Source organism: Artemia franciscana, unplaced genomic scaffold, assembly GCF_032884065.1.
Source record: "Artemia franciscana unplaced genomic scaffold, ASM3288406v1 Scaffold_601, whole genome shotgun sequence".
Classification (NCBI taxonomy): domain Eukaryota; kingdom Metazoa; phylum Arthropoda; class Branchiopoda; order Anostraca; family Artemiidae; genus Artemia; species Artemia franciscana.
Window position 1 is genome coordinate 336,039 of NW_027066312.1, and position 142,360 is coordinate 478,398.

The 142,360-nt window shown below is 34.4% G+C and overlaps 2 protein-coding genes across 7 annotated transcripts; both read left to right on the forward strand.

The window, feature by feature from the left end:
- The first annotated feature begins 207 nt into the window (after nt 1-207).
- On the forward strand, nt 208-96,871 carry LOC136043442 (probable E3 ubiquitin-protein ligase HERC4). 2 transcript variants are annotated; one of them, XM_065728358.1, is made up of 20 exons: nt 208-316; nt 15,448-15,580; nt 20,290-20,400; nt 25,048-25,170; nt 41,447-41,560; nt 44,411-44,572; nt 46,012-46,163; nt 47,565-47,817; nt 50,401-50,579; nt 54,351-54,478; nt 57,055-57,416; nt 62,493-62,596; nt 70,996-71,256; nt 74,224-74,391; nt 76,408-76,585; nt 80,449-80,581; nt 83,025-83,174; nt 87,163-87,311; nt 90,410-90,600; nt 94,196-96,871. In XM_065728358.1, the coding sequence occupies exons 2-20, from the start codon at nt 15,466-15,468 to the stop codon at nt 94,349-94,351; spliced, it is 3,189 nt and encodes a 1,062-aa protein (XP_065584430.1). In that variant the 5' UTR covers nt 208-316; nt 15,448-15,465; the 3' UTR covers nt 94,352-96,871. The 2 variants fall into 2 exon arrangements, with proteins under 2 accessions (XP_065584430.1, XP_065584431.1); XM_065728359.1 differs by lacking the exon at nt 208-316 and having other exon boundaries at nt 15,501-15,617.
- A 22,207-nt stretch (nt 96,872-119,078) lies between these two features.
- LOC136043437 (uncharacterized) lies at nt 119,079-142,293 on the forward strand. 5 transcript variants are annotated; one of them, XM_065728354.1, is made up of 5 exons: nt 119,079-119,240; nt 128,608-128,703; nt 134,561-134,749; nt 134,783-134,837; nt 142,048-142,293. In XM_065728354.1, exons 2-5 carry the CDS (start codon nt 128,647-128,649, stop codon nt 142,173-142,175), a joined length of 429 nt encoding a protein of 142 aa, XP_065584426.1. In that variant the 5' UTR covers nt 119,079-119,240; nt 128,608-128,646; the 3' UTR covers nt 142,176-142,293. The 5 variants fall into 5 exon arrangements, with proteins under 5 accessions (XP_065584426.1, XP_065584424.1, XP_065584423.1 ...); XM_065728352.1 differs by having other exon boundaries at nt 119,085-119,240; nt 142,036-142,293; XM_065728351.1 differs by having other exon boundaries at nt 119,089-119,240; nt 134,561-134,837.
- The last annotated feature ends 67 nt before the right edge of the window (nt 142,294-142,360 follow it).

Genomic DNA, 142,360 nt, shown 5'->3' on the forward strand with positions numbered 1-142,360 from the left:
AAACTTAAATTTAGCATTAAGAGCAGAGGGTAGAAAATTGGGAGCCGACACTATATAATTTCTTTTAGCTTAAGTTTTATTGTCACTCTTTACTTTTGTCAAATAAACCCTTGGATAAAAATTTCCAATTAGAAATTGGAACTCATTGGAAGGTTTATTAACTCGAATTTCATGAAGTCCATCGTACTTCGCGAAATGCCATCTATTTGTTCATGTGTGCTATTCCGCATGCGCGAGTGTCAGAGCTAACTTTTGGAATTACAGGAATCCTTTGAAAAAGACTACTATAGGTCTAATAGTGTACAAAGTTGAGAATGTAAGTCTTATTGCACTTTCTACTTAATTTTTGAAACCAGATAGTACTTTCAAACCTTATTTCAGACGGATATATTATAAAATCTAATATAAAGTTGGATTCAGGGGTAGCCTATGTTAGGCTGGCTAGGGTAGAAATCCCCCAATTTTCCTCAGAAATAGAGGAATTTATAAATAGATTCCCAATATATTCTTCTGTTTTTAGAAAAACAGAGTAAGCCATATGTTTGAGTTATCACTAAAATCTTGAAAAATACATCATCAAAACCATAAGTGGGTAAGTCCAATAGCCTATACCTTTGCAAAATAGAAAAAAACAAAATAAAGATAAGACTTTGGATTCTATGGCAAGAAAGCCATAGGCCGAGATATTATAATCTCATATGCCTTTCATATTACAAAATAACTGTTACAACAACAAAATCTAATTTGCAGTGAACTGAAAGGACAATAAATGAGAATTGGTCATTGAGTATTGATTAGCACCATAAATTATAAACTCTACTGGCCTATCCCATTACAGAAACCAATAAATACTTCACAATGTGCAAGAAAACCAATGGTAAAATTTTAGTTAATTGACTTCTTGCTATCTCAGAAAGGGTTTAGGAAAATGAAACTTTCAGGGGTGAATCTACAGACTAAAGTATGTCCCGGGAAGGATATTTTGAAGCAACTACCTCCACTCCTCCCTCTAGAGGGCTCTGACCTTTGGTGACCTTTAAAAATATGCTTGTTATAAAAGTGAAACCTTGCAAATTAGATAGTCTGCTTAATTGAAGTACAAAAAAATTGTTTTCAGCTTCATAACTTTGCTCAATTCCATTTTATAAGGTTTTAAAGACATGCAAATACATTTCCTAAATTTTGAAAAAAAGCATTGATATGGCTAAAATTATACTCAAATAACAGAAATTGCATTCTCAGAACTAAAGGCAGAGCAAAAGCAACTAGTAACTGAAATTTAAGTTAAAATGTTGTTTTGTCAAAATTTCAATAGGTATAGACCTGTCATGTAGGCAAATTTCAGAGCCCTCTAGAGGGAGAAGGAGTGGAGGTGGGCACTTTAAAATACCTTCCTGGGACATACTTTAGCCTGTAGACCCATCCCTGAAACTTCCATTTTCTTAACCTAAACCCTTTCCAAGATAGCAAGAAGTCAATTAACTAGAATTTTACCAAACCAATTCATGTTGCTCCCTTAGGAAACAGGGTAAAACTGGTGCAAACATTATTACTGGCTTTCATGTAAAGTGAATATACCACTTGATGCCTTTTTTATGCTCTTTACAGATATAATAATTGCTTCTACCACAAATTCACATTTAAGCACTTTTTGACCTCTTAAAAATGACCTATATATGGGGTCATTACAAATCTGTAATAGTTTAGAAACAAATTTGGGCTATATATTTACACATCAGGGGGGTGGGGGTAAAGCATAGCATATATTACATATGTAAACTAACCATTGCTGTTTTTTTTTTAATGTGTTTGTGTACATTGAATTTTAATGAGAAGAGAAATCACCAGTGCAACAGCACAAACACATTAAAAAAATACAGCAATGGTTAGTTTACATATTTAATATATGCTTTGCTTTACCCCCACCCTCCTGATGTGCAAATATATAGTCCAAGTTTGTTTCTAAACTATTACAGATTTGTAATGACCCCATGTATAGGCCAAGGTCATTTTTAAGAGGTCAAAAAGTGCTTAAATCTGAATTTTTGCAGTAGAAGCAATTATTATATTTGTAAACCACATTAAAAAAGGCATCGAGTGGTATATTCACTTTATATGAAAGCCAGTAATAGTGTTTGCACCAGTTTTACCGGAAACAGACATTCCCCTTGAACAATCTAAGTTGTCCACTTGCCTGCAAGTCCTGTGGACATGGTTTCTCATAAGTATTTGAATCATTATTTGTCTCCAATTGCCTTTAAATGGCTCTCAGAACTGATGGACTACTTGAATTACCCTTAATCTATTTGTATCTACCTTATTTTTCCACCAGGAAGGATGATAGCCTAGATATAATCTCTGACAAGTGAAATTGAATCATTGTTATATAATTGGCTTACTATAAAAATGAAAACACCACTGGATGTCATTTTTATGTTCTTTATAATTATAATAATTGCTTCTACTGCAAATTTTTGAACTTAAACTTTTTTAGTCTAAAGGCTATAAATGACAAATTTTCAGTTGAAGTATGAGTTATCAGTTGTTTTGACAAGATAATACTACGTTTTCTCAGTGCTGATTTATAAACTATTATAATAAAGTTAGGTAAGGTTAAGTCAAAAAGTGCTTAAATTGAAACTTGTGAAAGAAGCAATTATTACCTTAAATTGCATTGTCCAGTGAAATAAGGATTAAATCCTGTAGAATTGCTGGTTAGTGATGATGATGGTTGGACATCTCAATGGCATCCCACTCAGTTCACCATAGCTTTGATGACCATTCTCCATCAATGGCTCTTTTGAAGGCAGCAGTACTGGGGGTAGTGACTGCTTCTTTGGTGAGCAAATTCCATGAACTCACTATTCTGTTAGTGAAGAAGTTATTGTGTAGTCTAGTGGCAGCTTTCTTTTGATATAGTTTTCCAACTATGCCCCCTAGTTCTGGCAGATCAGTCAAGTTGAAATGGCCTATTTAATAGAGAGTTAGAATTCAGGAGCTTTTGCATCATAATAATATCACACCTTTTATGTCTGTAGACAAGAGTGGGGAGTTTCAGCTTCTTCAGACAGGATGAGTAGTTTAAGTATTTGCATCCTTCAATTGCTTTTGTAGCCTGTCTCTGAGTTGCTTCTAACTTCTGCTGGTCACCTTTGTTGAGGGGGCTAGCAACACACATGCCAAACTCCAAATTAGGCCTGACCAATGCCTTATATAATTTAGTCGTCACCATAGGTGACCTACTAGTGATTGTTCTTTTTATTGCCAAGGGTTTGGAGTACTTTGGCTATAGCTGTCTGTGTGTGCATAGTGAATCTTAATTCTTTATTGACTATGACCCCCAAGTCTCTCTCCACTTCAGATGAGATAATAGTCTGTTTCATTCCATCCTACCCTAGCATATGATAAGGGCATTTCTCATTTTTCTTTCCAAAGTGGATTGTTCAACATTTATTTACATTAAATTCAAGCCTCCACAAAGTCACCCACTGGGAAAGTACCCATAGGTCATTCTACATAGAGGCTCTCTTATTAGGTTTATTGACAGGTCTAATGAGTTTGGGGTCATCAGCATAAAGACTTATTTAATTTTTGACTGTGGTTGGTGCATCATTAATATAAATTTTGAATAAAGTTGGTCCCAAGATGGGTCCCTGGGGTACTCCACTTAATACTTCCACTTCTTCTGAAAAGAATACCTCTCCATTTTTTCCAAATATTTTAACCTTTTGCTTTCTCCTAGAAAGAAACCAAAGCACCCACTCTACAATTTCATTATGTATTTCAATCACAAATAAGTTGGTCCCTAGTTGACAGTGACATACTTTATCAAAGGCTTTTGCAAAAACCAATAGAACCAAGTCAACAGGGATTACTTGATCTAGATGCTCAGTAACATAATCATACACATCAATCAAATCAGTCTCAACCAACCATCCATGTCTGAGGCCATGCTGACAATCACTGAGCAGCTCATTGGTGGTCAGGTGTTTGACAATGTGAGTATTCACAATTCCTTCTAAGATTTTACCAACTACAGATGTAAGACTAATGGGTCAATAATTGGAAATGCTGTTACAGCTACCCCCTTTTGTGTAGAGGTGTAATGCTAGCATTCTGCCAGTCTTAAGGAATTTTCTTAGTATCAAGAGACTTTTGAAACATGTTTGTAAGGGGAAGGGCTATTTCCACATGAGCTTCTTTCAATACTCGTGGGTGAACTTCATCAGGGCCAACTGATTTGTTAGGATTAAGCATTCATATATTATATTCATAAAGAGCATAAAAAAGGCATTGAGTGGTATTTTCACTTCATTGGTAAGTCAATTATATGAACTGTCATAAATTTACCAAAAGCAATGCCAGTTTTACCTATCACAGAGACTAGCCATCTTGTTAGCCATGGCTTCATTGACTCTGTTACAATAAGCAAACCAATTTGTTTATCTGCAATATGCTTACAATAATTAAAGTATACCCTACTAAAAACCATAAGTATTAGCTATGGTTCTATATACTGCCTTTAAAAAGAGGTTCAAACCAAAGCCTTAATATTATTTATCAAAACAACACACCCAGGCAATATGTTCTATGATTCAAATATCAGTGGAGTAGTTTCATCAAAATCCTGAAGGAAGGGGCAAAGTTGAAGCTAATTTTCCCAAATCAAGTGAAATGGCAGTAGAAACTAAAAAATAAGCCATTTGGTACCATAAAGGTACTGGGTAGTATTATAAAATTGATATAAAGGTACTTCGTAGTACTGTAATTTTGTAGTACTGTAGTACTGTACAAATTTGACAGGATTTTAAAAGAAACTAAGTATCAGCTGGGGGGGCAAACCAAGGTCTGGGAAGGGCAGTTGTTCCCCTGTATGTCTGTATGTGTTATCTGTATCCTTTACTTTACAGTCTAAATTAAAAGTAAAGTTGCAAAAATTTACTACAACTATTTATTAGTTGCATTAGTTAGTTAATTGTTAGATAGTCATGCTAGGTTTTCGTAGGGGACAACAGATAGGGGAATGCCCTACAGATATGTAGAGTACCTCCATAGGAGGCACATACCAAGAAGGACCTTGTCCATAGGGGTCCATCATAGAAACTAAGGCACCCTCTTCTGGGGCCATAAATACAGGTGGAGGAGGAAGAAGGCCCCTCAAGTGTAGGCTACACTCAACAGGGCCCACTGGCATGTCCACACATCCCATGAGTTACAAACCTTCTTGCAGTAATGGTTTAAATTGTATGGTGATGCAGAACACCATTGTGGGAGGATCCTCTATAGGAGGACAACTGCAGCAGGGCATAAGATCCAGGTCTATGGACAACGGCCTCTGTAAAGGGCTGCCTTGACCCTTTCCAGGTACCTGCAAGACCTGGAAACTTGCAGTCAACTTTTCCCACTTGAGGAGTGTCACCCCTTGAGGAAATTATAGCCTAGTAAACAACAAAGCACTCGCACAGGATTCTAATTATTGGATATTTTTCTGGGCTTTGTTTGTTTTGATGGGCATTCTTGGGTTGAAAAACCTCTTCCTAGCTACTTTATCTACTATGGGTTGCCTCCCCATAGCAGCATAATATTTGTTGGAATATATAATGAGTCAGAGGTAAGAGGCTTGGGACTGTCTGTGCAGGATTTCAACTGTTGTTGGTAAAAGAGCATCACCAAGTGTTGAAAACCATGCTGTGAACAAGATGGGCCCAGGATTGCACAAAGCCTCCAACTTACTGGATGTCCCAGAGACTTCTTGCTGTCTGGTCCTAAGCCGGCTTAAGCACTTCAGTGTAGACTTGAGAAGATATGTTGATCCCTGTCCTGCACTGGTATCTGGGATCATTGCTTTTCCTGAGGCCAAAATAATTTCAAAGATTTAAAAATAACGAAAATTGGAATGTTATGATGTTAAAAAATGACTATCACATTGACATTTTGACTAACAAATTCAGATGGTTTGAACTGGATTTCTTAGGAGTTTCAGAAACTCATATCCCAGGGATAGGAAGCATGAAATTAGGTGACATAGAATTTGTTTACTCAGGCAGGAAGGATGGGGTACATAGACAGGGAGTAGGGCTCATGATGAATAAGGAAGCTGCTAAGTCTTGTTTAGGCTGGGAAGGTATTAATAATAGAATACTTTTTGCTCATTTTTTGACTAAGAAGTTCAGTATATCAGTTATAGTAGTATATGCCCCGTGTTGAACCAACTGACAGAGAAATAGGGATAGATGGTATCCTATTCTAGGTAAATTTGGTGTAGGAAAAGAAAACAGTAATGACTATAGATTTTTGCAGTTTTGTAGATATAATAACCTAGTTATAACCAATACAGTGTTTGGTCACAAAATGGCCTGTAAGTTGACATGGTATTCACGTGGTTGTACGACAGCAAATCTTATTGATTATGTTATTGTAAACCAAAGACTAGCAGGATCAATACAAGATACTAGGGTGTATAGGAGTACTGTTTTTGCTGTTAAAAGTAAAGATCACCATCTAGTAGTGTCTAAGGTTAATTTAAAGCTGAAATTTCAGAAGGGTAACTACCTTTCAGAAAGTTATGATGTTGGTAGACTCCAGGATGAAAATTTGAGAAAAACCTTCCAGGAACAGTTGAATACTAAACTTGAGAGTTTGAAATTTGACAATGTGGAAGATGGATGGAATAATTTTAGAAAAACAATTTGCGAAGTTGCTGATGGTGTTTTAGGGAAGAGTGCTAAGACTGCAACTAGGAATATTAGTGAAAAGGAAAAAGTTAAAGAAAGATGGGCAGAACATTTTGAGAATGTGTTATGTCAAGATACAGTTGCAGGAAAAGATATAGATGAAAATGAAAAACTTTGTGAAATACCTTGGATATGAAGGAAGATTTGTTTTGTGAGGAAGAATTAGCAACAGTACTAAAAGGATTAAAAAATAATAAGGCTCCAGGTGCTGATAGTGTGATAATGAGTTTCTTAAATATGGTGGCTCTGAGGTTATGAATAAGCTACTGAAGATTATGAATATGATTTTTGAAAAAAGAGGAAGTACCTAATGATTTTAGGAAAACCTTAATTAAACCACTGCATAAGAAAGTTGAAAAGAGTGAGTGTCGTAATTATTGCGGCATTAGTTTGGTCTCTGTAGGTAGTAAATTACTTAGTAATATAATACTTTTTAGACTGAGAGATGCTGTAGACAAAGTTTTAAGGGAAGAACAGTGCAGTTTTAGAAAAGGTAGAGGATGTGTCGACCAAGTTTTCATTCTAAAGTTAATAATTGAGAAGTCCTTTGTTGTCAAACACCTTTGGTCCTCAGTTTTATCAATTATGAGCAAGCTTTCGATTCTGTTGATAGAAGAGCATTAGCAAACGTCTTATCCTAATATGGTATAGCATAAAAATACATTAAAGTGATTTGTGCTATGTACGAGATTAATACTGCTGCAGTTAAGGTGGGAAATGAGGTTAGCAACTGGTTTTGTACTAAAGCAGTGTTGTGTTCTATCCCCCTATATATGGATCATTTTGATGGACTTCATCTTAAGGAGCACTGGAAAGGCAATTTGAGACCATGGAATCAAATGGGGAGGAAAAACTCTCCTGGACTTGTGTGAGCAAAATTAATGAATTTTTAGAGGTTTTTCAAGTTCAGGGTGCTAGAATAGGCTTGAAAATTAATGTTAGGAAGACTAAGTCACTAATGCTAGGAATAAGTGAAGATGAAAAGGTGATGTTGGGTAACGAAAAGGTGATGTTGGGTAACGAAAAGATTGATCAGGTTGGCAGCTTCACCTACCTTGGTAGTATTATTAGTAAAGACGGTGGGAGCAGGGAAGATGTTAAAAGTGGAATAGCTAAGGTTCAGGGTATTTTTCACAGTAAAAAAAGTTTGGAAGAATAAAAAGATTAGTCTGCAAACCAAGATTAGAATATTGGAACCTACAGTGATGACAGTGGTCAAATATGGCTCTGAAGCACGGGCGCTCTAAAAAGCAGATGAAAATTTACTAGATGTTTTCCAGAGAAATTGCCTACAGACCGTTCTGGGTACCCGGCTGACTGATCGTATTTCAAACAGTAGGTTGTACAAAAACTGTGGTTCAATCCCGCTTTCTAGGGCTATAATGAAAGAAAGGTTGAGATGGCTAGGCCACGTTATGCAGATGAGGGATGACAGATTGCCTAAGATTGTCCTTTTTGGCCAACTGTCTGGGGTTACACGGAAAGCAGGTCGTCCTTGTCTGGTTTAGGAGGATATCATAAATAAAGACTTAAAGGAAATGGGAACTTCCTGGGATGCCTTGAATAGATTGGGTTGGAGGAGGAGCGTACATAGCTGTGTTCGCCTCAGGCGGCTTAGTGCTGCTGTGAGTTATTATTATTAGTAGTAGTAGTAGTTGCCCCCTGCCCCATAACCAATTATGCCCCTGGATTTCTTGGACTGTTTTACAAAAGAACCTGCCAAACCTTTCTTAAAACTCTTCTGGTACAATTCTAATTAATTCTGCCTTGTTTGAATAATGGCTAAACTGAAGGAGGTCAATAAAAAAAATAAATTAGTAACATATTTAAACACATCTTGGAATGAAATTCAGCAAAATAAAGTAATCGATCCATCTGACATTTCTTTTTGAAAAATGTTCTTATTTGGTAGAAAGAAAAGGAGTATTCTTTAATATGCTCACCCCTCTCTATTGTGGAAAGTCTACTGATGTAGTAATTCAAAAATCGTTATATAACACTTTCGAAAAAGATGAATTGACATCTTAGCCCTGTAGAATATTCTTCCAAGTATTAAACAAGTAAAGATCACCAAGCATTAAGCATCTATTGTGACCCAAGCACCTGCAAAATCAATATAATGCAAGCAACATAATAAATAAAGAACATATAGTAAACATTTTAACTAGAGAACTCTACATCTTTCTTCTTTTGACCTTCTTGTTCTTCAAATAATCAGAAGGGATGGTCCAGGCTATAGATTTAATCTAGTTGGTAACTGTAAGCTCTTCCCTGATCTAGTTGTTTTTATGGATTTATGTGGTGGGAACACTGTTGTTTTGGCTTTGGAATAAAATGGTATGTTCTGAATCTCCTGATCTATTGGTTGATGTCTCAAAAGGTTCTCCCACCAGGCTACAATTTCGATTGGTATTGCTGGATGGGTAAGCTTTTTCTGGCAACTCTCCAGAAGGTTCACATACTTCTGGCACCCCCACATTTGTCAATGATGACATGTAGTTTGACTGGTAGATGCACCCATTAATGCTATATCTGGGGTGTATAAACTACCTATTGTTTTGGTATACCACTCCATCTTCTGTCTCTCTAGTCACTGAATGGTTACTTAACTCATTATATATACAGATTACTGTGGCCTTGGTCAATCTTTTATAATTAAAAAAAAAGTTTTTTCAACTGAAAGTAAGGAGCAGCATTAATATTTAAAATGAACAGAAATCATTACGTATATGAGGGGGTTTGTCCCCTAGTCAATACTTTGCTCTTAATGCTAAAGTTTGAATTTTGTTCCAATTCTTTAACATGACCCCTTAATCACAAAGGCCATTTAATTAGAATAGATAGCTCTTTTGAAAGTACTAAAAAACTTTAGGATAAAGAGCAAGGTATTGCTCTACAAGGGGTTGAACCTCCTCATACACGTAATAATTTCTGTTCATTTTTAGTTTTATGTTTAAATATTTTACATTTAAGTTTTATAGTGTCTTGGATGCATATCAAAATCTTCCTTTTTTAAGGAACTGCTTATTATTAGCAGTAGAAAGAATTAACAGAAACTAAGTCTAATCAATCCTGAATTGGAGAGATGGTAGGTTAAAACACCTTAGCCTCTGCTCATAAGATAAGTATTTCAATTAAGGAACACATTTAGGTGCATCTCTTTGTATTTTTTTAGGAGGTGTGAGATGTTGGATTACTTATGGCAAATCATGTATTAATTTACAAAATAAAACTGGTCCCAAATCAACTACCCTGATAGAATATTTTCCCACCAAAGACTTTCCAAGCTGTAGTGGCTGTTTAGTTTTGAAGTAAATATTCTAAACAGTTAAAAGTTGTAGACCTAGGCTGCCGTTAGATTCTTTATCTTGTGTTCCTTATTTTGTTTTTCGTTTATTGAATGCAAGGCTAGAAATTTACTATGTATTTTGAAACAATACTAAATGGAGATGGTATCTTTGTTTCTTATCTGATTTCTGTCCTATGATACAATGATTTGGAGGCAATAAGAAGAGCGCAATTTTTGTTGTGAATAGCAATAAGCTGATACAAATCTAATAATAAGGTTTGTTATGAATAACTATAAGATGCCATGTTTGATTTTTTTTAAACATTATTTTTGTTAAAATGAGTAGCTTATATGAAATTCTATTCAAATAACTTATGGGCTTCAAACGTGCTTGGTATACAAAGGGTTTTGAAAGCATGGCTAGATGCCCTCTAGTTAATTTTGGCACTTTAAAATGCCAATTTATGTTAGAATTTGTAATAAAAGTAATCTTTATGTTTCTACAATCATCCATTCAATGTGATGAGACCAAAATAATATGTGGATGAAATATAGGTGTTTATGAAGTCTCTTCTGATGTGTGGATCATAATATACAATTGCTCAAAAAAGTACCCGAATCTACCCTTAGACTATTTTTCTTGTAAACATTGAGAACTTTCTCAGTTTTAGTGCTATCCTTCTAGACTCTCAAAATATTCATTTATCAAAATACTCTTAAAGATACTTGAACCATTTGCAAAATTTAGGTCCCTGAGAAATCTAGTTTCCTTTGGGATACTGTGTTGTTTCACATGATTAATTGTGTCCCAAGAAATAGGAGTAGATGTAAATGACCAGAATTTGTAAAACTATATCTGACAGTCTCTATCATTAATAAATTAATTTCCCAGGAATATTTCTAATATCTAAATTAATAATTGTGTATTAATGACTTTTCAACCATGAGAAATTTGAGGTACTAGGCTACTTGGAAAAAAAATCCTGTAACAAAAAAAAAAAAAAAAAAAAAAAACTTTACTGGCTTAAAATTTCATAAGAAAACTAATCTGGCAGATTTCAACTTTTTATTCTTTTTTCTTGCTTAAAATTTTACACAGGACCAAATGAGAATTAATCAAATTTTCAAGCCAGGGCAATTTTGTTTCTATTTATGACAGTTGCTTAAGGGATAATGTGATTTCCTTTACAAAAGTATGGTATGGGTGTAAACTAATAATATATAAAATACTGAAAAAATACTTATGTATTTTCTAAAAATACAGAACACTGAAAAATACTGATGTAATTAAAGGAAAGTGATATAGAAGGTGCTTTTTTTTTTTGGAAAACTGGGAATGGTTTGAGAAATGAGGGTAAATAAAATTCACATTTCCAGGCTTGTGAAAAGTTTTCTTTTGATCAGAAAAAAGTCAAAATCCCTTTGATGCTCCATGAAAGTTTTTTTTTTATCATGTGTGCAATTTTTGAAGTTTTTCTGCTTTATAAAAAAAAGAAAACTTTCACAAGGTTTGGCTTTGCAGGAGCTGTTTTTCATTTGTAAATTGTAGTGAAATATTGAATTTGATTCCTTGCAGCATTTAACTTGCAAATCGAGTTTTCCAATATTTTCAATGTTTGTATATTCTTATGAATATTATTATTAATAACAAAAGTATTGACAAAACTCATTTCTTCATTGTTATTTAGAGTAAATGAATAAGTTTGACAGATTTTTATGTAGAATATGATTCTAAGTTTCAAACAGTTCGTGGTAACGAACTGTAGAAAGGAGCGACCCGGCTCAATAGTAACCAAAACTCTAAAAAATGGAATTTTGGTACCAATAGCTACATCAAAAGAATCACATTTTAATGCTGATTTTAAATATATAAGTTTCATCAAGTTTAGTCTTACCCATCAACAGTTACGAGCCTGAGAAAATTTGCGTTATTTTAGAAAATAGGGGGAAACACCCCCTAAAAGTCATAGAATCTTAACGAAAATCACATCATCAGATTCAGCGTATCAGAGAACCCTACTGTAGAAGTTTCAAGCTTCTATCTACAAAAATGTGGAATTTTATATTTTTTGCTAGAAGGCAGGTCACGGATGCGTGTTTATTTATTTTTTTTTCCAGGGGTGATCGTATCGACCCAATTGTCCTAGAACGTTGCGAGAGGGCTCATTCTAACAGAAATGAAAAGTTCTACTGCCTTTTTTAAGTGACCAAAAAATTAGAGGGCACCTAGGCCTCCTCCCACACTAAATATTTTCTCAAAGTCAGTGGATCAAAATTCTGAGATAGCCATTTTATCAGTGTAGTCAAAAAACCTTATAACTATGTCTTTGGGGACGACTTACTCCCCCACAGTCCCCGTGGGAGGGGTTACAAGTTCAAAACTTTGACCAATGCTTACATTTAGTAATGGTTATTGGGAAGTGTACAGGCGTTTTCAGGAGGATTTTTTGGTTGGTGGCAGGGGTTGAGAAGAGGGGGATATGCTGGGGAAACTTTCCGTCGTGGAATTTGTCATGGGGGAAGAAAATTTCCATGAAGGGAGCGCAGGATTTACTAGCATTACTTAAAAAAAACAATGAAAAAATAAATATGAAAAAGTTTTTTCTTAGCTGGAAGTAAGCAACAGCATTAAAACTTAAAACGAACAGAAATTATTACCCATATTAGGGGCTCACCTCCTCCTAATACCTCGCTCTTTACGCTAAAGTGTTTTTAGTAATTTCAACTATTTATTCTGCGGTTTTTGTGATTCAGGGGTCATTCTTAATGAATTGGGACAAAATTTAAGCTTTAGTGTAAAGAGCGAGGTACTGTTGAGGGGGCGAACCCCCTCATATATGTAATAAAAACATGAGAATACAAAAGTTCTTTACGTAAGCTAATTTATAAGTTACGTATATCTTTTACTTATAAAAAGATTCGTAAAAAATTAAAAGTTCTAGTTGCCTTTTTAATTAACCGAAATTCGGAGGGCAACTAGGCTTCCTTCCCCGCTCTTTTTTTTCTCAAAATCGTTCGATTAAAATTATGAGAAAGCCATTTAGCCAAAAAAATAAATATACAAATTTCGTTTTAATTATATTAATTATAAACAAGTTTTTTAAATGAAAGTAAGCAGCGACATTAAAACTTAAAACGAACAGAAATTACTCCGTATATGAAAGGGGCTTTTCCTTCTCAACGCCCCGCTCTTTACGCTAAAGTTTTTTACTGTTTTAAAACGTAGAGTTAAGGGAAAGAGTCAAACTTTAGCTTAAGAGCGAGGCGTTGAGAAGGAAAAGCCCCTTTCATATACGGAGTAATTTCTGTTCGTTTTAAGTTTTAATGTCGCTCCTTACTTTCATTTAAAAAAAATTGATTTTTCTGTTTAATTTCTTGACGTTTTTGAATTATTGCATGTTTTGATCTTGGCTCTCCGCACATAAATTATTAAAACGAAATTTGCATATTAATTTTTTTTTGGGAAAATGGCTTTCTCATTTTTTTAATCGGAAGATTTTGAGAAAAAGGAGCCAGGGAGGAGGCCTAGTTGCCCTCCAATTTTTTGATTACTTAAAAAGGCGACTATAATTTTAATTTTTTGCGAACGTTTTCATAAGTTAAAAAAATATACGTAACTTACGAATTGACTTACGTTGCGAACTTCTATATTCGTATGCTTTTATTGTGTATATGAGCCCCCCCCCTCGTCGATACCTCGCTCTTTACACTATGGCTTAAATTTTGTCCCAATTCCTTAAGATGACCGCTGAATCACAAAGGCCGTAGAATAAATTGCTGAAACTACTAAAAATACTTTTATTGTAAATAGCGATGTATTACGAGGAGGTAAACCCCTCATATGTGTAATAATTTCTGTTCGTTTTATGTTTTAATGCTGCTCCTCACTTTTAGTATAAAATATTTTCATATTTATTTTTTCATTGTTTTTTAAATAATGCTTGAAAATCCTGCGCCCCCTTCATTGAAAGTCTCGTCCCCAACGAGGAGTTCCTCCATGGAAAAATCCCCCCACATACCCCCCCCCCCCCTCAACTCTTCCCTCTCTAAACCAAAAAAAATCCCCCCTGAGAATGTCTGTACACTTCCCAGTAACCATTACTATATGTAAACACAGGTCAAAGTTTGTAACTTGCAGCCCCTCCCACGGGGACTGCGGGGGCGTAAGTCGCCCCCAAAGACACAGTTATTAAGTTTTCCGACTATGGTGAATAAAATGGCTATCTCAGAATTTTGATCCGGTGAATTTGGGGGGAAAACGAGCGGGATGAGGCCTAGGTACTCTCCAATTTTTTTGGTCGCTTAAAAGGGCACTAGAACTTTTAATTTCCGTTAGAATAAGCCTTTTTGCGACATTCTAGGACCACGGAGTTGATACGATCACCCTGGGGAAAAAACGAAAGTAAAATAGTTCAAAATAGGGATGAAACCTTTTTATTGACAGTGAATATATATAAAATTTAACTGGATATTTCGAAAACATATACAGTGTTCATTATCAGCAGTAAAAGTTTTACTGCAGTAATCAGCAGTAGTTTTACTGCTGATGATGAACACTGTATTTGTGTTCGGAATATCCAGTTAAATCTTATATCTATTCACTGTCAATAAAAAGGTTTCATCCCTGTTTTGAACTGTTTTACTTTCGTCATGGAAAGGTCTTCGAAGTTATCTATGAAAAAACAACAACAAAAATGACAAAAAGAAATAAATACACATCTGTGATTTGTCCTCTGGCAAAAAATGCGAAATTCCACATTTTTGCAGGTAGGAGCTTGAAACTTCTACAATAAGGTTCTCTGATACGCTGAGTCCGATGGGGCGATTTTGTTAAGATCGTGTGACTTTTAGGGGGCGTTTACCCCTATTTTCGCTCCTTACTTTCATTTAAAAAACTTGTTTTTTTTTATTTAATTCCCCAAAGAATCATCATTGTACTTTTACTCTTTCGCCACTTATAAATTATATCTTCGAAGTTTCATTGTTGGGCCTTTGCTCTTAGAAAAAGTACTCATCTAGGCTGTAAGGCATTGTGAAAGAGTTAATATTTTTGTAAAATTACCGATTTTCTACCATTGGGGCTCAGGTTCGCCATTATATATATATATATATATATATATATATATATATATATATATATATATATATATATATATATATATATATATATATATATATATATATATTTACTGCAAGATAGAAAGAAAAGAAAAATTACAATTTGCTCTAATTTTAAAATACAAATGAACTCAAATCATCCAAATTGCAGTATTCAAACTAAATTCAGTTTATGTTCAAGTTATTGAAGCATTCAATATTAAGTAAGATATTAGTGGCACATAGAGGAAGAAATAGTAAAGATTTTTCAAGACAGATGCCTTTTTTTCCCTATCTTAATCCTTCACTCTTTTTCTTTTGTTTCAGACATGATTGTTGACTACAATGCTCTGTTGGGGTAATACGGTGAATGGTGAGCTGGGACTTGGTGGCATTGAAGATGAACGTCTTTTTCAGCCACATGAACTAAAGTTTGATCAAGTATGGCAAGTAAAAGATGGTAAGCACCATAGCTCCGGACTTAGGAGGGAAATGGGGTAATTTTCCACCCTTACAAGTGTTATAATAACATGTTACTTTTTAACTAACACTAACTTAGTCAGATCTTTTCATATTAAATAAAAAAAAACTAATTTTTTTTAGCTGAAAGTAAGGAGCGACATTAAAACTTAAAACGAACAGAAATTACTCCGTATATGAAATGGGTTGACCCCTCCGCAATCCCTCGCTCTTTACGTTAAAGTTTTTAATTGTTTTAAAAAGTAGAATTGTGGCAAAGAGTCAAACTTTAGGGTAAAGAGCGAGGGATTGCGGAGGGGACAACCCATTTCATATACGGAGTAATTTCTGTTCGTTTTAAGTTTTAATGTCGTTCCTTACTTTCAGCTAAAAAAATTAGTTTTTTTTATGTAATTTCTGAACGTTTTTGAATTAATGCATGTTTGGTTTTGGCTCTCCGTACATAAATTATCAAAATGAAATTTGTATATTAATTCTTTTTTTGGCTAAATGGCTTTCTCTTGGTTTTGATCGGACGATTTTGAGAAATAAGGGGTGGAGAAGGAGGCCTAGTTGCCCTCCAATTTTTCGGTTACTTAAAAAGGCAACTAGAACTTTTAATTTTTAACGAACGTTTTTATTAGTAAAAAATATACGTAACTTAAGAATTAACTTACGTAACAAACTTTCATAATCTTATATTTTTATTATGTATACGAGGGGGTTTGTACCCTCGTTAATATCTCGCTTTTTACACTAAATCGTAAGTTTTGTCCCAATTCTTTAAGAATGACCCCTGAATCAGAAAGACCGTCGAATAAATAGTTGAAATTACTAAAAATACTTTTGCATAAAGAGCGAGGAATATATCTCCTCCTAAATACCTCGCTCTTTATGCTAAAGTATTTTTAGAATCCCTCATATGCGTATTAATCTCTGTTCGTTTTAAGTTTAAATGCTACTCCTTCCTTTCATTTGAAAAAACGTTTTCATGTTTATTTTTCATTGTTTTCTTGTAGTAATGCTAGAAAATCCTACGCACTTTTCATTGAATTTTTCTTCCCCCATGACAGATTCCTCCAAGGAAAGATGCTCCAACATAGCCCCCTCTCCTAAGCCCCACCCCCCAAACAAAATAAAATCCCCCTGAAAATGTCTGTACACTTCCCAATAACCATTACTATATGTAAGCACTGGTGAAAGTTTGTAACTTGCAGCCCCTCCCCCAGGGATTGTGGGGGAGTAAGTCATCCCCAAAGATATAGTTATTATGGTTTTCGACTATGTTGAACAAAATGGCTATCTCAAAATTTTGATCCGTTGACTTTGGGAAAAAAATGAGCGTGGGAGGGGGCCTAGATGCCCTCCATTTTTTTGGTCACTTAAAAAGGGCACTAGAAGTTTTCATTTCCTTTAGAATGAGCCCTCTTGCGACATTCTAGGACCACTTGGTCGATACGATGACCCCTGGTAAAAAAAAAACAACAAAAAAACAAACAAATAAACACGCGCCCGTGATTTGTCTTCTGGCAAAAAATACAAAATTCCACATTTTTGTAGATGGGAGCTTGAAACTTCTACGGTAGGGTTCTCTAACACGCTGAATCTGATGGTGTCATTTTCGTTAAGATTCTACGACTTTTAGGGGGTGTTTCCCCCTATTTTCTTAAATAAGGCAAATTTTCTCAGGCTCGTAACTTTTGATGGGTAAGGCTAAACTTGATTAAATTTATATATTTAAAATCATCATTAAAATGTGATTATTTTGATGTAGCTATTGATATCAAAATTTAATTTTTTAGAGTTTTGGTTACTATTGAGCCGGGTCGCTCCTTAGTACAGTTCGTTACCACGAACTGTTTGATATCATTGCCATGAATCCCTTTTGTGCTGCCTTAATTTGAATTGCCAGCAAGATACGGTAGAATGGCCCCTTAAAGACATATTGCTCCTGATGTAGCTTTACTATATTCTAGGTATTTTTGTCGACCTTTCATTACATACAAATAACAAATTGGCTGATGACGGTTGCTGTATATGTGATTGAACTATTCAGAGCCTTTTGTCATTGCAGGTTGACTGTGTGGATAGCAAGGAGGTTTTATTGTTACTTCCTCCAATACCGGGAGAGATTCAGCTTTAAATGTTGGCTCCTTGCATTGGCTGGCCAAAGGAGGGGGAAGACGACAGTCATTTTTTTGTTTCATGCTTTTATCCCGATTTTCTTCCTGTATAGGAGAGTTTGCAACTTTAGAATTTTAACCAGTCTTCATATAATTTTTTTATATTCACAATTAAACTAATGCATTTCTACTATTAAATTTGCATTTCTTATCTAATTTTACTGGCGTTCTAGATGGTAAAAGACTGTTTATCAGCCTAGAACATTTTTTACTTGATGTCTAAGCTAAGTTAAGAAAAACATAGGTACTTAATCTTCTGATTTGTTTGTCTTCCTCGTCAGTCATTGTGACCTTAATGTTTACTAGTGTTAAATTATAATTCATTTTGTCAACCTAGAGTATATAAAGCAATAAATTTTGCCAATTCTTTTTAATATTCACCTTACTCAGGTGCGACATAAGAGCTAGTGGGCCTCCAGGCTGTAAGCTCCTCCCATCTCCCTAAAATCTCAAGCTTTTCAAATGATCTATATAGTTCCTTATATTTTCATATAATTAATCTATTTTTGTCACTTTTACATTTCCCCCCCTCTCCTACGCATTGACCTCTTGGCTAATTACTAGGCCTTACTTTCTGATGAAAGTGGAAATATGAAAGCATTATTAGTATCATTAATGCTAGCCTTAGTTATTGTCGTCCTTAGGTTCAGTTGTTTGAGAAGGCTGTAAGCCTTGTATTCTAATGGGATAGAAGTATGTTTATTTGTTGGGCCAGAGCTGACTTGTCGAATAATTGATCTTTTCTATAAGTATTTGCTGTTACCGAATCATTTATCAATTTCTTTTCTGGCAATGAAAAATAATATTGATGTCATTTATTAATTGAACGATGAGTTTCAAATATTTTCAGTTGTATGTTGAATTAATTGTCTTTTTTATAGATGGGTTTAATGAAATTCTCAATCTTATTGATTATTATTTTTTTTTGTAATTTATCAAAACTGTTCCTGTGCGGTAGCAATTTTTATTAATAGAGTTTAGGCTACAGGGAACACAGTTGCAAAGAAATAGATGAGATCATGAAATAGAGAAAAAATTTAGATTCATTCCAAATGGAATTACAGCTTAAAATATAGATTTGACACAAATGATGAACATACTCATTTTTGTACAGGTGGGGGGGAATATTTAGTGTTATAAATCGCCCCTCTCCGAAATCCCTGATTCTCCCTCCTTATCAGTGCCAAAAGAGGAAAAAGATACATAGGCTTTCTTGGTAACCTTAGCCCCGCGAAGATGTTCATGTAGAAACTGCATTTGTATGGTACTCCAATTTATTGGCCAAGTTTGATAATTTCAGTTACCATAAAAAATACTGTAGTTGATAAAAAATAAAAATAAAGCTATTGTGGGGTAATTATGGAAATCTCTCATGATTTTTTCTAAGAGTAATAACAGGAGTCATGGAATATACAGCTGTTGATTAAAGCAATGGAAGTACACAATTTTGAACGATGTAAAATTCAATGTGAACCTAACTACAAATGAAATTGCTAATTTGGACCATGTGCAAATATAGCAAGTTTCATCAAGTTTAGTCTTGATGAAACCCATCAAAAGTTACGAGCCTGAGAAAATTTGCCTTATTTTTAGAAAATAGGGGGAAACACCCCCTAAAAGTCATAGAATCTTAACGATTCAGCGTATCAGAGAACCGTACTGTAGAAGTTTCAAGCTCCTATCTAAAAAATGTGGAATTTTGTATTTTTTGCCATATGGTAAATCACGGATGCGTGTTTATTTGTTGTTTTTTTTTTGTTTCTTTTCCAGGGGTGATCGTATCGACCCAGTGGTCCTAGAATGTCACGAGAGGGCTCATTCTAACTGAAATTAAAAGTTTTAGTGCCCTTTTTAAGTGACCAAAAAAATGAAGGACACCTAGACCCCCTCCCACGCTCATTTTCCCCTAAAGCCATCGGATCAAAATTTTGGATTTTAAAAAGTAGAACTGTGACAAAGACTCAAACTTTAGCATAAAGAGCAAGGCGTTGAGGAGGGGACAACCTTTTTCATATGTGGAACAATTTCTGTTCGTTTTAAGTTTTAATGTCGCTCCTTACCTGCAGTTAAAAAAAACATGTATTTTTAATTTAATAGAAAAGAAAGAGAGAAGGAGAATTCGAGGTATCAGAAGCTTTTTCAAAATTGTGTTAAAAAATATTTCAACTTCTTTGAAAATTTGATTAGACCAACTTCTTTGGTCTAATTTAAGTGAATTCCAGTTGTTAGTAAGAGTATATCAAATTGAGAAGCCTACTCTTATAGTTGGACAGAAACCATCTATGAAATGTTCCTTTTTATAAATAGAGATAGGATAATGGTGGTAAAGTATGAATAAATTAATAAAATTGTAGAACAAATCTGGCAATTTACTATTTAAAAAAAGGATGCTCTCACAGAATATTCTGTGTGGAGTATTTTTTGGATTCCATTCTGTAGAATCTGTAAGAGTTCAAATGCTATGTAGAAAACATTAATTATATACATGCACTTGGTAAATTGCTCTAAAGATTTAATTTTGTTCTAGTCGTCTGTGGCGAAAATCATACACTTATGGTGTTATCGGATGGTCAGATCTGGTCATGTGGGTCTAACGATTATGGTCAGCTTGGTCAAAACAAGGCAAGAAAGAGACCAGGTGATGTAACTTGGCTAGTTTACCTTGGATTACTCCAAGTTTTGATTTGTTTAATTTATTTAAGCTAAAATTTATAAAGACTTCCTGCTGGTAAGGAACTTCCCCGAAACCAAAAGCTATTGAGCAATAAAGGAAAAACAAGAAAAGTATTAGAATGGTACCTGAAGATTGTGTCAGAGACAGGCATAAAATAAAAACTTTGTAGCAAATTTTTCTCGTCTGTTTTTTTATGACACTTGGTATCTACCAAGTGACATAGCGATCGCAAATTCTGTCGGTCTGTTTGTCCCGGTTTTGCTACTAAAGGCACTTCCAGGTAAGCTAGTTCGATGAAAGTTGGCCGGCTTATCAGGAACCAGACCAGATTAAATTTGAAATTGTCTTTTCCCCGACTCGACAATCTGGCGTGGAAGTGGGGGGACGGTTAAATCGGGAAAATTAGAAAAAATGAGGTATTTTTAACTTACGAACGGGTGGTCGGATCATAATGAAATTTAATCTTTGGAAGTGTATCGTGTCTCAGAGCTCATATTTTAAATCCCAACTGGATCCGGTGACATTACGGGGAGTTGGGGGGGGGAGACCTAAAATCTTGGAAAACGCTTTGAGTGGAGGGATCGGGATGAAACTTAGTGGGAAAAATAATCACAAGTCCTAGATACATGATTGATATAACAGGACGGATCCGCTCTCTTTGGCGGAGTTGGGGTGGGTGAGGGTTAATTCTGAAAAATGAGGTATTTTTAACTTACGAAGGAGTGATCGGATCTTAATGAAATTTGCTGTTTGGAAGGATATCGTGTCTCAGAGCTCTTTTTCAAATCCTGACCGGATTCGGTAACATTGGGGGGGGGGGACCTAAAATCTTGGAAAACGCTTAGAGTGTAGGGATCGGGATTAAACTTGGTGGGAAAAATAAGCACAAGTCCTAGATACGTGATTGACATAACCCGAATGGATCTGATCTCTTTGGGGGAGTTGGGGGGGGGGTTAATTCTTAAAAATTGGAAAAAAATGAGGTATTTTTAATTTACGAAGGAGTGATCGTTCTTTAGAAATTTCATATTCAGAAGGACCTTGTAACTCAAATCTCTTATTTCAAATCCCGACCGGATCCAGTTTCATTGGGGGGGGGACCGGAAATCAGGGAAAATGCTTAAAGTGGAGAGATCAGGATGAAACTTGGTGGGAAGAATAAGCACAAGTCCAAGATATGTGACGGAAATAACTGGATCAGATCCAATGTCTTCTGCGGAGTTGGGGGGGGGGGGGTAATTCGGAAAAATTAGAAACAATGATGGATCTGTAACTTACAAATGGCTGATCAGATCGTAATGAAATTTGATCTTTAGAAGGATCTTGTGCTTTAGAACTCTTATTTTAAATCCCAACCAGATCCGGTGACATTGGGGGGGGAGCTGGAGGGGGAAACCGGAAATCTTGGAAAACGCTTAGAGTGGAGAGATCGGGATGAAACTTGATGGGAAGAATAAGCACAAGTTATTGATACGTGATTGACATAATTGGAACGGATCCGTTCTCTTTAGGGGAGCTGGGGGTTGTTAATTTGGAAAAATTAGAAAAATTGAGGTATTTTAACTTAAGAACGGGTGACCGGACCTTAATGAAATTTGATATTTAGAAGGAACTCATGTCTCAGAGCTCTTATTTCAAATCCCTACCAGATCTGTTGACATTGGAGGGAGTTGGAGTGGGAAACTGGAAATCTCGGAAAACGCTTATAAGTATCGTAGATACGTGATTGACGTAACCAGAATGGATCCGCTCTCTCTGGGAGAGTTAAGGGGTGGGGTCAGTGCTTTGATAAGTTTGGTGCTTCCGGACGTGCTAGGGTGATGAAGATTAGCAGGCTTGTCAGGGAGCTGCACAAATTGACTTGATTAAGTCGTTTTCCCCGATTTGACCATCTGGGGGGGGGCTGAAGGGAGAAGAAAAATTAAGGCATTTTTAACTTTCGAGTGGGTGTTCGGATCTTAATGAATTTTGATATTTAGACGGACCTGGTGACTCAGAGCTCTTATTTAAATCCCGACCGGCATTAAGCCTCTGATTTTCCTTTTAAAGCAATCTATTGATTCTTAGAATTTTGCCAGAGCTCATACCATATGAGCTCTTGGCTCTTCCGACCTTGTCACAAGTGCCTTATGAGCTCTTAGCTCTTTTCTTTCTTTTTTTTTAATTACATTTTGCATTAAACCCTGTTGTGGACTTTTCAAAATTTGGTTTAAAGTTCAACGCATATTACCTATGATTAAAAGAAAAAAACTGGTGTTCAAGTTTATGTCGTTCTGTTTTTGGAAACGCAAAACAAACTGACGCTTGAGATTATTTTTTCTTCGAAGAAAGAGACCAGATGATGCTTCTTGGCTAGTTTACCTTGGATTACTCCAACTTTTGATCTTTGTTTAGTTTATTTAAACCAGTGGTTCTCAACCGGGGTCCACATGGACCCTAGGGGTCCATGTAATATTTTCGGGAGTCCACAGGCAAAATACAACAAATTGGGGGCCCACAATGATATGTTGGGGGTCCATGAAGAAAACCAACTCAGAATGCTCTTTATTTTTAAGAATTCAATTTCTACTGTAATTTACATTATTTTGAATCAGTTTAGTGACCTACTCGGAATGGATATACCGATTTGGGTTTCAATTCCTTTCGAAGTTAATGTTGCCCAATAGAATTATCTATGCAAGAGCCCCTCATCGAATTACAAAGTGATGAAATAATATGTACAAAATTCAAAGATGGAAAGTACAATATATGGAAAACAAATGATGTTGCTACAAAGTACCCTTTGCTCTGGGATAAAACATAGTTCTACGTGATTGCTTTTCCTACATCTTATCTTGTTGAAGCGGGATTTAGTCGTGTTTCTCAAATTTTATCAATAGCTTGCAATAGACTTGACATTGTGAAAAGGGGTGATAAACTATCATTAACATCAATAGAACCAAATATAAACAAACTTGTCGAGAAGCATCAACCACAGGGATCTCATTGAATAAACATGCCTTTTCCTTTTTTTTAAATCATACACTTAATTTCAACTGCTTTTTTTTTTATCCAATTTACGTAAATAATGTTGGAGTGAATTAAACTTCCTGATGAGCTCTAATCTCCATGAGCTTTAGTTGCTTACCAATCAAAGAAACTTGTAGAAACTTGTAATATTGTGGTTATTATCACAATAATAGTAATAATAATAATAATAATTATTATTATATTAGAATGTTTTATTTGTATTAAGCTAGTTTTCATTTAAAAATAAAGCTTAATCATATGCAATTTGTTTGATAATTAAAACCTTAAAATTTATATTAGTGAAGAATATACAATTGTTCTTATGTCCAATAGCTATGAAGGGGTCCACCAAGATAAAAAGAGGGGAAAAGGGGTCCATGGGGAAAAAAAGGTTGAGAACCACTGATTTAAACTAAAATCTGTAAAGCTTTCATGCTGACATTAGAAACTCCGCCAAAACTAGAAGCTTTCGAGCAATAAAGGAAAAACAAGAAAAAGTGTTAGAATGTTACATGAAGAGCGTTTTGGAGACGCATAAAAAAAAAAAAATATTTTCCAGCCTTACGGTTTCAATGTTTTATCCAACGCAAGACGATAGTTTTCCTTATCATCCAGTAGCTGAGATTCAACTTTATTCCCATCGTTTAGAGATTCAGGTTTATCGATCCAGAAAATTTATTCAGAAAATTTGCTCTGCATTTGATTTTGTTTTTCAAACTTCGTTTTTTAACATGAACCAAACATGAGACATCCAGAACATTTTCCTACATTTTTATGCAAGTTCAGATTGTTCTCTAAGATAAATGCTAATGAACGTCACAATTATGGCTTGGTGAAAGGATTGATCTGTAATAAATTATTCTAATGATATAAGTATCATTAGATACGTATGTTCGCCTGTTTTACCTATTTCGCCTGTGATACTTATGTTAGCTGTAGGCTTGTCGCAAAATCATCTGTTTTACCCGAATCCTTTAACATCAGTTATGCCCTGAGGCCCCGTTTTGCATCAGAAAATAAAATGTAAAATGCGAGCTGCAGTATTTTATGTTGAACTACTCCAAGACAAAGTTTTGAAGTTTGATGTATTCAAATTTACAGGATGAATAACAAATTTGGGTCTCTTGCTTTCTGTTTCATTATTTTTTTTTTAATTATGTTTACTTATTAATGTTTGTTTTAAATACGTTAAAATAAAACTTTTATTACTACCGAATCAAATTAGGTTCGTAAGCGATCAATTATTGCATTCTTTTTGCAAAAAGAAACCTTTCGTCCCAAATATGGACTCAAGTATCTTTTATATGACCACTATTGACCCAAAAATAAGGAAACAATGTTTATAAACTAGTAATGAGTATTTGTTTTTGTGACAGTTGCTAGGTAACATTTTATTTTTTTTTTTTGCAATTGAGATATTCTTGAAATAAGACCTTCCCCTAATTAATGATTCTATTAGCATATATCGACGCTTCGCTAATAGTTATTTTAATCAATTGCCAAAAGGCTATCTTTCAGTTTGAAAAAATATTGCAACTTTCTACATTTTTTTTTGTTTTTCTTTCGTGTTTCTGCTTCATAAGAATTCAGTATTTATTCCAGAGCCTGTTGACAACTTGCACCACCAAAAGATTGTCAAAGCTGCAGCTGGCTTTGCCCATTCTTTAGCTCTCGGTGAGTGGGGACAAATTTTCAGCTGGGGATGGGATGCCTCCGGACAACTAGGTAAGTTGCAAGCATGCTTTTTCGAGTTATAATTTGTATTTCAACTCACTTGCTTGGATTTCGATCTTTATAATTATGTTCTGTTGAGGAACTTAAATGAGCTGTAAAGTAAATTATGTCGTATTTACACCTGGGTAAAAATAGCGACGAAGACCACACTGCCTTTCCATAACAAACAAATACAACGTAGAAACAATAGGGAAAGTTTTTTCAAGACAATGGAAATTATTTATGTAGATATTTCGGCCCTATGTCCAAGGGCCGTATTCAGCACAATACAATACTATATATATATATAAAAGAACTTACATCAAATTGTGAGAATTAAAACTGAATATAAAAACACTTATTAAAACAATTTTTTTTTAAAAATATAGCCCTAGCATCCTTACTTCAGCGAAGTTCAACCAGGACTGGCGAAAAGAATGAAATGAAGAAATATAAACTCATTCAAACTAAAGAGAATAAAATGATTAGATGCAATTTCTTAAAGCTAATCTTGCTTGTTTAGCAGCCTGTCTCAAAGGCCTTTTCGTAGTTGGTTCAGTACTATTATAAATTGGTTTAGTAAAATATTTTGTTAGATCATTTTTAATTAAATTTGAGTATAAAGAATTTAGTGAGTATTCCCCCAAGTCCCTGTTCAAAGAAATATTTTTATTGATTTTGAGATTAATTTCAATTGATTCTCGAACCACCTGTTTTATTCCCAAATCATTACTAATGAGTGAAGAGTTTTCAAAAAGTATCATGTGGGACGGATTATTAAAAATATGCCAACCTAGAGCAGAATCAAAGGAATTGTTGGAACCATTTGAAATTAAGGCCTTGTCTATGTCATTTTTATGCTGATGTAACCTTTTGTCTAGATTCTGATGGGTCCTGCCGACATAGTATTTTCCGCAATCACAGGGTATTTGATAGACCCCTCTTTGGCGAGTAACTGGGGTCTTATCTTTACCCGAATTTAAGAAATTGATGATTTTAAAATTATTAGTAAAAACTACGTACAGATTATTTTTTGTGCAAATATTTTTTAATTTTGTTGTAATCTTTGGGATATACGGAAGATAGACAATATTTGAGGGCTTATCAATAGCCTCACATTGTGAAGTATCTTCTTCGATTTTACAAGAATGTCTTTTTATTCTACGGCTAATTATTTTATTTACAAAAGGAATGGGGTATCCATTACCAAAAAGAATATCTCTGATAAAATTTATTTCTGCATTTATATATGAATGGGAGCAAATATTTAGGGCACGATCAATGAGGGAAATTACAACTGCTCTTTTAACTTGTGGGGGGTGATTTGAATTAAAGTGAAGATATCTATTGTTTTGTGTTGGCTTTCGATATATAGTAAAATCCAGTTCATCAGCTTTACGAATAATTAATACATCTAAAAACGGTAGTTTATTTTCAATTTCAACTTCAAGGGTGAACTGCAAATTTCGGTCATAAGTGTTAAGATGATCTAAGAAGCCCCGAAGTTCAGCTTCCCCATAATTCCAAAGTGAAATTACGTCATCCATATAACGACCCCAATAGACATGTTTTAGAAAATAAGAATTCAATGCCCAATTCTCAAGATTCTCGACGTAAATATTTGCTAGTAGCCCGGATAAAGGTGCCCCCATGGGTAATCCATTTTTTTGTTGATAAAAAGAATCGCGAAATTGAAAATACATAGAAAACTTATTACAAATTTTAACAAGAGTCATTAAAACTTCACAATCAATTCCTGTCGCTGAAGTCTCGATCAAGTGGTAATTTTCTTCTATTTTGTTTTTTAATAATTCCTCTGAAATAGTTACATCTATATTTGTGTACATGGAAACAATGTCGAAACTACTAACTATTGTGTTTTCTGAAATACTTGTGTTGCTAAGTTTTTTAATCAAATCTGCCGAGTTATGAATATAGGAATTTTGAGAATACAATAAAGGTTTGAAAGCTGCACAAAGCCATTTTCCAATATTGGCAGCGGGAGCTTTAGTACAAGCCACAATAGGTCTTAAGGGAATACCCTGTTTATGTATTTTTGGTAAACCGTAGAGTTTAGGACAGAAACTACCACGGGGAAAAAATTTATTGTATAGTTGTGGGGTGATTTTACCATTTTGTTTTAGCTGCTTTAATTCATTTATAATATTATTAGTGAACTGATCAGTAGGATCATGAGTTATTGTTTGATATGTAATTGTGTCATTTAAATGCGAGAAAATTTTGTTGTCATAGTCTGTTGTATTCATGACAACAAGTGAATTGCTTTTGTCTGCTTTAGTTATTATAATAGAAGGATCTTTTCGGAGATTAGATAGTATTTTTATGTCATGCAGATTTTCCGGTGTGGAATTAGTAGGAGGCTTAAACTTTTTTTGGCTATTATAGAGGATATTTATTAGACCTGATCTAACTTCATCCGGGTTAGAGACAGAAGGATAGTGTTTATGCAAAGCGGACTCTAGAGAGGAAACTATATCTGCCACAGGAACCTGTTTCGGTAGAAAAGAAAATTTTGGACCCTTTTCTAGTGTTTCGATTTCCTGGGGTTCCAATGTTTTAGAAGAGAGGTTAACGATAGCAGGCCCAGGAGTGAATCTTGGAGAATAAATACGGTTTCTCATCGAAGATTCATTTCGTAAGCCCTCTAATTTTTTATAGAGGCGTTCCTTGGACAAGCGAAAATCGTGGCTAAACAAATTCCTTTCTAATCTAACAACTTGAGCAAAATCAACGGTGGACAGGTTTTCCAGCAAAAAAGTTTCCAACGATTTTCTCTCTGAAGAAATAATATGTCGTTTCTGTTTTTTGTCCTTAATAATATGGACTAGGGTTTTTAACTGTAGTGTATGGGCAAATTGCGCTTCTTTTCGGGTATTTAAATGTAATTTATATCTTAAAGACTTGGGAATAAGGTTTTCCTTTCTACAGGATTCTAAAAATTTTTGTTGATTGATAATATTAGCATGTTTTTTACCTAGACTAATAAAATAAAAGATATCATAGGTCAACTGCTCCCCATAAGCTAGACGAAAATAGCGACGAAGACCACACTGCCTTTCCATAACAAACAAATACAACGTAGAAACAATAGGGAAAGTTTTTTCAAGACAATGGAAATTATTTATGTAGATATTTCGGCCCTATGTCCAAGGGCCGTCTTCAGCACAATACAATACTATATATATATATAAAAGAACTTACATCAAATTGTGAGAATTAAAACTGAATATAAAAACACTTATTAAAACAATTTTTTTTTAAAAATATAGCCCTAGCATCCTTACTTCAGCGAAGTTCAACCAGGACTGGCGAAAAGAATGAAATGAAGAAATATAAACTCATTCAAACTAAAGAGAATAAAATGATTAGATGCAATTTCTTAAAGCTAATCTTGCTTGTTTAGCAGCCTGTCTCAAAGGCCTTTTCGTAGTTGGTTCAGTACTATTATAAATTGGTTTAGTAAAATATTTTGTTAGATCATTTTTAATTAAATTTGAGTATAAAGAATTTAGTGAGTATTCCCCCAAGTCCCTGTTCAAAGAAATATTTTTATTGATTTTGAGATTAATTTCAATTGATTCTCGAACCACCTGTTTTATTCCCAAATCATTACTAATGAGTGAAGAGTTTTCAAAAAGTATCATGTGGGACGGATTATTAAAAATATGCCAACCTAGAGCAGAATCAAAGGAATTGTTGGAACCATTTGAAATTAAGGCCTTGTCTATGTCATTTTTATGCTGATGTAACCTTTTGTCTAGATTCTGATGGGTCCTGCCGACATAGTATTTTCCGCAATCACAGGGTATTTGATAGACCCCTCTTTGGCGAGTAACTGGGGTCTTATCTTTACCCGAATTTAAGAAATTGATGATTTTAAAATTATTAGTAAAAACTACGTACAGATTATTTTTTGTGCAAATATTTTTTAATTTTGTTGTAATCTTTGGGATATACGGAAGATAGACAATATTTGAGGGCTTATCAATAGCCTCACATTGTGAAGTATCTTCTTCGATTTTACAAGAATGTCTTTTTATTCTACGGCTAATTATTTTATTTACAAAAGGAATGGGGTATCCATTACCAAAAAGAATATCTCTGATAAAATTTATTTCTGCATTTATATATGAATGGGAGCAAATATTTAGGGCACGATCAATGAGGGAAATTACAACTGCTCTTTTAACTTGTGGGGGGTGATTTGAATTAAAGTGAAGATATCTATTGTTTTGTGTTGGCTTTCGATATATAGTAAAATCCAGTTCATCAGCTTTACGAATAATTAATACATCTAAAAACGGTAGTTTATTTTCAATTTCAACTTCAAGGGTGAACTGCAAATTTCGGTCATAAGTGTTAAGATGATCTAAGAAGCCCCGAAGTTCAGCTTCCCCATAATTCCAAAGTGAAATTACGTCATCCATATAACGACCCCAATAGACATGTTTTAGAAAATAAGAATTCAATGCCCAATTCTCAAGATTCTCGACGTAAATATTTGCTAGTAGCCCGGATAAAGGTGCCCCCATGGGTAATCCATTTTTTTGTTGATAAAAAGAATCGCGAAATTGAAAATACATAGAAAACTTATTACAAATTTTAACAAGAGTCATTAAAACTTCACAATCAATTCCTGTCGCTGAAGTCTCGATCAAGTGGTAATTTTCTTCTATTTTGTTTTTTAATAATTCCTCTGAAATAGTTACATCTATATTTGTGTACATGGAAACAATGTCGAAACTACTAACTATTGTGTTTTCTGAAATACTTGTGTTGCTAAGTTTTTTAATCAAATCTGCCGAGTTATGAATATAGGAATTTTGAGAATACAATAAAGGTTTGAAAGCTGCACAAAGCCATTTTCCAATATTGGCAGCGGGAGCTTTAGTACAAGCCACAATAGGTCTTAAGGGAATACCCTGTTTATGTATTTTTGGTAAACCGTAGAGTTTAGGACAGAAACTGCCACGGGGAAAAAATTTATTGTATAGTTGTGGGGTGATTTTACCATTTTGTTTTAGCTGCTTTAATTCATTTATAATATTATTAGTGAACTGATCAGTAGGATCATGAGTTATTGTTTGATATGTAATTGTGTCATTTAAATGCGAGAAAATTTTGTTGTCATAGTCTGTTGTATTCATGACAACAAGTGAATTGCTTTTGTCTGCTTTAGTTATTATAATAGAAGGATCTTTTCGGAGATTAGATAGTATTTTTATGTCATGCAGATTTTCCGGTGTGGAATTAGTAGGAGGCTTAAACTTTTTTTGGCTATTATAGAGGATATTTATTAGACCTGATCTAACTTCATCCGGGTTAGAGACAGAAGGATAGTGTTTATGCAAAGCGGACTCTAGAGAGGAAACTATATCTGCCACAGGAACCTGTTTCGGTAGAAAAGAAAATTTTGGACCCTTTTCTAGTGTTTCGATTTCCTGGGGTTCCAATGTTTTAGAAGAGAGGTTAACGATAGCAGGCCCAGGAGTGAATCTTGGAGAATAAATACGGTTTCTCATCGAAGATTCATTTCGTAAGCCCTCTAATTTTTTATAGAGGCGTTCCTTGGACAAGCGAAAATCGTGGCTAAACAAATTCCTTTCTAATCTAACAACTTGAGCAAAATCAACGGTGGACAGGTTTTCCAGCAAAAAAGTTTCCAACGATTTTCTCTCTGAAGAAATAATATGTCGTTTCTGTTTTTTGTCCTTAATAATATGGACTAGGGTTTTTAACTGTAGTGTATGGGCAAATTGCGCTTCTTTTCGGGTATTTAAATGTAATTTATATCTTAAAGACTTGGGAATAAGGTTTTCCTTTCTACAGGATTCTAAAAATTTTTGTTGATTGATAATATTAGCATGTTTTTTACCTAGACTAATAAAATAAAAGATATCATAGGTCAACTGCTCCCCATAAGCTAGACGAAAATAGCGACGAAGACCACACTGCCTTTCCATAACAAACAAATACAACGTAGAAACAATAGGGAAAGTTTTTTCAAGACAATGGAAATTATTTATGTAGATATTTCGGCCCTATGTCCAAGGGCCGTCTTCAGCACAATACAATACTATATATATATATAAAAGAACTTACATCAAATTGTGAGAATTAAAACTGAATATAAAAACACTTATTAAAACAATTTTTTTTTAAAAATATAGCCCTAGCATCCTTACTTCAGCGAAGTTCAACCAGGACTGGCGAAAAGAATGAAATGAAGAAATATAAACTCATTCAAACTAAAGAGAATAAAATGATTAGATGCAATTTCTTAAAGCTAATCTTGCTTGTTTAGCAGCCTGTCTCAAAGGCCTTTTCGTAGTTGGTTCAGTACTATTATAAATTGGTTTAGTAAAATATTTTGTTAGATCATTTTTAATTAAATTTGAGTATAAAGAATTTAGTGAGTATTCCCCCAAGTCCCTGTTCAAAGAAATATTTTTATTGATTTTGAGATTAATTTCAATTGATTCTCGAACCACCTGTTTTATTCCCAAATCATTACTAATGAGTGAAGAAGAAAACAAAATAGAAGAAAATTACCACTTGATCGAGACTTCAGCGACAGGAATTGATTGTGAAGTTTTAATGACTCTTGTTAAAATTTGTAATAAGTTTTCTATGTATTTTCAATTTCGCGATTCTTTTTATCAACAAAAAAATGGATTACCCATGGGGGCACCTTTATCCGGGCTACTAGCAAATATTTACGTCGAGAATCTTGAGAATTGGGCATTGAATTCTTATTTTCTAAAACATGTCTATTGGGGTCGTTATATGGATGACGTAATTTCACTTTGGAATTATGGGGAAGCTGAACTTCGGGGCTTCTTAGATCATCTTAACACTTATGACCGAAATTTGCAGTTCACCCTTGAAGTTGAAATTGAAAATAAACTACCGTTTTTAGATGTATTAATTATTCGTAAAGCTGATGAACTGGATTTTACTATATATCGAAAGCCAACACAAAACAATAGATATCTTCACTTTAATTCAAATCACCCCCCACAAGTTAAAAGAGCAGTTGTAATTTCCCTCATTGATCGTGCCCTAAATATTTGCTCCCATTCATATATAAATGCAGAAATAAATTTTATCAGAGATATTCTTTTTGGTAATGGATACCCCATTCCTTTTGTAAATAAAATAATTAGCCGTAGAATAAAAAGACATTCTTGTAAAATCGAAGAAGATACTTCACAATGTGAGGCTATTGATAAGCCCTCAAATATTGTCTATCTTCCGTATATCCCAAAGATTACAACAAAATTAAAAAATATTTGCACAAAAAATAATCTGTACGTAGTTTTTACTAATAATTTTAAAATCATCAATTTCTTAAATTCGGGTAAAGATAAGACCCCAGTTACTCGCCAAAGAGGGGTCTATCAAATACCCTGTGATTGCGGAAAATACTATGTCGGCAGGACCCATCAGAATCTAGACAAAAGGTTACATCAGCATAAAAATGACATAGACAAGGCCTTAATTTCAAATGGTTCCAACAATTCCTTTGATTCTGCTCTAGGTTGGCATATTTTTAATAATCCGTCCCACATGATACTTTTTGAAAACTCTTCACTCATTAGTAATGATTTGGGAATAAAACAGGTGGTTCGAGAATCAATTGAAATTAATCTCAAAATCAATAAAAATATTTCTTTGAACAGGGACTTGGGGGAATACTCACTAAATTCTTTATACTCAAATTTAATTAAAAATGATCTAACAAAATATTTTACTAAACCAATTTATAATAGTACTGAACCAACTACGAAAAGGCCTTTGAGACAGGCTGCTAAACAAGCAAGATTAGCTTTAAGAAATTGCATCTAATCATTTTATTCTCTTTAGTTTGAATGAGTTTATATTTCTTCATTTCATTCTTTTCGCCAGTCCTGGTTGAACTTCGCTGAAGTAAGGATGCTAGGGCTATATTTTAAAAAAAAAATTGTTTTAATAAGTGTTTTTATATTCAGTTTTAATTCTCACAATTTGATGTAAGTTCTTTTATATATATATATAGTATTGTATTGTGCTGAAGACGGCCCTTGGACATAGGGCCGAAATATCTACATAAATAATTTCCATTGTCTTGAAAAAACTTTCCCTATTGTTTCTACGTTGTATTTGTTTGTTATGGAAAGGCAGTGTGGTCTTCGTCGCTATTTTCGTCTAGCTTATGGGGAGCAGTTGACCTATGATATCTTTTATTTTATTAGTCTAGGTAAAAAACATGCTAATATTATCAATCAACAAAAATTTTTAGAATCCTGTAGAAAGGAAAACCTTATTCCCAAGTCTTTAAGATATAAATTACATTTAAATACCCGAAAAGAAGCGCAATTTGCCCATACACTACAGTTAAAAACCCTAGTCCATATTATTAAGGACAAAAAACAGAAACGACATATTATTTCTTCAGAGAGAAAATCGTTGGAAACTTTTTTGCTGGAAAACCTGTCCACCGTTGATTTTGCTCAAGTTGTTAGATTAGAAAGGAATTTGTTTAGCCACGATTTTCGCTTGTCCAAGGAACGCCTCTATAAAAAATTAGAGGGCTTACGAAATGAATCTTCGATGAGAAACCGTATTTATTCTCCAAGATTCACTCCTGGGCCTGCTATCGTTAACCTCTCTTCTAAAACATTGGAACCCCAGGAAATCGAAACACTAGAAAAGGGTCCAAAATTTTCTTTTCTACCGAAACAGGTTCCTGTGGCAGATATAGTTTCCTCTCTAGAGTCCGCTTTGCATAAACACTATCCTTCTGTCTCTAACCCGGATGAAGTTAGATCAGGTCTAATAAATATCCTCTATAATAGCCAAAAAAAGTTTAAGCCTCCTACTAATTCCACACCGGAAAATCTGCATGACATAAAAATACTATCTAATCTCCGAAAAGATCCTTCTATTATAATAACTAAAGCAGACAAAAGCAATTCACTTGTTGTCATGAATACAACAGACTATGACAACAAAATTTTCTCGCATTTAAATGACACAATTACATATCAAACAATAACTCATGATCCTACTGATCAGTTCACTAATAATATTATAAATGAATTAAAGCAGCTAAAACAAAATGGTAAAATCACCCCACAACTATACAATAAATTTTTTCCCCGTGGTAGTTTCTGTCCTAAACTCTACGGTTTACCAAAAATACATAAACAGGGTATTCCCTTAAGACCTATTGTGGCTTGTACTAAAGCTCCCGCTGCCAATATTGGAAAATGGCTTTGTGCAGCTTTCAAACCTTTATTGTATTCTCAAAATTCCTATATTCATAACTCGGCAGATTTGATTAAAAAACTTAGCAACACAAGTATTTCAGAAAACACAATAGTTAGTAGTTTCGACATTGTTTCCATGTACACAAATATAGATGTAACTATTTCAGAGGAATTATTAAAAAACAAAATAGAAGAAAATTACCACTTGATCGAGACTTCAGCGACAGGAATTGATTGTGAAGTTTTAATGACTCTTGTTAAAATTTGTAATAAGTTTTCTATGTATTTTCAATTTCGCGATTCTTTTTATCAACAAAAAAATGGATTACCCATGGGGGCACCTTTATCCGGGCTACTAGCAAATATTTACGTCGAGAATCTTGAGAATTGGGCATTGAATTCTTATTTTCTAAAACATGTCTATTGGGGTCGTTATATGGATGACGTAATTTCACTTTGGAATTATGGGGAAGCTGAACTTCGGGGCTTCTTAGATCATCTTAACACTTATGACCGAAATTTGCAGTTCACCCTTGAAGTTGAAATTGAAAATAAACTACCGTTTTTAGATGTATTAATTATTCGTAAAGCTGATGAACTGGATTTTACTATATATCGAAAGCCAACACAAAACAATAGATATCTTCACTTTAATTCAAATCACCCCCCACAAGTTAAAAGAGCAGTTGTAATTTCCCTCATTGATCGTGCCCTAAATATTTGCTCCCATTCATATATAAATGCAGAAATAAATTTTATCAGAGATATTCTTTTTGGTAATGGATACCCCATTCCTTTTGTAAATAAAATAATTAGCCGTAGAATAAAAAGACATTCTTGTAAAATCGAAGAAGATACTTCACAATGTGAGGCTATTGATAAGCCCTCAAATATTGTCTATCTTCCGTATATCCCAAAGATTACAACAAAATTAAAAAATATTTGCACAAAAAATAATCTGTACGTAGTTTTTACTAATAATTTTAAAATCATCAATTTCTTAAATTCGGGTAAAGATAAGACCCCAGTTACTCGCCAAAGAGGGGTCTATCAAATACCCTGTGATTGCGGAAAATACTATGTCGGCAGGACCCATCAGAATCTAGACAAAAGGTTACATCAGCATAAAAATGACATAGACAAGGCCTTAATTTCAAATGGTTCCAACAATTCCTTTGATTCTGCTCTAGGTTGGCATATTTTTAATAATCCGTCCCACATGATACTTTTTGAAAACTCTTCACTCATTAGTAATGATTTGGGAATAAAACAGGTGGTTCGAGAATCAATTGAAATTAATCTCAAAATCAATAAAAATATTTCTTTGAACAGGGACTTGGGGGAATACTCACTAAATTCTTTATACTCAAATTTAATTAAAAATGATCTAACAAAATATTTTACTAAACCAATTTATAATAGTACTGAACCAACTACGAAAAGGCCTTTGAGACAGGCTGCTAAACAAGCAAGATTAGCTTTAAGAAATTGCATCTAATCATTTTATTCTCTTTAGTTTGAATGAGTTTATATTTCTTCATTTCATTCTTTTCGCCAGTCCTGGTTGAACTTCGCTGAAGTAAGGATGCTAGGGCTATATTTAAAAAAAAAAATTGTTTTAATAAGTGTTTTTATATTCAGTTTTAATTCTCACAATTTGATGTAAGTTCTTTTATATATATATATAGTATTGTATTGTGCTGAAGACGGCCCTTGGACATAGGGCCGAAATATCTACATAAATAATTTCCATTGTCTTGAAAAAACTTTCCCTATTGTTTCTACGTTGTATTTGTTTACACCTGGGTACTACAATGTGTAGAAGAAAACTGCGTGCAAAAGGTTTTTGGAGCAACAGCTTAGTTTTGTCTCTCCACCATTGATTAAACCTTTTTGTTTTTCACCCTTCATAACTTTAAAGTGGTGTGTCCCAAGAAGAATCTTTCTCTCTCTAAAAAAAAAAAAAAAAAAAAAAAAAAAAAAAAAAAAAAAAAAAAAAAAAAAAAAAAAAAAAAAAAAAAAAAAATGATCAGCCGCTCATTAAAGACGGCCCTGAAATAGAAATTTAAGTTGCCTCTGTTTAAAACTTTATTTTAGTTTCCCTGAATTCCGTTCACTGTTGTTACTTTTGAAAATGCACCATGTATACAAATACTGCCATTTTACATTACGCCAAAAGATAGTAAATAATCCACTCCACATTCGTGGTTAAAAAGTGCAAGTTAAGGCTGCATTGCTTTGTCCCAATATATAACGCTTATTTTCTGATTCTGATTTAGAAAAATCTAATCTTGTGTCCATCACTACGTTTACCCCTGAAATAATAATTGTGAAAAATGTTAACATCGGTAAAACTATCTTATATCATTTAATTCGCTCTGATAGCGACTGCCTATTCTATGGAACTTTGAAGTCTTTAAGTACATCAATCATAAAGATTCAACGATTGAAATTTTTTAAGCGAAGTCTCCTTTTCTGTAGACACCTGGTTATAGAATTTCCAGCAATCTGGACACTGATTTGAGAGGATGTATTTTCAAAGGCTGAATGCGTTCTCGTCTAAGAATCAGTCCCCTTCGCCTCAGAAAATTAGACCCATAAGTTCGTGGCGGATCTGAGGCTTTCGATATAAAAGAATTGCGTCTATGAAAATCGTCGTTCTTGTGTCTTATTAGCCCGATAGGTGTTTGACCCAATATTTCAAACCGATTAGTGAAAAATACTTGTCTACTTTTCTGCTAAAAACTTTATAGTGGAGAGCGGCACTGGAGAGGCCAGGTGTCGCAGGAACTAGAAATTTTTGTTTGAGTAAAATTAAAAAAATACATACCACACTCCTTTCTTTCTATTAAAAAGTTTGGGTTATTTAATTTTCATCAAATAACAAATCTTTAACTTCATAATTTATGTTGTGAGAGTTTTGCGATTTCTGTGTCCGTGTTACTCGTTGCATAGATCTATTTAGAAAGGCTTCACTAGGTCTAAAATAAATCACCGGCATGTAGACAAAAATCACTGAAAGAGCGATAAAACTGTAAATTTGCCTCCTTTCTTTCTTTAACTGGTAGAAAGGTTATAGTTTTTGATTATATAGGCTTTTAGAACAAGCCTGAAAAGTTTTTCCTAAGGATATAGGAGGGATATGTGCTTCCTTCCTGAAGAGGCTTATTCCTATATGGGAAAATAAAATTGCTATCAACTTAGGACTTAACACATGTACAGATCCCAGCATCTGCGTCAGGCTCTGCTGGTGACAGACGAACTCTATGGTCCAGATCGAGATCCCTTAGATCTGATAGATCAAGTTAGGCATTATACGGTGCCCTAAGCGTAATATTATCTTCTGTAGCGATGTATGCCTGTTTTCGTGCACGGCCTCTCCAGGACTAAAACACCATCACTAATTCAATTCTAACTTTTATGTGCCATTTTTTTTTTGAATTTTAGCACTAGTTCTTGATCATAAGCAGCACAATAGCACTGCCTAAGTAAAGAGCAGTTTGGATTCACTGTATTCTTTTTTTTCCTAGGGGACTCGGTACGGGAAGAGTGTCGTAGAAACATTGCAGGTACTGGATTGGTGCTAAATGTTCTATTGCCTGTTTTAAGAGTAAAATTTGATCAGAGGGCAACAAGCCCCCTCTGAAGCCCTTCCTGGATGTCTTCCTCTTCCCCTTAAACTCAATCAAGATTTTGAGATAGCCATTTTGTTATAAATTGGCTACCAAAATATTTTTTGTGTGAAATATTTTATTTTTACGTTGACGTGCTAAAAATTTCAAGTTGTAAAGACACCCGAATAGAAGATTTAGAACAAAATGAAAATGTGTTTTCTGTTCGTTGTAAATTTGACTTTATTATTCATCGTAATTTCTGTTTATTTTGGGTCTTATTCATCCATTCATAGGGATTTCCCTATCAATGAATCAATTGTTCGTTTAAAGCTGTGATTATTATTTTTACTTTATTTCTACTCATGCAGCAGTACACTTCTCTTTGATAAATTCATTTTAAGAAGTCTTTTTTTTATTAATTCTAGAAAAAAAAATGCCAATTAAAAAAAATCCCCTGAAATTTTTGAATGAATGAAAAAGTACAAAAAATCACTTAGCGAAACTGAATGGGAGGAAAAAATTAGTAAAAACAGATACTATTAATTAGTAATGACAGCCCCGCAGTGTTGATTTAATTATGTCTCTCCCCTTGTTCCTCAATGAAATGTTGTGCTCCCCTATCTCGAATAAAATTATAGATCTACCGAAAATTGTGTTTTTCTGACTGATCTAACTAAAAACAGGCCTAAACGAATATAACATACCGTTTTCGGATCAATTGGGTGGTAGATTTTGTAACAAAATATACTAAGGCAATGCAATCTTCACGGGAAAGAATATAGATTGTAGCTTTGAACAGAATTGGTGGGTGGGGAGTGGGGAGAAGTATGTGCCACTGTGTTGAGATGTGGCTTTGTGATGTGATTAATAAAAAAAAAACTTTTTCCACGACATAAGTTTTTCAAAGAAAAGTAAAGAACAAACCCAAAATGAGCAAAAAAAGAATAAAATTACCAAGCTAAAACTACCACAAATCAGTGTCAATAAATAAATGAAACCCAGAACGAACAGAAATTACAATAAATAACCGACTCAGACCCAAAACCGGCAGAAATTAACATGATTTGGGCTCACAACCCCTATGCCTACTCAAGGTAAGAACATAGTTTGGACTTCACAAAAAAAATAAATGAATGTGCATTGTTAGTTTAATATACATATTCTCATATTTATTCGTTAAAATCTTAATAATTTTTCATTTATTAAAGTTATAAAAGGGAAAATATATAATTCTTCTTTCAAATATTGCCTTTTTGATCAATTGATATCCCCCATATCATTTCCCGAAAGTTTCAAATTAATATACTCAGTCATTCCTGAGTTACGCCCTTTTGACAACCCATATACACATAACATGTTTTGATTTAGTTCAACATTCCTTGAAGGACTTACCTTAATACCCTCCGTATTTTGGGAAAGTAGTAGTCAAACATGCATACCTTTTCTGAATAGCATATACTATATGCAAGCCTCGGGGGGAGGGCTTGACATCCCAAAACGCATACTTACTGAACTTTTCAACAATGCTGAAAAAATAGATGTCTTGAAGCTTTGTTTGAATGTTTGTTTTTGGGAAATGATGGGTGGGGGCGGGTCTTTATGCTCTCAAATTACTTTTGACTCTTAAAAAAGGGTACTATAACTTCCAATTTCAAATCAAACGAGCCTCATCTGAAGTTTATACGCCACCCCATTCCATAAAAACCTTACACGTCTCCAAGACATAACTTACAGTCCTTGCTCCAGGGCTCTGGGGGGGGGGTGTTGACCCTGGAAGCATTGCCATATGTTCTTTGGACTATTTTGTTTTACAATGGGCATCTCACAATTTCAATCAGATGCGTTTCATGAAAGAGGGGTAGTTGGGGGGGGGGTAGTTGACCTCCATCACTTGACTCTTAAAGGGGACCTAGACCTTTTAATTTTCAAACAAATGAGCCACCTCTAAAATTGATACAATCATCCATTCCATAAAAAACTTTAAATGCGTAATTTTTTTGGAAAAACGGATAATGGCGAAATCTCAAAATTAATATTGTCTGTATTTCGGGGAAAGACGAATTGTGGGCGGGGGGTAAAGCCCCTTAATCACTTGCATTCCTAAAAAGGGCACAGTAAAAATACTGATTGTCTTTCCATGAGATCCCCCTAATTATATACGACCACCATTTCTATAAAATCCTTATATGCCTCCAGGCCATAACTTACAACCCTTGCCCCGCGGGCTGTGGGTGAATATCATCCTCAAAGACATAATGTCTGGACCCTTTAACTATGCTGAACAAAATTGCTATCTCAAAATTTTGATTGAGTGTGTTGGGGGAAATCATGGACAGGGAGGAGGGAAGGCTGGTTGCTCTCAGATCACTTTGACTCTTAAAAAGGGTACTATAACTTCCGATTTCAAATCAAATGAGCCCCGACTGAAGTTTATACAAACAGGTATTTCATAAAAAACATATACCCCCAGGCCATTACCTACTGCCATTGCGTATGGGCTCTGGGTGTGCGGTGTATTTTTTTGTCAATCCTATTGGCATTGTTATATGTTCTTTGGACTATCTCGAACAAAATGGTTATCTCACAATTTCAATCAGATAAGTTTGGTGAAAAGAAGGGTAGTCGGGGCGGGGGGGCGGGGGGCTAGTTGCCTTCCATCACTATTGACTCTTAAAAAGGAAGTATAACTTCCAATTTTCAAGCAAAGGAGACTCCTCTAAAGTTTATACAACCATCCATTCCATAAAATCCTTAAATTGCCCCTGGGGCATGGCTTAAACCCTTGCCCCCAGTCTCTGGGGTTTGGTTTCAACCCCAAATCCTTGTTATATGATCTTTGAAGTATTTTGAATAAAATTGCTATCTTAAAATTTCATTTGGATGCATTTCGGAACATTTACGACGCGTTTTGGGAGGGTATCTTTCATCCAATCACTTTGAATCTTAAAAATGGTACTAGAACTTCTGATTACCAATCCAAGCCCTCTCCGAAGTTTATCCCATCACTCTTTTTGCATAAACTTTATGTGCCCCCAGGGCATGTCTTAGTACACTTGCCCTGAGGGCTGTGGGTGAATGCCATCCTCAAAGACATAATATCCGGACCTTTCAACTACGTTGAACAAAATGGCAATCTCAACATTTTGATTGGATGTACAAGTGCTTAAAGAATAATGATTCTAGGCTAACTAAAACACGTGTTAGCTTAAAGTGCTTAAAGAATAATGAATTTAGGCTGACTAAAACACGTGTTAGGCACAAATTGTAAAATTAAAGTATTTTTTTTTTATTAAAATAGAACTACATGGATGCAACTCCTCTCTTTCTCTTTGGTTTTATAAAGAAAAAAAGTTCTTATATAACTCTAATTACGAAACATAATTGATCATTTTATTTTTATAGGCCATAATATTGAACAAAACTCTGTCACAATGCCTAGACTACTCAAGTCTTTAGCGTCAAAACACGTCATCCAAATAGCCTGTGGCCTTCATCACTCCATGGCTCTTACTAATAGTAAGTTATTGTATTTTTTTCTTTTTTTCAAGTAGCTGTAAAAGTATGGTTGATGGCAGGCTTGTTGACTCACTGAACTAAATGGAACATTGTGATTGGACGTTGCTAGCCTTTTAAGTGCTGAGGATATTTATAAAAAAAAAATTGATGTAGAGCAAGTATTTTAGTGAATTTATCCGATGATTGTACATTTTACCTCATTGCTTAGATAGAACACTTAGATTCAATTTTTGAACAAGTGCATTCCTGAATAAATAATAGATTTTCTCGATATGGGGTCGTTTACTTAGGGAAGAAATGGACTTCTTCCCTCTGCATGAAGAAAAAAAAAATCAACTGCTGAATATGAGAAAAGGTTTTAATAGGCACATACCCAATGAATAAGTTTGAAATGACTTATTTCAAATTATATCATTATTTCAATAATGACTTATTTCTTATTTCTTTATGGAAATTGCTAGGTCACGAAGGCCTGGTGCTATCAGATTGGAAATGGTGTGGGACTAATGTTTGGTTTCTTCATACATACCATATATACTGCCAGATGTCGAAAAATACCTTTCAGTCTATTTCCTCCAGCTTAATATCCAGGTTATAAAATGCCCTCCATTGATGTCTAATCTTGGCTTTGTATTCTTCCACTAGGTGCTATCTTTTCTACAAACTATCTCACGTTTTTGGTAAACTGAAATCACCTCTTCTATTCGGAAAGCTCCATGTACCTTAGATAGCTTTAGCAACCATTTGTGTTTCAGGCGTATTAAGTTGTAGAAAGTGTTTACTGAGACTCGGGTTGAATCTTGAAGTCACTTCCTTAGCTCTTTTGGATCCGATCTTTCTATGCCAATTTTGCTCCGCCCTGTCAAATCTCTGTCTCCTTTTTGCGACTATCTAGGAGCCTTGAGGGATAGGAATGAAAGTCTTCGATCCCTAAGATTTTAGTCCTTCATCAGCCCTTGTGCTGCTGATTCTAAAATTATGGAACGTACTGACTCACAAGGTAATATTGACAGAAGATTAACATACTCATGTATTTAAAATTGGGCAGCTAAGAGTAAACTGGAATTCAATGCAAACAAGTGGCAGTATTTCACTAGTTCTGAACTCCCCAGCAATCATCAACCATACCAAAAAGACCTTTATATGTCGTTATTGCAAATGCAGCAGCTCTGAAATAACTGTAAGGCCTTTTTGTTCTGAAATAAGTTTAAGTGAGAGGAAATTAAACAAAATACTTCAAGAAGTGTCTTTAAAAGCTTGTTTGGAAGTATGCAATCCTGGGGTCAAAGAATTGATTTGGAAATCAAAGGATGGTTATCAAGAGGCAAGGTCTTGGTGAATGGTGTGGTTATAAGCTTACAATATCTACCTGGATCTTGTTGACTTATTCCCTAATATCTCATTCACTCAGCTCAATAATTCTTCAGAAGCTAAAAGTTACTGATTCAGAATTTTATGTTTGTTTCTTAAAATGGTGTGGGCGACCGCAGATATTTCAGATTTTGTAGATGACTTTGTGGAAGGGCGTTATCCTCGAAGTCAATGATGTAATTGGAAAGTCAAAGGGAATGTTTTGAAAATTCAGTGCCCTGGTGGGTTTCGTAGATTGAAATAGATTGAAAGTTGAAAATATCTTCTTTGGTCCTACTTTGACCCATAGGCCGTTTTGGAATGTTTCATTTATCTAGCTCAACAGTTCTCTGGAACTGCAAAATAACAGTAATCAAGGATATTACCTTAAGATACTAGGGGCTGGGGGCCTCGTCTCCGAGCCCTGGGAAGGCTACGTGGCTCGCTGATTCTCATTGTCGATTGTCTTCTAACCGCAGATAGTTGGAACTTCATCGCTTGTTTTCTAATCGGAGACAAAGTGAACTTCTTCTAGATGTAAGTCGCTTGTCTTCTTCTTGTCGCTTGTCGCTTGTCGCTTGTGGCTTCACTATTGGTTCATTACAACCACCCTGGGGAAAATACGAATTCTTCCTTAAAGTTGTGAAATATTTAGATTGTTTTTTTTTTGCCCAGAAATGTTAATATGTTCTTTTGTTTTAAGTCCTGAGTTGTCAAATAAGCAATAACAATAACAGTTTAGAAAGTCTGTCGTGAATTTAATTCCTCCTTCCTGTTATTGCATCAAAGAATCATGCATTTTATACAATTTGCTTTCTTCCAGAATTTGTTTTGATTCATGTTTTTGCTTATCTTCTAACCGCAGATTTTATTTACAACTCGATGTATTTGCAGTGATACTGGTTTTCAAACGTCTTTGAACGATTACATGATTACATGACGTCTACATGATTAGCTCCGAGTTCTCCAAAATTTCTAAAAGAACACACAAACATCATTTAAGTGCTGTTACATACACTAAACAAAGCCATTTTTGAGAAAAGTTTGGGAGTCCCCGAATTTTGGCTTGTTGGTAGTCTAAGATGGCATTTGTTATTATTTGCATAATGTGGAAGGTTATTTTTAGTTTATTTTTTGCAATTGACTGGATTTTAAATCTAAGCGGCTAGTTTGTTGCTTTTTTTCCCTTAGTTAACTTGACGAGAATGGTAAGATATTCGGAAGTAGCAGTGCAATGTGACACTCAAATATATATATTGTTAAATAAGGATTATAGTCATTGGCTAAATTGACTAACTTCACACCAAAGTTCGATTTAACAAATTACGCTTAACCGCATTTGCAATTACAACGGAAGCCAATTTTTTTTTCACCAAATAATTTTTACACTATAGTCGAAATAAACGACGTTTCCTCCGTAATGAATGCCCTACTGAGCTATATATATATTTTTTAGGACGTAGTCCTTGTATGTTATTCATCCTATTTTGTTCTTTTTAGGTGGAGAAATTTTTTCATGGGGAAGCAATGTGCATGGTCAGCTTGGTTTGGGTTGTAGAGATATGGTTGTGCGTAGTCCTATGCTAGTCAAATCATTGGTCGGAATGCCTATCTCCTACATAGTTTGCGGCGGATATCACTCATTTGCTGTATCCAAATCAGGTAAGGTCTTTTTGTTAAAGGTATTTCGTGTTCACCGTTTTTGGAATCCCTATCTAATTAGAAATTGGTGTTGCTATTTCATACTCATATGTATCCGATTTGACCAATGGAGAGGCTAGCTCAAAAATAAACCTGCACATTAGAATATTGTGGAAGCATCTGGCCCAGTGATCAATATACAATGATATTATCAATTAATGATATTAAACTCAAATTTTGTCACCGGTTATTACGGGTGTATAAACAAAGAAGGGACCTTGATCAGACTGTTATCCCAAACCACTATATGGAGTAATCCGCAAAACAAAGTAACTCAGTTTGTTGTTAAAACCTAATAAACAAACAAAGTTAAGATAGATTTGCGTCAAATAAAATTTAAGATTCTATTTTCAGTTTAAGCTTCATATTATATCATTATTCACTAAGTGATTTCAAGTTAAATGTCAGTGAGATTAAATAAGTCAAATAATTGTAATCGTCTGTAAGTTGTCCTGTAATGTCCTGTAAGTTGAATACCAACATCTTTTCAAAATTCTGCCTATCAAGGGTATCAAAAGTAAACTGGGATGTCCAAAATGTGTTTAATTTCGTGTGTGGTCAAAATTGTATAGCGAAAAATGAGTTGTTGGGAAACTTTTAATTACTTTAATCCTTTTTTTCTTCTTAATTTCTAGGGGGTTGGGCTGAAGCCTGAAAAGATGCCTTTTTTACATCGTAATTGACACTATTCACAAGTCTTTTAGATTAAGCTGGAAGGATGTTGTAATCTACCCCATAACCTCCATTCATTTGAAAGATTGAACATGGGTCTAGTGTCCATTAAGGGGCTGAAAGAATAGCAGCTCCTGTGTTATTGTGGAAAGATTGCAGATGTAGAATAGTAGATATGTTTACATTATCACTTGTACAGAAAAGACGGGGAGGATAAATGGTTTATGGGAAACTGGTGTACCTTGAAGAATAAGGGAGGGAGTATGGTTTATGGGAGCTGAGGCACCTTAAAAATAAGATTTATCTGAAGAACTTTCACTACCTTGATGATGATTTTATTAAGTGATTAAACCTTTACAAGCATTTCACTGCTAAATGTCTACAAACTAACACTACAAAGAAAAAAAAAGAAAAAAAAAGTAGAATAAATGAAACTAATAAATGCTACAATCAAAGGCAACTATCAGGTATAAATATCAAATATTAACATCAAACCAGTCTTCTAGTTGAATACAAAAATCTGTTCAAACATTTCCTTAATACTTTATCGGAAATTACTGAACTAGGACAAAATGGGAAATTAATTCCTAAAGAATGGAGTTCTAGTTCCATACCAAAACGTTGTAAGAAATAAAAATCTTGAAAATTGAATTATAACTTGAAGTTCATTTTCTGCATTCAACATCCCGTTAATTGTCTCATTATAATCTTTCTTTTTCTCATTACAGGAGCTGTTTTTGGATGGGGGAAGAACACTTTTGGACAAATAGGGCTCGGGGATTGCCAGGATCGTACAAGACCTTATTTGTTGAGTTCCTTAGAAAATCAAAAAATTGTCTATATGTGCTGCGGAAGGGATCATAGTGTCGCTCTTACAAAGGTTTCTAATTTTATTTGATTAATTAATTTGTATTTAGTTACAGGTTTTACCCCCCCCCCCCCCTCCCACATCTTTGGCACTCAAGATCACAAAAGAAATACACTGTTCTGTTAAAATGGTCAAGATTAAGTGGTGTAAAGTTAAAAAAAAACTTTCTCTATAGGCTTACCCCTCCTCCATATTCAATTCCTGGCTGAAGTCTAGGTAAGTTGTGATAATAAAATTTTAACTTGATATTATCGTTTTACATCTTTTAAAAAACTTAATCAGTGGTCATACATCGTCACTTGATGGAGAACACTCGTGTTTTCTCTCTTGCATTTTCCCTCCAGCCATAAAGCTGATATTTTATATAACAACGAGGTTGAGTTAGTCTAGATTATAAAAATATAAATATTAGATTAATGTTGTAACAAACGTGATGTAAAAAAAAAGAAAGTGTAAAGTAAAATAAAGAAAACGAAAACATAGAGGTATAAAAACGAAGGTAGTATTTAAAGCTTAATACTTTCATTGTAAGAGCCACATCAAAATTGCAGCTAGGGTGCTATCTAATAAAACTATTTGTTATAGAGAGGGACATGAATTCTTTTATGAATTTTTGTTTTCTGTTTATGGTACATTCAAAGACAAAGGATCTTACGGGTTTTATTGTTGTTTGTAGCTAAAAAAGAGATCTCTAAAAAGAAATTCTACAATCCGTGTAGGATTTTGTGAAAATGCTCTTCGTCTGATTGAACTTGCCTCACATGCAAAGGAAAACAGTGGAACTGTACAAAAGGGATTTTGTCAGGCTTTTATAAAATACGTTGATATTTTGTGAATTCTTTTATAGTCTATTGCTCTTTTCAAACGGTACCGTAGCCGGTTTGATTTCATCCCCTCTGCCAAAGAAAATGGTGCATATCTTATTAAGAATAGCCCTAAATACTGTGCTATTGTCGATAAATTTGAAACAAGTCATTGTAGAAGTAGTATTATGGTTTGTTTTCCGTTAGCTGAAATAAGTATCTCACTAGGCTGTTTTATGCCCTTGGGATAACTATTCGACACTTGACCTATTAATAGCGACTCTTGGTCTAATTTAAATGGTACAAGTACATGACATGTAGTACTATGCATGCGAATTGACTTTGAGTCCTCCTCCATCCCAAAAATCATTTTTTTTACCAACCAAATGTTTAAAAATGGTTGTTAGTTTTGTGGTATTTGTTTCTTTCTTTTTCTTTTAGAAATATATGCTTATTAAAATTTAGATCCTTATTAATATTAATAATTTAATAATAATTATAATTATTAATAATTGATAATCTTATTATCAGAAGCTTATTAATAATTTGATCCTTTTATGAATGCCCCAAATGAGGCTTTTGATGCTATTATTGATTTGATATATTCCAGGATGGTGGTGTTTTTACGTTTGGGGCTGGTATGTACGGTCAGCTAGGTCACGGATCGACTGTTAATGAATTTCGACCCCGAAGGATTCTAGAGCTGATGGGAAGCACTGTTACCCAGATTGCAGCTGGTAGATGTCATAGTCTAGCGTTTGTACCTTCAAGAGGACAGGTATATTCTTTTGGGCTAGGTGGATCGGGACAACTTGGATGTGTCTCAAGCCCAACGAATATTTCCACGCCTCAAACTGTCATAGGTAATTTTATTATCTTGAATTCCTTTGCTCGGGTTACCTATTTTTCTAGGGCGTAGATTTGTGGATACACAAACGCTTGTTTTAAATTTTAGACTTAAACAATAGTAATATATGTAGAAATGGTATTTATCTCAATTAATCAGCCATATGCATAAAGCTACTAAAACACATATGAAACATAAATAAGACAACACTGAAATTAAGAAGAAAATAGAAAAAAATTTAAGAATAATACGAAAAGGGATAACGTCACTATGGTGGCTTGTAAATTATTAATCAATCAATTTATTTAAAAGAAACAAAGAAAAATTACGAAATTTTAGACCCCCACAAAAGCTTTTGGACTTGTTTGAGTGGGAGACTAAACATAAAATAATATACTTTTTGACGTTGAATTTCAAACAGATTGAAGCAGATGATTTTAACCCTGCTCGAAGTGAACCCATTGTATTTATAACTGTCAATGCCTGATTAAAAACGGTATAAACTTTTATCGCTTGATGTACAAAGACCTCAAGAATATTGCAATTCTGGGCCTACCTCCCAACACTTACTAGGATTCGAATATTTGTTTTGGGCTAGGATTCAGCGTAGATTAGAAGATTAATGGACTTTTTAGGCCCTTAGGCTATTTCTGCATGTATTGGTGCTTAAAATTTTCATTTTTTTTCTTTTTTTTGTAAAATTTTTGATACTATTACCGAAGATTTTATCTGCATTTAAAGCCTGCATCAAGAACTAGTCCGAAAACATTCCGACTGCAACTCGACTCATAGGCAGGGAGGGGGGAGGGAAAGTTCGCTTCTGTAGGGTCTTGTCCACAGCGAATCTTCCTAAAAAGATTGTCTGATCTCGGCTGAATGTGTTCAAAAGTAAAAGCTGCTCTCTTAGTTTTGCTCGTTGGGTTCTGCAGCACGATCCAAAAACTTGGGGAAAAGGTCACAAAATTACAGTAATCGGGAAAACTAGCAAAGGAAGTTAACGAATCTCAACCAAACTGAGAAGTAAACAACCCAAACTCAAACAACCAAAAGAAGTTAACGGATCTCAGCCAAATTGACCTTTGGGAGTCCAAATATATACTGACTTCTATGAAGGGGGGGGGGGTCACATATATTCTGAACTATGGGGTGGAGGAGTCCCTAATTTTATTCATCGCGAAACTAACCAAAATGGGCTATGAAATGTCGGTCTTATTTTCTGTAAGATAAGAGTAGCCTAAGTGATTTTGTTGGTTTATTTTTGAGATCTGACACGATCTACTTTGTGGTGGGGCGGTCGGCGGGGGGGGGGGAAATAGGAATCTAATTTGTGTCACCTACGTCTATCAGAAGGGAAAGTCAGATTTCAGCAAAGCTTTATAAGAAGAAGAGGAAATTGTGTGAAGTTTTTGGGAATGCATATTCGATCCAATATTTTTGTCGCAAAAAGCGGCTGAATATCGACAATTCGATCAAATAACTTCAAAATTTGTTAGCAAAGAATAGGCACTAATCATCCAAATGACTGACGATCCTTCAGCAAGATAATGCAAGTCTTCTGTACAGAAGCGGTAATAATTATTGTCGCAAGCCCGATAGCTTTTGATTATCTCGCTTATTGTAATGCCTTTGAAAGTGTTTTCACTGCTAAATATTACAATACCAATGTCATTCTCGTTAAGTTGCCTTTGGGTAAAATTGCGTTTATATGTATTTTCAGCACTTTTTTGAGGAATCCATAGTTCTTTTGTGATATAAATTTACTACTGGGTGTTCTGCAGCTATTGATGTTGTGATATAAAACTAACTCAATCATCCACATGATTGAAAGAACCTCTGTCTCTCCAGCTGTTTGTTTCTGGGCTCCTTGTCTGGATGTCTTGGACTTTGTAAGCCAAAGGGTATTACAGGTATATTCCCATGCAAGGTCACAACATGTATTCTGTAATAAGTGATCCTGCATTACAGATATAACTTGATTGCCCAATGTCTTTTATATTGATCTATGGTAAAATACTCTGGATTTTCTCTTTTTTCGTTTTTCTTTAGCAACTTATTTTATGATGCCATGCACTTTGTCGCAGTACCATGTGCCTGGAGCTTTTTTTTTTATCTAGTTTAATAACAAGATTTATAAATCGGCTGAACCCTTGCGAGCTCTGTGCTTCTACCTTTACAGTTTGTTGATAGGTGGTTTGAGAGGAGCTATGTGGTCCTATTCAGTTTATAAGATTTTTGCTGGGTTTTTCAATCTGTTTTGTAAAATGTCACAGTTCCCTTAAAAATAATTTAATATTACGAATAAAATGAAGCTTAGCCTACCCTTTGCCGTAATTTAACTCGCCTAAAATGTCCAATAGTAAGATCAATAGGTTTGATCTTTTTATGAAAGAAGTATTATTTGATGAGGGGGGAAGGGGGCCTTTACCTATGACATTCTAAGAATAGCAGCAGGACCCATAGTTACCTACCTTTTGTCCTTTAGTGTTTTAATATCAGAGTTTGGAAACTAAGGGCTAATTTACAAATAAAGCCATGATTATTTCAGATAGTGGTTGGTTTTCCAGCACTTGTTAACTTATATCCTTTTCTTCCATTGAAGGGGGGAAATGGGTTTCGTCTAGTGGCACAGTGCCTCCAACATCAGAAGCCAATGACAACGTAGAAATGACTGATGTGGAGTCCTCGGTTGATGGGAATGACATTTATGCCCTTCCATTTGCCATTGACAGGATATTCGCCGGAGGTGACCAGAGTTTTGCAATGGTCAAGGCTCATGCTGTAAGTATTTATGCCTCGATTTTAGATTTACTCTCTATCTCATACTTACCTTAACGTGCTGGTTTGTTGCAGGGGCAAGTAATATTCAAGACTTGACTTAAAATCTTCTCTTACTTGGCATATATACTCGTTTCTTTAAAATTTTAAGGAAATCGAATCTTTGGTTTTTATATTTTACTTGTGAAATCGGACTGGTAAATCACCTAGGGTGAATGATGATATCGGAAAATAGCCGCGATAGAGCGTGGCGGCCAAATTCTTCCAGTTAGACTATAAACTGGCAAAATTTATAGGAAAAGGTAAATGTTTGTCGACATATCTGAAATGAATAAAAATTCTCTTAAGTCGTTCTAGAAAATGGCTTGTTGTACGAAATATAATTTTCATATTGACATATTGATGCGAATCCTTGAGTTTCTCTAAAGGTATAGAGAAAAGGTTGCTTGGATTTGAGAACAATTGCCTGCGAGGAATATTTGCAACTAGTTGGGTTGATAGAATACCTTCACCTAAATCAGGTCTCTTACTAACCAATCACAAATAAAAACCGCAGAATCCAAGTAAGAAGGTGGCAGTACGAGTTTCACATAACTGAACTGTAAAAAGTAAGATTTTCTTAGCAAAATTTCGTACTGGACCCCTCTGGGCCTCTGGAAGAATGGCAGACAACGGATCACGATTGGTCGTTCTCTCGGAAATGATCCAGAGCTCTACGACTATCCCTCGGTGGGCTGAGGTTCTTTGCTCTGTACAGGATAACTCTTATTTATTTTAAACAAGGTTTTACGGCCGGAGAAACGTATTTTATAACTCTAATCCGGAAGTTCATGACTTTGTTTTCATTAGTTCAATTTTTCGGACAAAAAGGTAAAGCATCAGTGTTTTATGAACTCTGGAAGCTGTCTCTGATTAAGACCTAGATTTTCTGAAGTGTTCCTGGAAAATTTCTCGAAAAAATTAGCTCTTTCAAATTTCAAAAAATGAGCGTACGGAGTAATTTTTGTCAGTACATAAATATGAAGCTTTTATTTATTTTAAAGACATTGCTGCCGGCCGTAGAACTGATGTGTCATCCTAATCCACTATTTTTAAATCTCATATTTTGTAAATAGGGACTTGAAGTTCTAAGGCTCTCAGACATTCTGAATTTTACTCGTTATTTTATCACGACATTCTATAAAATAAATCAAAAGTAAGGAGTCATTTGAATATCAGTAGTGTATTTTATATAAATAGAAAGCTTATTAATTATTTTTGCAAAATTATGCCGGCCAGAAAAGGAACTCTGATCTAGAACAGAATCGAATTAAATATTTGATGAAATGGTAAACAGAAGAGAGTAATCTATGTGTATTTTTTTCTGAGTTGTTTAACGGTAGGGGAGAGATGATTTTTTTTCTACCTTATGATATTGTGATGTTTACTACAGAATACTGTGTAGTGTGGTGTTGCGAAGGGATTTATCATTGGTTAACTTGAAATCTGACTGAAGAAGACAAATATAAAACTCTCATCATAACCTAGCGTAGCGTAGAGAATGCTATAGGATAGTTTATCGCTGTTTTATCTCAATTTTTGCACAGCATTTCTAATTTCATTGCATCAGCTAAAAGTTTTCAGCTGTTTGGTAAGAAAGAACATACAGAACAACAATTTTCTGTCTCCTCAAATGAACTTTGTAATGGAGGGCACACTTAGTAGTCCGTATTGTTGAAGTACCAAGGATATGAAAATAAAAAGTTTTGCCTCACTGGAGCAATCTTTGATCTATTGATACCTGAAAACCGCGATTTTCTTAGATTTTTGCTTTTGGCTGTTTCAAAATTGTGAAGTTTGTAGAGGAGTAAGACATTGTGTGGGTGGTGCTGAGTTGAATTGTGAAAATAAATAATCAAAATGAGTTTGTTAAATTTGAATACTCTTTTTTGTCTGTAAATACAGAAGCGCATTAACAAGCTGTTGATTCCCAAATACATCTGCACCTTCAATAACTTGATTTTAAGTGGATACGAAACGGGAAGTAGATTTGTTTAAACCAGCTTCTGCAAATCTATGGAAGACATTTTAGCATTTCAAAAATGACAATTAATTTAATTGGCAAAAATAAGCTGTTTCACTAATAAAATATCATGAATTTGAGCCTTATTGGAAATAAAGTATCTTTATATTGATGAATATAAAATCCTAGAAATTGAAAAAAAACATTATTAATGTGAAACCAGATTACTGAGGAGGCGATTAAAATAGAGCTTTGATATGTTTTAAATGTAGAAGTAAAGTTTGTTTTGATAATTTAGATGCATTAAGACTCATTTTCTCTTTACAAGTTTTTTTTTTATAAGTGGCTTTTGTGCAGGCCTAGTGTTACGATGTTTCAATCAACGCAAGACCAACAAAATACTATCTAATAGGAAACCATCATTTAATAGCACCAATTCAGGTTTATCCATCTACCATTTTACACTTTCATATTTATTTAACAATCAAACACTCGAAACATGTATTAAATTTTTTATTTTCATGTGAAAAGCTTGGTTTGTTGCATAGCTCATTTGGAATCACCATAGCCAATACCCGAGGGTCACTGGAACCTTGCATTTGCCTAGGAATTGCTCAGCTGGACTTCTTTGACACTTCTCTAACTTAAACAGTTTCTCTGTTATATCATAAGTCCTATTCTTCCTGTCAGAATAAATAAATTCTCTGTCCCCTAATTTCATGTATTCCAACCTCCAATTAGAGGTTTTCGAGACTCTGAATAGGGCTAGTTTAAATGTATAAGCATCGCGGTAGTAATCTTTTGATGTCGTAACATTTGGCCGCGATTCTTTCATTATTTATTACCATACTTTCCCTCCAATGGATTCTACGGATCAAGAGGCCTACAACTATTTCGTGTGTCCTAACAAATCGTTTAAGTATCATTTAATTGGTTATGTTTGTGCCTAAGCTGTGACAAAAGCTGCAGTACTTTGGACAGGATCCTTGTCTTCCCTAATCAAATCAAATATTTCTTCATCAAAATACATGCTATTTTTCCCCGATTGTATTAGTTGTGTTACTGGTAAAAAGATAACAATAAAAAAGGATTGAAAACCCTCCTTGAAACCTCATACCTCTATTAAAATTGTCCCTCATTAAACTAATAAACCTTATAAAATTAAAAAAAAAAGTGTTTTTTAATTGAAAGTAAGGAACAACACTAGAATTCAAAACGAACAGAAGCTATTCCGTATATGAAGGGGTTGCCCGCCCCCTCTTCGTTAGTACCTTGCTTTTTACGCTTAAGCTTCTAGCACTTTAAAAAAAAAAGCTTCCTATTCTAACTAAACGACCCTTGTGTATCAGGGGCCATTTTTTAAAATTAGGACAAACAGTAAAACTAACTTATAGTGCAAGGTACTGAAGAGGGGGGCAACACTTTCATATACGAGATAATTTCTATTCGTTTTGAATTTTAATGTTGTTCCTGCTTTCAGATAAAAGAAGTATCTTGAAAAAAGAAATATTAAAAAAAAAATATATAAAAAACATCTCAGCGTTCAAAAGCTTCAAAGCCAATATTAACAAGCTCCTGTATCTAAATGCATTTAAAAAAAGAAAATAAAAAGTGCAGGACTTAAATTTGATTCCAGAGATGAGATCTTGCGAAAGCGTCTCCATACTAATCTGAATGAGAAGAAGCAGAAGAAAAAAACAAAAAAGGGAAGCGGGGCATGTGGTCAGTAAGCAAAGAGATTAAGGTTTTCTTAATTTTTTTTTTCTTTTTAGGAAAGTTTTGTACCGGCCGACTGCAGGGTGCGGGAAATAAAGGACTCCATTTTAGAAGTAAATACAAGTTCTGTGAAGAAAATTAAGCAATGGTTAAGTGAAGATTCAGAAGGGCTAGAGGCTTTAACGTAAGTTTACTAGAATAAGAAAATAACAAGTTTACAATAAGAAAATAAGTACAAATTCTCAAAAACAATATTGTAACAATCTCTTCTGTTTTTTTAAGCAAACATCACATTTAATCTTATAATAATAGTAATAAAACTCTTTTTTCTGAGCTGCTTTTTGGCACCTTTTGCTCGCAATTATTGAGGCTAGAGGGAAAAACAAGCTTACTATTTTATATCGATCAAAAATATGGATGGCGCACGAAAAAAAATCCCAGAAGCCCTTCATTGTAAAATATAAAAAAAAAAAAAAAAAAAAAAAAAAAAAAAAAAAAAAAAAAAAAAAAAAAAAAAAAAAAAAAAAAAAAAAAAAAAAAAAAAAAAAAAATGTGTAATGAATACTACGTATGTCTTAAAGGCTAAAAACCTCCTTCAAATATAATTTTCCTACTCGTGGATTAAATCCTATGTTCTTTTAGTTGATATGGTACGGTCTTGCCCAAAATCAAAGAGCATATATCTTGTACCTTTTTCTCATAATGAGTTAGAACTCATTAGTTTGCTCTGCTTTTTCGAATTTTCTCACCAGAAAAAACTCATCGTCAGAAATGAGTCCATGCGTATGCGCCTTATATGTATACGAATTTCTTTTTAAGCAGATTAATTATCACCTTTCCTCCTAAAAATATCGTTTCAAGCCCTTCCCTCCCAAGAAAATTCCTCAACTATAGAACTAAACGAATGTTCGTGCCCAGTATCAAAATGTATATATCTGACTCATTGGTACTTTTACTGGAGAGCAAAAACAAGATTTTCAAGTATTATGTAAAGGGTACATTTTTATATTAAATGATGCAACGAATAAGAAAACATAGCTAAAAACTAGTATGTTGCTGGGTTTTGTCTTAGAGTTAAGATTAAGACACAAGAAATGAGGGAAGTGACAGTGTTTAAGTGTTGCTCTAAAGCACCGGGGTTCCGAAAGCATGATGCATATTTGCCAAATGTTTTTAGAGGAAGCATCTAAAGGTAATTTTAAGTACTTGCTTGAATGACCGTATATCTTGGACTAAGATTTGACAAAAATATGGCTGAAAAGCTTTTTCCAGCCTTTCTAATAAAATAAAGTTAACATGGTTAGTTCATATCTTACAGACGACAGACGATTATTTCCAGAAATCGAACTTTTTGATTGTTCAACCGGGACCAAACGAACAGTAACACCTTCTTAAATTGTTGTGCAGAGGTCATTGGAAAAATTTAAGTGAAATTCTAGGATTAACTTATTAATTAATTAATTAATTAAGACTGATGTTTAGAACAGACCGGGATGAAAGACGAGCTGTTGGACTCAGGTGGCTTGGCATTGTGATAAGTTATTATAGCAGCAATAGTCATGTTAAAAAATCATGCTTTTTGGTGATATTTTCTATCATTTAAATCTTCAAACTGATATAATTCTTCAAACTTTGGTATTCGACATGGATTGAAAAATAAGACGTAACCGCTGTCCGTTATAATTTTTGGCAGCGTTTTAAATGTTAGGTTACCAGTAGGTGACCACTAAAAGTAATGCATAAGTGAGATTTATTTCCCTTTTTCGGTAAAAGATTACAAATAGTGTAATAGTGAATATAAGAAAGAGGAAAAAATATAATTATAATGCGGAATAATCTACGCAGACAGCAAAAAGAAGCAAACCAATTAGAACAGATATGTTGAACATGAAGATATTAACATGTAAGAATCATGGTTCGAATCGCACAAACTTCCAAACTTATTCTGCCTTTCAGTGACTGTAGTAAGAGGATCAGTTATCCCATACTTTCCCTTTATTCTGGAATTATTGTCCAAATGCGGGATATTAAGATGGCATATAAGGAAGGAAAGCTCTTTCTTTCCCCACCGATAGGATGGTAAAAGGGGGGATACCCATAGAATTTTTGGGATAACGTATATCCTATAAAGGTGCGCAACTAAAAAAAACGGTTAAGTACCAATTTGTTGCCAAAAAAAAAGTGCCTACTGTGGGCTTATTTGTGAAAGGCTAAAGAAGAGCCTTTCTTTCATGATTGCCAACTTTAACTTTCTGATTATCAAGTTAAAGAGAAGCAAGAGATGGCTGTCGGAGGACAAACAAAAGTATATCACTTTTATTCTCAGACCAAGCTTAACATATACGCTTTTTCTGGTAAGGAAAAATTTTCTCAGCTCGAGAGAACGATCTGATCAGACTGGAGATATCATCTGTATAATTCAGTAGCATAATACCTATTCCAGGCAACACTCAACGTTGTGAAACAACCTGTGGCGGACAGCAACATTATCATTGTACGATGGAGGGGAGTGAATTGCATTCTCTCTAATGCCTGTTCATGCAGGGATCCATGCACCATGTCTATTTGCCTGAGTGGACGACGGGACATCTCAACTGTACTTTTAGCTTACGCTATAGATTCTTAAGCCCAATGACAATAATAGACCTAGAATAGGATCGTAGAAAAACCGGCTGATTAACAATTAGTGAAGTAAATTCACACCTTTGAAAAGTTTTTTCTTTTTTTTCTTCTCTTAATTAATTTGTAGTTCTCTTTTAGATTTGTTGAGAGTGTCTTTCAATCGTCTTCATGTTTGAACGGGTCCTTTTTGAAAAATGAATCTCATTACGGATGCTCATCTAGCAATCACGGGATTGAAATTGGAGAAGTAGAGAGTACATTTGATCAGTTAAGTCGTGTTAAAAGTGAATCAATTTTAAATGGAGTCTTTCAATGTTTGACCGGTGATATGGTCCCCAACTTTAATTTGCCATCGCCTCATCCTGAGACCCTCAGGGTTTTTATTAGTGTTCCCTTTTACCATGAGATGATGATGCCAAAACATTTTGCTGAGTTGCAGATACCCTTTGCCCGCCTCCTTCTTGATGTCATTAATGATAAATACAATGAAGCGGTTATTGGTAAGTTATTTTGAATTACTTTGAAAACAGCTTGATTTAAAACGCTTTTTTATGTCTATTAATTTTAGGTACTAGGTTAATGTTTCATCAACATCGTTCAGTTAACTTCTCGGTGGTCGAATTGACTAAAACTGAGATTTAACCTAAGGCGTGGGGGGTTCAAACCTCACCCCACTACTTTTTGTATGGATATGGGAGATTTAGTATCTGTTTCAAAAGCCTCAAAGAAAGTGGTTTTATGTAGATCAAGTATTTTTTTTTTTAATTATAAACATGGACAAAAAAATCAAATTGATTAGAGATAAAATTATGGAGCTTGAGAATAAAAAAAGCCTTGCAAAATAAAATTGAGTCGTTAGATTGTTTAGACAAAGGTAGTATGAAAAATAAGTGAATCGGCAAACAATGAAGGATATGTATGATTTGAAATAGACATGTTTGAAGGAATTTTGTCTCTAAAAATATGATATCGTTTTAGGATTAAGCACATCTAATTGCTATAATAATTGATACCTACTCACTTCTGTAACTTTAATCCGGTCGGCAAGACCATCTTGAGGCTTCTTATCTGACCATATTGTGACTAAGCTTCTCTAAGATTTCTGTAAACACTGCAGTTTTTAGGAGTAGTGACAGAAGACAGTTGGCTTCCCAATATGACTTATAAAAGAGCAAATGATGTATAACTACTTTGCCCTTATTAACTAACTCAATGGGCTACAAATTATAGCTAACTGCAAACGATTGCTAGCTTGCCCTTAAATCATTTAATGGGGTTGATAGGTTGACCTGGCGTCTATTCATGTGCTGAAATTGTAATGATATACTATTAGCTTGGAATAATATTTGAAGTTTGTTTAGTAAGTTTGTGATATAACCTGAAATTGTTTATTGTTATTTATGGTCACCGTATAGATAAATTCGCTTTTCTATTTTTGAAGACTCGGTGTCAAAAGATTTGGCTAACTTGACATTTTATAAAAAAAATGGACAAAGGAGAGGATCGGAAATGTAATACAGAATTGTCCCATACTAAGCACACAAACTAAACAAGAGGATTCTTCTTTTGTTTTCATTTTATTCATAAGAGTCTCAAATTGCTTCAAAAAGCGAGTAGAAATGAAGTTCAACATGCCTGAGAAGGGTTAATGACTGGGTGTCTTACCCCTCTCTCCATTATCCAAATAAAAAGTGCTGCTGAAACTGCTGTATCGGGAAAAATAGCTTACATGGAGGACCCTATTAGTAAATCATATATGTACGATTAGTTTGCACGTTTAAAAAACGGCCAATTCTTGATTGAGGACAAAATCTCATTCAGAACGTCCATCAACTGAATTAGCAACATATCTTGGAGCTTGGCTCATTGCATTTTAGTTGAAGATTTTAGCATGAAAAAGATTGCTGCCAAGTTTGTCCATGGTGTTCTTACTGACGTTGAAAAGAATGACGATTCAAAACGACTCCTTAAAATTGACCAGAATTTCTGTCATAATTCATTGCAGGTGACTAGGCATGGTGCCGTTAGTACGACCCAGAAAGAAAGCAGCAATTAAGCCAGGTTAAGAGGTCATCATCACCCTGTCCAGAGAAATGTCCTTAATTACTTACTTAGATCCTCCTACGCCTGGGGGTGCATAGGGCAGCGGCGGTTGACCTCCAACTTGACCGATCTTGTGCCAAAGACCAAAGTTCATTCAGAGTTGTTCGGAGAATGGTTACCTCTTTCTCCAGGAATCAATCAAGTGTGTCGCGTTGTCTTCCATTTCTTCGAACGCCGGGTGGGGTCCAACACTTTAAATCCTGTGGGAGGTGTCCTTCGTTCATGCGGGTCATATGCCCCCAATTTTTCCATCTTCTCATTCTGATCTCGTCGGTCACAAGTGTTTGTTCGGTATCAGCCCTTACCTGGGTATTCGTTACTCTATCGGTCCAATGTACCACAAGGATTCTACGCACGCAATTATTCTCGAAGCCAATTAATCTTTTCTCAGCAATCTTTGAAAGGCTCCAGGACTCGCATCTGTATAAAAGTACAGAGAATACATTACTCCTAAACAATCGCAAATTCAACTTCTGAGAGTAGTGTCTACATTTCCAAATATTTTTCAGCCGAGAAAATGCTCCACCTGCATACGCTATCCGTAGCAAGACTTCTCTATCACAATTCCCATCTTGGGTAATGTACTACCGAGGTACTTGAATTCTTTGACCTCTTCTATATTAGTGCCTTCGAATCAAATCCTGCTGCAATGGTTGTCCCGACTGCGTTGGACATACTTTTCGTTTAACAACATTATTCTTTAGGCCCATAGGGGCAGCTTTCTCTGCTAGTTCTTTCAGATTTTGTTGAATGTCCTCTTGGCAGTGAGCCACGAGAACGATATCGTCAGCGAAATCGCTGTTGTGTATTTGACCCTCAGCGCTTAGTTTAATGCCTCCTCTAAAGTGGCATGCTCGAAGCACAAAATCTATAAGTATTGCGAATAATATTGGAGATATTAAACATCCTTGACGTACACCGGACTCGACAGGGAACCACTTTGACAACCCAATCTGTGTCTGGACTGAACAGACCTGTTCAGCATACAGGACTTTAATCATATTCAAAATTTTTGGAGGCATTCTATACACTAGGAGAATTTTCCACATTGCCTCTCAGAACAATAGAATAAACTGCAATTGCCATTCATTTGATATCTCCAGTAGAACACGTAAGCTAAATATCAGGTCAAAGGAAGAATGACTTGGGCGGAAACCATGTTGCTCATCCCTTAAAATTAAGTCCACTTGAGGCTGAATTATACTAAGTATAATCTAACATAGAACTTTACTTCCGACTGGCTGGAGTGTCATACCTCTCTAGTTATCGCATGATGTCTTTCGAGCTATCTTGAAGAGTTTCATGATAATACTTTTATTCCAGTCAAGAGGGACAGCCTCGTCGTCCCACATCTTACCAAGCAGCTTAAATAGTGGGCCAGCATCAGCTTTTTTCCCGTATTTCATCAGCTCTGGGGGGACTCCATCACACCCTGCTGCATTCCCATTTTGTAGTGACTTCAGGGCTATTATAACTCCCTGAAAGAGGATGAGGCCCGAATAGATATCCAAGTTAAATTGAGGCGCGTCAGGGACCAACAGTGACTCATTGTGTATTGGCTGGTTTAGAACATTCCAGAAATATTCACTCCAACGGTTCTGGACATCTACCTGATTGGTAAGCAGCTGCCTACTTTTATCCTCTATGAAGGGGCAAGGGTTTGTTTGCGCGCCGGGAAGCTTCTTAGTAAGCATATAAACGGTTTTACTGTCACCCCGACTGGCTGCTCTCTCTGCCTCAGCTGCTATGTTCTCTTGTCATTCCTGGCAGACGTTTTCACTCGCTTATTCGCCCACTTATGCTGCTTTTTTAAACTATCACAGTATTGCCTATCGCTAGGCTGACTAGATGAATGAACAGACCATTGACCCAGCCTTTTATTTAGAAGCGTTAAGAAGATTGAACAAAAGTATTTGTCGTTAAAGACTAGATTTGTGGTAGACACTGGCTAGCTTTTTTACCATTACAATGCTTCCTCACACATTAACATCTCTGTTTTTCAGTTTTTGACTAAGAACTACATCGTTTGACTAAGAGCCAGGCACTTAGTCAAACGATCTGGCTCTGTGTGACATTTCCTTATTTCAACGTATGAAAAGAGACTTGAAAGGGTGGTAATTTGACAACATTAAAAAGGTTAAGACAAAAACGAAAGAGGATTGCACCTCTACTGTATAGCCATTGAGTAAGTAAGAAGATCTGTCATTGAATGACATTGTCATTGAATTCCACTGGTTTTATAGGGAATGTGGTCCTGGAACGTTTTGACATTTTGTGGAGCCCAGGATCCCGAGCAAAAAACTCCACGGTCAATAGGGGATTTAGAATCATTTTCTAGATTTGTACTCTAATGTAATTTAAGTTTCACCAAGACTCCGTCCACAACTAATATTTTTGTAGAATTTTCGCGAAGCGAACTTTGGAATTAATTAAAAATGTGTTTTTTTTTTACCTTGGAACACAAGAACCGCATAGTTTTTCAAAAAGTAGAAATCGAAAATATTTGAAGAATTAAATGATATATTTTGCATTAGTGTACAAGTTAAATTGACGTCTGTTACTTTCAAATATCATTAAGAGTCTGCAACCAACATAAACATAATCTAAAGCAAAAGAGCTAAAAAGTGAAGTTTATCGAAGTTGTTTCTTAAGTTAGAAATAAGGAAATCTTTCGAATTTAAAAGGTTAACTTGGCTGGCTTTTTAAGCAATCCTATCTATAAAAATTGCCCTTTATTTTAGAGGTGTATTGACTTTTTAGACCCCTCCCCCATCGCAGTCGTGATAATTAACGTCTCTTTTTGGTGCTTAGATCTTACTGTCCATATTCATTAAAAAATCGGATTAGCTTCCTCAGCCGGTGTTATGGGACTGAGCTAAACGAATACATTTAGTCTATGGGATAAAGCAATAATCACATGAAATGAAGATTAAAATGATTTCAAATCTTAGAGTAGTCTCCGAAAAATGAATTCTAAGAAGATTTTTTGGCAAGTTAAAAGTATGTATGGATTAAGAAAATAATTTGGCTTTCTTTAGTTTGTCCATGGATTGTAAAAAATTCTCTTGAAAAACATTCTGAATACTATGCACATAAGTAAACACTGAAAAGTGTTACAAGTTTGTCCAGCAAAAGTGTTACACGTTTTTCCAGCAATGGATTATTTAATTTGTTTATCAATGGAGTTCGTAGATTTCGCGTGTGAACCACTCAGTCAAGTTTGGCCTGTTCTTCCGACACTTTATTTCCAGATTGACCATTAGATTAACGCCGTTTGTTTTTATGGTCATACCCGAAAGACAAAAAAAAGATACAAGAATATGTTCAAGATCAATGACCTATCGATACTGCCAAAACCCTTGTGGATACTTCGTCTAAATTCGTGCATGGCTCATACTAAATCGAAATTTACATCCGAAAGATTATTATTTTTAACTTTTTTATATAAATATAGCTCTTTTGCCTATTTTCAGATAATTGGTATGAAGATTTGCCCGCTGACTGTTTCCTGCGCGTCATTGGAATATACAAGAAAATAATCGTGCATGTACTAAATCAGCCTGGATTGCAGTTAACTGTAAGTTTTATTCATATACACAGTCTGGAAAATAGAAAATCGGGCTCGATTGATCTATATGATCTCATATTTGGGAAGCTACGTATGATTCTCTCCTGAGGGTAAAAGAATGGCTTTTGGTTGTCGTTAAACTAAAAGCATCAGTGTGTAAGATGTTCGGTGGTTCCCTGGCTTATTTGCCAAAATGATTTCTTAGAATAATTAATACAAAAAACTTTAGGTCCAAAAAAAAGATTATTTTCCAACGGGTCAGAAGGTGCTTGTGTCTTTTATTTAGAGACATTTTTCTTTGTAAGTGTAATATTATATTTTTCTTGGTTTTGGAATCTAACAGCTCTCTGAGTTCTAAATAAATTGGGGCTTATCCATCACTCCTTTGTTAGTCGTGATATTAGAAAGCTTACCAATGGCAGAATAGTAAAAATTTTAATTGGAACTTGTTTTATTTTTTTTCGTGGGTCAAGCTTTTTGAAAGTATAGAGGGACTGATAATTCATTGCTGTGATACAAATTTGAAAAAAAAAAAATATGTATGATTACTCTACTCAAAAATGAGCCGGGTCTAGTGCAAAAATGAGGCAAGTCGTTCTTCGTGCAAACGCTTTTAATCGACAAATGTTTTTAACCTAATTGACCACAATATCCTTGTAAATAAACTGCTGACGGAGTTTCAAGTGAGTCTCTTTCTAGTTAAAATTATTGCGTTCTTTAAAACAAATCGTTTTCAAGTACTTAAACATAAAAATGCTTAAGCTTCCTCTCTTTTGCGAGGTCCCCGAGGGAACTTTGATGGTTCCCGTTTTATTCTTGATAATAGTTAATAGTCTCGTGACTGACCACACAGACCGATTGAAGTATGTGGACAACCTGTCTGCACTTGAGGTTTGTCGAAAAAATATTAAAAGCTCAACTATGACATTACTTTACGATGTCACACTGGAGACTTTTTGTCGAAGACGAAAGTTAACCCTAGTAAATCGTCAGTTATGACATTTAAAATTTTAAAGTCATCCTTCTTTTTCACAAACCGCATTCTTCCCAAAATCTCTGTCAGAGGTATTAAACTACTTGGGGTGACAATTACTGCTGACTTGAAGGGGGGCGCCTATGTTCACAACGACCTCAAACCAGCGTCCCTTTCGGTTTCCCTTCTAAAACTTTTGATAAAAATTTTCTCGCCCCCCTATGAACCTTCTCCAGCTTTATTGTTCTTTTATCCGGCCAATACTCGAGTTCGCTTGTACAGTGTGGCATTTCGGTCTTTCTTCAGAGCATATCTATATGATTGAAAATGTCCAAAAACGAACACTTAGAATTTTAAATAGTGAAGGGAGGGTTCCGTAACTTTTCTGCTTGGTAAGTTCAAGCTCTCCACGTTGGCCGAGAGAAGAAACCTTCTGTATCTTTGTTTTGGTACCAAGACCCTGTCTGTTGCCCCATTACTTTACATCATCCCCGAACCCTTCCATCCCTCTTGCAATAGACCGTCCCGCATAAAATCCCAAAAAATCCCCAAATTGACTCCCATCCCCGCTAAACATGAAAGATATCGCGAAAGTTTTGCTCCGAGTTTTGTTGAGTTGTATAATAACCATGAAAACTGGTCATTAATTTATTTTTATCTGTTAATTTTTTATTTTTGACTTTTAACTAAGTGTTGACTCTCACTCAATCGGACTATCTGTCTAGGCTCTGTCTTCAATTAGCCATGGCTTGATGCCCACAACTAATTGATTTTAATTCAGTTTTATTTTTGACTTTTAACTAAATGTTGTATCTCACTCAATCGGACTATCTGTCTTGGCTTATTCTACAATTAGTCATGGCTTGATGCAACCATGCTGTGATAGAAAATTTTTAAATAAAATTTTATTCTGATCTATATTATTGGAGGTAGGAAGTGGGCCTTAGGACCCTTTAAAATCACCAGGACTTTTTTTGAAGAAAGTTAGAGGCGTTGCACCATATTTGAATTAGAACTATGCAACGGTTTTGAAAGTTTTATGTGTGATTTGAGATATTGCTGGAATTTATTATAGATAAAGGAATAAAAAAAAACCTTTAAGTCAATTCCTTCGAGAGACGCAGGATCAAACCTTGTTTAAAACAGGATCACACGAGAATTTGCCGTCTGTATGATTGGAAGAAAAAAAAATCAACCCGTGGTCCCTAAAACATCCCCATGTCCCTGAGACAACGGACCTCTTATGATAAAAGTAGGCCCACTGCACCTTTTTTTAACTGGGGTCATGCAAGGATATTTGGTCTTTGTGATAGGGCACTTAAAGCAAGCCTTGGCCCCTTTGCCAAACAGCAGTATGTTCTTGTGCTAAGTTTTTAGACAGGGATGTATTTTGTACATGGTTTAAAGCGGAACCTCGCAAAGATTTTCAATTTATAGGGTTGAAAGCACAAAATAGTCTGAAAGCCCCTACAACAAGAGTTACCAACTGATGAAGTGAAAAAAGAGTTCAATCAAGGCAAAAAAAGTACAAGTTGTTAAAAAAGAGTGCAAGCTGAAAAATTTGCGCGGTCAATTATCCTACGATCAAAAACCATATTAGCTTCTAATTTTTCAAATTTACTTAAAATAAAGTTAGGAGGACTCTCTTTTAAAATCAACCTCTAAGTGACAGGTTAGAAAATGATTTTCATTCTTTTCTTAGCTTAAAAGTTAATGCTCTGCTTGAAATTTGCTGGTGTTTATTTTGATTGCTTGGATCTTTAACTGAATTAAATAAAAAAAAAAACAAGTTTTTTTAAATGAAAGTAAGGAGCGACATTAAAACTTAAAACGAACAGAAATTACTCCGTATATGAAAGGGGCTTTTCCTCCTCGACACCCCGCTCCTTACGCTAAAGTTTTTTATTGTTTTAAAAAGTAGAGTTGCGAGAAAGAATCAAACTTTAGCGCAAGGAGCGGGGTGTCGAGGAGGAAAAGCCCCTTTCATATACGGAGTAATTTCTGTTCGTTTCAAGTTTTAATGTCGCTCCTTACTTTCATTTAAAAAAACTTGTTTTTTTTTATTTAATTTCTGAAAGTTTTTGAATTAATGCATGTCTGATTTTGGCTCTCCGTACATAAATTACTAAAATGAAATTTGCATATTAATTCTTTTTTTGGCTAAATGGCCTTTCTCTTAGTTTTGATCAGACGATTTTGAGAAATAAGGGGTGGGGAAGGAGGTCTAGTTGCCCTCCAATTTTTCGGTTACTCAAAAAGGCAACTAGATCTTTTAATTTTTAACGAACGTTTTTATTAGTAAAAAAAAACGTAACTTAAGAATTAACTTACGTAACAAACGTACATAACTTACGTTACGTTTTATCCCAATTCTTTAAGAATGACCCCTGAATCAGAAAGGCCGTAGAATAAATAGTTGAAATTATTTAAAAAAATTTTAGCATAAAGAGCGAAGTATTTATCTCCTCCTAAATACCTCGCTCTTTATGCTAAAGTATTTTTAGAACCCTTCATATGCGTAATAATCTCTGTTCGTTTTAAGTTTTAATGCTTCTCCTTACTTTCAATTGAAAAAACTTTTTCATGTTTATATTTTCATTGGTTTTTTTTTATAGTAATGCTAGAAAGTCCTGCGCCCTTTTCATTGAATTTCTCTTCCCCCATGAAATACTCCTCCAAGGAAAGATCCTCCCATATAGCCCCCTCCCCTGAACCCCACACACAAACCAAAAAAATCCCCCTGATAACGTCGGTACACTTCCCAGTAACCATTACTGTATGTAAACATTGGTCAAAGTTTGTAACTTGCACCCCCTCCCCCAGGGACTGTGGGGGGTAAGTCATCCCCAAAGACATAGTTATTATGGTCTTCGACTATGCGGAACAAAATGGCTATCTCAAAATTTTGATCCGTTGACTTTGGGAAAAAATGAGCGTGGGAGGGGGCCTAGGTGCCCTCCAATTTTTTTGGTCACTTAAAAAGGGCACTAGAACTTTTCATTTCCGTTAGAATGAGCCCTCTTGCAACACTCTAGGACCACTTGGTCGATACGATGACCCCTGGGAAAAAAAAAATAAAAAAATAAATAAACACGCACCTGTGATTTGTCTTCTGGCAAAAAATACGAAATTCCACATTTTTGTAGATTGGACCTTGGAATTTTTTCTATAGGGTTCTCTGATACGCTGAATGCGATGGTGTAATTTTCGTTAAGATCCTATGACTTTTAGGGGGTGTTACCCCCTATTTTCCAAAATAAGGCAAATTTTCTCAGGCTCGTAACTTTTGATGACAAAGACTAAATTTGATGAAATTTTTATATTTAAAATCAGCATAAAAATCCGATTCTTTTGATATATCTTTTAGTATCGAAATTCCGTTTTTTAGAGTTTCGTTTACTATTGAGCCGGGTCGCTCCTTACTACAGTTCGTTACCACGAACTGTTTGACTATAGTTGACATCATCAAATGTTTACGTAAAGTTTTGTCTCCATTTCACCCATTTGTTTTGAAAGGAATATAAGAGGGGGAAGTAACTACCCGTGAACTATAGCTGACTACACTGTAGTCAAGTCAAGTACCTTACCCGAGCAGCGAATAACAAAATGGTGAAAACATTCCTAGTCGTACAAAATAATTCTTCTTCCAATGCTGGATTTTCTACTTCTTTCCTTTCCTTGTAAATTTATGTCCAATTTTTATGTGAAATGAGTAGTATTCTGGGACATTCCCAGAAAGTGGATAGATACTTGTTTGGTGAATGTACTGGTTTGCTTTGAGTACATTAAAGTTTGAGCACATTAATGGATATGAATAAATGTGAATGAGACAGGAGTTCTGCGAAAGGGGTATTTTGGATGTGAATCAGAGAAAAGGGTCTTTTTGGGTTGTTTATCCCAACAAGAAAGAGTTGCAAATTTGAATTTTCTACTATAGAAAAACCACATCAATAGCTTGTAAAAATGTTCAATGATAAATGTGACCTAACATTTTATTTTGATGCATTCATAGTGTCGATCGAAGAGAAGTCGGAGCCCATCAATAACTACACAATTTCATAAACAATAATAAAGTTAATAAACCAATTTTTTTATTTTATCTTCAAAGAATAGTTCCCAGCGCATAAACAACTATAAATCACAATTTACTATCAGCTCTTTTTACAGCTACAAGTATTGCAGTTGTAAACAACTGCACTTTTTACAACTGCAAGCATATGCTACCTCAAAGGATTAAAAAAACCTTGGTGGATACGACAATCTAATGAAGACAATTCTTCATGTATCCAAATATGAGGATATACAGTCAGAAGTTCAACCTCGCAATAAGATTAAATAAAAAAAAAAGGTTTTTTTTTAAATTGAAAGTAAGAAGCGACAATAAAGCTTAGAACGAACAGAAATTATTGCGTATGGGAAAGAGGCTGTCCCCTCCTCAACTCCACACTCTTTACGCTAAAGTTTTTTATTGTTTTAAAAAGTTTAGTTGTAAGAGAGAGTCAAACTTTAGCGTAAAGGGCGGGGATCATAAGTTCCATAATATTTGTTTACGCTCTATTCTTAGGTAAAAAAAAGAAGAAGATTATTTTCCACACTAGGAACATCAGGGAATAAATTTAGTCTGTTGAGTAGTAGGAAGGTCACTTTCACGCAAATGAATGTTAAATTTGGATTTAGGGGGCAATTCTGACTACCGTATAGATGTAAGTTGGAACTTTAACCCCCCCTCCCAATGGTCAAATATATAACCTTCATTGGTATATAGGGGTGGATGAAGTGAATTTGCGCCAAAAGCGATTATTATTTTCGGAAAGAGCATAAGAAAAGGCATCATGTGGTATGTTCACTTTATTCGTTGGGCCATAATGTAAACTGCTCAATATTTACCCATTTTTTATTTTCATTTTCATTTGGCTTCAATATTTTTAGCCCTGAATTCATTTCTTGAAGTGTTATTCTCCTACCTCAACTGCTTTTGAATATAGCAAGAACTGTCTAAACTATAACTTTAGGCTACCCCATATTTTCCTAATGTTCCCTTTTATGTCATTTTGATAGTATGGGTCCCATCCAAAGCAAGTTCTTGGACTCGTGGCTGGTAACATAAGGTTTTTATTTCAGAAAAAATGGCTATCACAAGTAGAGATGGGTCATTTGCGCTTTAAAATTGTGCTTAGACCTAAAGTCTTTGGAGAATTTTATCAGTTAGAGAAAAGACTTTGAAAAGTTTATTTGGTTGCTGATTCTCCATCGCCTGACAGCATGTTGCATGTTCACTTTTCCATTTCCAAGAAGTATAGCTGTGCCCGACAGCTTTTATCTTCCTTCTATAAAATTTGATGTTGAATCTACCACGTTTTCCCTTGTTATTTATACTTTGATCTACTTCTTCGTAAGTGGCTGAAAATACCAGAAAGACGCATTGGGGACGGCCCAGGCAGAGATAATAAAGATCATACAAGATCATAATCATTTCATAAAAGAGTGCAAAAAAGAGGCCAAATAATGGGCAAAAAGAGTGTAAATCCAGTCAGTAAAGTGAAAGAGTGCATTTCACACGAAAAGTGTGCTAGTTGGCAACCCTGCCTCCAACATCCCCTCGCCTTTGTCCACGCCATCTTTCTCGAATAAAGGTGGATAAGTTGCAACCGAATCCTACAAGAATCTTTAACCTCTATGATTACAGATTAAAGCAGACCTAAGACTTCTCCAAAATTTCGTCTTTCCCATACCCAGCACATTAGCAGTAAAGGAGCCATGTTCATCTTTTTTTAATTTGAAAGCAAGCAATAATTTTCATATGGTTCGAGGCATAACATGGGCTTGTGTCCCCTCCATTCTTCTGGCCAACTTTTTATTGAAACTAGAGTATTTAGTACCTTGTTTGAAATGTGTTTATACAAGAGTATTAAATGGATATGATTAGAGGCACGAAGAGGGCCTATGGCTCCTCCAACACCATTTCCCTCTCCCATAACAACTTTGTTCAGCAGAGAAAAATCCAACTGCCCTAGATTTTTTAAAGGTTGGGGCCGAACGCTACGGGAAACAATGTTTGAAAACTGAGATTTAAGGATAATTTCATGATGACTTTCAGAAACATGCTCCCCTCTCTGGCTTCACTGTAAAGGGGGTTCACTGGAAACATATTGGGGAAAGTAATTTGGGTTATGGGACGGAGGGAATAGATTTTTACTCACCTTCAGTATTAAACTCTCTAGATTCATTAGAAATTTGGTAAGCAGGCATCTACAACTAAGAAGCCTGAAACATGAAAGTTCTGACCTTTGACCTTTGTCGTCCATGATCTAAGTTTCATTTGTTCGCGGAATTATTCTCTTTCACAGTGATTAACTTGTAAGTATTAATCATACAAGCTCATTGTCGGTTTCAACTATAGTTGCAATCTTATAAAGAGTCAGGTTCGGGGGCGAAGGATTACATAAACTTGATAATTGATCCACCTTTTACATGTTTCCTATATATTTTGTGATGTATAACTAAAATACAATGTATTAGATTTCGCGCATTTGGTGTATTTAAAAGTAAAATCGTTTTTGTGTTAGAAATTGGAGATTAAAGATGGTTTAAGCAAAACAATGTATTTTGAGATTGTCTTTGGAATCTGTCATCTGCAGTGTGACACTACAGTCTTTAATCAATGGCGAAAGAACTAAACCGTTGCTGTGACACTTAACGTTGCCCAAGCAACATCTCACGCTTCCCAAGCAATGTAAATGTGGTTCTAACTTGATGAAACTGGGATTGTAATAACGGCTATCTTTGGTATCCACAAAGCAAGGTTTGCTTCATGGTTAACTGTATTCCCTTATCCATGACTTTTTACAATTGTTTAGTTATGGACGATTTTAGTTAGGCACACTCGTTGGAAAAATACTTTTAAAACCTTTAGTTATAGCAGAACGGACGTCGTTTGTGCAGATCAATAGAGTTATCGTTTATTTTTAAAGAATTTATGCTGAAATCAAAACGCGCTTTGTTTGAATATAGCTTTTAGGCACGCCCAATGCTTAAAAAACAAAGATAAATAATAATCCAACAAACGGGGTTTTATCAATGGGGCTGTACCTTTGAAGTTTTGGGTTAAAATCCCTGTCATCCGTATGCTTCTCCGTCTCTCTCATTGGTTATACTTCGGGTAGACTTCTATGTCTGGAAAATAGTAAAAAGTACGAGGTAGTCTATTCAATATTAATGAAACCATTCTGAGCATGGAGCTAACTAAATGAACTAGACCAGGCATAAAAACTTCTCGTGGAGTTGTTAATCTGTATCATTGATGTAACCCTTTGTTTTGGCGCATCATTCGTCTCAAACTCAGGACCTGAAAAACTACCGCACTTCACTGTTTTGTGTAACTTCTCTCATTTTTCTGTATCGTAAAACTAAGGAAACTTCTTCTTCTTCCATATAGGCACCATGTCGTGATGAGAATTTACGTTTATCCCTTGAAGTTCTTAGAAAATTCTATGCCATCAATCAAAAGCGTACGAAGCAAATAGGATGTGAAAAGTTCTACGTCCCTGAACTCACAGGGACAGTTCATATACCTAAAGACTATGTGCAGTGGAGCACCAGGGACTCTCCTGTCTCTGGTTTTTTTTTCTGCAATTATCCGTTCTTGTTTGATGCCATGGCGAAGACTGTTCTTCTTCAAACCGATCAAGCTTTGCAGGTAACTTTAACGTAGAAATTTCTTCTTTTAAACGAAGCCTAAACATGTTATGCTTTATGGAGATTTTAATTATGGATTTATCTTTTGTTTAAATATTTTATATATTGCAAATTTAGATCTTCTCGAACAGATCAAGCTGTGTAGGTTACTTTCAACTCTGAGTGTGGTAAATATCTTCATGTGGTAAATATCTCAATGACAAATCTTATTCAAATGGATCTAGCCTTAAAGCTAACTCTTAATTTCGAATTTAACTTCACTAAATCCGTAATTGTTACTGAATTTAAACACTATGCTTTTCTATTTGTTTTTTTTTTTTTTTTATTTTTAAATATGAAAATAAAGGAACCTATTCATCTATGAATAAATAATTGGTCTGACTCTATCCGTCTGTATGGATGCACCTTAACAATCGCTGAGAGTTCAAATGTCAGCCCGAGTGTCACCTAATCGACTTGAAATGTCACCCGTTTGGCAAAAAAAAAATAAAAACAAAACAAATGCAAAAAGATCTCTGATTTTTTTTTTTGTCTCGTGTTTTTCTTGCTTTTTTTCTGTGTGTTTGATATTTATCGTTAAAATAAAATATATACTACGTGAAGATATTTAACTACAGAAATATGGCTTTTACATACCCCCTTTTATAATAGCTCCCATTTTATAAATTGGTTATACTATGTTTTTTTATTTATTTCTAACATTTTTACTGGAAGCCGTAGCCTGTATTTGGTGTCACTTACCCTAGGCTTGAAGTATGCGTTTTTATGCTTCGTTGCATAAGATGTTCGCATTCCTAGAATTTTGGTGTTTTTCTCGGCATTCTAATCCCATACGGCTATTAGGACCTCATTGATAGAGGATCTGTCCGTTTTTGAATACATCGAATTTCAAATTATATGTTTCTAAGTAACTATTTATTCTGAATTATTTCTGAATCATTTTCTGAATTCTGAAATATGAATTAAAAAAATTGAAAAATGGGACCAATATGCCTCAGTTTGATTTTCATCCCTTGAGGGCAAAAAATGAACTAATTTGGGGTAAAGTGTGTTCCGCCTAAATAGTAAAGGTCTGAGGCTTACATTTAATTCAAAAAATTTTCTGCTTAATAAATTGATTGCTGTAACCTTTAAAAGTATTGATCCCTTCTTTATTTTTTTTTTTTTTTTTATTTGCATACATACCAGTTCTGATGAGCATAGAATAAATAAGTTGTAAGTAGAATTAATGAAGGTAATCTTTTTTGCTAATTATTTTCCATTAGTGTTTGAATTGTAGTTATTTTGTGACGATTCTCCCTCTTCACTCTACTATTTATTCACTACCATCAATATTTTGATAATAGAATGAATGAGATTCTCAAAATTAGCTAGCTAGTAGACAACACTTTCAAAACCAATTCTGAAAATTTTGAAAGTCTTAGATCCTTTGGTTTTCTTATTCCATGTCCGTTTTTTTTCCTGTGTGTTGTTAGAGGCAATTTGCCTTTGTGGTCGAAACCTCTACTCAGTTTGGTAATGATGATTCTGTGTACCTTCAGGAATCAGCTGTTTGCTGGGCTACAATAGCTTTTACATTTTTGAAATATATATCTAGGGATTTTAGGCTAATTTTTTATAAACTGTATAACGTAAAGCGGTTAGAGAGCTATGTTTTGCCTGCTTTGGTTTGTTAAGCACTTTATCAACCCAGCTTAGATCCAATGCATGTTGTAAAAAATATATCATTAAACACTTTTAATCTTTTTTTTTTCCAGACTTTAAGAAAGGATTATTTATGAACTGTCTAATCTTTTTTTGAATTATTTGAGAAAAATTTACTTAGCTCGTTGTTTTGCAAGGAATTTACACCTTTATTTTTCTGGATATGTTTTAAAGTTTTTACTTGGAAGTCGGGGAAGTTCAAGATCAAAAATATCCTCAAAAAATGCTTTACTGAGGCCTATCCAATCTCATAAATCGTCTCTACTAGGTGGTACAAGGCACGTGGGGTTGAGGGTGTACCTTGCGTGGAGAGAATGAGACGGGGCGTGGCTGGTTTATAACCAGAGACAATCTGAAATATACATCAAGCGGAGGAGAGTAGGTACCCCGTCATGTTTTACCTCACCCATGTTTCTGACATTAAAAGCAATTAAAATCCTACCGCTATGGATTTTTTGGTACTATATTAATTCTAAAACAGATAATACAGACTCTTTATCGTGAAATTATATGTTTATTTGCTATATTATAAAAAAAATCTAGAATTCAATCAGTGCCAAAGGCTAATTAGACCTAATAAATTTTCAAGTCTTAGTATCTAGGAGTAACTGGAATAAAACGGATACGTAAAACCGCGTCTTCATTGATCACTTTAAGTTGGGCAATTTCTGTTAATACAACGACCAATACAGCAAAGAGTAAAAAGAGAGGTTACTTTGCTATAGTCCCGTGGTAAAAAGCGTGCTTCAATGTTATTGGCTTATGTCTGTGACGTTTTTTGTAATCCCATCATATTATTCCTTAAACATGTACCAGAAAGGGAAGCCTCATAACTGTTTAATAGTTTTGTTAGTACTATGTGGAATTTTAAAGTAACGAAAAGTTTTGAGTCTCAAGATTTTCATAAGTGTGCTTATGCACAAAAAAATGTGCTTATAAGGAGGAATGGCAAAATCTACCTTTGGTAGATATTCGAATGTTTAGCCATTTGTTGGTGATGGACTGAGTCAGATGGCGTCAGTTGTCCTTATGAGCCTTTGTTGTGTATTGAAACTATTTTGTATTTCAGATGCAATCTGCTGCAAGTGATAAGCTTTCATAAGTGTGCTTATGCACAAAAAAATGTGCTTATAAGGAGGAATGGCAAAATCTACCTTTGGTAGATATTCGAATGTTTAGCCATTTGTTGGTGATGGACAGAGTCAGATGGCGTCTGTTGTCCTTATGAACCTTTGTTGTGTAATGAAACTATTTTGTATTTCAGATGCAATCTGCTGCAAGTGATAACATAGGGTTTTTGCCTTTTTTGCCGCGAGAGATTGCCAATCAAATTCAGTTTTTGAATATTAGTGTATCAAGGGAGAACATTGTTGGTGATACTATTTGTCAGCTTGTGCAAGCCACCACCAGAGATTTGAAGAAACCCCTGAAGGTAAAATACTTTTTCTTCAACTTTTTTTTCTTTTGTAGATATTTGGTTCTTTTATATTTCTTTTCTTTATAAGTTTACCTTTGAATCTATTGAAGCGCTGTTTGTTCGAAGTGATTAATAATTGAGCCAATATCATGTTTGGTATTTTACTTGAATTCTTCGGATTTTTTTTTTTTATGTGTGTCTCAAAATATGGTGAGTCAGATTCAACCAGATTTTCACGGGCTGTTTTCTTTCTTTTTTGTTGTTTTAGGCTTTGTCTTTTCTCCTAGATGCTAAAAGTAATGGCTTTGCAGTCTCGGGTGCTGACTTAATAAAACAAAGGGAATTTGTCATAAATAAAAATTAAAAAAAAAAAAAATAATCTTCCTTGTTCGCGATTCTGATTATTTACTAATGGGAAATTTAAAGAATTTCTATTCCAACCAAGAAGTTTCCAACATAACAGTTTACTCTATTTTTCTAAGTTTTTTATTTCAAAATCAAAAATTTTTTTTTCAAAATTTGACCCAAGTCCAACCTTCTAAAATTGAAGAGTTTGAAAGCGAAAAAAAAAATGTTTAATATTATTTGCAAAAATTTGGTTGGTTTAATTGTTCTCCTGGGATAGAACGAAACGACATAATAAGTATAATGGAGGACGATATCAATTCTAGAGTTTGGTTTAAATAAGTATTGTTTTTCTTTACCATTTTTTTATTATTTCTTCCTTCTTACCTTTTTATTGCTTTCTTTCTTTTTATTGGATATCATTGAGGGGAAAAGGGCTTGGGAGGGGGTCTTACTGCCTGCCAATTTTTTTGGTCACTTTAAAAGTGCACTAGAACTTTTAATTTCTTTCAAATGAGCCCTCTCCCAATTTTCCAGGACCATTGGGTCGATACAATTACCCCTAAAAAAAAACTAATAATAATAAATACTCATCCATGATGTTTCTACTGACCAAGAATGCAAAATTCTACATTTTCGCAGAGGAGCTTGAAACCTCTGCAGTAGGGCTGTATGCTAGATCTGAGGGAGATATTTTTATTAATATCGCTTTAGTTTCTGGGATTTTTCCCCTCTATTTTGAAAATCGGCCTAATTTTTTTCAGGCTTGTAGCTTTTGATGGGAAACATTAAACTTAATGAATTTATTTAAAATCAGCATGAAAAGCCAATTCTTTTGATGTATTAGTTGTTACCAAAATTACTTTCTTTTTAGAGTTTCGGTTGCCATTGGGCCGAATTTAACGTCACAAGCTTACTTTGTGCGATGAATTCGGGAAGCGTCAACTTGCGTAACTGTGTTTTGATATTTTGTAGGGGCTCACTCCCCGCTCCTTTCAGGCTATTTTGAAGCCCCACTCCCTTAGAAAAATGCTCTCCTTTTTTTGTAAGGTATCCTAGCTCTGTTTATAGAAATACCCTACATAAATAATCTATGAACAATATATTTTTATGTTTGTTTTGTAAACTACAATGACCTGCATATCCAAGACAAAATTTGACAAAACGGAGATCAAAGAAGAAACAAAGAAACATGTCACTTACCCAGTATTGGGCGACTAGCATTGACTTTGGGTTTTCTTAATTACTGGTGAGTGGCTCACAATTGAAAATAAGTTTTTTGGCTTAAAATTTTCAATTCTGATAATATAGGGTTTTATTTCTTTATTATTTTTGTTGAATCTCTGCTTTTTTTTTCAATTCTTTGAATTTTGGTTTTTATTTGTTTTTTTTTCTGTTGGCTTTCTGCGTTGTTTGTTTTTATTAATTTGCTTTTTTCCGAGTTGATTTGTTCACATTTCTTTTAAAATAGATTTCATTCTAACTTCCTTTATAGTGCTGAAGACGGGAGTTATGTGTCCTCCCCAAATATTTGATTTTTCATCCACTATTTTGTTGGCCTTAAAAAAAATGCATTCGCAAATTATTTTTTTTTGGTCTTGCATATTTGCGGATTGTTACGTGAAAGAATTTTATTGTTTAAATGTTGTATCATTGAAAAGAATTAAAGTTTGTTATTTATTAAAGGTTAAGTTTGCCGGAGAGGAAGCGGAAGATCTAGGCGGAGTTCGTAAAGAGTTTTTTATCTTAATCCTTCGTGATATTCTGGATCCAAAATATGGAATGTTCAAAGAATATGAAGAAACACGGAGTGTTTGGTTCTCCGAATTCGCCTTTGAACACGAATCAACGTATTCTCTAGTAGGTAAGACCAAAGACTGCTGAATCTTGGGTAGACCATAACCTCAGGCTCTGTTTGGGGGAAGGGTAAGCTTGGCTTCAACATTGTTATCATGGGAATGTCGCAGATCATCTAAAAACAGGGACAGTAAACAAATGAATTTGTAATATTAAAAACAGTTAAGATATATTGCCTCAAGGTGAATTGTTTTCAGGGGGATCAGTTTTGAAAAATTCAACCCGCACATTTCAGTTTCATTAATATTTGCTTCAATTTTTCATTTGAAACATCTGCTCTTTCACCTGCTGTCTTTCAACTTGGTATTTTATACTGAGCTATGTTCCTTTTGTAATGTTGCAAGTGTCATAGACATTAAACGATACTTTCAAACTGGGGAGGGGGAGGGAATAAGTAAAATTTTAAAATAAAAATTCTGACGATAAAGGGCGTTTATACTGGCCTCACCTGGAATGAGCAGTTTGGCTTCGGATAGACTACCGTGTGTAGATAAGTAACGCAAATGGTTTAGAAAATATATAGTGGAATGTATTAGGTTCTTGCTGTAACCTAGCAAGGAACAAAAATGCAAAAGCACTTTTATGCACTTTGGTTACAGAAAATGGATTTTCTTCAATTGCTAGGAATCTATTTTTTCCATTAATTTAATTTGGAACTACTTAAGATTATATGTATTTTCATAAGCCCATTGTAGCGGCGAGACTAATACAACTATATTATGCAGTGATAATACAAAAGGACAGATACTAAAAATTATTTTTTTGTTTCATCAGATTGCAATTTTCCACATGAATACATTATAGACAAATTCCTTTAAGTTATCGGATGTGACAACGTACAATTTTTTTTGACAACTAGGTAGTGTGAACCATTTATTGTTACTACAGAGGGTCTCGAAATTCAATCTTACTTATCAGGAGGAGAGTCTCATAGCCGTTGTGCAACTATTAATTAGTGAGTAATTTTACCGTTTATGATGTTATGGGAAAAGACGGTATGTCTGATTTCGAGTCTAAAAAAATGCTTAGGGTATTAAGGTGAAACTTATGGGAAATGTTGAGAGGGATAACGAACGTAGTCAAAATAATGTGCTTTCTTGTTGTGGAAAGGAATATCAGAAAATATACATATATATATATATATGTATATATATATATATATATATATATATATATATATATATATATATATATATATATATATATATATATATATATATATATATATATATATATATATGTATATATATATATATATATATATATATATATTTATATATTATATACATATATTTGTGTTTCTTTATAAAGAAGGCGAATAAATCCCTTTAAAACCATGCTTTAAAGGCTATTGCAGCGTTGCAGCATTTCATTCATCCGTTTCATTAATTACTGCACTATTAATTACGCTATATTTTGTTATATTATACTATATCAAATATATTGGTTAATTTTTATTTTATATTTATCTGCATTACTTTTTATTACTGAAAAAGCCTTAGAGCATTTCGGACGACAAGCATAATAAAAAAAGATAAAACCCAGTTCTTACAGTTTTTGACAACAACAAAAAAAACAGTTTTGCCCCTTACACTAAAATACGAAGTCCTTCTTTATCCCTTGCTTTATGTCCCTGCTTTGTGTTTCTTTATAAAGAATGCGAATAAATCCCTTTAAAACCATGCTTTAAAGGCTATTGCAGCGTTGCAGCATTTCATTCATCCGTTTCATCCAAATCTACTGAAAGTTTTACTTTTTATCCTCTCCCAGGAACTTTCTAATTTTATTCAATTCTCCTTTGTTAAATCTTCTCATCGTGTTTAGAGAACGGTGTTTAAGCTCTGGGAAATAGTTCAACTGTATTGCCTTTAGTGGAAAGGCCAATGATAACTTTCAAAAACTTGTCTTTGAGCTCTAAAAAACAGGAGAGTGTATATGAATTCAGTCCTACTTTTCCACGTTACTCCAGTAGATGAGAGGGGTAGGGCTGGAACAATATAGGCTGAACATTACTGCAGAACTAGAACATAATTTGGGCCAAACCAGAACATAGTTTGGTTGGACCAGAAAATAATTTGCACTTTTGTGAAGACAAAATACATTTTAAATGTTTTCTCTCTTTTTAGGCTTAATGAATCCAATTTAATTAAGACTTTCAGTAATGAAAACTAATATATTTATGCATACATACATACATACATACATATATATATATATATATATATATATATATATATATATATATATATATATATATATATATATTATATATATATATATATTTATATATATATATATATATGTGTGTGTGTATGTATGTATATATATATGTATATATATATATATATATATATATATATATATATATATATATATATATATATATATATATATATATATATATATATATATATATATATATATATATATATATATATATATATATATATATATATATATATATATATATATATATATATATATATATATATATATATATATATATATATATATATATATATATATATATGGGCTGGTCTATATTAATCACTAATTTAGGAAAACAGTCTTCCTTTTCTCCTTCTGTCTCTCTTTTTTTTTTCTTTTTTTTTGTGCTGTTGCATTGGTGATTCCTCTTTTCATGATATATATATATATATATATATTAGGGCTGAGTCGGTATATCAGCCAGTCGATATGGAGGTCGCTGTCATTATCGGATATTGGAAAAAATCGTAATTCGGCCGATTTCTTAATTTTTGTGCGCAAACTTATCCAGAAGTTGTCGCCAGATTTTCTCAGTAATTTTTACTTGTCTAGTTCGTGTGGTGGAGCCACCAGCTAAGTCTGACCATAATGGAGAGAACAGCAGAAGTGAGTTAAATGAAGTCAAAATGTATTTCAATACTGTATTGTAGTCAATACTCAAAAGTGTAGTCAGTACTAGTCAATACACCCCTGGTGCAGCAATGATCAAAGTGTATTGTGAGTTCATGAACATACAACCAGAGAAATTATTCTTGCTCTTCGTCTGGATCCCAAATACAAGCATCGACCCTTAAATCAAGAGAAACTCAGATACAATAAAAGGTTGCTACACGAAGTAACACCGAGTAAGAGTGGAAGAAACGAAATATCCACTGGAACAGATGAGGAGGAAAACCCAAAACCTGGGAGAGTAGGCACCGCAAGTTTGATTGACTGCATGTTTGATAAAACGCTTGCACCTTCAATAAGCGAGGAAGAAGAGTCAGTAGATGCAGATAGATTAGGATCAGGAGCTGATCAGCAGAGCAGATCTGAGCAGGTCAAGAACTGAAAAGGGACAAGAGTTAAGGCCGTCACTGACAGGAAAAAGGTGTCCGTTTGAGTGGTGGCGAAACAACAGCAGTCGTTTCAAGGGACTGGCACAACTTGCTTCGAAGTATCTCTGCTGTCTGTCCCCTTTTGTCCCAAGCGGAAGAGTTTTCAGCACAGTCGGGAACATTTATTACGATGGAAGAATGTCTCTGAAACGATGAATACTGAAAACTTGCGCTTTCTGCATTATAAGTGGCCCCAGATAGATTGGCCTTGTTAAGCACTGTACGGAAAGCATGATAAACGTAAAAATGAAATAATATAATAAAACAAAATTATGATAGGAAAACGAAGAGGGAAACAAATATGAAAAATTTAATGTGTCTATATCAAAAGAACATTTATGGCTTTAAAGCCATAAGCAATTTGAAAATATACTTAATGCAACAATTTTTGCATAAATACATACAAATTTAAGTATAGTTTGAAAATGTAGGATAGAAAAATATAGCTTTGTTTCGATTGTTTCGCTTTGTTATGATTGTTTGCCATGATTTTATTATTTTATAGGACTTCTTTGTGGCTTAGCAATTTACAACTTCACAATCATCAATTTGCCCTTTCCACTTGTGCTATATAAGAAATTGCTCAAGGAGCCTGTTGGTCTTGCAGATGTTGCTGATCTCTCCCCACAAATTCACAGGTAACCAAAATGATGCAGTTGCCTTTGGTAATGATGTCCTAATAAACTGAAAAAAAAAACAGATCTATTAAAATTCTCTTCAATTTTTACCATTTTGAATCCAGTGTTTCAATTGGTTCTGATCAGTTTAATAGTAGAGCGTGTTCTTCTTTTTATTTTTTCTTCTTCGATCGTCTTTTTCTTTTGAATTTTTCTTTTAAGTTCTCTTCTTTTTTTTCTTTTTTTTTGAATCTGGTATTATCTGGGATTTTAATCTGATCAGTTGTTCACTTTAATACTGATCAGTTTAATAGTGGTCTTTTCGTGCTTTTATAGAAGTAACCGAGTAAAAACATTTACTTTATTTCCGGTGACACATTTTGTTCGTTTCTTTCAAGCTTACTAGGATTTTCTGTTCATAAAATGTTGGAATTATTATTTCTTTTAGTAAGAAATATACCCAGATGTCCATAAATAAATACAAATTTGTTGAAAGTTTATTCTTTGTTATGGAAAAAAGTTTAAACAAAATTTGTTTATTTCTAGCAGCAGCTCTCCCAAATGTATCCTAATGGAGATGTTGATTCCAAATGTCCAATAGGCTCTCTAATATGGTCTAAAATCCCCTTTACCCGACTTCAAAAATAATTACCCCCGTTCCATGACTTAGTAGCTAGAACAGGGTCCAAAAATTCATCTATAGTATTTCTTTTTTCTTTAAAAGTTGTCCTCAAGTAAAATTACCTTATTATCTCATCTTCTTTACTAAACATTATAGAACCAGAATTCTTGCTTGATTTTTAGAAAGCCTCTATTCTTTAGAAAGCTACATTTGCTTCCAGCTAGACTGGTATGTGTAACTGCTATTTCACTTTGCGTGTTTCTGCATCCTGGATGGAAAACAATTCGGCTATTGAAAAATGACCGCCGTTCTTTAAAACACCATATTTCTCTCTTTTTCAGAAAAAAATGTTTTGTCATTAAACTAACTTAGAGAGGAATATAATTGAATAAGAATCTTTATGTAAACATTATTCCCCGTACCCATCTATCCAAAACACTATAGTAACACTATTATTAAAAGTTGATACAAAATTTTGCGAAACATATAAATTGTGAGCTAAAATCAGGATTCTTATAAAGAAAAACTTCTTTTGCAAAAAAAAAGTTTGAAAGAAAAGTAATTAGACTAGCACCAAAGATGAGTAGAAATAAATTCAAATAATATTTGAAGCGTGAAAGATCATAAATCATTATCAATAAATAAATGAAAACCAAAGGGAAGAGAAATTACACTAAATAACCAAGTCAAGCTTTAAAACGAGTAGAAAATACCACAAAGTGAAGTAGGGATGCCACCAAGGGGTCAGATAAGGGGGAGGAATGACTCCTACCCCCAGCCCAAATTAAAACCTCGATCGTGTTTGGCGTCTTAATTTAGTTTGTGTTCGCATTTATCAGCACACTGGATGATATTTAGGCACATTCTTTCACGTTTAATCTTCTTTTCTTCTCTTGATATATATTTTGTTTAAAGCACCTGTGGTATATTTTTGTAGGCTTTTTTTAAAGAATAATATTTTTGTCTGGAAAATTATATGTTACTATTTAAAAAGATATTTCAAAGTGATCGTCGATTGGCGAGTTTAGCCGACTTTTAAGGTTTCTGCTTTCATTTTCTTTGCCTCTCTTAGTCTCATCTTTGTCTGAATGAATCAATGTTGGTCCAATTGCTGGTACTTTTTTCTAGCATTATTTTCTTTCTCGAATATTGTAAGATATCAATAATTTCCAAGCCCAATAGACTAGCAATGGAAGAGTAAAGCGTTACCATTAGTATTACTTTTTCTCTCTTTCTTTATCTTAATTCTCTTAGAATCAAGTTTTTTTTCAATTGTTTGTATTTTCAAGTTTACTAGTTTTTCGGCTTTTTTTTTATTAATATTATTTTTATAGTATAGAATTTTTAGATATATATTTAGAAAAATTTTAAAAGAATAACCCATTCCCAAGCTTGATAAGTTCGCAATTGATGGTAATGTCTCTGTCCAGCCCCCTACTCTTATTCTAGAGGCTGACTTTTTACTATTTTTCTCACGTGATATTTTCTTATTCTGAAGGATTTTAATCCATGCTTGTAAGGAGTATTATAAGCAATGATTAATATGAAAGTTTGCTTGAATTTTTATTTAAGAGTATGGTTAAGTCTTCACTTTTTTTTTGTCTCTCGTTGTCTCAGTTCCGTTTGGGAAAGGACTGGTATAATAAACCCCGCTTTGGAGGGGGGGCTGGGAGATTTTATTTAAATTCTAGAATAGTCTAATGTGTGTAGTATATAATCTTAGCTGCATTTGAAATTTTTCCGAAATAACTATTTTTCCCTGTTTTATTTTTTTCTTTCTTTCTTGATCTTAGTTTTGTTTTTGTCAACGTTTGAGTCGTTTCTTTTTTTTCCTCTTTTTAGGAGTCTAATTTCTATTCTGGAGTACGAAGGGGACGATTTTGAAGAGACTTTTTCGTTGACTTTCGATATGCAGCATGAAGTATTTGGTGAAGTTATCACTGTACCCCTCAAACCAGGTTTGGAAGGGACTCCAGTGACTCAGTCAAACAAGTAAGTGTCGAAATGGATGTGCTGGACTTTCAAAATTAGACTGTCAACTGATGCTATTCACATCTCATTGATAGGAGGTATCCATAGTATTGGAGCGTGCGTAGCTGTGTTGGCCTCAGGCGGCTTGGTGCTGCTGTGAGTTATTAGTAGTAGTAGTAGTATATTGGGAGTGTTGGGAGTTTTGGAGTAACTTATTTGAAGGCGGATCTTTGGATCCTTTACTGACAGCTAATTCATCGACCATATGAGAGAACTTGTTACACATCGGAAGTCAACATCTGCCTTAGGATATATTTGGGAGAGTTGTCGCTAAATTTGTGGGAATGTTTTCTTAAGAGTGATTATTGTACAGTATAAGGCTGTTAGAACATATAAAACAGTAATAGTTTATAGTTTGATAACAAACAAGTACAATTTTGTACTAGGTATTTTGCATGGATGCTCGTGGGAGTCTCATAGGTGGCAACGTCTCCCAAGCTTTTATGTTCAGTTATTTTTCTGGGAACTACAAGGAAATGATTGAAGATTTTAATCTCAAATGGTCGATTTTTGGCAGTAGTATCTTAATCCCTTTTAAGGGATTTTAGCGATTAAGTATCTTTATCCCTTTTAAGGGATTTTAGCGATTAAGTATCTTTATCCCTTTTAAGGGATTTTAGGGATTAAGTATCTTAATCCCTTTTAAGGGATTTTAGGGATTAAGTATCTTAATCCCTTTTAAGGGATTTTAGGGATTAAGCATCTTAATCCCTTTTAAGGGATTTTAGGGATTAAGTATCTTAATCCCTTTCTATATCCTGACATTTTAGTTAATTTTAAATTTGGTAAAATTTAGTTTGATATTTTAGCAGCTTGAAATAAGGCAATATAAAAATATTCAAATACTATGGTGATTGTTTTTTGCTCAAATAATTGACTTTGATTGGAAGAGGGTTGAGCTCTCGTGTTAACTGTTAAAGCTAGCTTTCGGCCTCTATAACAGGTCGACTATAGCCATTTAGTTTAGGTAGCTATAAAGTCAGCTGTAGGTAACGTTTTAAGAGAAAAGCTTCGTTTGTAGTTTTAAGATTGGTAAGTCGTGGCTTAAGTATGAAATGAGATCAGTTGCTGGTTTCGAATTGAATTAGGAATTAACCAGGTTTGAGTTCTATCTCCATTTATATGGATAATTTCGATGGACTTTGATGTAAGCAGTACAACAATGGCAGTGAGAGAGCATGGAATTAAATGCGGGAGTCTCCCAGTTTTAGATTATGCTGATGATTTTAGTATCCTAGATGAAAATTTTAGCAAAATGAATGAATTTTTGAATGTTTGGATTGTTCAGAATGCAAGAATAGGCAGTTCCTAAGAAGTCACGTATTTTAAAGTATACGGGAGCATATGTTTACTTATGCGAATAATCTTACGTTTGACAGTGCCTTTATTGTCCTTTATTTCGTAAATTTAAATTTATCCGGAAAATATGATCTATTTCTTACTAATACTGGAATTTTGGTCTCATATTTCTAATTTGTGACTTCAAAATCCTTTCATGTCGAGTTTTGTGAAACCCAGGGGAGCATTTATGAAAAATGTATTTGCTATGTTTTCTTCTTAGATTTTCATGTTAGCCTGGTAATGAATAAAAAAAGCTCTTTTCAACTGAGAGTAAGGAGCCACATTGAAGCTCAAAACGAACAGAAATTAATCCGTATATGGAGGGCTTGCACTCGTCCTCAATACCTTGGTCTTCACTGTAAAGTTTTTAGCACTTTTACAAAAGATTTCTATTCTAATTAAACGGTCCTTGTGTTTCAGGAGTTGTTCTTATAAAATTGGGACAAATAGTCAAGCATAAAGAGCAAAGTATTGAGGAGGGGGCAACCCATTCATATATGGAACAATTCGTTCATTTTGATCAACTGTCTAACTATTCGGTTTGAGCTTTAATGTTGCTCCTTAGTCTCAGTTGAAAAAAAATTGCTCTTTTTATTTAATTCCAGATTGTTATCCACATAAATAAATATTATCCAATCAGAGATTGTAAATCTCTGATTGATTGTTTTCCAAATAACGTCCTTAAATCTGGCTCACCCTCCGTGAAAAATTCTCTCCCTTCATGAGAAACTTCTCCGTAGAAAGTTCTTTGCGCGTAAAATTTATCCCCCCCCCCCCATTCAATTTCCTCTGTATAATTTCATCTTTGTTGGACCCCCTCCCTCCCTGTAAAAATTGTTTACGAATAATTCAACCTGAAAAATTCTCCTTAGCATAATTTCATTTGAAAACGACTTTAAAGTCTGATTGTTTTTCCGATAACTCCGGAAATTCCCCCTTCCATGGAAATTTTCTCCCAGAAATGCGAATCCGCTGATAATTACCCCTGGACAGTTCCCCCTGAACATCTCCTCATGCAAAATTGAGTTGGCAATGAGAAAGTAAGACAAATAAAAAGAATTTCATATAGTAGTTCTATCAAATCCTATCCAGCGTAAAATTTCTCCTGGAAATTTACCTCCTCAGAAAATTCCCCCCATGAAAACCACCCCAAGCAAAAACTCCACTTCCCTCGAAAATATCTGTACACTTCCCAATAACAAATACTATGTGCAAACAATAGACAAGTTTCGTAATTTACAGCCCTTTTCTCAGGGGCTATGCATTCCCCATAAAGGTATAGCTATTGGATCTTTCAACTATGCTGAACAAAATGGTTATCTCAAAATTTTGATCGTATGACATTGGGGAAAAATGGAGCGCGGGAGGGGGGCTAGTTATACTCTAATCTTTTTGGTCACTTAAAAAGTGCGCTAGAACTTTTAATTTCTGCTCGATTACATCCTCTCCCAACCTTCTAAGACTATTAGTTTGATGAGATCACCCCTAAAAAAAAAAAAAAAAACAAATAGACACGCATCCGTGATCTGTCTTCTGGAAGAAAAATATAAAATTCTATATTTTTGTACATAGGAGCTTGAAACCTCTACAGTGGGATCCTCTGATACGCCGAATCTGATGGTTTGATTTTCATTAAGATTCTTTGACTTTTAAGGGTTTTTTCCTCCTTTTTTGAAAATCAGTTAAATTTTCTCAGGCTCGTAGCTTTTGATGGGTTACACTAAACTTGATGAATCTAATATATTTGGAATCAGCATAATAAGCTGATTCTTTTGATACATCTATTCATATCCGATTGCTATTCATATTGATATTTTTAGAATTTTGGTTAGTGATAAGCAGAGTCGCTCCTTACTTACAGGTCGTTACTTCGAATTTTTCGAAGTCGAGAAACGGAGTCAAAAGTACGGACCCAAGGGCTTCCGTTTTGTCTATTCTGTTCCATAAATTGGAAATCGTTGCGTGCCTCTGATTCCAACAACATGCCATATAAGGCATCTTACATGCAATCATCATTTAAGGCACCCAACAATATCGTTAGATGAGCATTTAAGGGGATAAGAGTATTTTTCCTAGAGAAGTTGAGGGGGGTGGGGTTACAACTGGCATAAGGAGCTTCTTTTATGCCACTATAATTTTTATTCTCTTCCTCTTTTTCCCTCTCTTCATACAGGTGTGCTAGTGAACGTAGCTTATATTGTCGTTGCTCTTATGTTTTACATGTTATATGTTTTGTTCTGTGAAATTTGAGCTAGAATCTACCTGTATGGATTTTTTTTTTTTTCAATAGTATAAACCACTCTACAATAAAAAAAAAACGAAGAGATAAGTGAAAAAAAAGAACATAAGAACTAAAAATGAACATTTTCACAAAAAAAGAAAAAAAAATCTGCAACAATATTAATTTTAGGCTGACAGAAAAAAAAAAGAAAAATTAACAGCTCGATTTCTATGTTTCTTCTGTATGTTTTTCTGTATTAATGTAATCAAAAAATTATTTATTTACTTACTAGAAGAGTAAGTATTTACTTATTTGATTCTTTTATGGTGCTACAAATATATCGTAATTTTTCTATATTTTTGCTTTCAACAATTTCTTACCTTCCAGGCACGAGTATGTTGATCTCTATGCTGACTACTTGCTCAACAAATCCATTGAGAAACAGTACGATTACTTCCACAAGGCATTTCATAAGGTTTGTGGAGGAAATGTATTGGGCTTATTCCAGTCATGGGAGCTGTTAGAATTGGTTGTCGGTAAGTCTTTTGGGGTGTTTTATTAATTACCGTACAATCCAACTACGAAGAGGTTGTTGTAGGGAGGGGGAATGGAGGCGGAAATCCCCACTTCAAAATATGTTTGCTTTGTAGGGATTTAGTGGGATTCATTTTGGGCATTTGCATCAATGGTCTAATTCGTTGCCCCCTTTAAATTATGTTTTTTTTTGCTGATACCCTTTCGTTTTCTTTTTCTTTCGTCTATTCTGAACGATTTTACATGAAATGAAGTGAAACTATTTGATATGTCTTATATGGATTGCTTGTGCCTGTCTAGGAACTAAGATTAGTTATGACACAAACAAAGATTAAATTACAAAAAATAGCTCTAGACAAAAGCAAAACTTTTAACTACTTAGTCGTCCAACTTCAAGTCTATATGTATGTATGAAGTTGTGTTGTTTCTTGCAATATTACTAAGGAATGTTTTCAAGGCGTTAGTCTATTTACTTGTATAACCAATCTGCTCACTTTTCTTCTCAAAATTTAACTTTTTCCAAAAGCTGAAAAAATTGTGTTGAGCCCACGAATGAAACAAATGCTACTTACTTTTAATTCATTATAATACTGCCTAAATGAAATAAATGGAAGTTAAGAATAATAATTCTAATAAAAGCTAGAATTTTCACCGTAGTTGAAACTAAAAGCTGAACATTCGCTATTGGTTTGTAATAGTCATATGAATAAATAAAAAGTAAGGGTAAGTAAAGGATACGGCATTAGACTTTACAGTCCGTACCGGTGGTGCTGATCTCTGTTTCTTGGCCCTTTAGCCAGGAAGTGCAATGGGGGCTGGGGGCCAGCCATCCTGTGCTTTCGCACACCCTTCCTGTTTACCTTCCCCAGATTTCTCCAGGTACCCATTTAGAGCTGGATCGACTCTGGCTAAGCTTACAGAGTCACGCCACTGACCCCCGTCCCAAACTGAAGAATTGGGTACACTGGGATTCGAACCCGCGTCCTCTCAGACAAGGGATCCCGAATCCAGCGCACCAACCCACTCGGCCTGGGCGGCTTATATATGAATAAATACCACATAATAACGCAGGTAGGGAAGACTTCAGGCCTGTGTTCTCCTTCGAGACTTCCCATTATTTTTTTTCAATTTCTTCATGAACTCGATATTATTAGTATGGTCCCCCCCCTCTTTTAAAGTAAATTATTTTTGTACTTTCCTGCACCTAATTCAGGGATTGTTAAGATGCTTCTGAGAAATAGGCTTTGTCTTGCCAATTGTGTTGTATATGTCACTTGTTGTTTGTGTCCAATTTCTAAGTGGTGACGTTAAAAAGTTTGCCTTATAAAACTTATAAAGTGAGTTACTAGAACGCGAAACTGTTTTCTTAAAGCACCAATTGCAGTGAAAATGAATTCTGATTGTTTTATTTGCTAAGAGGAAACTGAAAGAACCATATGAGTCTTAAAAAAAGGAAATATTGGAAATTAAATTGTTGATGAAAAAGACATCCCTAGACAGTTGCACACCTTTTGGTAGTCGCAGGTGCCGAATTGAAACAAAAGAAATGTTGGTGAAAATTCCTAAACACTTTAAAAGTTATAGGTTTGATTCGAATGGGTAAAACTGTGACGAAAATGTCGCATTTCCTACAATAGTTCATGAACAAAGTACACCAAAAGAAGAATCTTCAAAGGTCGTGGTTTTCCGGCATTACTAGACGTTAGATGGGCCCTTGGGGCTAAAAAGATGTTTTTATTTGATGTCCTCGGTACTTAGGCGTTTGTCCAAAATAAAGTTATTTGAAACGAATAATGAAATACTTTGTTTTTCCAAAAGTTCTGTCAAAGAATATTGCTGTTTTAAAACTGTTAGTCCCTGTTGCAGCATTAGCCAGCCATTGGCAATTTTAGCGGGGAGGGTAGAAGGGGCTCTTGCCCTGGGTGCAAAATTTCAAATAAATAATCTAACGGTCATAATTATTTTGTAATTTTTCAAATTTTTTCTTACTCAAATACATTAGAGGGTGCAGTTAATAAATTAATAATCAGTAAATTAATTAAATAATAACAATTATACTAAAATAATAAACAATAATTAAAAATCAAAGTGTTAATTAATTAATAAATTGAAAATAACTTTCTAATGAACGAAAATTCTCTCGAAAATTTCTGCGAGACAGGGGGATGCGCTAATCAATATTTTGCCACAGGCCCAAGAGAAGCAAAGACTGCCAATGTACCCAGCAGAATTAAAAAATCCACTTTATTATTTCCTTACTTTTAATTTTTCAATTCCTTTTTTTAACTTCCATAATTTTAGTCTATCAAAAACCTGCATCAGAAAAGGGAATTTCACAAGAATGGAAACTGGCAATAATGTCAAAAAGAAAAGTCATAAATGCCATCAAGCATTTGGCAACTTTGTTTCATCCAAAAATGTTGTATATTTGTCTTTTCAGATACCTAAAACATTCAAAGGAGGGTAAAGAAACAAGGATTAACCTTCTGTGGGCATACGAGCTTAAAGTCCACTAACCTACTTATATTGCCAAGATTCTCTCAAGCAAACTTAGGAGTATTGTGGACAGACTAGATTTTGTCTTGAAATAATTCTTAGAAGTAAAATGTACTGATTAATTATTACTTATAGAGAAATTTCAGCTTCAACCTTGTTGCATTTAATATTAATCCTATCATAAAATCGGTCGTCTTTGAAATTTTCTAGATTTTTAATTAATGCACCAGACGTTGCATCATATATGGTGCTAGTAGGTTTTAATCCTTATCTTCCCATCTTAAATCACCAAAGATCCAAACTCTCAAAAGTTTTCCCATTCTCTTTGGCCCGTATTTCAAGTATAGGCACAAGTCTTATTATATGAAAGAGTTTCATTTTAAAATAAATGCTAATCTCTTTTTCTAAAAGTTGTTTATTATAGTCTCAGATTATATTAACTAGTTTCAAATCCTGCGTTATCTATCAAAAAACTTCCAAAATAAAAATTGTTTCGTGAAAATAATGCACAATACCCTATATAAGTCATAAAACATTGGTTTTTTTGGTGTTTCAAAAGATTGTCTCTGCTCCATGTAGAAAATATAGGTAGTTAACTTTTCAGGGAGTGAGAACTATGACTGGCATGAGCTTCAAAGATCTGCTGAGTATAGAAATGGCTACAGTGCGGATCATCCAACGATCAAACTCTTTTGGGAAGTCTTTCATGAGCTTAAACCTGAAGAAAAGAAAAATTTCTTGAAATTCTTAACTGGATCAGACCGCGTGCCAATCTTAGGAATGAAATCTGTAAAGGTATAAAATTTATATAGTTTAAGTAAAGGAGAATGGTTTGAAGTCCAGAGATTAACCATTCTATGCTTTTCAACATTTAGCCTGAAATAGTATAATCACTGTCGTTCTTCAACAGCCGTTCCATTCCTGTATTCCCCTCTGTGGAACTTGAAAAAAAAATTGCGCTAGAACTAAAAAAAATTATATTACCTAATTTTAAGCTATTTGAAGGGCTAATTTCCCCCCCCCCCCCCTGAGTGCTTGAGTGGTAGGAATTATGAAAATCCCGAGCACATATCGCATGTGCCTTTAGGGGAGACAAAGGAATCCTCTTAAGAAGGGTCAGGATCACAGAATCCCGTAAAAAACGTGCCTAGAAAATGTAAAAGCAATGCTTGTCTGTTTGGGATTGTTCTGCAGGATTACTCATTATGATTATGTAACAAATTTATTTGATGCCTTTCTTTTAGTTTTTTTTTTTTTTCGGAAGTAATTCGGATGAACATGTTATGATCCTTTCGTTTGAAGTGGAAAAGCCATGGATTATATCAAAACTAAGTTTTTCATCAGTTCCGCCATTTATTAAACAACCTGTAAATTGTGTCAATTTGTATTTGTTAGTAATAAAAAGCGTAGAGTCGATTGCTTTTCCGATCGAAATTTTTATGATTAGGTAATACGACTAGCTATGAGATTTAAAATTAAGAGACTGGAAGACATTTAGAAGTTTCCCATACAGTCGTGTCGAAGTAAAAGAAGCCCTTGCAAGGACGTAAACTCTTCTGATTTAACAGGGGTTTAACAGCAGATGGATTTACTATCTTCACATCTAGTCTGGCCTTCTCTTTAAGAGACTTTATACTCCGCAGCTGTTATTGAAAAATAGGCATTCATATAGTGACACAAGAATCAATTGAAGTAAAGAAGCTGCAGGATACAGACTGGGAGTGTGTGCCTGAGCTTCCATAAGATGCCCATATTCCCGTCAATCTTAATTTTGATGCATTAGTTTGAAATTTGTAAGACAAAGTCTCCAAAGGAAAAATTCCAAGGAATCGGACATAACCACTTACAGATCTAAGAAGAGTACCATGTGACGAATGTATCATAAAAAAAACGTTAAAGGCTGTAGAAATTTTGGAAAAGAAATAAACTCTGACCTGGAAACAATAAGAGCCAAACTGTTCAACATTAAATCATGAGCTCTCTCAAATAAAGCCAAAAAATTTTCCTACTGCCAAGCTTGATCAAATTCCGTAAGTACTCATCAGCGAATGCAAACAGGCTGTCATCGGAATCTCACTTGAACCTGTTTTCATTAGCAGGATTTATTAACTCGCTATACTTTTCGCACTTTATATAATGCTTTAAAAAAAAAGTTTTAATCGAACTGTCGTGTAAAAAGCACAGGCGGAGGTGGCAGCCCCACCTCCGCATGTATTTTTTGTTTTCTTGAATATTTAACTTCACTTTCAAATCCTGTTTCGTAGTTGTCTAATACATGGAGGATTGTAGTTTTATTAAAGTTCCAAAAACAGTCCGACTTTCAAGGAAGTGTTATTAAGGAAACATTAGAAAATCGCAACAAAAATAAAAGTATTTGAAGTCTTGTTTGTTTTCATTATATTTTTAATGAATTCTGAGAAGGAAAACTCTATTATGAAACGTTATTTCTATAGGGAATACCTTTTATACTATTTTCTCAATAAATAATACTAGGCATACCTATACAAGCGGAATTTCTTTCCTTTCGTTCCTTTTTAATGTTTGGTACTGGAACTCTGATTAAGAAACATTAAACTTTCTGTTACTTTTTCATTAGTTTGATTGTGTGTGATAACATTTTGACTTAATTTTTAAACTTAATTTTTTTAAACTCCTTTCGTCACACAAATTGCTGTTTAAACCATTGTCAAACCCCCTTCAAAAAAGTACGGAGCGTTAATTTGACACCCATGATTTATGTGTACGGAACTAATAATCTGGTGAAACTAGAAAACAAAATCACGTTTTAGTCCTTTGGTTTGAAAATCATTTGACGTCCAGGTTTATAAAACAAACCGTTCATGTATAAAATGTTACTGACTAACACGCGGAACGACTCCTGCCTTGGATTTGTGGATTGGACGGTCTAGGGAGGATTAACTTGTATAGAGCCTCCTAAACAATTCGGCTATTGTGGAAATTGTATTAGGGGAAAATTAAAAAAGGACAGCGCAATCGGAAGTGTCTGAAGGCTAGTTCATTTTTTTTTTGACTGTAGAAATATCTTTATTTTTGAGGAAAAACAACAATTTTTTAATTATGGACAACCTCTACTAACAGCATTTCTTTCTTTTCTGTCCTTTTATTTTACTGCTAACATTGTAAATCCAAAATAAAACATTTAACGTTTAGTTGGGTTTTTTTTTTCATCAGTTTCATTGTGTAAGGTTACCTTTTTAAAATGAGTTTATTCAGGTATAGTGTTATTTTAGTTCTGAAACTTCTTTCTATACCCAAATTCTGCTTAAACCATAAGTGAGTACGTAATTTTGACATATCTTTAGAGGCCTAGAAATACATTGAAGTCAAATTCTAAATTAGACGCCCATGATTGATATGTACAGAACTAAAAATCTGATGTAGCTAGAGAAAAAATAACCTTTTAGCCTTTTCTGTTTGAAAATCGTTCGAAGTTCAAATTTATAATGCAACCCGTTTGTGCATTAAAACTTGCTGGTTAATGCGTAGAACGGCTGCCGGCTGAGATTGGGGACCTAGGCGGTCATTCTTACTTTAAATTTTGTGTAAATCTGATATGATATTCCTTGAAACTATCATCTGGCACTCTCACCTCGTCCTGGTTCTGCCACGCCGGTCGCAGACCTGACGACTCTTTTGTCTCAAAATTACTGTGTTACAAACCAATGCTGGAATAAAAAAAAGCCAGAAAAGTCTGACTAAACACACTGACCTTGAACCCTTTTTGACTTGAAATTACTACCTCTATTACTCGCAGCCTAGTGTGATCTGATGATTTGCTAAATCGTTTCACCGGGGAGAGAGGTCACCTAGCTGGTGTCTTTGAGCAGATGCAAATACTATTTTTTGGTTGTAGATTTGCATTCAGCCAACGGGTGGTGGTGACGCCACCCGTTGGCTTTTTTTAACTTACGAGTGGATGATCGAATTTTAATGAATTTTGATATTTAGAAGGACCTCGTGTCTCAGAGCTCTTATTTTAAATCCCGACCGGCATTAATCTATTCATTCTTAGAATTTTGCTAGAGCTCATACTATATGAGCTCTTGGCTCTTAGCTCTTCCGATCTCGTCACAAGGGGATAGGGGGGATTTTCTACAGGGGGAATTTATATTGTAAGGGGGGGGGGGGGTCAGCAAGTGAGAAATCAAATTTCATTTTCACTGTCCTAGGTACTTGAATAGCTGTTAATCTAATAATAGATTGAAACAACTAACCCTTCAACAACCCATTTATATTAAAAAAGAAATGGCACAACTACGCCAGGATCGCTCTTATTTGGAAGTAAAAGACCTTTGTCTTTGAGCAGATACAAATATTGTTTATTACTTCTGGTGTCCAATTTGTGGAGTATATACTTTTTTCGTTGTAGATTTGCATTCAGCCAACGGGTGGTGGTGACGCTTTTCTACCAGTTGCTCATACCTGTTTCAACTTACTTGATCTACCACAATACCACACCAAAGAGAAGCTTAGGTACAAGCTTTTGCAGTCTATTCAGTGCACCGAAGGTTTTGCTCTGGCTTAGTTTGTGGCTTATCTTTGTTTGGATGCAATCAAATGATTTTACTTCTTGTTCGTTTATTGTTCCACATTTTTGAGTTAATAACATTCAACCCACAGAATTTGAACAATAATTAAGTGCCTCAATTTCAAAATTTACTTATTTTACCAGAAGTTTTCCAAGCTTAAAAAGTTACATGCATAGTTGCTTAATTGCTTATTTCTTATATTCAAATTGTTTGTATTTTAATTTGTTGCCGAAATGCATAGAAGAAAACTATATCTGTCTCCTGGAGGTTTCACTGGTAAAGTATTAGTTTAGCAGCTAGAGTGTCTGAATTTTTTGGAAATTCTTTTGTAAAATCCCCACTCCTCCTGAAAATTTCTCTGAACCTCATCCCCCCGCCCCTCACTCCCTTCCCTCTCTCATTTAGAATTGGACGCATATGCAAATGTATTTTGCATAAAGAAGGTGTTAAAAGTGCTTGTTTAACCAAATTTGGCATTGTTTACTTTAATTTCTACTCAATCTCATAAAAGAGACTATGCACGGCCTTTGTTAACTATAGGTTTTTTGGTCCTGTAATTATTCCTTTCAGAGTAATTTTATTTCCTTTTAGCATCGTGTGGGTAGTATTTATATATATATATATATATATATATATATATATATATATATATATATATATATATATATATATATATATATATATATATATATACAATAGTCATGTGATTGAAAATTATTGATAAATATTGTAAAAACTGGACGGAGGTTAGTGATTCATGTTTGGAGTGAAGGGATGTTGAGTGAAAGTTTACTGAATATTCTAAAAAAATATTTTATGTGGGATTTCTATCGAAAATTGGCAAAATTTCAGTCAGGAGCACAGGATGGTTTCAGAAGGGAAAACAGCCATTGTTTTGCTAGGATTTTGTAGGGAACACTATTTTTTGATTTCATTGCTTTACATCTGTGACAAATTTAATAAGCTTTTCATTTTGATCCTTACTTCTACAAAGACAACAATCCACTTTTTGTAATCTGATGGGTTAAAGAATATTCTCTGTGGAATTTCAAGCCAGTAAAAAGAGTAAAATACACAAGATGTTATTATTTTCTATCTCTGTCGTAATATTTCATAAATTACTATAAAATCCATTGAAATTGCATTTGTAGTTAAAAAAAATCTAAACTATAGCCTCATAAAAGTAAGCTCCAATGTTTATGGTATTTAATTCCAAAATACAGTAAGTGTATATGCTAATGGATTGTTGCTTACACAGCGTCGACTAACAGAGAGGCTCCCAGACAAAGCGTAAAACAATTTGAAAAGGTGGTGTCCACAAAATTTAAAACAGACGTTATCAGTATTGCGGGAGACTAGTTATGTGTTAAAATTTAGTTTTCCAAAAATGTGAGGATTAAAAAAAAAGCTAGCTAAATCAAGTCTTATTTCACTAGAAATGGCCCTTCTTCTTATCGTTAAGCCTGACATAATTGCGTTACTGTTTGTAACAAAAGTATTGTTCAGATTTCTTAAGGCTAAAGGTATGCACGTTTGTTAGTTTCCTCAAACGTTAATTTTTGGGAAAATAGCGTTTGGAGAATTGATTAAAACATTTTTCATAAGCTTTTCTACTATGACTTTTCCCCCAAGCTCTTAGTTTAAATTTTACCAAAGTTCCTAATCATTGCTTAAATTTTAAAGGTTCAAGCATCATTCAAGTCATACATAAAATTAGGAAAAAAACTAGTTTTCGTTTCCCAATACGAAAATTTGTTCTAACGACGAAATTGGTCGAAAACACCTTTTTCTTGCGATGATGCGGTTTTTCTTCTCGAGGTGCTTTATCCCATTTTCCTAGTGCGTGTGAGGCCTAGAGTAACCGTATGTATGAAGAAGTTGGTCGGGTTTTATATTGATTGGAAATTTAGTAAATTTGTATTTTAGGGTATTTATATTATACTCTTAATATACTTTCCTTAAAAAAGTAATAATATTACGTTATGTTGACAAGACATCTCCTATTTCTGAAGAGACTAGTCTGGGCCAGTTATGGACAGGCTAAATTAACCTCCCTTTTTGGTTAGCTTCTCCCCTTACGAATCAGATATGGTGAAAAGCAACCAGCCATCAATTGAAAAACACAAAACTTTTCTCAGTTCTTTTATCCCTCCCTAAAAAATAACTTTGTGGAATATACAACCTTTTGACTTCTTGCAGCCAAAATTGGGCTTTAAATTGTAAACAGTTTTTCGATTAGCCATAAATTAATCTCATTTGCCGCTTGTTGCGCTGCCAGTATTTTTCTTAAAATTAGAAGTGATCGCGGAGATAGGAAGAATTTAGTGTTATATACAGTACTATATGGTATGAATTATAAGTGGCTTAAGTATCAAACATTTGTACAGGCTCTGGTTTGAAATTGTTTGTTCCTGTTTACTGTAAATAAAACCTTTATTTTGTCAGTTTTTTATTCGGTCACCGATGTACAGTAATTCATAATTTATATTTATAATAAAGGTTGTTCATTTCTTTTATTTCATTTATATTTATCTTTTAAAGTAAATAGTAGAAAACAATCTAATAGGTGCAATCCTACAGGAAAGACCGTGTAGTTCAATGGTTAGTGTCTCAAGCTGCCTTGGTTCAGCCCATAAACCTTGACGGTTCCCTTCAAGTACCAAGGACAATGGAAATAAAATCGGATAGGTTAAGTGGAAACTTAGAAAAACTTATTTGCCTTTCAAATATGAGGAAAAATCAGGAATTCCATTTTTAATCAAAAACACCTCTTTTAATACCTTTCTCTTTAAAAGGGGTCTTTTCACTTTAAAAAGGCCATTTTTAATGAAAATGATCTCTACATGCAGTTACGCCGTGTTTGGTAATAGCGGGTGCCAAATTAAAAAAAGAGGTGAAAATTTTGGGAAAATAACCTAAAATCCTATGCCCCCAAAAACAGCTTAAGAAGGTTTTGTTTTCTTTTGAAGGTTAAGTTGTGATTGGGAATCATTAGATAGCTAATTTTTGGATCTTTAGGGACAAAAAGCCTTTTCTCTCTTTACTTGAGTACTCAGAATACTTACCAGCTATCTCTTAGACCAAAATACTGAAAAATCGAACATGACATAACCCCTACAGCCCTTGGGGTAAGTTTTGTCAGGTATATAACCTGCCAACTGATTATATAAAAGTTCAGTTATTGGGAAAAGAGGGTATTTCTGATCTTGGGAAACGAAGGTATATTTGACTTTCTAAAAATGGTATGGGTATTAGGTAAAACTTTTAGAAAATATTGAGGGGGATATCAAAACACAATATGCAGGAGGATTTAAAAAAAAAGACAACAGCAGTATTTATGGAACAGTTAAGGGTAGGAAGTTGAAACTTAAAAGACATGTTTAAAAGGATGTTAAAGAGTAGAAAAGGGCAACCAGCTCCCTCCTCATAGCCCCTTTTTCGCTTTTAGATGCCTTCTAATACTGATAGAAATCTTGAAAACCATTTCGTTTAAGATAGTTACAACGTCTATTATATATGCCTCTGAGAATCCCGTGTCCCCTCAGCCCCCGGGACAAGGAATGCATATTATACAATTTGTCTATTTTCTACATGCTGGATTTATCGTTGGGAAAGGAGGTTAACGTCTGATCCTTGGTGTATCCGATAAGACTAAGGATATTGAGGTGAAACTTCGGGAAATGTTAAAGATAACTTTGAGGTAAATCAAAAGAAACTATCTAAAAATGTGTGTCTGCAATACCTTAGAAAAGGTTGAGGGATTTAACTTGAGACTTTCAGGGTCAATGATGCTACTACTGTTGCTGCTGCATGTGCGACTGGTTGTGGCTACAACTGCGACTACTGACTGTGACTACTGTGACTGCTTGAAACTGTCATTAAATCTACTGGTAACCACTTTCAAAGAATACCAAGGGAGGTTTTGAATAAAGTCAAAACAAAATATATGCTTGATGATCGACAAAACGGCGTGTCAGCAATATCTCAAGAAAGGGTCGGGGTGTTAACTGGAAACTTCTAGGGTATGTTGAACAGTGCTTTGATGGTAAAGGACCCCGCTTGTCTTTTTTAGACGCCTTTAACACTGGTCAAAATTATGAGATAGCCACTTTATTCAAATTAGGCAATAGACGTAATAAGTATACGTTCCTCTGAGAATGTAATGCTCCCAGCCCATTGAGAAAAGATAGCAAATTGTGCATTTTGCTCCTTGTTTACATACAAGATTTATCGTTGGGAAAGGGGGGAGGGTATATTTCATCCTGAGTGTGTGACAACGGGCTGAGAGTATTAAGATAAAGCTTCAGGGAACGCCCAGGGAGATGTTAAAACTAAATAAAAAAACAGTATGAAGGGGAAAAAGATCAAGTTTGAAAGACTCAAGTTCATACTAGTGGTGCTAGTCTTTGTTTCACGGACTTTAGCCAGAAAGGGCTTTGGGGTTAGCTACCCTGTGCTTACGATATTCTTCGTGTGAACTTTCTCAAAACTACTCCAGGTACCCGTTTGAGGGTTATCGTTATCTGCCATATCTTAGGAGGGGATAAGGGTATTTACTTTTAAGTTTTCAAAATAGTAGTGTCTAGTATTGCCACTACTACCGTGATTTGAACTACGACTACTTGCGACTCCAACTTTTGCGAAAGCACCTATGACTTTTTTAGACTACTCGCAAATGTGACTACTCGTGACTTAAGTCACCTCCACTAGAGATTATGGCTGCAGCTACCTTCGGAGGTCACTCGAATACTAATGAATTTGACAACTTGTGATAGTGATTAAGGCTACTCGCGATTGTAAGAATTAACAACTACGACTGCTTGCAACTGCTACTGTTTGTGACTGTGACAACTTACAGCTATGACTGCAACTATTTGAGCCTGGACGAATACTTACGTCTAAGACTGCTTGCAATTGTTGCTGCAAATACGAATTCAACTTGACAGCTTCTGCGGCTACTTGCGACTACTACTGCGATTAATGGTTGCTGCAATTGTGCCAAACACACTGAGTGCGTGCTGTCTGTCAAAATGGTGTACCAGCAATTTCTAATCAATAGCTCAGGTTAGTAAGTTCAAACTCTTAGGGAATGTTGAAGAGCTGTCAGTGCGCAACCAGCCTCCCTTGACCTTTTTATATGCTCCTTTCCCTCATTACTGATCGAGAGTTGGAAAAATGGATTTCGTTCAAAAATTTTAGTACTTTCAGGGGATTTATCCTTGGGGAAGAGTCGGAATATTTGGTCCTGAGTATGTCAGAAAAGGCTGAGGGTACTAATAGAAAACTTCAGAGAGGGCTCAGGAAGATTTGAACCTAAATCAAAAGACAGTGTGAAGGGTTAAAAAAAAGATTAAGTCCACAAGACTCAAGTTCAAACTAGTGGTGCTCAGCTGCTTTTCACGGACCTTTAGTTGGAAATGGCAATAGGGGTTAGCCAGCCTGTACTTACGATACCCTTCCTTTTAACTGTCTCAAAATTTTTCCAAGTACCCATTTAAGGGTATATCTGTCATATCTTAGGAGAGGCTACATGTATTAACTTTTTAGTTTCCAAAATGGTTTTGTCTAGTATTGCGAATACTACCGTGACTGCAACTGTGACTACTTGCAACTTTAGCTTTTGCGACGACATCTGTGACTTTATTAGAATGCTTGAAAATGCGACTGCTCAAGACTTTGACGACCTCAACTTGAGGCTGTACCTGCAGCTACCTGGGGTGGTTACTGCAACTACTTGTGACTATAACTAGTTTTGACTGCGAATAATAACGAATTTGACAACATGTGATTGTGATTAAGGCTGCTTGCGACTCTAACAATTTGAGACTAAGACTGTTTACGAATGTGACTGTTTTCTACTGTGACAGCTCCCAACTATGTCTGTAGCTGCTTGAGCCTACGAAAACTTGCGGCTAAGACTACATGCATTTGCGACTACTAATACGAGCGACGCTCGACTGCTACTACGGCTACTCGTGACTACTTCTGCAACTAATAGTTACTGCAATTATGCCAAACAAACTGTGCATGCTTGCTGTCCAATTGGTGTACCAGAAATATCTAATCAATAGCTGGATTTGTTAAGTTCAAACTTTCCTGGGACATTAAAGAGCTTTCGGTGGACAACCAGCCTTCCTTGACCTTTTTAGATGCTCCATTCCCTCATCACTCATCGAGATTTGGAAAAAGTGCTTTTGTTCAAAATGTTTAGTAGCTCCACATCCAGATATGCAACGGCCCCCTCAGCTACCAGGACAGTGAATGTAAATTACGCAATTTGCCTTATTTTGTATGCAAAATCTATTCGTAAGAAAGAAGAATGTTTGATTCTGGGTTTGTTTGGAAAGTTTAAGGATGCTTAGACGAAACCTCGGGGATTGTTGAGGGGTATTTTTAAACTAAATGAAAAGACGCCATTTGCATCTAGTTTATCAGAAAGTCGTGTTCGCAGTACCTTGAGAATAGCAGAGGGTATTAGTTTAAACTACCAGGGTATGATGAGAAGAATGGCTAAAAATTGGTCGCCGAGCAAAGTCTCCTTCCCCAGTTCCTTTTTAACTGCTCTTACTCCAAAGAAATACTTATCCATCGAAGATTACTCCATCGAAACTTAGAATAGCCATCTTGTTCAAAATAGTTAGAACGGTCAAATAACTATGTCTCCGGAGATGACATACCCCCCCCCCCCCTCATAAGCCTTTGGGGAAGTTTCTTAAGTCGTTTTAGCTGCCCACTATATGTTATATACAAGATTAGTTGTTGGAAAAATGAGGTATGTTTTATATTGGGAAACGGGGGTATGTTTGATTTTTGAAAAAGGGTACAGTTATTAAGGTAAACATTTAGAAAATTTTGAAGGAGATATCAGAAATAATCAAAGAACTATATGCAGTAGAGTTAAAGAACACACAGCAGCAATATCTACAAAACAGCTAAGAGTATTAAGTTGAAACTTCAAAGACGTTTACAGGGATGTTGAAAAAGTAACAAAGGAGAGCCAGCTCTCCCTTGCCGCCTTTTGCCTTTTTAGATGAGTAGTATAGCTGTAACAGAAACGACGTATAATTCATTAGCAAAATTTGCATAACCAGTTTACCTAGCAGCTAGATCCGGTGAATGACCTACACATTCCTGTCGGGACATGATCAAGAAATATTCAACCTTCATCGAATAAGAGGAATGACCAGTTATTATAATATTTAATATTCAGTAATTCCATGACAATTACATGAATAAGTTTTATTTTGATTGAATGAAACTGGTCTTATTACACGCGCTTGGGTAAAGTAAACCAACCACATTTTATAATATGAACCGAATTTTAATGAAACAAAAAGCAACAAATCTGCTACTCCTTTTTGCTTATGAAATGTGCCTGGGTTAAATAAACCAGTGAACTTGTGTCACCAATGAATCAATTCCTATTGCATTTTTAGAGAGAGCTTAATGTCATCCATGTTACAACCTCTAAAGGGCCCCCAATACCCCTCTCCCAACATTTTGCCTCACTTTTGATCAGTTTGGATTTTTGCACTGGATTTTTGCACTTGGAACATTGTGGACTTACAATAGTTTGGATTAAGAAATTTTAGAAGCTGGTTCAAAATGTTTTGTACTCTTTTTTCGTAAAGCTCAATGAATATACGTTTATTCGAATGAAATGTGTGGTTCAAAATGTTTTGTAATCTGTTTTGAACAAAGCTCGATGAAAATATGCTTCTTTGAATTAAATATGTGTGGTTTAAAATGTTGTTACTATGTTTTGCACAAAACTCGATGAAGATACAAAGATACGATGCTCAATTAGATGTTTACCAAATTCTGAGAGAGATGAATTGGATTTTTTTAGAGCTAGAGAAATATGAAGTTGGAATTTATCAAGATTAAGCCATACATAGACGCTAGTAATAGCTCATTAGGGGTAAACTAGAGTCTGAAATAGGTGAAATAGGTTCTTACCAGAGTCTGAGCGAGATGAATTGGATGTTTTTGTATTAGAGACATACGAAGTGGGACCTTATTTAGGGTCAGTCAGTGACAAATACTACCACCAGCTCACAAATGGTATACCAAAGTTTGAAATAAATGAATTAGGTGTTTACCGAAGTTTGAGAGAGGTGAATCGGATCGGACATATGAAGTGGGAATTTATCAAGATTCACTCAGACATAGACACTACTACCAGCTCATATGTGGTACACCAGAGTCTGAAATAGATGAAATAGGATTCCACCAAAGTGTGAATTGGATTTTTTTTAAAGTTAGAGACGAATGAAATGGGATATTTTCAAGATTCAAACAGACACGGGCACCACTATCAGATCACATATGGTATGCAAGAGTCTGAAATAGGTGAATTAGGTTTTTACCAAAGACTGGGAGAGAGGAATCATGTTTTTTTAGAGCTAGAGACTTTTATAGCGGGAATGTAACAAAATTTAGTCCTACACAGCCACTACTACCATCTCACAAGTGGTATACTTGAGTCTGAAATAGGTTAATTAGATTTTTAATAAAGTCTGAGAGAGATGAATCGGATTCTTTCTTGAGTTAGAGAAATATGAAGTTCTATACGAAGAAATGTTAAGTATCAGTCAGACACAGACAATAATACCACTTCACTAGTGGTATACTAGAGTCTAACATAGGTGAATTAGATTTTTAAAAAAGTCTGAGAGAGATGAATTGGATTTTTTTAGAGTTAGAAACAAATGAAGTGGGAATTTATCAAGATTCAGTCAGGTACGGACACTACTACGAGTTCACTAACGGTTTACAAGAGTTTGAAATAGGTGAATTAGATTTGTACCAAAGTATGAGTGACGTGAATCAGGTACCTTTTAGAGTTAGTGACATAAGAAGTGGGAATTTATCAAGATTCAGTCAGGCAGATACAATACCAGCAGCTGACAAGTGGTATAATAAAGTCTGAAAAGACGAATAAGGTTTTTAATAAAGTCTGAGAGAGATTAATCGGATTCTATTTTGTGTTGGAGACATATAAATTGGGATTTTATCAAGATTCAGTCAGACACAGACACTACTAACAGTTCACTAGTGGTATACAAAAGTTTGAAATAGGTGAATTAGGCTTTTACCAAAGTATGAGAAAGGTGAATCGGATTCCTTTTAGAGTTAGAGACATATGAAGCAAAAATTTATCAAGATTTAGTCATGCATTGACAATACTACCAGCTCACAAGTGGTATACTAGAGTGTGAATAGGTGAATTTGGTTTGTACCAAAATCAGAAAGAGATGTATCGGATTTTTTTTACAGTTAGAAATGTATGAAGTTAGGGTTGGTTATTTTTCAGTCAGGCAAAGACACTACTACCAGCTCACAAGTGGTATACTAGAGTTTAAAATAGGTGAAGTAAGTTTTTACCAAAGTCTGAGATAGATGAATCGGACTATATTTAGAGTTAGAGATATATGAAGTCGAAAAGTATGAAGATTCTATTTAACAAAGACAGTACTACCAGCTGAAAAGTGATATATTAGAGTCTGAAATAGATGAATCAGGCTTTTACTAAACTCTAAGAGCGATGGATCGGAAACTAATTTAGAGTTAGAGATATATGAAGTCGGAAAGTATGAAGATTCTATTTGACAAAGACACTAAGACACTACTACCAGCTCAAAAGTGATATACTAGAGTTTGAAATAGATGAATCGGGTTTTCACTAAACTCTGAGAGCGAAGAATCGGATTTTTTGGAGTAAGGGACATATAAAGTGGTATTTTATGAAATTTCAGTCAGACACAGACCCTACTATCAGCTCATAAGTGATATACTATAGTCAGAAATAGGGGAATTAGGGTTTTACCAAAATATGAGACAGAAGAATCGGATTCTTTTTACAGTTAAAGATATATGAACTGGGAACTTATGAAGATTCATACAGAAACAGACACTGCTAACAGCTTACAATTGATATACTAGAGTCTGAAATTGGCCAACTAGGTTTTTAACGAAATTTTGAGAGAGATGAACTTTTTGGAGTTAAAGATATATGAAGTGGGAATTTATCAAAATTCAGTCAGACACCAACACTACTACCAGCTCATAACTGGCATATTAGAGTCTGAAATAGATAAATTAGGTTTTTGTCAAAGTCTGAGAAAGATGAATCAGATTTTTTTAGAATTAGAGCAATATAAAGTGGGAATTTATCAAGATTCATATATCAATACGCTAGTGTTTAAAATAGATGAATTAGATTTAACCGAAAGTCCGAAAGAGATAATTGGATTTTTCGTAGAATTAGAGACGAATGAAGTCTGAGAGAGATAAATGAGGTTGCCTTTATAGTTAGGTTTATGAAGAAGGAATCTATCTGGGTTCAGTCAAACACAAACACTACTACCAGCTCAAAAGTGGATTACTAAAGTCAAAAATAGATGAATTGGGATTCTACCAAAGTCTGAGGGAGGAGAATTGGATTCTTTTTAGAGTTAGAGACTAACGTAGCAGGAATTTATCAAGGTTCTGTTAGACACAGAAACAACAATCAGCTCAAAAATGGTATTCTAGAGTCTGAAATAGATGGATTAGGTTTCTACCAATGTCTGAGAGGGCTGAATCGAATTCTTCTTAGAGTAGGAGACGTATGAAGTAAAACTTTATCAAGATTCAATCTGAAAGAGACACTACTACCAAGTCACAACTGGTATACTAAAGCGTGAAATAGGTGACTTAGCTTTTACAGAAGTCATAGAGTGATAAATCGAATAGTTTTTTGAGTAAAAGACGTATTAAGTGATAATTTTTCAAGATTCATTCAGACACGGATACAACTACCAGCTTGCAAACGGTTTACCAGAGTCTGAAATCGATAAATTGGGTTTAAACCAAAGTCTAAGAGAGAGGAATCGGTCTTTTTCTTAAAGTTAGAGACATATGAAGTGGGTACTTGTCAAGATTAAGTCAGAAACAGACACTACTTCCCAGAGAAATGAGAGAGATGATTCGGATACTTTTTAAAGTTAGACGTATGTGAATTTGGAATTTATCAAGATTCAGTCAGACCAAGGCAAAAATACCAGCTCAAAAGTGGTATACTAGATCCTGAAATAGGTGAATAAGGTTCTTAGCGAATTCTGAGTGAGATGAATGAAATTTTAATTTTATAGCTAGAGACATATGAAGTGAGAATTTATTAAGACTCCGTCAAACACAGACACAACTACCAACTCACAGGTGGTATACTAGAGTGTGAAATAGGTGAATTAGTTTCCATCTAAAGTCTGAGAGAGATGATTCGGATTGTTTTAGAGAAGAATTTATCAAGTTGAAGTCAGAAACAGATATTATTACACACTCAAAATTGGTATACTAAAATCTGAAATAGGCGAATTAGGCATTTACCAAAGTTTGAAAGAGATGAATCGGATTCTTTTTAGAGTAGGAGACGTGTGAAGTGAGAATTTATCAGGATTCAGTCAGAAGACCGACACTACTACCAACTTACAACTGGTATAGTAGAGTCTGAAATATGTGAATTAGCTTTTAAAAAAGTCATAGAGAGATGAACCAGATTATGTTTAGAGTTAGAGGAGAATAAACTGAGAATTTATCAAGGCTCATTTAGATACAGACGCAACTAACAGCTCACAAATGATGTACTAGAGTAAAAAAATAGATGAATTAGGTTTAAGCCAAAGTGTCGGAGAGATGAATTGGACTATTTCTTAGAGATAGAGATGTATGAAATGGGATATATGATATGGTAGAGATATATGATATGGGAATTTATTATGATTCAGTCAGACACAGACACTAATTAGTCTATAGATTAAAAATAGATAAATTAGGTTTTCATAAAAGTCTGAGAGAGGAATTGGATTCTTTTCAGAGTTAGAGACATATGAGGTGAGAAGTCGTCAAAATTCAGGCAGACAGAGACATTAAACCAGCTGTACACTAGAGTCGTAAATAGGAAAATTAGGTTTTTTACAAAAGTCTAAGATTTATAAATCAAATTCTGTTTAGAGCTACAGACTTATGAAGTGGGAATTCATCAAGAATTGATCAGGAAAAGACTTCACTACCAGTTCAAAAACTTGTACACTAGCGTCTGAAATACGTGAATTAGATTTTTACCACACTCTGAAAGAGAAAATCAGATTTTCATTTGAGCTAGAGACATATAAAATAGGAATTTATCAGAATTCAGTCAGAAACTGACCCGATTAATAGCCCATAAAGGTATTATAGGTTCAGAAATTGGTGAATCAGGTGTTTGCCAAAATCTGAGAGAGATAAATCTCTTTTTTTAAAGTTAGAGACATATGAAGTGGAATTTCATCTTGATTAAGTTTAACAAGGACACTACTACCAGCTCATATCTTTAATAGAGTTTGAAATAGGTAAAATAGGGTTTTAATAAAGACTGAGAGAGATGAATTGAACCCTTTGTAGAGTTAAAAACATATGACGTGGAAATATATCAGGATTCAGTCAGATATAGACACAAATACCAGCCAACAAATGATATACTAGAGTCTGAGATAGGTGAATTAGATTTTTACCAAAGTCTGAGAGAGATAAATTGGATTCTTATTAGAATTAAAGAAATATGAACTGGGAAATTATCAAGATTTAGTCAGATAAAGACGATACTACCAGGTTACGATTGGCATGCTATTGTTTAAAATAGATGAAATAAGTTTAAACCGCAGTCAAGGAGAGATGAATCAGATGTTTCTCAGAGCTAGAGACATATGAAGTGGAATTTGTATAATTTAGTTAAACATAAACACTAAAAAAAATCACAAGTGGTATGCTAGAATCCCAAATAGGTGAAATTGATTTTTACCTAAGCCTGATAGAGATAAATGAATTTTTTTTAAAGTTAGAGACCTGTGAATTGGGAAATTGTCAAGATTTGATTAGACCCAGCCACTATTACTAACTCACACGTGGTATACTAGAGTCTTAAATAGGTGATGTATGATTTACCAAAGTCTGAGAGAGATTAATTGGATTCATTTTAAAGTTAGAAACATATGGATTGGAAATTTACCAGAACTCAGTAAGATTTGAACACTACTACCAGGTCCCAAGTGGTAGAATGGATTCTGGACTAAGTGAATTAGGATTTTACCAAGTTGTGAGAGGGAAAAATTAAATTCTTTTTGGAGTTACGGACATGTGACATTGGAATTTATCAAGATTCAGTCAGACACTGAAACAACTACAAGCTCACAAATGGTGTACTAATTTCTGAAACAGATGAACTAGGTTTCAACCAAAGTAATAGAGTGATAAATCAGATTTTCTTTTAGAGTAAGAAACACATTTAGTGGAAATTTATTATATTTCAATTGAAAACAGACACTACTAAAAACTCAAAAGTGGTACAATTGAGACTGAAATCGGAGAATTCGGTTTTTACCAAAGCGCCTAGAGAGACGAGTCGAATTCATTATAGAGCTAAAGACATATGAAGCTGAAATTCATCAGTATTCGGTCACCAACAGACACTGCTACCAACTCACAAGTGCTATACTAGAGTCTGAAATAGTTGAATAAGGGTTTTACCAGAGACTGAGAGAAATGAATCGGGCTTTTCATTAGAGTTAGAGACATATGACGTGGAAGTTTATCAGGATTCAGTCAGGAAAGGACACTACTACCAACTCACCAGTGGTATACTAGAGTCTGAAGTAGTTAAATAAGGCTTTTACTAAAGACTTAGACAGATGAATAGGATCATTATAAGAAAGAGATTTATCACGTTGAAGTCAGGCACAGAAACTCTCACCAATTCACAAGTGGTATACTAAAGTCGGAAATAGGTTGGTTTAGTTTTTACCAATGTCTGAGAAAGATGATTTGGACTCGTTATGGAGTTTTTCACATATAAAGTGGGAATTTATCAAGATTCAGTCAAACAGAGGCACTATTACCAGCTCAAAAGTCGCATAATAAAGTCTGAAATAAATGTATTAGGTGGTTACCTAAGTCAAAGAGAGCATAATCGGATTCTTCTTAGAGTTAGGCACATTTATAGTGAAAATTTATTAAGATTCCGTCAGACACAGACACTACTACCATTTCACAAGTGGTATACTAGAGTCTTAAATAGATGAATTACGACTTTACCAAAGTCTGAGAGAGATGAATTGGATTATTTTAAAGTTAGAGACATATAAAGTGGGAATTTATCAACGTTTAGTCAGGCAGATACTATCAATTCACAAGTGGTATACTAGAATCTGAAATATATGAAATAAGTATTTATAAAAGGCCTAAACAGATGAATCAGATTCTTTCAAATGTCAGAAACATATGAAGTAGGATTTTATCAAGATTCATTAAGATAACGACAGTACTGCCAGCTTGCAAGTGGTATACTAAAGTCTGAAATAGTTGAATTAGCTTTATACCAAAGTCTGAGGAAGATGAATTGTTTAATTATTAGCGTTAAAGACATATGATGTGAGAATTTATCAAGGTTCAGTCAGACACAGATAATATACTGACTCACAAGTGGTATTCAAGAATCTGAAATAGGTGAATTAGGTATCTCCTAAAGTCTGAGAGAGATGGATCGGTTTCTTTTTAGAGTTAGAGACAAACGAAGTGAGAATTTATTAAGATTCAGTCAGGAACAGACACCACTACCATCTCACAAGTGGTTTACCAGAATTTAAAAGAGATGAATTAGGTTTCTTATAAAATCTGAGAGAGATGAGTCGGACTCTTATTGGAGTTAGGAACAGATGAAGTGGTAATCGATCAAGATTATGTCAGACACATACACTACTACCAACTCATAAGTGGTATACTAGATTCTGAAATAGGTAATTTAAGTTTTTAATAAATTTTGAAAGAGATGAATTGGATTACTTTTGGACTTAGAGACATATTAAGATGAAATTTATCATGATTCAGTTGGAAAAGGACACAAATTTAGGCTCACAAATGATATGATAGAATTCAGATCAGGTGAATTAGGTTTTTAATTAAGTCTGACAGAGATGAATCAGATTCTTTTTTAGAGTTAAAAACATGCGAAGTGAGACTTTATAAAGATTCAGTCAGACACATCCAATACTACCAACTAAGAAATGGTATACTAGAGTCTGAGAAATGTGAATTAGGTTTTTAATAAAGGCTTAGAAAGATAGATAGAGTTTTTTAGAGTTAGAGACAAAGGGAATGGGAAATTATCCAGTTTCAGTCAGATACAGACATTACTACCAGCTCACAAGTGGTATATTAGGGTCTGAAATAAGTGAATTAGCTTTTTACCAAAGTCTGAGAGAGATGAAACTGATTAATTCTAGAGTTAGAGCTGTGTGGAGTGGGAATTCATAAGGAATTAGTCAGACACAGACACAACTAGCAGCTCAAAGGTGGTATAGTAGAGTTTGAAAATATGTGAATTAGGTTTGTTACAAGTGACCGAGAGAGGATTTCTTGTAGAAATAGAGACAAATGTATTGTTTATTTGTCAAAATTCAGTCTTACAGAGAAACTACTAATAACTCCCAAGTAAACCACAAGAGTCTGATATAGTTGAATAAGGTTTTTACCAAAATCTGAGAGAGATGAATTAGATTTTTATTAGAATTTTAAACAAACTAAGAGAGAATTAATTAAGATTCAGTCAAAAACAGACAATTCTACCAACTCAGAAGTTGGAGGATAGAGTCTCAAATAGGTGAATCACGTTTTTGTAAAAGTTTGAGACCAATAAATCAGATTCTATTTGAAGTTAGAGACAAATAAAGTTGGATTTTATAAGAATTCAGTCAGACACATAAAATACCACCAGCTCATAAATAGTATACTAGAGTGTGAAAGAAATGGTTTAGGTTTTTATCAAATTCTATGAGTGATCAGTTGATTTCTTTTCAGAGTTAGAGACATTAGATGTGGGAATTTATCAAGAATCAGTCAGAAAAAAAGACTACTATCATCTCACAAGTGGTATACTAGAGTCTAAAATTGGTGAATTAGTTGTTTACCAAAGTATGAGAGCTATGAACCGGATTCTGTAGAGAATCGGGAGGCATATGAAGCGTTAATTTATCAAGATTCAGTTAGTCTTACTTACTTCTACTAGCTCACAAGTGGGTCACTACAGTCTAAAATATGTGAGTTCGGTTTTTCAATCAGACACAGGCACCACTACCTTCTCATGAGTGGTATGCTAGAGTCTTAAATAGGGGAATTTGATTTTATTGCAGTCTGAAAGAGATGAGTTGGATTCTTTTTCGAGTTAGAGACACATGAAGCGAGAATTTATAAGGACTTTGTTAGAAAAAGAGACTACTAAAATATCACTAGTGGGATACTAGAGACTGAAATAGGTGAATTCTTACCAAAGTCTGAGAGCGATGAATTAGGTTCTTTCTTGTATTAGAGACGCAAAAGGGGGGAATTTATCAAGGTTCAGTAAGACACAAAACCTTCTAACAGCTCACAAGTTTTATACTTGAGTCTTAAATGGGTGAGTCAGGATTTTACTAAAGTAGTGAGGGGGTGAATCACATTCTATTTAGAGTTAGAGACATATGAAGTTGAGATTTACCATGATTCAGTCAGAAACATACACTACTAACAGCGCACAAGTGATATACTAGAGTCTGAAATACAGGAACTAGGTTTTTGGCAAGGTCTGAGAGAGATGAATCGAATTCCTTTCAGAGTTAGAGACAAATGAAGTGGGAATGTATCTATATTCAGTAAAACACAGACATTATAACAAGCTCATAATTGGTATACTACAATCTGAAATAGGTTAATTAGGTTTTTACCAAAGTCTTAGAGAGATGATTCAGATTTTTCAGAGTTAGAGACATATGAAAGGTCAATTTATCAAGATTTAGTAAGACACAGACACTACTACCAACTCGAAAGTGGTAGTATAGAGTCTGAAAGTGGTGAGTTAGGTTTTAAACACTTCCTAGGATTTAATTTTAGTTTTGACCGTTCCTTTAGTGTTCATGTTGAGGGGATAGTTCCATAGGCAACAGTAAGCTTCGTTCTTTGATTTCAATGCATTACTTGGGGGTTACCGCAAATCAGGTGAAAAAGGCCTATTTGAGATTAATACTTCCACTATTAAGATATATTTTTCAGGCCCATGGGCCTCATATCCAAAATACAGAATTCATTATCATTAATAAGAAAGGAGATATAAAAAATCATTCAAAGTTATCAATTTAGAAATATTGTTTGATAACAAGTCTATTCTAGAGTCCTTTTGAGGCTCAAGGTTCATATTAGGATTGAGATCCTTGGAGACGAATCCTTTCTGTTGACAGTAAGCGAAACTAATATGAGGAGAATTAGATTCTTCTTAGAGTTTAAGACATATACAGTGAAAATTTATAAAGACTCATTCAGACAGAGACCAAATTACCAACTCACAAACAGTATTCCAGAGTATGTAGCAGTTGAGTTATAGGTATAGAGACATTTGAAGTGGAAATTTATCAAAATTTAGTCAAACCCAGACTCTACTATCAGATCACAAGTGGTATATTAGAGTCTAAAATGGATGAATTAGCTTTCTTCCAAAGATTAAGAGACATTAATCGGATTCTGTTTATTGTTAAAGAATATGAAGAGTGAATTTATTGAAATTCAATCGGAAACAGACACTACTACCAGCTCACGAGTGGTAAAATAGAGTCTGAAATAGGTGATTTAGGCTTTTACCACTAGAGATAAATTTATGAAATCTGTTATTCTTTTCATAAAAAGTATCTAGTAACCTGTATATTTCTAAACAAAATCTGATTCATCCCTTTCAGACTTTGGTAAAAACCTAATTTCCCTATTTCAGACCATATTATACCATATGAACCTGTAGTAGTATCTGTGTCTAACTGAATATTGATAAATTTCCACTTCATATGTCTATTACTCTAAAAGGAATCCAATTCATCGCTATCAAACTTTGGTAAGAGCTTAATTCCTCTATTTTAGACTCTAGTATATCATTTTTGAGCTGGTATTAGTGTCTGTATCTGATTACTACTGATGAAATTTATCCTTCTCAAACTTCGGTAGAAACCTAATTTACCTAATTCAGAGTTTACAATACAACAAGTAGTCTCTTAGTATGGTCTGAGTTTGACCAAATATTGATAAATTCCCCTTTTCTGTGTATTTAACTATAAAAACAATCAAATTCATCCTTCTCAGACCTTAGTAGAAATCTAGTTCACTTATTTGAGACTCTATTATACCAATGCTGATCTGGTAGTATTTTTTGTGTCTGACTGAGTCTTGATAAACTTCTGCTGCATACATATCTAACTCTAAAAAGATTTGATTCTTCTTTCTCAGACTTAGGTAAAAACATAATTCAACTATTTCAGACTCTAGTATACTACTTTTGAGTTGGTAGTAGTGTATTTGTCTGACTGAATCATGATAAATTTCACTTCAAATGTATTTAACTCAAAAAATAATCCGATTTATCTCGCTCGGACTTTGGTATAAACCTAATTCCCCTATTTGAGACTCTATTCTAGTACTTTTGACATGGCATTAGAGTGTGTTCTTGACTTGACTGAGTCCTGCTAAATTCCCAATTAATATGTGTCGAACTCTTAAAGGAATCCGATTCATCTCTATAAAGTCCTTCTGTAAAAAGCCTAATTCACACATTTCAGACTCTAGTATACCAGTTGAAAGCTGGAAGTTGTGTCAGTGACTGACTGAATCATGATGATTTCCCACTTCATATGTCTCTAACTCTAAGAACACTTTGATTCACCTTTCTAAGATTTTGGTATTAACCAAACTCACGTATTGCAGACTCTAGTATACCACATGTAAGATGGTAGTACTGTCTGCCTCTTACTGAATCTTGATAAATTACCACTTCATATGTCTCTAACTCTGAAATGAATCAGATTCATTTCTCTGAGTCTGTTGGTAAAAACCTAGTTCACCAATTTCAGACTCAAGTATACCACATTTGAGCTGGTAGTGTGGTCTCTGTCTGACTGAATATTAATAGATTCCCAATTCAAATTTCCCTAACTCTACAAATATTCGTCTCTCTCATATTTTCGTAAGAACATAACTCACCTGCTTCAAACTCTAGTTTATCCCTTTTGACCTGGTAGCAGTGGCTTTGTCTGACTGAATCTTGAGAAACTCCCACTGTACTTGTCTCTAACTTTAAAAACAATCCGATTCTTTTGTCTCAGACTTTGGTAAAAATCGTTTTCACTTTCTTCTGACTCTAGTATACAATATTTGAGGTGGTAGTAGTTCCTTTATCTGGCTGAATTTGTTGATAAATTCCGACTTCACATTTCTCTAACTCTAAAAAGAATTCAATTAATCACTCTCAGAGTTTAGTAAAAACCTAATTTGCCTATTTAAGAGTCTAGTATACCACTCATGAGCTGATAGTGGCGTCTGTGTCTTAGTGAATCTTGAAAAATTCAGACATCATATATCTCTTAATTCTAAACAGAATCCGATTTATATCTGTCTTACCTTTGTAACAACCTAATTCAACTATTTAAGACTCTAGTATACTACGTTCAAGCTGTTTATAGTGTCTACCTCTGACGAAATCATAATAAATTCTCATTTCATGTGTCACCCACTTTAAAAAGAATCAAAATCTATCAGAGTTTGGTGAAAACCTAATTCAGCCATTTCAGAGCCTAGTATACTGCATTTTAGCTGATAGTAGTGTCTGAGTCAGACTTTTAAATTCCGACTACATTTGTCTCTAACTTAAAAAAGAATCCGATTCATTTTTCTCAGACTTCGGTAAAAACCAAATTAACCTATTCAGAATCTAGTATACTATGTTTAAACTGGTAGTAGTGTTTGTGATAGAATTAATCTTGATAAATCCACACATTATGCGTCTCTTGCTCTAAAAGTAATCTGATTCATCTCACTCAGAGTTTGGTAGAATCCTGATTTTCTTTATTAGGGTTTAGTATACCACTTGTGAGTTAATAGGAGGGCCTTTGGCTGACTGAATTTTGATAAATTCCTACTTTATATTTCTCTTAACTCTAAAAAGAATCCCATTCATCCCTCTCAGACTTTGGTAAAAAAACAGTTTCACCTTATTCAGACTATATATAACACATTTGAGCTGATATTAGTGCATGTGTCAAACTGAATCTTGATAAATCCCCACTTCACATTTCTATTATTTCTAGAAAGAATCAGATTCATCTCCCTCAGACGTTGGTAAAAACCTAATTCACTTATTTCAGACTCTGGTATACAACTTGTGAGATGGTAGTAGTGTCATATCTCAATGAATCTTCATAAATCCCCCTTCATAGAGCTTTGTTTAAAACAGAGTACAACACACTTTGAACCACGCATTTGATTCAATAAAATGTATCTTCATCGAGCTTTGTGAAAACAGAATACAAAACATTTTGAACCAGCAACTTTGAAAATTCTCCGTTCAAATAATTTAAGTCCGCAAAATTTGAAGTCCAAAAAATTTATGTCCAGAAAAAATCCTGAGTTAAAGAAAGTCTAAGTCCAAAAAATTTTGACTCCTAAATATTCTTAAGATATTAAGTCCAAATATTAAGTACAAAATATAGGTCCCGAAAACTCTGAATCCCAAGAATCGAAGTCCACAAAATTCTCATAGAAAGTCCCCAAGAAATTTTTAGTCCAAAAAAGGATAGGGAAAAGTCGGGAGAGTCTATTGGGGGCCTCTTGGAGGTTGGGACATGGATAATTATTTGTTTCCTCTAAAGAAAATGCCATAGCAATTGATTTATTGATGACATAAAATCGGTGGTTTATTTTACCCAAGCGCTTGTCATAAGAAAAAAGGGGTAGTTCAATTTTATTTTTTAATTCATTAAAATTCGGTTCGTACTATAAAATGCGTCTAATTCACTTTACCCAAGTGCATTTCATAACAAAAAAGGGTAGCATTTTTGTCACATTTTGATTAATTAAAACTTGGTTTGTATTATAAAATGCGGCCGGTTTACTTTACCCAGCCGTGTGTCATATGACTATTTTTATTCAATCCAAATAAAAAAATTATTTATATGATTGTCATAGGATTACTGAATATTAAGTATTATAATAATTTGTCATTCCTCTTATTCAATGAAGGTTGAATATTTGTTAATAATCATGTCTTGACAGGAATATGTAGGTCATTCACCGGATCTAGTTGCTTAGTACACCGGCTAAGTGAATTTCGTGCTATTACGGTTATGCTAATGAATCAAGTGTCATTTTTTTTTTCCAGTTATACTACTTTGATGCCCCATAACGCTGGTAGAAATCTCATAAGGTGATTTGACTGAAATTTATCACAACGTCTAATATCTATGCCTCTGGGGAAACCTTGCCCCCACAGTTCTTGGGACAAAGAATGTCGATTGAGCTATTTGTCCGTTTTGTGCCTGCAGGATTGATGGTTTGGAAAGGGGTTCAACGTTTGAACCTGGATGTTTCCGAAATGTCTGAGGGTATTGATGTGAACCTTTTGGAAATGTTGAGGGTTATATTGAGCTAAATAAAAAAAACTATTTGTATACAAATTATCAAAATTGCATCTCGCAATACCTCTCGCAGAACCGGGTAAGGGCATTAACCTGAAACTTTCATCGCTATTGCTACGACTACTATTTCTGCTGTATAGGCGACTGGTTGTGACTGCAACTGCAACATCTTCCAGCTTTTACAAGTTACAACTGTGACTCTGACTGCCAGTCGGAATCTGGTATTGCGAAATGCCATATTGTTGAGGGGAAGTGTTGAAAAACATCAAAACACTCTATTGCCACTGATTGTTAAAAGTGTGCATCGCTACATCTGAGGTACGACTGAGGGCATTAATTCATAACTTCTAGGGTATGTTAAAAAGTGCTTGGAGGGCAAAGGATCTACCTTGTCTTTTTTAGACCCATTTAATACTGGTCCAAATTACGAGATAGCCATTTCGTTCAAATTAAACAATAGGTCTAATACGCACATATTCCTCTGGGAATATAATACTCTCCACAGCCCCGGGGGAGAATGTTGAAAATATTGCAATGTGCCTATTGTTAACATAGAGGAATTATCATTAGGAAAGATGGTGAATATTTGATCCTAAGTGTATCAGAAGTTCTTTCTTAATACAAGATGAAACTTTAGGCAACGCTCAAGGAGATATTGAATTAAATCAAAAGACAATACAAAGGATACAAAAAAAGTAAAGCCCAAAAGGCTCAAAAGTTTAAACTATTGGAGTTGATCTTTTTTTTCATGAACCTTAAGCTAGGAAGTACGATGGGGGGTAGATAACCTCTGCTGTCGTGTACCCTTCCTTATAACTTTCACAAAATTTGTCAAAATACCCATTTAAGGGCATATCCGTCATATTTTAGGAATAGCTTAGATATTAGCTTTTCGGTTTTCGAAATAGTATTGTTAAATATTGCTACTACTATTGTTACTGCATCTGCTACTACGTGTCTATTTTGACTCTTTTACTGCTACTATTTTGACTTCGGCTGTTTGTTGTAACACCTCTGACTTTTTTGGACTAAACCCAAGTTATGCCTCGATCTGGAAACAATCTTTTAGTGGAATCCTCTTAAAAGAGCAGTAGAAAGGGTTTGCATATCAAAGGATTTCCTATCATGATCAAACCTGCAAATACCCTTCCACTCGATTCTACGATGGGATTTAGCTCTGAATATAGCTTGTGCAAGGTTATGGACCCTGCTCCCAAAAGAGCTGAGTGGTGGGAGCTCCCTTGCGTCATTTAAGAGAAGAGTAAAAAATCATTTATTAGCATTGGAAAAGACTACTTAAATATTGGTTAATAGAATGATTTATATGTGTTTTAAATATAAATAGATAGAAATAAACTAATTTTTTTTTGTTTTTCTTGAAATAATGATGATGTAGTTTCCCCTGAGGCAAAGGGCAGGAGGATAATTGGTAGTTTTGTTGGATAATTTAGAGGTAAGGTTGTTTCTGAAGGTAGAAGCAGTGACCTCGCTGCGTATTATGTTTAAAAGGTAACTATTGAGGATGTCGCTGTCCAGAAATGACTGAGTATTGTTGTTATGTGTAATTTATTTTTTGAATCGATTATAAACACCATTGGTTGGCTGAAAAAAAAGAATTCTAAGATTGAGTAGACTAAAATTATCTCTTGTTGACGCGGCTCCCTGGTTGAACTTTTTCCATGAGTCCAAGTACTAGGATTTAATTTTAGTGTTGACCACTTCTTTATTGTTCATTTTGAGGGGATAGTTCCACTGGCATCTGTACGTTTCATTTTTTGATTTAAATGCACCATTTAGGGGGTTTCTATAAATCAGCTAAAAACGGCGTATTTGAGGTTAATGTATCCCCTATTAAAATATGTTTTTTAGGCCTATGGGCCTTATATCAATAATACACAATACCTTATCAACGATTATCAAGGAGATATTTAAAAATAATTGAAAATTATCAATTAAGAAATGTTTGTTGATAATAAGTCTATTCTGGAGTTCTTCGGAGACCCAAGCTTCAGACTAAGATTAAGCTCCTTGGAGTTTACTGCTTTCGGCTGATAATATACGTCAGAAGATTTTCCTTGTCATCTGCAGATAACATAATCTTAACATCACTTAGATAAGTATTATTGTCAATTTGAGGCCCACGTTTGAGGCCAAAGACTATTTTTTATTTCCTACTGGGAACTCAGTAATTTTAGATCCAGATAAGAAATATAGAGAAGGAGGAGAGACATTTCTTTTATTCTCCATTTTCTAACACACTAGAAAAGCTATTTTCTGAGATAACACACACACAATTAACGCCATGGATTATGAATATAGAATTTTTTTCTGTAAATAGGGTTTACCAGTGTTCTTTCCAGTATGTTTTTGCTGCTAAATTTAACTCTACAGATATTTTAATTCTTGAAATTACTATCGAAGTTCGATTTTTTTTCACATTTAAATATTAAAAAAAGAATTATATGTTTAACTTTTTTGAAAAAAAAGACTAAAAAAACTGAGACTATCTCAACAGAGTCTTTCCTTGACAAACAATGGTCAAACCAGAGAGTAAGGGTAACTTGCTATGAGCTACGTAAAGTTTAGAATCCAATCTCCAATTCATTCATCCAAGACCATGAGAAATGGCCCCGTATCATACGTGGTCATGGCCGTCTTAGACGAGTGGTTAGGTTGCTGGAATTAGGCCCCTTTTCCGAAGGTTGTGGGTTTGGCTTTTACTGCCATTGGTTATTTGATTTGGGACTGGATCAGTGGGTGGACTGTAAGCTCAGCCAGATTCGATACAGTTTTAAATCTATTGCCTAGAAAAATCTGGAGGATAGTAAGCAAATAGGGTGTGCGAAAGCATGGGAGGGTTGGCCCCACCAAATATTGCAATACCTGGCTAGGGGGCTATAAAATGGAGATCAGCACCACCGGTGAAGGACTAAAAGTTACATGTTGTATTACTGACTTGCACACTTTTACACACTTGTAGCAGAATTGTACCACGTATATTGGGAAGCTAGCCTAGCATTGTGGGAATGCTAAAGAGGAAAGCTTGACACACATAGCAAATCAGGTTTTGCTCCAAGATGGTCACCAGGGTACAATGGTTGGGTGACTAATCGCGTCTAAGCAAAAAAGTTGACTCCAAATTGGTGTTATTATCGGTGCAACTTTTAAATCTGCAGACTGTACATGCATCAGACAAAAGAAAAACAGCTCAGTATTTATATGCATCATAATAAAGCAAGTGTTATTTGCTCTTGCGGTAACCTTGATTATCTAATTGTGTAATAATATTTTACTATTGCATATATAAGCATACTCTTTTTGCAATGTACTCATATACGAAATCACTTGTGATAAAGTAATAGGACATTCGAAAATGAATTTCAATGTTTTTATGGTGAGTAAGAACTTTTATTATTTGAAGCTTTTACATTCTAAAAGGCATATTTTGCGTTTTCTTCCTAAAATATGTTTTCGGGTTAAGACATTTAGGGGTGTTAATCCTGGCAAAAATAGGGAGCCCCATCTTTTAAAGATTAATTTTCTAAAATATGAAACAGAGCATACAGACCAGCCTTTCTTGAATTATGGTCCCTAGTATGAAATGAAAAACCTCATATAGAGGATTTTTTCCCCAATAATGAACCTTAAATTTTGGGCCAAATTTCTTAGAGGTAAAATTGGGTCTGGATTTAGGGACCAAAGTAGTTTTCATATGTACTGATACTGAAATTAAATTTAAAAAAAAACAAGTTTTTTTCAACTAAAATAAGGAGCAAAATTAAAACTAAAACGAAAAAAAATTATTCCGTATATGAAGGGACTAACCCTCCTCAGTTCCTCGCTCTTTACGCTAAAGTTTGACTTTTTGTTCAAATTATTTAAGATTGACTCCTGATACACAAGATCCGTTTAAATAGAATTATAACCTTTTTACAAATTGAGAAAACACTTTATCGTAAAGAGCGAGGTACTGAGGAGGAGACAACCCCCTCGTATACGTAATAATCTATGTTCGTATTAAGTATTAATGTGTTTGGAATATTAACGGAATTTTGAGAAGGGATACTTGCCCTCTAATCTCTTTTTACTCTTAAAAGGGCCCCTTGAACCCCCAATTTTGAATCAAATTAGCCCCTTTAAAAGCTGCAATAACATTTCTAGCTTTTATAGAGGGAAATTTCCTATGATATTGCTTATATGTCCTTTTAATAACCTGCCTGCATATAGTTTTTCGCTTAATTGAAACTCAACCTAAACGTTCCCTAGTTTTACCTTAATACCCTTAGTGCCACGAGTTACAGTAACTCTAGTGGTAGTATTAATAGTATATACAATTATAAAATAGTGCTTTTTGGCTAGTTCAAAATCCACCACAAACTACTCTTAAAGATCTTAAATAATAATGTAAGCGATTCTTGAGATTGTGCTTAGTCACTTTTTTGAAAGTCGACGTCTTCATAGTTTGTTTTGATTTAGTTCATGATCCACCTAAGAATTCCTTAAAAATACACCTTAATCACCTTAACTTGCATTGTAGCAACAGTTGTAATAGCATTAGTAGCATTATCGCATAGGAGCTTTGGTTTCTTCAACATCCCTTTCAACACACGCTGAAAGTTTCAACTTATTAACATCAGCCATTGCTGAAGCATTTCTGATACATCCTCTTGACAACCTGTGTGGGCATAGTGTGTTTTGATTTAGTTCCATACAGATTCGATATATTCCCAAGTTTTTGCCTTAATACCCTTTGTTTTAACAGCAATAGTAGTAGTTTGCAATAGAATTAATAGTAGTAGTGTTAGCTTTAGTGGTAGTAGTAGTAGCAATAATAGCAGTAGAACTACTATCAGTAGAAACATTAGCATCAGGATACAAGTATTTTCTTTTGGTTAGTTTAACATTCCCCACAACAAGTCCTGTTAGTTTCAATTTTGCGCACCAAACTATTCCCAAGGAATTGCTATTACATGCTTTTGACAACATGTATAAAGATGGTGTTTTGTGATTCAGTTCAGATTCCCTCCATAAAATTCATTGAAAATTTCACCGTCTCACCCTTAGGCATAATTGTAATAGTGATCACGGTAGTAGTATTGACGTTAATAATAATAACATTAATATTAATGGTGGTAGTTATATTTGCAGTAGTAGTATCAATATATTGCCTTTTGTTAGAAAAAAAAACATCTCATCATGTCTTGGAGGTTAAAACTTAACACAATTAGCTACTGCTGTAACACTGCTGATATGTCCTTTCGATAGCCTGTATATTCATATACTTCTTGAAATTTTCATATCAATGCTCTCAACCTTATAAGTAGTTGTAATAGAAGCAGTAGTTTAAGTAGTAGTAGTAGTAGTAGTAGAAGTAATAAATGTTGCAATGATAGTAGTGTTAGCAGTAATGTTCACATATTACCTTTTTGTCAGATGACGTTTCTTTTAAGTATTTTCTGTAAGTTCCAAATTAATACCCAAGTCAATTCTTGAGATAGACTCTTTTGACAATTTGTATACACTTAGCGTCTTTTGATTTATTCAAATATCCCCTCAATATTGTAAATGGAGTAGTGTGGTAGTAGTAGTGAAAATTGTCTTCTTGATCATCTCCCGTATTATTTCCTGAGAGTTCCATATTAATATACTCAGTCATTCCTGATTTTAGTCTTTTATAAAATCTGTATGCACATAGCGTTTTCTAATTCAGTTCAACACTCCCCTCAACATTTTCTGAACGGGTCACCTGAATGTCCTTCGTCTTCTTGGAAAGTAAAATTTAAATATGCATACTTTTCTCAATAATATATACTATATGGATACAATGAACGAATTGCCTAACTTACAGCCCTTGCTCTGACGACTGTAAGGAGGTTGACTTCCCCAAAGACTGAATTACTGGACCTTTCAAAACTGCTGAACCTCATATATATCTTTTTAATTTTTATCCGACGTGTTTTGGTGAACGATAGGCTTAAGAATGGAGTCTTTTTGTCCTCCATTCACTTTTTACTCTTAAAAAGGACACTAAAACTTCGAATCAAATGAGCCACATTCCATCCAAAGTGTACACAACCATCAATTCCATAAGAACCTTACATGCTCCGGTCCATAACTTACAACCCTTGCCTCTGGGCTCTTTGGGGTTGTTTCCACCGTGAAGATATTGTTAGATGCTCTTTGAAGTATAGGAAGCAAAATAACTATCTCACAATTTCGATCAAAAGCGTTTGGGGAAAAGAGGATGTCAGGGAGGGAGAGAGTTATTTTACCTCCATCATTATTGATTCTTAAAAGATAACTGGAACTGTATATTTCCAATGGAATGAATCTCCTCTAAAGTTTACGTAACCACCCCTTCCATAAAAACCTTATATGCCGCTGGGCATAACTTATAACACTTACCCACAGACTCTGGGGATCTTTGTAAGTCCCAAAGGCCTTTTTATCTTTTTACTATTTTTGAAGAAATGGCTATCTCAAAATTTCTATCAGATGCATTTCGAAAAAATACGACGTGGGGGGGGAGGGGTTGTTAGCTGTCCTTTGATTCCTTTGACTCTTAGAAATGGCACTAACACCTCTGATTTCCAATCTAGTAAATCCTCTCCAAAGTTAATACTACCTCCCTTTCCGTAAAACTTTATATGCCCTCGAGGCATAGCATAAAGCCCTTGCTCTAAGTGCTGTAGGTACGGTGGTTTTCTATCTCAAAGACATAATTTCCAGACCTTTCAATTACGTCAAACAAAAGGGCTATTTAAAAATTTTGATTGGAAGCGTTTGGGAAAATGATGGGCGCATGGGGCATGTTTACCCTGCAATCACTTTCGATTATTAAAGAGGGGCCAAGCCCTTTTCAATTTTAAATCGAATGAGCTCTTTCCGAAGTTTCTATGGCAAAAATGGCAGTCTCAAAACGTCTGTTAGATGCATTTCAGGAAAATACGATGTGTGTAAGGGGGGCATATCTGCCCTCTGATCAGTTTGACTTTTGAAAAGGGCACTAGAACTTCTGACTGCCATCCCAATGAGCCTCCTCCAAAGTTTCTACGACCGCCCTTTCTATAAAAACCTTAGATGCTCCCTGGGCATAACTTACAACCCTTGTCCTGAGGACTCTGGGTGGTGGAGGTTGTAATCTTCTAAGTCATAATTTCTTCACCTTTCAACTACATTGAATGAAGTGGCTATCTCAAAAGTTTGCTTAGACGTGTTTGGGGAAATGATTTGCGTGGGGGACGGGTTGGCTGCCCTTCTAGTCAAGTTTGACGATTAAAAAGGGTACTAGCCCTCTCAACTTCCGATAGAAGGGGCTCTTTTTGAAGTTTTCACGACAGCTCCTTCTATAACACATATCCTGGTCTAAAATAAATAAAAAGTCAATAAATAAATAATATATTGTGCCCACATCGCTCTTCACTTAGGCAGCGCTCTTGCACGTCTATTAAATCGGCTTAGAATTCGATGGGCCATTTTAGAATTCGATGGGACCAATTTGTAAGGGGGCTCTTGTTGAGATGATTTTTTTAAACGTTAAATTCAACAAACAGACCTCCACTAAAATTATGGGCTCCAGTCTAAATTACGATGCTACCTATTGAGGATTTTTTTTTTTTTTAAGAGTTCTCAAATTACAAGATTGAAATTTTGGACAATTTACCCTTAATTAAATTAGCTATAAAATCTTTTATACTGTGACTCTGTTCTTGATAAAAATGCAAAGGCTTAAATTGTAAAAATATTATTTAAATACTTGTAAATTGTTTTCAGGTTTAAGATAGTTTTCATTTAGTTTAAGAAATAGTGCCAAAACTATTGAAAATACCAACGACATCAAAATAGAAACTCCTTTTGCTCCTCTCCTCGAGTCATATTGGATTTATTTTTTGACTCAAAAGTGTAATTTCCTTAGATTTTTGCTTTGGCAGTTCTTAATTATAAATTTTTATGGCCCTATCATGTTTTTTCCAGAGTTGCCAGGTAGAATTTTAAAAATAATGAAGCAAAATTAATTAAAAAAAAGTTTTATTTGGAAAATTGCAAATTCTTTTTAAAAATTAACCGCTGCTGCACCCGAAAGCTGCACAACTGTGTATATAGGCTTATTTTAATAAAAGATATTTTTTTTTTTTTCTCAGAGTTTTTTAAGACGTAGGTGCTTTTATAAGTTTCTGCTTAACCAAATCGAATGATCCAATTTTCTTATAATCCTTAGTTATTTAAAGATAGTAGTCATCTGTTTTCATTGCCTTTGCTAATATGAGCAACAAAAGTATTTTTAAATAAAATTCAGTAGAATTCTAATTAATATACTTTTATAGCTGTTTCCTTTAGTTTTCCCTGCAATACTGGTGGGAAATATTGAAAATTTTCACTTTTTTCACGTAAGCTCTGTTAAGTTAAACTCCCCTCCCCCAAAATTAAAATAGGTGAAATACTTTTGTAATTTTACAGAATTATATATAGGAGATTCTAAATCCTTAAAATGTAAATTAAGATCAAAACTAGAGATTTGTTTTGTCGAAATTAAAACAGGCATATCTGTAACTTCCTAATATAAGAAAAAAGACAAAACTTTGATAAAGCTAAATGTTCATTAAATAGAAATAGAAATACAATTGAATTGAAAAATTCATTCAATAATGTGTAAGATTAATACAGCAGGGTCCCTAAAACAGAATTTTACTTAATATTATTTATACAAATTCGTAAGTGACACAAAAGCCAACAATAATCAGGTAAATGGAGGGAGGGATCTTAAGAAAACCTTGAAACCTCTTAAGATTCAAAGCAAACTTCTGAAAATGAATTGAACTTAGTTGCTCGACCAAAAATGGGGGACGGGTTGAAAAGGCGAGTTTCTATGAATATAAATTCAATGGACAAGTGTTGAAAAATACGCTTCTTCATTCACATCACTTTTTGTTCATTTTATAATGCCATTTTTGTAAGGCATCCTTGAATACCTTTTCTGCATATAATTACACTAGCTCCTAAGCGATTCTATGCAGAAGAGGGTTCTAATGAGACGAAACTCGTCCAGCTGTCTTATCCCTAAATTCTTGAAAATTAAGTCGGATGCATAAATGAAACTTTCGATCAGAAAGATCAGGAATTATTTTGTTTCTATGCATTGAAATTTATTATATGTCCATCAGACTACTTTTCAATTTCCAAAAAATCTGTATGTAGGGGTACGGTGGCTTGGGTTGAGTTGTCGTGTTCTGGGATGGCTACGCGTGTCGTGTCGTCACTGGCTAAGTGATGCAGAGGGATTGTAAGGTTGTATCCTATATCAATTATACTGAGAATAAAAAACATCGGTCCGAAGATACTATCCTGGAATGCGCCTGCCTTTTTTGGAAATTCAAGGAAAGTGAAGTCATTCCCTCAAAGCTCCAATTTGACGCCCAGATAAGCTGGTTCTGATACTTTGCAGATAACCCATTTGACAACTTGAATACATATAGATTTCTTTATGTAATTCTAAATCTCCCTTCAACACTCCCTGAAAGTTTCAAGATGATGAATTTAGCTGTTTCTCAAAGATACCTCTAATTTAGATTTATCTGATATCAGGTGCAGCGCTCTAGTGTTGACCACGCTACAATGACCCACAATTTTTCAATGCATTTCTTCTCGATAGCCACTTCTTATAAAATTCCTAGTCGTAAAAACTTTTGAGGGGTCTCATTCGATTGTTAATTTATACTTCTAGTGCTCTTTTTAAGAGTAAAAAAATGTTTGGACGGTAATCGACCCCCTCCCAGAATTTGAGATAGCCATTTTATTCAAAAAATTTAGTGCGAAGGTCTAATAACAATGCCTCCGGGATAGACATAGCAATCCGAAGCTCCAAGGGCAGGCACTGCAAATTATTTAAGTTGCGAAAAGTTTACATTTAAGGATTTCTATCGAGAAAAGGTGGTATGTTTGATCCTGGGACTACGAAACTGCGTAGGCTATTAAGTTGAAACATGTAAGGAAATGTTGAAAAATATTTCAAACAAAATCAAAGAACACTATGGGGATGATAGATACCAAAAAGGCGTATCCGCATTGTATAAGGAACGACTGAGGATAGTCAAGTTAAGAGGCAACCAGTCCATCTATATTTCCCTTTTTAAATGTACCTTCCCCTCAAGACTAATCGAAATATGGAAAAAGAAATCTTGTTTAAAATAGTCAAAAAAGTGTGGTAATTATGTATCTAAGGATGCCATACCCCCCTACCCCATGGTAAGGATTATAATAAATTATGTAATTTTCACATGTTCATATGTTAAAAATATCATTGATAAAAGAATGAATGTTTGACTTCAGGTGCATCCAAAAAGGATAAGGGCATTAAGGCAAAACTTCAAGAAATATGTTCAACTAAATCAAAAGACGCTATGTGTATACTAATTTATCAAAAACCATATCTGCCACATCCTAAGAATGACTAAATAAATCGAGTTGAAACTTTCATGGCATGTTAAGATAGATATTGCAAGGGGTAAGAGGATAACCAGCCTTCCTTACTCTTTGAGGATGCCCTTCTCTTAACCTACAGGAAATTTGAAAAGTCATTTGTTCAAAATTGCGCGATGATCGAACAATTTTTGCCTCTGAGAATGCCATATCCTCTACATTCCTTGGGGCAAGCAAGATGAATTATGCTTTGTGTCTGTTTCTCACATGAAAAAAATTTATCAAACAGTTCGTGGTAACGAACTGTAGTAAGGAGCGATCCGGCTCAATAGTAACCAAAACTCTAAAAAATTGAATTTTTTTAGATACATCAATAACTACATCAAAAGAATCGAATTTTAATGCTGATTTTAAATATATAAGTTTCATCAAGTTTAGTCTTACCCATCAAAAGTTAAGAGCCTGAGAAAATTTGCCTTATTTAGGAAAATAGGGGGAAACACCTCCTAAAAGTCATAGGATCTTAACGAAAATGACACCATCAGATTCAGCGTCTCAGAGAACCCTACTGTAGAAGTTTCAAGCTCCTATCTACAAAAATGTGGAATTTTGTATTTTTTGCCAGAAGACAAATCACGGGTGCGTGTTTATTTGTTTGTTTTTTTTTGTTTTTTTTTTTCCCAGGGGTCATTGTATCAACCAAGTGGTCCTAGAATGTCGCAAGAGGGCTCATTCTAACGGAAATGGAAAGTTCTAGTACCCTTTTTAAGTGACCAAAAAATTGGAGGGCATCTAGGCCCCCTCCCACGCTCATTTTTTTCCTAAAGTCATCGCATCAAAATTTTGAGATAGCCATGTTGTTCAGCATAGTCAAAAACCATAAAAACTATGTATTTGGGATGACTTACTCCCCCACAGTCCCTGGGGGAGGGGCTACAAGTTACAAAATTTGACCAGTGCTTACATATAGTAATGGTTATTGGGAAGTGTGTAGGCGTTTTCAGTAGGATTTTTGGTTGGGGGGAGGGGTTGACAAGAGGGGGATAGGCTGGGAGAGCTTTCCATCGAGGAATTTGTCATGGTAGAAGAAAATTCCCATGAAGGGAGCGCAGGATTTACTAGCATTATTAAAAAAAAACAATGAAAAAAGAAATATGAAAAAGTTTTTTTCAGCTGGAAGTAAAGAACAGCATTAAAACTTAAAACGAACGGAAATTATTACCCATATGAGGAGCTCACCTCCTCCTAATACCCCGATCTTTACGCTAAAGTATTTTTAGTAATTTCAACTATTTATTTTACGGCTTTGGTGATTCAGGGGTCATTCTTAATGAATTGAGACAAAAGTCGTAAAGTGTAAAGAGCGAGGTACTGACGAGGGGGCGAACCCCCTCATATATGTAATAAAAACATGAGAATACAAAACTTCTTTACGTAAGCTAATTTATAAGTTACGTATATCTTTTACTAAAAAAAAGATTCCTAAAAAATTAAAAGTTCTAGTTGCCTTTATCTTAATTAACCAAAAAATCGGAGGGCAACTAGGCTTCCTCCCCCGCTCTTTTTTCTCAAAATCATTCAATCAAAATTATGAGAAAGTCATTTAGCAAAAAAAAATAATAAATATGCAAATTTCGTTTTAATTATTCCTCTGCGGAGAGCCAAAATCAAAACATGCATTGATTGAAAAACGTTCAAAAATTAAATAAAAAAAAAACAAGTTTTTTTAACTGAAAGTAAGGAGCAAAATTAAAACTTAAAACGAACAGAAATTACTTCGTATATGAAAGGGGCTGCTTCCTCATCAACATCCCGCTCTTTACGCTAAAGTTTTTTACTGTTTTAAAAAGAAGAGTTAAAAGAAAGAGTCAAACTTTAGCGTCAAGAGCGGGATGTTGGTGAGGAAGCAGCCCCTTTCATATACGAAGTAATTTCTGTTCGTTTTAAGTTTTAATTTTGCTCCTTACTTTCAGTTAAAAAAAACTTGTTTTTTTTTATTTAATCATTAAAAAAGGGGAAATGTAATTCCTGGGTGTATCTGTAAAGGCTAAGTATATTTATAAATTTCAGGCAATTGGTTGGATACATTTAAGACATTACGTGTATCCAGGTTATCAAAAAGGCGTGTTTGCAACATCTTAGAAGCAGGTGTTGGTGTTAACTTGAAACTTTTAGGATCACTACTGCATTTATTATTTCTGTCACGGCAGCTGCGACTACTTTTGACTGTGACTTAGATTACTTGTGGCTACAACTACTTACAACTATAACTACTCGTGACTTTGACTACGTCGACTTATGACTTACAACTTGCAACAACATTTATTTATTGCTACTTTTTTCAGGCAAAAGTGTGGGGATATTGAATCAAATAAAAGCGCGCTATGTCCAAGCTGGATTTGAAAAAAAATTTATCAACAACAACTCAGGGATGGCTGAAGGTATTAAGTTGAATTTTTAGGCCATTTTTAGACAACTATTTAGAAATAATCAATGGACAGCTAAGTCCTCCCAACTTCCCGAATTTAGAGTCCTCCTCCCAAAGACTGATCGAAGTTTTGAAAAACAATTTTGTCCAAAATAGTAAAAAAGCCTATGACTCCGGGATATCAAGCCCTCCACAGCCCCCAAGCAAGGGTTGTGAAATATACAATTTGCCTATTTTATTCAAGCAGGATTTATCATTAAAACAAGGAGGACATTTGATGTTGGATTTCTACAAAAAAATAGGGGTGATAATGTGGAACTTTAGGAAATATTGAATGGGACTCTGAACTGAATCGAAAGACAGTGTGCATCTAGGTTATCAAAATGAGGAATCTGCTACGTCTTAGGAATCTGCTACATCTGTTGCATCTACATCTGCTAAGTTAGGCTAAAGGCATTAACTTAGAAATTTGAAAGCCACTACTACAACTTCTGCTACTGAAGCCGCAACTGTGACCAGTTAAAATTGTAACTGGGATTACGTACAACTGCGACAACTTACTCCTGCACAGATTGTGACTGCGACAACTTCCTCTTCCGACTATCATCAGGAAATGTTGAGGGGGATGTTGAACAATATGAAAATATACTAAATGCCTGCTATTTATCAAAAGACCTTATTAAAGGGCTAGAGAGGGTATTAAGCTGAAACTTTCAGGGCATGTTGAAAATCAACAGGAGTGCAAAGGGTATCCTTTTCCTTTTTAGATGACCTACACTTCAATACTAATCTAAATGCTCAAACGAGACACTCTGTTCAAAGCCTCTGCGTGGCCTTCATGTTCTACTTCCCATCCCTTTGGCTCCAGAAATAGTACCTAAAAGTGCCATTTTTTTCATTTGACATTTTACGATGGTGTCATCAAATGACTAAGAAAATACTTATGCATAGGCATCACATTTAAATATACTCTTTAATAGCTTTAACTGCGTTTTAGTGCCCCATATTTGCCCAATAGTGCCCATTGATTACCCAATATTATTATTTTTTTTAATTGTCCGGGTTACAAGTTAACAGAGATCAAAGTAAACCGTGTTAAATTGAATGTAAATCAAACCATTCCTGAATCAAATTCAGATTGCTTTTTTTCCAAACATAATTTTGGATTTCTTGCTGCTATAAACCGTAGTTTGTTCTTCGCTAAAATAAATTTTAGAAAACTAGCTTTTAAGCGGAAATTGATGCTTTACAGTTTACATAGACTATCTTATGATATTTATATGGATTATGACATATATCTGTATATTGGTCTGTAAGACTGGTGCTTTGCTTAGAATTCAGATTCGACGCAAAAAACGGGATTAAAAACAGAAAAGTAGTTCAAAATAGGGATGATACCTTTTTATTGACATTAAATAATTTTATATTTCACTGTCAATAAAAAGGTATCATCCCTATTTTGAACTGTTTTACTTTCGTCATGGAAAGGCACAGTTAAATAATTTTATATTTCACTGTCAATAAAAAGGTATCATCCCTATTTTGAACTGTTTTACTTTCGTCATGGAAAGGCAGTGTGGTCTTCGAAGTTATCTAAACAGAAAAGTCCTTAGGTAGCCTACAAAGAATAAAATCAGACAGGGAGCTAATAAATTCTTCTATACAAAAATAATATTTCAAGAAACTCAAGCAGGTTAAGTTTTTAGTGAACCGCTAGATTTTCAAAATTTGAAGAAAAAACACGGAAATGTCCTGAGTCAGTTTATAAAACCAGTCTTGCAAATGAACTGTTGTACAGATGGTCTGCAATGATTTATTTTGTTTTTAGTATCATCTTTGTTCTTTACTTCTATCAGAAAAATTACTTTTATTTTAATAGGTTGTTTTAATTTGTAATTTAACAGTAAATAGCATGGGGCTGAAGAAGTGACATATTTTTCAACATCTCCCTTAAAACCGTAAAGATAGTGACCCTGACAGCATTTTTTTTTTTTATTTCAGACCTCTTTCTTATTTAAAATTAAATAAAAAAACTAATTTTTTTAGCTGAAAGTAAGGAGCGACATTAAAACTTAAAACGAACAGAAATTACTCCGTATATGAAATGGGTTGTCCCCTCCGCAATCCCTCGATCTTTACGCTAAAGCTTTTAATTTTTTTTAAAAAGTAGAATTGTGGCAAAGAGTCAAACTTTAGCGTAAAGAGCGAGGGATTGCGGAGGGGACAACCCATTTCATATACGGAGTAATTTCTGTTCGTTTTAAGTTTTAATGTCGCTCCTTACTTTCAGCTAAAAAAATTAGTTTTTTTTATTTAATTTCTGAACGTTTTTGAATTAATGCATGTTTGGTTTTGGCTCTCCGCACATAAATTATTAAAATGAAATTTGTATATTAATTCTTTTTTTGGCTAAATGGCTTTCTCTTAGTTTTGATCAGAAGATTTTGAGAAATAAGGCGTGGAGAAGGAGGCCTAGTTGCCCTCCAATTTTTCGGTTACTTAAAAAGGCAACTAGAACTTTTAATTTTTAACGAACGTTTTTATTAGTAAAAAAGATACGTAACTTAAGAATTAACTTACGTAACAAACTTTCATAACCTTATGTTTTTATTATATATACGAGGGGGTTTGTACCCTCGTTAATACCTCGCTCTTTACACTAAATCGTAAGTTTTGTCCCAATTCTTTAAGAATGACCCCTGAATCAAAAAGGCCGTAGAATAAATAGTTGAAATTACTAAAAATACTTTTGCATAAAGAGCAAGGTATTTATCTCCTCCTAAATACCTCGCTCTTTATGCTAAAGTATTTTTAGAACCCCTCATATGCGTAATAATCTCTGTTCGTTTTAAGTTTCAATGCTACTTCTTCCTTTCATTTGAAAAAACGTTTTCATGTTTATTTTTCATTGTTTTCTTATAGTAATGCTAGAAAATCCTGCGCCCTTTTCATTGAATTTTTCTTCCCCCATGACAGATTCCTCCAAGGGAAGATCCTCCAACATAGCCCCCTCTCCTCAGCCCCACCCCCAAACAAAATAAAATCCCCCTGAAAACATCTTTACACTTCCCAATAACCATTATTATATGTAAACACTGGTCAAAGTTTGTAACTTGCAGCCCCTCCCCCAGGGATTGTGGGGGAGTAATTCATTCCCAAAGACATAGTTATTATGGTTTTTGACTATGCTGAACAAAATGGCTATCTCAGAATTTTGATCCGTTGACTTTGGGAAAAAAATGAGCGTGGGAGGGGGCCTAGATGCCCTCCAATTTTTTTGGTCACTTAAAAAGGGCACTAGAACTTTTCATTTCCGTTAGAATGAGCCCTCTTGCGACATTCTAGGACCACTTGGTCGATACGATGACCCCTGGGAAAAAAACAAAAAACAAAAAAACAAACAAATAAACACGCATCCGTGATTTGTCTTCTGGCAAAAAATACAAAATTCCACATTTTTGTAGATAGGAGCTTGAAACTTCTACAGTAAGGTTCTCGGATACGCTGAATCTGATGTTGTCATTTTCGTTAAGATCCTACGACTTTTAGGGGGTGTTTTCCCCTATTTTCCTAAATAAGGTAAATTTTCTCAGGCTCGTAACTTTTGAGGGGTTAGACTAAACTTGATGAAACTTATATATTTAAAATCAGCCTTAAAATGCGATTCTTTTGATGTAGCTATCGATATCAAAATTCCATTTTTTAGAGTTTTGGTTACTATTGAGCCGGGTCGCTCCTTACAGTTCGTTACCACGAACTGTTTGACATTTCAAGACTGTACAATTTGTTCGTGACCAATCATTTTTATGGATGATTGAAGTATAGTTAAATGAAAATAAAATCATAATTTAAAAGAATTATTTTTAGGGATGGAGAGGGAGTTTGCCAAAATAATACCCTTTCTTTTTATCCAAAAGAGCTTTAATTAAATTATCCATAGTAATATCATTAATTACCAAACTATAAGAGTTTATGAAATCAATCAGGGGGCAAATATTACTTGATGTACTTGTTCTTAAGGATTAATAATATAAATCTAAAATGAAGGATAAATCAAAAACGTTATTACAACCTACATTTAACTGAATTAGATAATTTGAGTGTTCATGGAACTATGCAGTATGCATAGAGGTGAGTTGCAACTGTGCTATCAGAGAGAAAGTAGTGTTCACCATTCTATGCTTATAACAAAATGCTGCTTATAGAGTCCAATCTTCGAGCCTTCAGTGATTGTTTGCTTATAAATTATATTTTACATCTTTTGTTCAGAAAGGCGCCTTAAAATCTTATGTTTTGAAAGAGTATCCTCTTAGACGTCTTCATCTCTTTTTATCATAGAAGATTTTATAAGAGGTTTTGTTTTTAATTCTTGCTAGCTGTATTTCCGAACTAAATTAAAGAAATAATTTCTGGAATAAAATAATTTTAAGGATATATTTAGATCTGGAAATTAACACTCCCAAACGCAGTAGAAATCTTCATAAAATTCCACAATAACATTGAAAATGTATAAGAATCTTAAAGCTGCATTCTTTGAAAATTTAAACTTTTTTCCTTCACTAGAAAAAGCTCGTCGCACTTACACACTTACAGCATACTTTATATGCTCTGCAATATTTTTCAATTTTCTAAATTAATCTATTGTTTTCGTTATGCTGTAACAGCACTTTAAATGTTTCCAAAATGACTCCCTTGCATGATCATGTTGTTAATATGATCTCAATTATTTGTACGTTCCCAAAATGTCTGCTTACAAAATGTCGGCTTACAAATGTCTGCTTAGAAAGGGTTATTCTTAAAGAATTGGAAAAAAATTCAAACTTTAACGCAAAGATCAAGGTATTAGCGAGGGGGTGAACCCCCCTCACATACATAATATTTTCTTTTCGTTTTAGGTCTTAATGTTACTCCTTACTTTCAGTTGAAAAAATTGTTGATTTTTTTTTGTTATATCTATTAGTACTAAAATTCCGTTTCTTATAGATTTAGTTACTATTGAACCGAGTCATTTTTTACCTACAGTTCGTTGCCAAGAACTGTTTCATATAAAGATTTTCTTTAAGTTCCCAGCATTTGCTGGGTAGCCTTAAAACTTAAAGGCTTAACAAAAAAAAGTTTAAATGATTAATATTTTGGAAATACCATAAGACCTTTATTTATTAATGTATATGCTGCTTTCAAAACTCCTTTTTTAATTTCTGGCTGCAAATTTCTTTCTTTTTAATTTCTAAGGCTATAAGCCCAAATTCTTCTTTAAAACTCTTCTATATATCACTAATAAACATAGATCCCAATGTTTTACTTTAATTTTTTCTTTTATGAAAAACAATTTCCCGGCAATACTCCTCCATATCTCCTCTACAACTTTTTACAACGCTTAAATTACCCTTCTACCTCTTTAAGAAGACTAAGGGTATAAGACGCTAAGGATAGACGCGAGGCTATAAGACGCTGAGGCTATAAGGAATAAGTAAAGATAAAAATTGACGTTGGGTACCGTAAAGGGTAGTGGACTTTTGTCCTCCCTGGAAGATACCCCCTTCCCCGTAAAAAATACCTCTCCCCCGAACTATGGGTTTCTGTAGAAAAAAAGTATATGAAATATATATTTTTTTTCTATGTTAGTAAAAAAGACTATGTTAACAAAAAATTAATATTTTATGGAGCTCTTTGCTTTTCTCTGAAAAAAAAAACTGCTTTGTGGAAAAAGTTTTTGAGATTTTGATCTCAAAAAAGTTTTTGATCTAAGAAAAAGTCTAAGAACAAAGCTGAACTTCTACAGAAATTCCAACTCCAGTTTTCCTTGAACCTTCTGTCTTATATAAAAATTATTTGTTAGGGAGAAAAGAGTGCAGTCTTTTTCTTTTTAGCTAATGTGCTTTACGTTGATATGCGTTGCAAGTCCTTCTTCAGTGCAGCCAAGGGGAGAAGAAGAATTCCAAGAAGACGGCGATCAAATTACGCTTTCTAGAAATAACTGGAAATTTGGTGGTACAAAAGGAGGAGCTGGATATGGAGTTGGACATGGGGGATATGCGCAAGGAGCTGGAGTTGGACATGGGGGATATGTACAAGGAGCTGGAGTTGGACACGGGGGATATGCGCAAGGAGCTGGACTTGGAGGAGGAGGATACGGATATGGAGGAGGTACTATACAATAACTGATCTAGCTTTTTGAATATTTTCCTTCGCCATTATGTCAGTGGAACAAAAATATAGTGTAAACAATAAGGCTCCGATGTTTTTTGTTATCATTTTTTCCAGTGGCACATCATATAGAAGGGATGGTTGTATAAGATTTGATGGTCGCTCATTCAATAAGAAATGGTAAATTTTAATGCCTGTTTTGAAGATCAAAAGTGATAGAGGGCAAGAGGCCCCCAAAGACATTTTCCCCCAAATGTATATGGGAAAAACTTTAAGGTAGCCATCCTATTAAAAATAGTGCAAAGATCAGAAAACAAAAACTCTGGTGTCGAAACAACCCCCCCCCCCAGACACCAGGCACAGGCTCCGCAAGTAATGCGCTGTGGTCATATAAGGCTCTTAAGGAAGGGATGATTGTATAAACTTGAGAGGGGCTCATTTGACTTGAAATTAAAAGTTCTAGTTCACTTTTTAAAAGTTAAAAGAGAACAAAAGGTAACTAGCCCTCCACAACCTTTTTCCCCCAAACGTATTCGATAAAAATTCCTAAATAACTATTTTGTTAAAAATAGTTCAAATATCAGAGAACAAAAACTCCAGAATTAATGCAATTCCCCAGAACCCGTGGGCAGGTATTGTAAGTTATGCCCCCCCCTGAGAATTTAAGGTTTGTGTGACATGGGTGGTCCTATATACTTCAGAAGGGACTTATTTGATTGGAAATTGAAATTTCTAGTTATTTTCTTATTGCCAAAAGTGATCGGAGGGCATATACCTCCCACAAATCACCAACTGTCTTCCACAAATATATCTGATCAAAATTTTGAGATTGACATTTTATTTGAAATTGCCTAAAGAATAGATAAAAACAATTTTGGGGGTGAAAATAACCCCCGTAGCCCGGGACAAGGGATATAACCTATTCCCTAGGGGCATATAAGGTTCTAATGGAAGAGGTGATCTCACAAGCTTTGGAAGGAACTCAAATGATTAGAAACTGAAAGTTCTAGTTCCCTTTTTAAGATTCAAAAGTAATCAGAGGGCAACTAGCCCCTCCCCATGCCCCCCTGTCCCAGAATGTATCTAATAAAAATTTTAAGATACGTATGTTTTTGACAATAGACCAAACATTAGATAACACAAACTCAAGGGCTTACACAACTCCCCAGATCCGTGGGGTAAGTGTCGAAAATCATACCCAGAAGGCAAACAAGGTTTTCTATGAAGGAGATTTGATTGGATTGGAATTTGATTGGAAAATTGAAAACCTTTATAAGAGTCAAAAGGGACTGAAAGACAAATATCCCCATACCCTACCCTTTTGTGAAAACCAATCCAATCGAATTTTTGGAATAACTATTTCTTTTAAAATAATTTAAAAAAATAGTTAGCAAGATCTTAGTGGTAGGCATAGCCCCCAAGAGCTAGGAGACAAGGGTTGTAAGTTATGCCGTGGTGAAAATAAGGTTTTTGTTAGAGGGTTTTTAAAATATTCCAATATAGGAGCTGACCCCCTGACCCTTCAAGGCCTGACCACCCTCTCAACAAAAACAATTTATTCATGAAACTAACACTTGGTCTTCCCTCTATGAACCCCACTTGCCACAAAAAACAACTTATCAAAGATTTTTTATTCTAAAATCATTGGAACTGACCTCTGGCCCTTCCTCCATTCCCTGACCCCTCTCCCAAACGAAACAATAACTTATTAATGGTTTTTCTATTCAGAAAAGCACTTAAGTAGATCCCTGGCCATCTCTTCATGGCTCAACCCTGACCTCCTCTTCCCCTAAAAAAACTACTTAACGACTTTTTATTCCAAAAATCATAAGAGCTGACCCCTGGTCCTCACTTTGTGGCTCCCCTCCCAAAAATACTAATTACTGTTATTTTATCCCGGAAATCATGAGAGCTGACCTTTGGCTCTCCCTTCATGGCCCAGCCCCGACTCCACCAAAAAAAAAAATTTTCCGAAATTTTATTGCAAAAATTATGAGAGCTTATCCCTGGCCCTCCTTTCATTTCCTAACCTCCCCCCTTAAAAACAACTTATTAACCACATTTTATTCCAATAATCGTTGGATCTGACCTTGGCATCCATAAATAGACATATGGACTAGCTAAGTCCTTAAATGGATCTATTCCCATTTAAAAGTATTTTTTTCTATCCCTGCCTCTACATCCTGACCCCCCAAAAGACAACCTTTTAAAGATATTTAAAATATTACTTAAGAAAAATAGGGGACCGTACCAATGGCCCGATCCCCGTCGGCTAAACCCCCTCTCCCACACACAAAAAAAAACTTATTAACGACATTTTATTACAAATATCCTAATAAATCATACCTGGGACGCACTTTATTGACAAATCCCGCACACCCCCTACAAAAAAAGCGAAATTTTATCCCAAAAATAATGAGTGTTGAAACCAGGCCCTCCTTACATTGTACGACACCCCCGAACACACACGAAAAGAAAATTATTAACGATATTGTATTCCCAAACCCATTGCAATTCAGTTTAATTTTTTTTTTTTTTTTTTCAATACAAACAAGAGTTTAGCCACTGCCCTTTTCAGTAACGGTAAAAGGATAAAGTTCACTGGGTATTTGGCGCTTTACTAAAACGAATTATATTACAAATATTTTCTTCTGTACTTGCTACACCATTGAAAATAAAAGAAAAATTGCCGTGAAATAGAATCTTGAGCTGATGAACTTTCAGCAACTAAAATCATTATATATCAAATATTCAGTTTAATTTTATTAGTTCTTGTCAAAAATGTTTCCAGACGCGTATAGTTTTATTTTGGAATAAAGAATTGTCTTAAAAAAGAGAATTTTGAAAACTCGAAACCTCGGCAATCAGAAACGAACAGAAATTCGAGAAAAACATTCCTAAAAAGAAGTTTATCAAAGAAAAGCAAAGGCTATTATAAACTGGAGATCAGATGAAATAGAAATCAACGATAATTCAAGCCCAAAATGAACCAAAATTACTACAGAAGAATGAATGAAACCCAAAACGAACAGAAATTAAATAAACAATCATAGCAAAAAAAAAAAAACATACAAGAGGAACTAATGTTGATGAATAAATAAATATTAAAACGAGTGAAACTTAAATTGAATAAGCAAATTAACCTTTAAACGAACAAAATTAACTACAAGCAGAGCTTGGGTATTGCCTTGCCTCATTCCCTCACTTTAAAAGTCTAAAACCTACTCCATCATTGGTGCTCTACTGAATTAAAAAAGAGATTAAATCACCCGTGTGTTTCAGAAGTCATTAATGAGGAATTCAAAATTCAAACTTTAGCAAAAAAAGCTAGGTGGTGATGAGGGTGCAACCCCCTTCATATACGTAATAATTTCCGTTCATTTTAATTTTTATTGATGCTCCTTACTTTCAGTTGAAAAAACTTGTTGTTTTTTTCTTAATTTCTGATAGTTCTTTAAATAATACCAGGAAATATGGCCCCGTCTCCAGGGAGAAATTTCCCTTCCAAGGGATATATCCTCTAAACAATTCAATATTTACCATGGATAATTACTCTTAACAGCTCCATACGTAAAAATGAGACGGAAATGAGAAAGCAAGACATTTAAAAAGAATTTTTGCATAGAAATTCTGGCAAATTCCTACAGTCTAAAATTTCCTCTGACGAGGTCACACCCTGGAAACCTCCCTACGCATAGAAAATTCCTCCGTGGAAAAAAAAAACAACAGAAAATGCGTCATTAGGCCTGAAAAATGTCTGCATACTTTCCAATAACAAATGCTACATGCAAACAATGGGCAAATTTTATAGCTTCGAGACCTTACTCCCATTGCTATGTTGGGCCATATTATATCCAAAAGCATAGTTATTGGGCCTTTCAACTATGAAGAATAAAATGGCTATCTCACAGCTTTGATTGGACTATTTGGGATAAAAAGAGACGAAGTGGGGGTCTAGCTGTCCTATTAAAAGGACAGTATATCTTTTAATTTTCATTTGAATGAGCCCTCTCCCGATTTTCTCGGGCCAAAAGGTCTATACGATAACCCCTGAAAAAGCAACGCAAAAAAAAACAACAAAAAAGCACGTATCCGTGTTCTTTTTTCAGGCAAAAACACGATATTCTATCAGTTTTGAAAATTGTCAATTTTTTGTTGTAAATTGTTTAGAGGATAATGTCAGGGCGACTCTTGATTGCAGTAATGGTGTTATTTTCCAGTTGTCGCCAATAGTCACTTATTTGGGATTACCTTATGCTGCCTCGAAAAGATATTTTAAACCAGTCCTGGTTCAGCATGTTCAGATGACAATACGCAGGGCATTTGGTCTTTTAATTCGTTTTTGGGGTCTTTACCGTCGGGACGTCCTTGGTCGTATGTATAGTGCTGTTGCTCTGCCTCACGTATTGTTCCCGTCCCTCCTCTTCCGAAATTTTAGACCTTCTGATCTTTCGCCCATTAAAGTTTCTTATTTTAAATCTTGTAAATTTTTACTTGATTTCCTCCTTTCTTTTAGTAACATTGAGATTGTTTTAAAGCTTAATGTGAAGGATCCTGTAGTCTGTATAAAGAAAAAATATAAAACATTTGAAGATAAGGCAAAAATTAACCTTTTAGGCTACATTTTATTTCCGTTTTTTAGCAACAGTTCTGGCTCTTCATGATTTATAGGCTAAACTATTTAGCAAGTGTTTTCGTATCTCTTTTTTCTTAAGTATTTGATCAATATTTGATAGGTTTTGATTGTAAGTGTTATCATATGTTTTTTCTTTATATTATATTGTAGCGTACTCCTTATTTTTTGAGGGAAATAAAGAAAATGAAAATAAAAAAATTGCATTTAGGAGGTTCAACAATTAACATCATTGAATATCAAATATTCAGTTTGAATTTCTCGGTACTTTCTAAGTCAAATTTTTTCCTAGACCACACTGCCTTTGCATGCCAAAACAAATACGGGTTTCAATAGGGATAAGACCTTAGATTTGACAGTAAAAAACAAACACGAAACTTAAATATTTCGAAGAAATATTCCATCTTAATTATCAGCAGAAATACTAAAGCATTACAATTAACACAAACAATAGATATAGAGATCAATAGATATTCATTGCATCAACAGCCGCTTGGGCCATGGCAAAAAAAATTAAATAAAAATAATAATAGCACATGTTGCTAACACATATAACAGGGTATATAATAATAACAATGGAAACGCAAAATAATTGCAAAACACAAAAAAAAACACACAAAATACATACCATAAAACTAGCATAATTGCACAAAATGTGCCAGATGTGATGAATATACTGTAATTACTTTAAAGCTACATGGATTATGGCTACAAATAAGAATGTTTGTTTTCCACTGTCTAATAAAAGGACTAATCTGTATAAGAAATTGTATTTGTTTCGTCATATAATGGCAGTGTGGTCTGAGAAAAAATGCATCGTCGCATATATGGAGATGATGGACCAAGAAAAGTTTTTAACCATAAATTCAGCAATATTTCGTCAACAATTAAAGAAGGCAGAAGATTGTGCCAACTTAATTAACAATTCAACTTAAATTTTAGCAAGAATTATGAATAATAAATTCACTAAAATTTTGTTTACAATTAGAGGAAGGAGAAGATTGTGTCAACCTTATTAAGAATTCAAGAAAATTATTAGCAGGATGAAGGAGTTCAAGACTTTAAATGAACTCAGTTACTGAACTTTCTAAGCCAATGGACCGCTAACATTCAGTTGCCTGGAAGTCATTATTTTCTCAGTATATTTGTAGTTTATATTAAATATAATACTTTATTATGTTTGCTGATGATGACGACTGACTATGTATTCGAAATATCTAGAATTTTTGGATTTGTTTTACACTGACTAATAAAGGACTTATCTTTATTGAAACTCTTATTTGTTTCGTACATTTCCAAGATGTTCAAGACACATATAGTTTTCAAAGAAGTGCCAATGACGGAGTAGGTTTTAGACTTTCACAGTAAGAGAATGAGGCAATAGCCAAACTATTGTTTGTAGTGATTTTTGTTCGTTTCAAGCTTGATTTCCATATTCAATTTAAATTTCACTCGTTTTAAGATTTATTCATTCAATTATATTAATGTCTGTTGTATGTTTGTTTACTATGGTTGTTTATTTAATTTCTGTTCGTTTTAGGTTTAATTTATTCTTTAGTAGTCATTTCTGGTCGTTTTTAGTTTGGGTTATGGTAGGGTTTTATTTCTTCTGATTTTAAGTTGAATATAGCCTTAACTTTTAAAAAAAAACTTTTCTGGAAGATGTGTTTCGATTAATAGACCATGAAACTTTTATTTGGATGCCATTAATCAATTAAGAGAACAGAAAAAAAACGAAAAAAAAACAATACAATAAAAAAAAAACAAAAAACAATATAATACATCTTAACCAGGGAAAAAAATGTAACGGGACGGTAAGGATTGTCCTCTATAGAGGAGGTACAAGTTTACTTGATTTGTTTCCTTTTTAATAATTTTTTCTTGCATCAATTAAGTTTATCTTAATTATGCATCAAAGTATTATTTAAATACTTGTGAAATCTATTAATATCTTTGACAATTCTACACTAAACAATCAAAAATTCTATCAACAGATGCTGGGATCTTAGCTTTGAGTTTTCACAGTAACATATGACACTTTTTCAAAAACTGTTATTTTGACTGTAATTTTCCTATGAATAATTTTTTAATTAGTGTTTTTATTTGAAACCGCACAAAACTTAAGAGAAAAACAATAATTGGTATAACCGATTTAGCGCCGAAATGCAAAAATATCTAAAGTTTAAAGTATTTTTATTTAATTTATCGAATTATTTTATTAAAGTTTACTTATTTATTTATTTAATTTTATTTATGAGTATTTATTTAAGTTTAAAGTATTTTTAAGTTTATAGTATTACGTTATTTTTGCTTTTTGTGTTGTCAATTTCAAAACTTAATACACTGAAATAATAAGGTTTTTGACTAAGGCAGGAATCTTTGGTTTCGCTGAATTAAGTACTCATTCTCTCTCTTCCGTTCTCTCTTTCTCTATCCCTCTATTTCACTCTTCCTCCTTCTTATTTCTTCCAACCATTTCTGCCCATTCTCCACCAATTACTCTCTCTATCCATTACTTCGAAATATCATGTCTTCTGTTAAGTTTAAGCAAATTTTATTTTCTAGGACACATTACAGGAGGCAAGAAAAACGTATTCAAATTTAAAAAGCTCAAACTTAAATGTTGTCCCTGCAAAGCAGCGATCGCCCCAGTAGGAATAGCTCATGGAGTAAACGGAGGATATGGTGCAGGAGGCTATGGATAAAATGGTTAAGGCAGGAAGTGACAAAGCGAAGGCGATGGCTATCATTAAGCAAATATCATAAATCTTCATTTGATTGTTTTTATTATATTTTAAATTAAACGTTATAGTTCATGTTCTATTTTTTTATGTGTTTTTAAACTAAGGATTCATCACTTTATGTACATTTTTATGGTCAGGATACAAAA

Excerpts from the sequence above, each read along its gene's own strand:
- LOC136043442 (XM_065728358.1), top strand. The coding sequence starts at position 15,466 with ATGCTCTGTTGGGGTAATACGGTGAATGGTGAGCTGGGACTTGGTGGC. Across the intron at positions 71,257-74,223 it reads AAACCGATCAAGCTTTGCAG|ATGCAATCTGCTGCAAGTGA; the intron begins GTAACTTTAACG and ends TTTGTATTTCAG. Across the intron at positions 80,582-83,024 it reads CTCTCCCCACAAATTCACAG|GAGTCTAATTTCTATTCTGG; the intron begins GTAACCAAAATG and ends TCCTCTTTTTAG.
- LOC136043437 (XM_065728349.1), top strand. The coding sequence starts at position 128,647 with ATGTCCAAGCTGGATTTGAAAAAAAATTTATCAACAACAACTCAGGGA. Across the intron at positions 128,704-134,560 it reads CAACTCAGGGATGGCTGAAG|CTAATGTGCTTTACGTTGAT; the intron begins GTATTAAGTTGA and ends TTTTCTTTTTAG. Across the intron at positions 134,838-142,035 it reads AGGATACGGATATGGAGGAG|GACACATTACAGGAGGCAAG; the intron begins GTACTATACAAT and ends TTTATTTTCTAG.